Consider the following 144,179-nt stretch of genomic DNA (forward strand, 5'->3'; position numbering starts at 1 on the left):
CACCATGACAATGATAATCTAATTTTGGTCTCTAAGAGTTGTAACACAAACACAACAGGAGGCCCAGGAAAGAATGAAATAATTTTGCCAACAGGTATTACGAAAGCAGACAATGACTCCAGTCCAGTGATGAAGAAAATTACTCAACCCATTCATTACAAAACAACCCAGCACCTCCTGCTTTGAAAAATAATCTAGACTACTTTGCAGTTTTGAAAAAAAAAAGAAACCCACCTGTAATTGCTTTTCTAAGCTTGTGACATGGATGTTTCTTTCCTCAGTGCCATGACTTGAACTTTAAAGCATGCCTCTTCATCTGGTCTGGGGTTAACTAAAAATGCTCCTAAACTCAAAGATGTTTGGATCAGTCATGAATCAGATGAATCAAGACAAATGTTTTCAGGGTGTCACTGCTCTTTGCTTAGAGCAGTACTGGCTCAAACGCATGTCCCTTCTGTGAATTTTTGCTACTTGCTACCTGTTAAATTACTGAGCTCCACATATTTTGCAATCTTTGTACACCAGCACTGTTGCAATCTCCTGCAAATTGTTGAAAATTGGTTTTGAAGTTCCACACTTACAGGTTTGTTGTCATCGTGTTCTAAATTGATTTGCAAAAGAAGAATATTTTCCTTGTTTAAATATAGGTGAAATATGCCTTTTAATAAACTCTCCCCTAGTGCTTTTTTTTAAAAAAAAAGTTAAAATAGACATATAGGGTCTTTGTTTTTTGGGTTTGTTTTTTTTTTTTTTTGCATGTCTTGCATCCTATTTAATAATTTCCAGCTGTTTAAAGTGCAAATAGTTGAGTATATTCTACACAGTTTTACAAAGCTCTATGTAACCAGGGTGGAAATTGGTGAGATTGCATACACATTCTATTTATCCAGACTTCCAGAAAATGCAAATAGCAACTTGAAGCCAAAGTAAAATATGCTCTTAAAGGCCCTTTTTAGATGCTATTAAGATGAATCTTCCTTATTCCTCTACCTGACAAATTTAAATAATTTTCTCTCTTATTTCAATCCTATTTTATGTTGTGTAACATTTTTGCACATCCTTTTTGTATTCATGTTAACGCATTTGCTGCTATTTCCCTTTATTCTTTCATTCGCCTTGAAAATGCTAAAACATGCCTGATTCTTGCTTCATAACCTGTCTTTAAGATAACACAGCTCCTGTTGAAAATGTTCCTGGGAGAGCAGAAAAGTGATTACTGAGCTGAACATTTCAGAGGCTCTTAAGCTGCCATCAGGTGCACAAAATGTACCACATTTCCTATTCTGCTTGTTTAACAGAAGAAAATACTCAATTGAGACATCTGCAACATGACTTTTTTTTTTCCCCTGCTGTTCCTCCTGACCCAAAACCAAGGCTGCTATTGCCTTTCTGAATATATTACTCCTTATCTGAAAAGCCATTTAGTTGCAAATCCAAAACCTTTCCATTCTTACCGCATATGCCTGTATTAGCCATGGTAAAGGCCCGTAACAGAGCAGTTCAAATGTTGGACTAATGACCTCTCTGGTATTTCTATAGAAACGCTTTGTTAAACACCCAGGCATTTCAACTTTCAGTCACAAGACCTATAAAAAATTCATACTCTGAATCTCTAGTTTCAAACCACAGCACTGCATCATTAAGAGCTTTTCAATCCTCCCACCCCACACACTTTATGAAGGGGGAGGGAAAAGAGAGCTTTTATCTTTCTGGCATTTAAATTTCACATTTTCTTCTTCTCTTTGTATTTTTAAGTAGTTCTAGAGGTTGGAAAAAACCCACCACAAAACAACATCTAACTGAGTTTTCTTTTATTCTGTTAAAATAAAGAATTATCTAAGAACCTTTTAGCTAGATATTTAACTAAAAATGAAAACAGGTGTAAAAAACAAGCTTTATCATTTAGGTAACTTTTGTCTTAATTGGGGCTGTCTTTCAGAAATTGTAAAACTTCTATTTCAAGACTGAAAGAAAAAGACTACCCCTGACAGAGGAAAGCACCTGGAAAAACATTGTGCAGCTGTCATAGCACATTCTCCAGCATTATGTACAGCTTTGATCTGACCTTTAAATGAGCTTGCTGGATTAGAATGACAGGTGTGTTGGCTTTTTAAAATATATTTCTATTTTCCAGTAAAAACATGGTTATTTTATATGACATGTCTGTAAACCAAACTTGAATATAATAGGTCTTCTGGGTAAAGATGACCACAAGTCTTCTGGGAGAAGAACACTCCCAGAATGTTCAAAATTACTCTTTCTGGAGTCTCCACACATGTTCTTCCCACTCACTGTAGTCCTGGCTTGTCATATTTCTTCTATCCTTGTTCACTACTTTTAAAGCAATTTTTATAAACGTCCGTTCTTCCTGGTCCTGTTTGATCAGCTGCCACTTGCCCTGCCTCCTGCATGGATTACATCTGTTGCCTCCCCTGCAGGGGTTACGTGCAGTCTGGGAGGCCAGATGCCTCCTCTCCTCACCTCTCTGACTTCTGCAAAGCCACAGCCTGTCCCACAAAGAAACCGCTGTCCTTGTCGAAGTAGCTCAGTCCTACACACAACAGCTATCTCACGTACGCTGCAGGCTGAAGTATCATGATGCGTGAAGGTCTCGGCTTTCTTTTCTTCATATTCCTTTCCTGAATATGCTTGGTTAGGTTTTTTTACTGCATTTATTCAGTGGCAGCTTTTAAGCATTAGTACACAGGTGAAGAAAATAGAAACAGGCTTGTCTCTTATCACTAATAATAGGAGAGCTTGAAAAATGCTGTCAGCGTAGTCTTTTCAAAATTTGCTGAGAGCACGTCTCATCAGCAGGACACAGAGAAGTTGTAAGAGGCCACAGAACGCCCACGGAAACGGATTTTGTCTCTCTCTCTCCACAGCAGCTTTACCGAAACAACCGGCATCCACCTGCCTGCCCCCGAGGCCAAGCGCGCCGCCTCTCCCGCCCCGCCTCCCGCCTTCCTCGGGCAACGAAGCGCCCAGGGACACCGGTCACCTTCCCCCAGGCGGGCGTTCGTCCGCCCCGTCCCCCCGTTCAGCCGTAGCTACCGCCGTCCCTGACACTCGCCTCGACAGCGAACGGCCCCGAGGCCACCCCCCCCGGCTTGCTGCCAAGCCGCACCGAGCCCCGAGCCCAGCCGCCGCCACGGCCCTCTCCTTCACAGGCCGGCCCGGCTCAGCCGCCACGGAGCCCTCTCCCGAGCGACAGGCTACGGGCGGCGCTCCGGAGCTCGCACACTCTGTGCAGGTGCCCCGGGAGCGGCCCGCCCAGAGGAGCCACAGGCAGCCCCGCCGGCCCGGCCCGGCCCCGCCGCCCGCCCCGCCTCAGCCCGCCGGGCAGCCCGCAGCGCGGGAGGGGCCCCTCCTCCTGCGCATGCGCCCGCCGCGCGGCGCTGTGACGTACCCAGCGACGCCTTCCCGGCTCCGCCAATGGGCGGCCCCGCCCCCTGCCGGCGGCCGCGGAGGGGGGACCCGGATGAGGCAGCCTCGGGCGGCCGCGGCCGTTAAACGCCGGCCTGCGGGCGCGGCCCCCGCCATGGCGGCGGCGCGGTGAGGGCAGCGCGCTCGGGGCGCGGCGCGGGGCGCGGCGCGGGCGCGGCGAGGATGCTGCTGGTCTACGTGATCTTGCTCTCGGCGCTGGCCGGCTGCTTCCTCACGCTCCTGCTCCAGCTCCTGCTCCTCTACAGGAAGAAGCCGGAGCCCCCCGGGGTGGCCGGAGCCTCCGACGGCCTCGTCTACGCCCGCGTCGCGGCCGACCACAGCCTTAGGGACTACTTGCAGGGCTCAGAGCCGGCCGGCAGCCAGGTGTCTCCGGAGCCGGCCCCTGCCCCGGGCCCGGCCTCAGCGCCGGCCGCCGCCGCGGCTCCCACCGCCGCCGCCTCCCCGGGCCCGGAGCCCAGCACCAAGCAGCCGCCGCCGCAGCAGCAGCCAGAGCCCCCTCCGGCCCCCTCCTCCCGCCAGGAGACGTGCCACTTCCTCAATGCTATCTTCCTTTTCCTCTTCAGGGAGCTCAGGGACACGGCCCTGGTGAGGAACTGGGTCACCAAGAAGATCAAGGTGGAGTTTGAGGAGCTGCTCCAGGCCAAGGTGACGGGGAAGGTGCTGGAGGGGCTCAGCCTCAGGGACGTCTCCCTCGGCAACGTCCTGCCTGTCTTCAAAGCTGTCAGGCTCATCCAGCCGGTGGCCTGCAACGATGAGGGCTGCCCTGAGGAGCTGGGCTTTGAGGTAGACCTGGAGTACAACGGTGGCTTCCACTTGGGCATCGATGCTGACCTGGTCTTTGGCAAGTCAGCCTACCTCTTCGTCAAGATCTCCCGGGTGATGGGGAAGCTGAAGCTGGTCTTCACGCGCCTGCCCTTTACTCACTGGTCCTTCTCTTTTATGGATGACCCTGTGATACTCTTTGAAGTGAAATCTCAGTTTGAAGGGAGGCCCATGCCTCAGCTCACCTCCATCATTGTGAACCAGTTCAAGAAAGTTATTAAGCGCAAGCACACCTTACCCAATTATAAAATCAGGTAAGATGTCCTGCATTGTCAGTGTTTGGGTGACGTGCCTTAGAATTGCTGTTTTGCTATTAATAGGTAGAGAGAGTTCTGTACAGTATCTTGCCTGATACCAAAAGTTTTCTGTTTATAGTGGGTGTAGAACCATTGCACAGTGAGATAGTGACATGTCCCAAACTACATATAACTAAATGGTCAAATTAGTAGGTATAAAAAGTTTGGGGATCCTGTCAGGTGTCCAACGACAGGACCATGATATCCCCCTTTGGAAAACGTAGATGAATGGCTCTGTGGACAGCATGTGGGTTTTGGGATGTCCTTAAGCTTCTGCCACTGATGAGCTGCCTGGGCAAGGCTTGTGGCTTATGCTTACCTGTAGAGGCAAGGTGGTTGTTATTTAATGTGAGAAAGGATAAAGTTCATTCTCCAGGGAATATTTTTGAGGTCCCATGATAAATGGTGTCTTCTTCCTTTGGGGTTTGCTCAATTTCTTCAATAACTGGGGGGAAATCTAAAAGTTGATAAGAGAAGTATTGCCACTGCTGTGGTAAATAAAACTTTGGGGCACCTCGCAAGGTTTTTTGGTTGTTTTTTTTTTGTGTAAGATAACATGTTTTCTTATATGGATGCATGTGCTACAGCATAAACTGCACGATATAGTGAATACAATGAAATGTTTAGTGATACTTGTGTAGCAGAAATGGCAAGTGGTGTCTTTAGTTTGATTCCACCTTAATTTCTGATGAAAAGCTATTGAATAGCTTACCACTGTACAGGTACCATGCTCACTCTCTGTCATGTCTCACCACTCTTAGGATACCATGTTTCCTTTTTCTTTTGTTTATGCTTTGTAGCTTGTATTATTGTTAAGTAAGGATTTTTGTCTTGACTTTTTTGTTTGTTTGTTTACCACATTCTTTTGCAATAAGCTTTTTCTCTGAAATTCATTGGAGATGAGTAACTGAAAATGCCTATTTGAATTTTGCAGTGCAATTAGCTCTGCAGTGATGTAATTATTAAAGCCTTTTCAGCCGGTTTTTCTGCAATTGAATTTATAAGAGTTCTCATGAAAGTGGATGTGTAAAATATCCAGGATTTGGAAGGCTCTGACAGGGCTGTAAGTAGTTTCTTCGAGTAATGTGGTGGCCCTTTCAAATTTTGAGGTGCTGAATTGCTTTCCAGCTGGGCGGCAGGGAAGCTGTCAAGAGCAAGTTTGCTTTTGTTCTCTTACTGTGTTGGAAAGAGACTGAAGCTGTAGCTGTGAAGGAGAGCTGGAAGGATAGGCTGGGATAGCACAGTTGTGGTGCAGATGAGCACTTCTGGCATACCTGGAAAGAGCAAGTAGAGCAAGTGATCTTCACACTCTCTAGACCAGTTTTTAGGGTGTCTGTGGAACCAGTGATGATGTGCTCCTCCCCTTCAGCAGATGAAGACAGACATCTTCATTTTTCCTCTGGAAGATGCATTTGGGCAGTAGGGCACACTCGTAATTTAGTTAGAGGTGATGGATTTTCTACACATTTCTCAAACTTTCTGCGCCAGGAGTAGTGGATGAGCCATGTATGAGCCACTGATACACTGAGGGGACTGGAGGGGAAAATAAAGAAAGACGCAGAGCATAGTGTTTGGAACAGGAATGGGTAGAAGTGTGAGGACAGAAGGTAATTGGCACAGAGAACAATACAGGAAGCATGAATTATTACAGAACTAAGAAGAATGAACTGTTATTTTAAAATGTTCTCTTTAAGTTATAAGGAGTTGGGAATTTTTGAATGCTTGAGAGGGAGATAAACTATTGTATCTGGTGTTCACACTAGATAGTAGGCTGGTAGCACAGGGTGGCAAATGTTCAGTGAAACAGTATTCAGTCCTGTATATGATTATTTTGACCTTTACGTTTTATGCTATGTTCTGAATGTGTCATTCTGACCCACAGTTGTGGAGGAGGAGGGCAGCACACTAAGCTTAATGCGAATTAATGAAACTGTCTTAAGAAGGGAAGATTGGGTCACTGGTGTCCTAACTGTCTAGACCTTTGCTTTAAAGCTTCAGTTGGGAGCACAGATGCCTGCATGGGAACCTTCAGCTGTCCACAGTTGCCCAAGGTTTTGTGGAACACAGACTGAAAGCTCTTTTTCTCCACTAACACGTCTCAGATGAGTTTTATGCAGGTAGATCCCTAGACAGCAAAACTTGGTAACAGCTGAGCAATAACAATAACAATCACTCTTACGTGATGGCATAGTTAAGAATTGAGATGTTATCATTTAGATGGTATAGAGAGCTGGTTTGGGAAATCAAGCCCCCTGCTGATAAGATGCAAAAGTTGGTATTCTTAATAGAAATTATAAGAATGCATTGTTTTGGAATTGTGGTATGTTAATATATTCCTTAGCAAAGAATGTACAGGAAGAAGTCAGGAGGGTTTCACAACTGCTTAATAACCTGTTACCTTGCTTAAAGCGTAGCAATTTCTCATCTCCAGGGAATGTGCTTATCCTCTCCCCACTTTTTCCTATGGCTTATATGCCTTGTGTTTAAGTACATAGTCAGTATTTGCTTTTGTGTGTTGTTCAAAACCTTTTTGATGTCTCCCTACTTTTGCTCAAGTAACTTTGTAAATAAATCTTTGAATAGCTTAATTACAACCTTGTGAACAAAAGCACTTGGTGTGAGAGTTTTATTTTCAGCTGGTTAAAAGGGGTACTTTGTTACCCTACTAGCTTCCAGATTTAAGCCTACAAAGGAGTTTTATCTTGTTTCCAGATGCTAAGTAGCATTAAAAATTAAAATGTGCCATTTTCTTTGTCTGTGTATTAGGCAACTTGTAGAGGTTATTACTTGTTAGAAAATAGCATAAGAAGAGAACTTTTGCCCATAGCTGGTTCTGAACATCCTATAACTAAGTTTGTGTAAAGCAGATCCCTGCCCGCCCCTTGTTGTTTAATTGTAAAATACTGTATTAAAAAAGTCTTGTATCTTCACGTACACTATCTGTTAGTACAGCCAGATTACTACACATACTTTTGTATTCTTTCCAGTCATGTATAATTCTATGCAGCAAAGCAGTGATTAGTGAGATCATCTTCCGTATCATCTATTGCTAGGAGTGACTTTGTGCGATGTGTGTAACTGTAGCTTGAAAGTGGAAGGTGTCTTGCATTCCTGATGCACTCTTAAGTCTCTTATGAGGAGAGGCAATGTAGACTAGTAAGTGCATTTTGAAGTTTGCCTAGCATTTTATGTACAGTTTTCTTCATAAAGGCAATTGTCTACTAATTGAAAAAGGAGGGATGCACTCTGTCTAAACAAATAAGTAGTAATTTGTGTTTTATTCTAAAAGTGTGTAAACTCTTTTCTTCAGCTCTTTGAGAAATGTGTTTGCAGCTGGCAAAACACCCTATTTTGAAGCCGCTCTGCCATTGAATGGTGATTGCTGTCTCGCATAGTAGAAATTCAGTGAATGATAAGCTTTTTTGGTTTAAGTCATTGTTAGTAAAGGATTTGTGCAATTCAATCAATAGTAGCAAGAGTTACTACTGTTTTATAGTTAACTTTAATCTTAATGTATTTGTTGTTGCTTTGTAATAGAAATGCAGACAGCTTTTCTGAAGACATTGTGGTCTGTCAGAGAAGTTTCTTCCTCAGTTGTGGGGAAGATCTAAAGTGGCAGGGGTTTTTTTTTGGTTTTTTTTTTTGTTTGTTTTTGTTTTTTTTGTTTTTTTTTGTTTTTTTTTCTTCTCTAGTATACGTGAGTTCTGGTGTACTCTTGAGAAACTAGGTAACTGTCAGTCAGGACTTTTTTATAACTAGCCCTAACCTCAGTTAAGTCATGAAGAACTGTAGGCTTCATTTATCTGGCTCTAAGTACTTCATAACTCTTATTTTGACTTGAATGAGTTGTTTAAATACTTTTTCTTTAGTTCTAATGCAGGTTGGCCCAGGTACGGAGCTTGAGAATGAGCATGGAAAGCCTAGACTTACCTATTGGTTAGTTATGATGTCAACTATTGGTGTTCTGCAGGGCAGCTACTGACCCACCAGCTGTGTTTTGCTGTCCTGAAATCTCTCCTGCTGGCACACTCAGGAACCATAGGCGGTCAGTTTTGCCCATCAGCATAGCTTGACTTGAGACTGTATTTTTCATGTAAGTTTCATTTACTAGAGCAGGATGGTAGATGCTAATTAGCAGCACAGACTGGAGTTTATCTAGCAGCCTGAATCCAGCCTTCGGTTTTTCATTGTGTCCACTCAAACAGTTCTTTAAAAGGAGTGCTATAGACACTATGTTGGTTTTAACTTTCTATATTGTGTCCTTTTAATAGTAGGATAAAGTGGTTAACACTAAGCTGTAGTTAGCGGCATTGGCTTAGCGTGTTTAGTATTCAAAAACACACAGTAAGGACTGTTTCGGATGTCTGTCTCCTTGCTTGCTTGTGCTGTTGCAGTGGTCGTTGGTTCATGTCTGTTAGCTCTCTAATGAGCTGTACCTTGATCATTAGCCTATTGGTAAGTTGCTTATTGGTCTCAACCTTGATATTCAACTGCATCATGTCAATTATATAGGTACGCTAAATATGCTGTATTTTCTAGCCTATTTTTAACGGTCAGCTGTAGTTGTGGTGTTTTGAACAGATCCTGATCTTGCTTTGCATAGGTTTTGGAGAGCTTTGTTTTTTGGGCTTTTGCTAGACAATAAAAATACACTTTGCCATAATGAAGATACAGAGCCCTCTGTGCCTATGTAAAGGGTGAAATGGAAGTACTTGCAGTCTAGTCTCCTTCCAGAATTTAATTTCCCAGCGTTTTGTAATCAATGATGTAAAAAATCTGATAGCTGCTGGGTTTTTTTTCTAAATTTAAGGTCTTGCAAGTTCATTCGTTTAGATTCTAAGCAGATTAGGTGTTGCCTAAGTAGTGAGTCAGTTCTGTATATTTTAAGAACACTTAGTTTCTCAGTTTGTTACATTTAAAAAAGCTAATATTTTGTATTGATACTAGGCTGTTTGAGAAATTATACTTTGTTTCATTTTAATACATACTACTACAGAGTGGAATCATTTTTCTTCAGGAGTAGTCTCACGAAGAATTACTTCTAACATTTCTGTATCAGATATTTAAATGACATCCTGAGCTCCCTTCCAACAAGAATTATCCTTGGAACTGATAATTCGTAATATAGTTAGTCATGTTAAATAGTTTTATGCTTTATTTGGAAGCTGAGGCTATATTGAATTTCACTGGGAAGAACCATTAGACAAGTCAATTCTAATTTACCATTATAGAATGCAATTTGAGAGTTACATAGCAGTTTCTTTTTTTTTTTTTTTTTTTTTTTTTGGCAAAACTTAGGCTGGGAAGTAATGTAAGTAACTATTGATTTGAAGCGTGTTTTATTATAGAAATGACTTCATAATATGGTAGTAGAGGTATTGGAAAAAGCATAAAATTTAAGAAAGTATATATTATTCATATGATGAGGTTATACTCAGAAATAATTGTCATGTTTGGGACTGTGAGCATTTCTTACTTTCAGAAATCAGCAGCCAGTAGATCCTACATTCTCTACAGCTTCTGCAAAGGGAAAGGGTACGAAGATTCTGTTCCTGAGTGGATTTCTCCCATAGTTGTGATGTGAATCTCCTACTAGTTACATCTGTAAGGCACTCCTGTTTGAAGTTCTTATTCCTGTTGCTTTTGAAAAAAAAAGAGGAGGCTTTTATTTGCAATTTCTTTTTTTTAATGTCATGCCGATTCTAAGTGCAAAAATAATCTAGTATACAGATAAATTAAAAAAAACACAAAACAACACCAAACCAGGATCTGAGTCTTTCTGCTGTGCAAAATTTGATAGTAAACCAGCACTGTGTTACTTGAGAGTTTTCAGGCTGTTCCACAGGTAACGCTCTGAATGATGCCAGCACAAAGACTTGTTCCACTAATGGCAAAGTGGCAATAATTGGAATCAGTGGATCTGTCCATAGACAGTAATTTCATGCTTGGAAGATTATCTTTGTAGTGCATGGACAAGTAGTTCTTATTCGTACAGGAGTTGGATAAATGGATCTGTAGGCAACCTGACACACAGTAAACCATACCAAACCTTGGAACATTAAATTATTTCATTTTTTTCAAGGGTGCTATATGTGTAAAAGGAAGCTTTTTGTAGTGCAGAGCTTTTTACTGTCTTTATTTTGGGAGTGCTCAGTCTCAGACGTACGTTTTGTCTGGGTGGTCACTACATACGTGTTTATTCAGATTAAATGGAAGTATGGGGTATAAAGTATGTAAATATCCTTATGTAGATGTCAAGTTTTAAACCTATTGGTTCTAGAAGTTTTGAAACCTTTTAGTCTTCTTCCCCAGCTCCAGCGCTTTGTGGGCTTTCACACTGTGACAGTCTAATTCTGAAAGAATGCTGGTTTGAAACTTGTTCATTACAAAGTCAGATTTAATGAATGACCAGCTACATATTGGACATTTCCCAATATATGTGGCATTATTTTCAGGTTAAGAAGTGAGCCTTTTCCTGTCATTAGTCAACAAGTGTTACATTTTCTTTTCTTATCTGCAAGGGTGAGGAACTAACATGGCCCTGACTTGAGATGGATTAGAGAAGAAACTGGAAGACCAGAGGTATAGTTGGGGACAAAACCCCCCCAAAATATCAGTTGAAGGGAGAGGTGGACAAAGACCTAAAAATAAGTTTTGATGATTGCTGGTTTTGTTTGCTGCAGATAGCAATCCAATAAGCATTAAGGTTAATTGGTCTGACAGGAAAGTACCTTGAACTTCTCTTACTTGAAACAGTATTTAAAAGATTCTTTGTGCAATAATAATGAAAATTACCTCATTTAACACCTTTGATGTTTTGTATTTGAAAATTTCTTGATCAGAGTCCTGCAGTGAACTTCTTTCATGTGGATAGTGAATGAAGGCTCTGAAATGATTTATTTAGTACTTCATGGCATTTTGCATGCACTGGCATTGATATTTCACATTTCTTTTCATCTGAACTCTGATCTTGAACATTTAAGCTGATCCGTCTGTTCAGTGGGAACAAATACTTTTTTTATTCAGTTGTCATAATTTGTATAGTTTTCAATTCTTTTAAATAAAATATGAAATAAGCAGTAGTACTCTTTAGTTTTTGAATGGTAACTTATTTAAAAGTAAATACAGGGCACATAGGACTTAATCACACTACCAAACTAGGCATCTAACAAATGTCTTGTTTGGCTCTGAGCCTGTCTGTTGGAGCAGGTAGGTGTGTTCAAGCACTAGAGTTAGGCTATTCTGAATCCCCTTCTGCAGGCTGTATTATGATTTTTGCGTTTTTGTGGATAGATAGTGTGACTAATGTTCCCTACCTGTCACACAAAACAACACTGGATTTTCCTTGAAGGAGGTTACTTCAAGGCACAGAGGCATAGAATTTACCCATAAAGTGGTAACTAATACATTTCTCAGTAGCTCATTTGATATCAGAATGTATGAATCTCTTGTAGAGCCGACTTTAAATATTTCACATGCTTAATATATATAATCTTTTTATTAGCAAATGATGCTTGATCAAAAGCTCTTAAATAAGCAGCCTGGGTAAGGACAGTAGGTTTCAGTAGTCAGTGTGGTAGAACAGCGGGGTGCTTCAGTGGTGGTGAAGCTTAGTCTCAGGCTGCTGATTTAACTATTGGAGCTAGTCCTTTCATGTTACTGGGTTTCTATGGGAAACTGCTTATTCTGCATTCCTGCAGAGATTGCTTGAAGTCACCAGATATGCTCCTGTGTTTACAGTTTGTGTTCACACTTGTTTGATTTGAAACTTTTCAACATTTGGTTATTCTTGGTGTTATTGTTGTTTAGAGAATAGTAAAAGACTTTCAATTTAAACTTCTATGATTAATAAGCTTTATTGTCTAAAGTGAGTATGGAGAGAATGTTACATACCTATGTGGTTTGTTAATTTAATCGATAACTTGTACCAGCCCAGTCTGCTAAAATCCATTAATTGTGGAACTACGAAAACCTTTGCATGACAATCTCAAACTGTGCTTTTGTCCAGAAGAAAGCAATGATCCTGTATTATAAATGTTAGCTGGGAACAATTAGGTTTTTGAGCAGGTTCCATTCTGTGTGATGTACAAATAACAATATTTTATGCAATTAAGAAAATGCTTTTCTGAAAGTCTTTGTTTTGATTTTCTAGAGTTGAAAAGAGCTTGTTTGTAACAGTGGATAAATTCTCATTTTGGAAATCAGCGTGGATGCCAGTTTGTGTGAAGGAGATTTGGGAGTAATTATTTTATAAACATTTATCAGGTTAATTGTGACATAATACACTGAACACAGAATTTATAGAGTAGTTTCTGCTGCAGTCATTGAGCTTTTGGTTAAACTAAAGAATTTACTGCTTGGAATGGTGCTCATCTTAGTTGAGAAACACGAGTAAGATCCGCAAGTTTTGGAAGCTTTTTCCTGTTGTTAATTACCTTCCCTGTTTAACTATTAACAATTACAGTTGTGTCACAAGCCAGTCAAATCTAGGCTAGAATTCATACCTCCAAGATGTTCAGTGATCCCAGGCAGCATATCTAGTAAAGTAGTGAAAAAAAATCTGCAGTGAAGACTTCAGTTGACAGATAGGTTTGTGTTGCAAAAGTTCCTACAGCACAAAGTGCGCAGCCAACAGTGGAATGGTTGTGTATGCGGTGGCCTGGATGTGGCTGCTCCTGAATTGCTTTACCCAGCAAGCTGGGTATATGCTGTGTTGGCTTTGATAGCTCAGACTTCTGCATCACACCTGCCCAAAGCCATTTAGGTGCATCTGCTTCCCTAAGCACTCTCCCTTCTGGAAAGACTCTTACTCCTGTGGAGCCCGGTCTGGGTTAATAAGCTCTCTCAGGACTTGGGAGCGCACCTCTGTTTGCTGCAGGACCCAGCTGGAGCCCAGCAGCATTTTAGACCTGTCTGTGGCCATATATAGCTATAAGAACTGCCAAGGAGGTGCTAGGTATAGCAGAAAAGAAAAGGAAGAGGGGAAAAACCTCATTTTTTTGTGAGATGAAAGGTAGAAATTGTTTTCTCTGGGTTGGGCTCTGGAGAGCTACTTTGTGATTTTTTTCCTCACCAGCTGTTGTAATTCATTTGAGCCTCAAAACTAAATGGGAACAATTTACCTTTATAATTTCTTAATTCCCTTGTTAGTTTGCAGCTATGCTGTAGTTCAGCAGAACGGTCTGCGAGAAGCAATGCAAGCAGCCCTTTCCATTAAAGCTATTTCGTGTAATGGGAAATACAGGGATTCTGCCACAGCAATTCAGTCTTCACATTTTTGAAAACTTAACCAGATGTCATAAAAATCTGTCTGCAATAAAGAGTGTATTACAGAGATCAGCTGATGATGGAGCTAATCAGACTGTTACACACATGCAAAGACGGTAATTGATTGCCAGATATGACTAGCATAGAATTAAATTAGGGTAATCATTTGGAAATACTTTTTGTCCCTGTAAGTTTTACTCTAACTTAACACAAAATTGCTACAATTTGAGCTGTAAATTAACAAAATTATTGCTTAATTTCTGTCCAATATTTTAAAACTGTCTGTGGATATCTAATGGAAATCATAATACTTACATACTTTGTTCCTGACTTAACTTAGTCTTAATTCTAAGCTTCAGTATATTTTCCTGTATCAGTTTTAATGTCAACATAGTTATGAAAAATGCCCATTCAGAAGGAAATGTGTACAAATATTAGTCTGCTTGTGAGATGACATTAAGTACAAGATTATGTGCTGTTTCCCAGTGTCACTGAAATGAAGATACTTATTCTTAAAATAACTAATACCACATATGTAAAATACTTTAAATGATGCTAAACCCTTTGAGAAATATCCTGTCAAATAAACTTTTTATATAGTATTTTATATGTAAGCCTCTGTGTAGTAAGAATTAAAATGGACGCTTACATGAGTGTCACTTTGTGTAGTAAATTACTTAAACTATTGTTGCTCTTTGCTTGAGCTAAAATAGGAAGAGTAGAAATTGAAGCTCGTACTCTTGCAGTGACATGGTAGAAGGCTTCTTGGTGGTGTTTGAATCACCACTGTGAATGGTCTGCCTTTGGTGAATAATTCCTAAGTAATTAAACAGTGGGAATGATGCAGTGTAACTCTGAAAACTTCAACAGTTTGTATGTATTTATTTTTTTAAGAATAACTCTGCATGTTTGCTAACAAAACTTAATGCAGTATGGTAGAATAAACAAAACAAATTCTAATGTTGCCAAGCAAAAAGCCCAGTGGATTACAAGGGGAGGTGGGGTGGGAACAGCAATGTTAGTCAGTGGTATTGTTTTAAAACAATACTACAAAAACTCAGATTTCTATTTTTTTTTCCTCCCCCCTGTTCCTCTGAAAGAAGGGCAAATTAGAGAAAATACCCAAATTCGTTATGGGGGTGGTGGGAGAAGATTATGGTAATTTGAGCAGCTGTTTCTTTCACATCTAACCACAAGTCCAGACTGTAATTTGCCATCAGTGATGCAGGATTTGCAAGTGCAGGAATCCTTCCTGCTAATTAATCTTGCAAGCCCCTGCTGTATTTGACTGTCGAGAGTGGTGCCACAGGTCACATCCATACTGAGCTTCTGTGGTATTTGATCCAGTTTGTTTACAGTACAAGCCCATTAATAAGTTGCTGTGATTCACAAACGGTGACACCTTTGCTTGGGGGACAGTTGGAAAATATATGCCACAGTGTTTCCCCCGGTTCTCATCAGTGCCCTCCCCACCACTGCAGTCTGAATAGCTGAGCTGTCTGAAAAACAGATCCTAAATTACTTCTGCTTACAATTTTAAGGTGAACTGTCATCTCAGCTTTGATAATGGTACTACTAATCCTGTGCTGGACTAGCTCCACCTCTTTGGAAGCGTGTGAATTGGACCATCTTCTGTCTTCTCAGAAGGACCAGATAAATGTAGATTGAGGAGCTTTGTGGTTCGAACATTTTTACACCTGACTGGAGGAGTGAAGATAAACCTTGGAAAGCTATCATATCTAGAATTTAGAACAGATACAAATGTTTTTTCACTTTTGGTTTACAGATGTCAGAGACTTGTTTTCAGTAGTGAGACAGTAATTTTCTGTCTAAGCAGTCTAAGGATGTCATGAGTGTTCATATGGACATAAGCTAGGGTTTAGAGCAGAGGATTAAAACTTTTGAGTTCAATGAATGAGTAGTGTACAGAGCTTACATTTTTATTAGAAAATCAACATTATTTTCCTCTGATCAGGACTGCAGAGAGATGATGTTTGTAGAGAGACTTGAGACCTCTTTATGGGAGAGTATATTGCTGAAGTGAGAAAAAGCTAGCATTTTGCTAACATCAGTTACTGGAACCAATCTCTAATCCAGCTGGCTAAAGGTAGATTTTTGAGGTGGCTTGGGTTTATTTGTTTGGGGTTTTGGTGTTTTTTCTCTTTGAATGCCTAAAAGTTGAACCCTACCTGCTTTTCTTTGAGCTTTATGGAACAAGAGCATATTCTGCACCTTGTCTCATTTGGAGCAGAGCCATGACGATTTAGGCTTTCTGGATAGGCAGGGAAGTTTTGTCTTCATCCTGTCTGAGACTGATATATAGTAGGATTTTGATCTCTCTTTCAATTTGAACCAGCAGTTGGCTTTAGCTAGGTCACATACAATATAAAAAAAAAACAGCCCACAAAAAAAAAAAAAAGCCAAAACACATGAAAATTCGGAGATCAAAAAGGCATTGGCTGCACTAAGTTAACCAAGCTATTTCAGTACTTATGGAATTTGGAATTAGGGAAACTAGTATTCTTGAAATGCAAAGAAGTCTGTGCATGGTCAAATGGATGTTGTTTGTGCTCATAAGAAAGTAGTTTTGATAAGCCTGATTCAAGATTTTTTTTACCTGTGGCTATTTTGATACTGGCAGCAAGGGCAAATCTTTAAGACTTTCCTAGCTGTATTTACAATTACTTTTGTCATATAAGCAGGGAAAAAAATACTATCTTTTTGGAAGGAGCTACATTTGTTTTTTTTATTTGTTCCTGTAGAATGGGTCTTAAAATTGTACAAGTGTTTGTCTTGAGTGTCTGGTTCAAGAGATGTTTCAGAGGTGCTGATTTCACCCTAAGAAAGAAGACTGTAGTTTAAGAATCTGGAAATATGTGAAACTTCTTTGAAGAAAAAACCCAAATAATAAAATCCTTGCGCTTTTTTGAGGTCTTGATTTAAAAAGTGACTGTTCATATATTAAGAACTTATGTGTACGAGCCTCCCACATGCCTGTGGCAGAATATCCTGTAATGCAGTGGGTGGAGTACTAGAACTGATCTGCAGTTTTCCATAGCGTTTCCTAGAAAATAAATCTACTCTCTTATTGCAATGTTTTTCAGGTTGTTTGTAAGCCAGATTTTCGTGGATATGTGTAAAGCTGAAATCAGTAGATTTCTATAGTGAATAAGAGTATAGTTTGAATTATGAAACTTGCCTGAATATGTATACTGACGCAGTTCTACAGCTTTGTTCCTTGTGAAGTCAGTGGAAGCTGGAGAATTGCTTTAGCAAAACCTATTGTGGCAGTAGTTTTCTTTTTAAGGCACTCTTTTTACAAAAAAAAAAAGTACCGATTTCTTTCACAATAAAGATGAGTTCCATTTTTGTATCTTAATGTGAAGAATGAAGATTGCATTATAATACCTAAAGCTAAAAATATTAAACGTTAGCTGATAAATACTTTTAAAATCTTACTAATGTGGTCATACCTTTTTAGGAGTGGATTGTAATATTTTAGACTTTTTGTGGAAGTAAACTTCATCTTAAATACACAGAATATAAGAGTAGAGGACTTTTCTATGACTTAAAATATCTGCTGTCAATCACTCTTTTTGAAATATACACTCTTTACAAGTGCTTGGCTTGTATTTCTGTGAATCTGATTATAAAGGAAATCTAAAAATGACTGAATTCCGTTCTATAGTTGAACCTTTTGAGTACTCCCAAAACTGAAAATAAATTCAGCGGTTACTTCTTCAAAAATACTTTAGATACTAGAATCTTCAGATACAGTAGCATTTACAAAAGTAAACTGATGGTTTACTAAATGCAGTCTGACTTCAGATTTGGCTTAATTTTTGCTTAAAGTGGTAAACAAAATTAGCAATGCTAAAGAGATTTGCATTTTTAGCTGTTGGGCTCTTCTGAGATTTAAGGTCTCTGTGCCTTGTTTATTAAGATTTAATGCCCAATTAATATAACACGATTAAAAAATTTATAAACCTGACAATATTTAATCTTTATGGCAGTAGATTAGTGCTGGAATTCATATAATACAAGTGATTAATCTAGTCTTAAACAGATAGCCACTAATTTTTACACCACTGTTTTAGATACCAATCTTCCTTTATAAAACCAGAGAATAATTTAAAACTTTTCTCAGAACTTACTCTAGAGAAGTGTTCTTGCTCCTTGGCAAAAGCTCTGCAAAATCCTAGGCTCCTGCATTTAGAAATGAAGCTGTAAGTCTTTGTGCTTCTTCAAGTATGAGATGGAGTACTGAGAGCTTTTGAAGTTTGTGCCTGTCTGTGTTTAGCTCTTCAACAAATTTGGGGGTTTTTTTTGGTTTTTACACTCATTCTGGATATTCTTAACTGCTGCAATGAACAGAAACATGTAAGCGCATGGTTATCTTTGGCCAGGTAAATTGATTTTTCTTCCCCACTAAATAGAGTTCCTCATGCAACTAAAAATGTTGTAGTTAAGTAGGTAGTGGTGGGAGCTGTTAATTTAGGTAATAGGTTAATTTAACTTCTGTCCTCTTCTCTGTTAAAATTTGGCTAAAGGACCACAAAACAGTCATCACAGAACAGTGAATACAATATAATAGGAATATAGGTTCAGACATTTCTAAAACTAAACGACTGAACTGCAGTCTTGTTCCAAGTAGGTGAGTTCCTCCCCCATAGAAGTGGTAACGGGAAGGAAGAATAGCATTATTCAGGCACTGAAAACACCCAAAATGAAGGGAAGAAAATTGATTTGTTTGGTGTGTTTTCGTTTGTGTTGGTTTTTTTTTTTTTTTAGATGCAGTTTTGATCTGGACTTTGAGTGAGGTAATGATGAGATGAGAGCAAATGAGCCACCGAAGTGGCTCGTGAGTCGTAGCATGAATAGGGTGTAGAAGTCTTTTATGTGAAGGAGACATACTGACTCTGTGCAGTGTCTGGAAGCATTTTTGTTGTGCTTTTTATGTGTAAGAGCTCAGTATTAAGCTATTTTAGAGTATAACTTTAATCCTGTGTATTAATTGACTATCTTAATTATCTTTCAGTGTAGTAATCTGACCTAATTCCTCATGTGAAATTACTTTTTTTTTTTGTATTTGTGTCTTGTGGTATTTCTTGAGAAACACTTTTGCTACTTAACAGCTTTTTAAATATTGTTTTTATAGTTTTTTTTTTCACTTGCTAAAATTTCACATGAAGTTTGTTGAATATTCCTCTTCATATTATTAAGTTAAAATGTTCAGTTTTAACTATAATTTTCTCTAAGTGTGCTATCTGAATTTTAGATTTCTGGACAAATAAGATGAAAAATTCTAGTGGCGAGACTGGTAACTTAAAAATTAATTGAAAACACACTATAAGCATCTAACATAAGGCACTTCTAAAGACCACTTTTTTTTTTAATACCATGCCATATCCAAGCAGGGTTTTGGGGCAGGGGGTGTAAGGTGTCTGTTTTCTTGTATAGCAATGATGTTCCTTTGGAAAAGATGAAACGTTTACAAAGGCTTAACAAATACAGTTTAAAGACAGTAATATCTGTCCCGCACAGAATCTGCCTTTAATTTTGATAGTTGTTTGGTATCATTTCACAGGTTTGGAATTGCAAAGGAAGCTTTTGGATATATGGATTGAGTTGGTATAATCCTGCATTGCAGCTTAAGATCCTGTGACATGAACATGAATTTTGGTCTTTTGACCTTGCTGAATGAAAGGAGATGGCAGCATTAGACCCCACTTGAAAGGTGTCTAATATAGGTCCAATGAAAATCTGGCTTGGAGAACCTAACAGCTCAGCAGTGTTTAGAAAGACACCATATTTCTTTTAAGTACCTTTTTAGTAACACTTTCTCAACTGTTGTACTGTCAGGAGCAGCTCCTCAATATCCCCACATCATTGCCCTGGCTTAAAATCTTTTTCTCAGGCTGTAGCAGGGTGAGTGGACCCACTGCAAAGCAGTTGTTCTCCACTGGTGGAGGCCCACTAACTTTTTTGGTTCCCAGCTGAAGTTAAGAAAGGTAGCTGAGAATAGTGGGTGAGTGTTTAAAGAGCTAGACTGCCAAATAGAAACCACATTTATTTTTTTTTCTTGTTCAGGGTTTCCAAAGTGAGAGCCCTGGATTCACAAGAGCAACCTACCAGAACTGGCCAGATCCTGGGATGGCTCTTGTGATGAGGGCAGAGACCAGTGGAGATTAACTGAGGGATTAAGTTTGCTCTCAAGGTTTCTTTGTTGACTTTGTGAATAGAGGCTTACTGGTAGGCTACACGATCTTTTCTTTCTTCATCAGTGTCATGAATTTCTCTAAGCCATTTATTGGTGGACTTTGCTTTTTGAAGATGGACTAAACAGAGGGTAACAAAATACACTCTTAAAGCTATTACAGAAGTTGCAGCAATGTTATTTATACAATATTTACAATAAAGTTCTACATTATAATGATGAACCCAAGATGATAGGATACTTATCTCTCCTTTACGTAGGAAAGTTTGGGACAGGAAGATTCTGAATCATCAAAGGTACCATAGTCTGCAGAGCTTGGGAATAGAGTTTGAATCTCATTCACTGAATTGTGTTGTTGGCACTATTAGGTAAAAGCCTACTTTTGGTACTTTAATATGATGAAATACAGTCCTGCTTTCATACTAAAAGTGTGTTTTATTGTCCCTACTGTAAATACTTCACGATTCCATTTTGTCTAGCAACATGATTGTTTTCAAGCAGGAAAATCAGACATTGCAGAGGTGGGGAGTCTGGCTCTCCGCAGAGCAGAGAACATCCATCACTGTTCTGCAGCACTCTGCTAGACTGAACAGAACTGCAGCAGCGGTAGCTCTAAGAATGCAGTTCTCAGAGTGCTGTTTGTTATTGGTGACTGTGTTTGTTTAAAAGATAGGGTAGCTCATAGGCTTTCCCTGCCACAGGGAGGAAGATGGTAGAACCTGTGATGCCTGACTTGGTTATGTCTGTGGATTGCACGTTGCCTGTATGTGGGTTTAGAACACAAGGGAACAGAGTCTCGCCATGTTACCAGCTGTTGCCATCTGAGCCTGTATTAATTCACCAGTTCCTGGTGGAAAAGTCTTTCCAAATAAATTTGGGTTATCTTGTACTTAAGTAGTCTGTCAACAGTTCACTTACCTAATAGGTAATTAAAATCTGCTTGAAATAGTAATTTGTGGGATGTTCAATTTTGGAAATGTACAAACTTAGTAAATTACCTTAAATAGATAAGTGCTGTGTTAAAAAATTAGAAAGCTTCAGAGCAGCACTTAAATATTAAAAATGCATTTACCGTGGGATATTTAGCTCTTTGTATATTGCTAATGCCAATGGAAACAGGTAACACGTTAAGTTTTTTGCTAAGGATTTTGCAAATGAGTTGCAGTGATAAGAATTTGAACATAAGTGCTTGTAAATTAAAAATTATGTTGAGACTGCTTTTTAATCCCATATTTGTAGAAAATTTAACTAGTGCAGCACGAAGTCCAGCATACACTCTTAAGTGCTTTGCATATTCTTGTCTATAACTACATCAGTATTTTGGATTTTTTCCTCTTTTATTCATTGTTGTATTAATTAAAAAGTCTGTTTTGAAAATAGAATTCAAAATTATAGTAAACATTGTCTTCACCAAGACAAACAGCTTGTCTGAGGATTATCTCATCATTCTGTGCTGCAGCAAAAAATTGCAGTGTGTGTTGTACTTACGACTTTGTTCCGAAGTCTTGAGAGATGAAACTTGTTTTGGGTATGTAGGTAGATATTCCAATAAGGATGCAGACGTATCTTAGTCTTGTTATTTTGCTTTTTTTTTTTCCTTTCTTATTTTCAGTGTTGAAAATAATTTGTCCAGGTTTGTTTTTTGTTAAATAGCCTGCAGGCTGTTTTATGGTGTACATATATGGGAAAGACCTTATCAATACCAACACTTCTAAGCCTGGCATTTGCAGAAATTCAAAGAGATGATGGCAACCTATTGGATCTTCTCTCTTTGCCTGTTCTTGCCTCCCAGAAATACTGAAACAGTAGCTCACTGAGGCTTCTGATGGTGGTCATTAGTTTGAGGTTCCTGTGGAAGACTATATTTTTTTTTTTAAAATAGATTTTGAGAGAAGGTATATGGGTAGCTGCTGGTATTAATTGAGAAGTTGTGTATTTGTGCTGAAAAAAACCCAAACCTGCAAGTACTTTTTAATTCAGAATTTGGCATTATTTTCCAGTGTGCTTGCCTAACTCATTTTTGCCTAACAAAATCTGAGCTAAATCTGTACTCTGAGGTGGTAAAATAATTCCTGAAAGGAACAGAGTACCCTCGCTTGTGCTTAAAGTGAGGAACACATGGGGTGGTGTGCACTGTGATGGCAGTAAGTCTTGGGGAGTGAAGACAGTGGGTTGTCTTGGTGCTATTTTCCCCACCCTTGTGATGCTTACTATTTCTTTAATAATTCAAGAAATATAAAGGAAAATTAAGAGTAAAATATCAGACCAGATAGTATATGCAAAAGGCATATTTTGAGTTGGTTGTTCATGGTATACTCATAAGCCTAAACCATGGCCAGTGTGACTTAAAAGCTTCATATTTCTCATATACAGATATAAAAAAAATAAAAAAAATGAAGTATTCAAAATTTATTCTTTATTTTTTTTTAACTTGACCAATATCAAAACAGTTTCCTTCCTGAAGGAGTTAATGAGGGAGAAACTTGGAACCAAATGAAAGTTAGAAGTTGAATTGGATTTCAGGAAAATGGCTGGCGTGTTGAGTTGTATTTATTCACAAGGAGAACAAAAGAAATGTCTTTCTCATGGCTCTGTACGAGGCTGGTGCTCATACAGAAATGAAGTGTCTTGAATCAGAGTGTTGAGCTCCCTCCCAGAGAGTGTGCTGACAGTTAAAGGGCACTTAATTATTTATTTGAATTTCTGAAACTCTTCAGTTCAGGTCCATGTGACTGTTTCCTGAACATATTGCGATCTCCGAATGTGACAAGCAGATGCCTCTGAGCAAACAGTACTTATGAAAGACTTCTTTCTCATGAAACGGCAGATACATCCTGCAGGCAGTGGTGCTCGTGTCCTGCTGTTTCTGAGTCTTCTCAACAGAAATAGTCATTGGGAGGCTGTGTCAGTAACGGAGCATGGAAACCAAGGCACAGGGCAGTGCTTGGAAATGACAGCAAAACAGGAAAACAGAAATAAGGAATACCCTGCAAGTGCTTTTTCATGTACTTTTATATAAAATGCTCACGCAGATCCCATGTTATCGTTCTATTTGCAGGGTTGTGGCCCTTACTGTTAGGATTGCATGTGTGTGTCTGCCATGTGGTGGGCCAGCAGCTGTGCAGCCTCTCCCCCTCCTTCCTTCCCTCAGATCATGGCTGTGTCTGACACTGAAGCACTATCACTTAAAAATGAAATCGGTATTTATAACTCTGCATATTCTAATCAAAGAGAGAGAATTATGTGGTGAGATAATGTGTGTAAAACACTTAGTATCTTGAACATGAACTGCTTTTCCTGTAAATCACATGCTGTGATGAGGGAAATAAAGCTCGGGGCAAATATTTAGAATACCTGTATCTTTATTTTAATTGAAGAAGACTGGCTGAAAACAGCAACTGAATGTTTTTCATAAAATGAGAGAAGTATCAACCTGTGTAACTAAAGTGTACTGTTTATTGATGCATCAGTTCTCCAAGTACAGCGGTGTCATAAAAATTTACACTTTAGGGTCATAGTATGTTTTTGTCTTTCAATGCTGTGATGTTTTATGCAGATGGGTTTAAAAACCTGGTAAGATATCTACTACAAAAGGACTCTTGTGTTAAATCACGTTTGCAATTGTAGACACACTCTGTGACTTGATCAGCTTCCTGCTTTCTCAAAATTACCAGTACTATGAACTATAACTCAAATAATCTATTCCTGTGAAGTAATCTTTGTTATATATTCTCCAGTCTTCAGCATTCAAAAATCTTCAGTAGTTTCTGCTTGTGACTTTCGACTAACAAATATGTAGGAATGGTAGTATTTCTCTCTAGGTGTGTTTAAAGATTCTTTGTAATCCTGTTACTTTTTTTTTTATTTCTGTGTGTTAGTGTTATTTATGTAATGTGAATTAAGATAAGTCTGTTCTACATTTTTCAGGTTCAAGCCATTTTTTCCATTTCAAGTAGTGCCACCCGATGAATATGAAGATAGAGACCTCTGTATACAGGATTCTCTATTGACAGAAGGGCGACTAAAAGTCACATTAATTGAATGTACAAGGTATGTTTTGTGGTCTTTTGCTAGCTGTAGGCATGTTCTGATTCATGAAATAGCAACTTTGTGTCGTGATTGCACTCTAATCAGGAAATGTATTTTTTTTAAGTAAAAATGGTCAAATGAAGTTGCAGTAAGTTTCTGAGGCACTTCTGTGTTTTGTGTGGGTGTGTGCATTTGCCTTTCTGCTGAATTTTGCCTGGTTACAAGTTAATCTATGCCTCCTGTTATTTGGTGGTTGAGTTTTTTTGGTTTTGTTCAGCACACTCTTTCCAGGACAGTATAAGTGTTGTAATTATCCTATTGTATTATGTTGTAAGTGAAGGGAAATAATTGTTTCACTCAGTCTTACTTAAATTAATCCACATAACTTTTATAAGGCATTATTTGTTGCCTTTGTTTTGAACAAAATAATGGGAAGGAATAAAATCTACTTCCTTCACTCATTGAAGAGAAAATTATTCTCATGAAAGCTGAAGAAAAGGTGTGTGGACTCTTCATTTGCTTGTTTGTTTTTTGGTGTGGTGTGTTGGTTTTTTTTTTTTGTGTGTCAGACTTCAGTTCTTGGTTTATGTTGGATCTTATCCAAGTAGTGCTCAGGTTTTGATCTAGTCATGTGTCGTTCTGTTCTGGTTTGCAGCAAGACCGTTTTTTTAAAAAACTTGTTCTTTTCATTGCTTATACTACCATATGAGCCCCTCTTTGCACTTCTTTCTGTAGCCTTGTACAACTGTCTGAACTGTTTGCTGTACTAACATTGTTTATCCATGCCATGGATTTCCAGAAGATATTTTTCTGCTTCTGAGGATTGTGTGGGCCACAGCAGTGGTTATTTTTTGTAATACAATTGCTGCTTACCTGTCTGCCTAGCTTTGTTGATATGTTTTCTGTTGAAGGATCCAAGAACACTAAGTGACTCTGCATCCTTGGCTCCTTTCCTCTTTACCCATACTAAGGGCACTCATGATCTCTCTTCATAGGCAGTCTCCAATTTCAGTCCAGCAGTGTGTTCATTTTTGTGGTAAGAGGGCCCAAAATAACTACTTTAAGTTGTATGCAGTGGTTCTTGGTTTGGAAAGAAATCTTTTAGATACTATGTCTTTCCTGAATCTGAAATGCTGTATAACATCACCAACATATCACTAGTGTTGTTTCTTTCCACTACATTTAGAAGCCAGATTGCTCAGTTTGATATCATCCTCTGACCACTCAAGTGTTTTCAGCTGTCACAGATGCTTATCAGATGGCTGGGAGAGGATGCAGTCACTGGCTTGTCAGGTCTTTTAAGCTTCAGGTCTGACTTAATCAGACTGGTTTATGCAGCTTGGAATTTCTCAACACACAGTTGAAAATTATGTCTGAACAAACACCTCTCAATTTAGATGTCTGACTCTTGGTTCCATAGTAATTCCTCAGATCTTCCAGGTGTCTCATCCTTTTTTGAACTAAACTACAACTGCTGTTTGTACAGTCCCCCTGTGAGTAAATATTCTTGATTACTTTGCATTGGCAGATACTGATGAGGTAGAAGCTGAAAGACACAGAGGATTTTTGTTGTAAAAGAAGAAATATGCCATATATACAAAAGTAACAATGACAAAATTTCCCTTTTTAATCACCACTGTACATACGTGAGCTGGTGTGAGGGTTGCCTGGGACCATTCGCAATGGCTGTTTTGCAGTGCAGCACTGCGTGCTGAAATACAGAACTTTTTCATTCGTATCTGCCACAGGGACCTGAAAATTTTTCTTGGTGATCATTCTTGTTGCAGAATGAAAGATTACTTTCATTTCTGTGTGTTTTTTCAGTTTTGCTCAGTGCACCAGAAGGCTTTTATATTCCCTGTCAGTACAGTAGCCATTCCTTGGATTCTGTACAGAATTTGGAATAGGATTCTTGACTGCTACCAGTCTAGTCTGGTAACAGAGTTCTGCTACTTCTCCTGCTTAGGTCTGAAAAACAGTGGTGAAACTATAGTAATAAAACATTTAGCAAACATTTTTTTAATGTTGTAAATATCTGTTTAAATATCATCATAGTCTTCACATGACTAAATATCTGCACTTCTTGCACTACTTCCTTTTCTAATTGCAGGCTTGACCATATTAATTTCCTTGCTGTCATGCTATTGAAAGAAAAATTAAATTTTGCACATATTTAAAATGAAATTAATGAAAAGATGGAACTTTGGTGTAAATAAGGAATATGTTTTGCAAATTTTTATCTGACCTGTACAAGAAAACTTGTATTTTCAACAAGTGCAATGCCCTCACAGAATTCAGTCATTGCAAAAGTGCAGTTATCTGTCATTTACCTTAAATTATTAAGGAAAATGGAAAAATAAAGTGACATGCTGTTAAATTTTGCTATATTAATTGCTTTGAGAAGATACACTGTGAAAAAAGTCTTAAAGCATTTAACAGTTTTGGAAGAGTATTCTCGCCTAATATAATCAGAGTTTATCAGGTGGGCTTTCTAGATTAGCATTTGTTTCAATAGGTAACCGTTGTGAACAAGGAAATTTTCTTTAGTTATTTAATAGAATAACATTATAGAATAGTTATTTAGTAGAATAGAGTGTACCTGAGACTCCAGTTTGCAATTTTATGTGTTCTTTTACTTTTATCTTCAAGTGGACTTTAGTGTGCAGCAGTGTCACCTTTAAGTATGTGAATATTGAATCTGCTTTTGACATTCCTAAAATTTGGGGGAAAATTCTGCTTATTTTTAGCTCCTGGAATACTTGCAAATACAAAGGCCACAGTTGAAATTAAAAATTTAGGAGAGGATTGTAAAGGAAATAAATCGTTTGCTTTTACGTACCTGGTTGTATGTAAAACATACGTAAAGGTTGGTGAGTACTTTGCCTGTACCAGATTCTTGTTAATTTGCAGATCAGTAATTCATCATCATCCTACAAAAAGCAGAAACTTGATAGCCTTTGTTATTCATCCTTCTTTCTGGAAGACTATAAAGACTCGCTTTAAGCTCTCAGCTCGAGAGTTGTGGTGACCCACAGCCTCCATGCACTTCAATTGTTTTGTATCAGTGGGCAAACACTTCATGTCTTGAAGTTCTTGTAGTGCTCAGGCTAAGTAGGACAGCTACAAACAACTGTGTTCATATCTGTAGATAGATACTCTGTTGAATTACGTTCTTCTGCCTCATGCTTGCTTCAGGGAATCATCCATTTTGCACTTGGAGGAGGAGTAGAAATTCATTTTCTGTATGCATATTTTAATCACTCAGGTGGTAATTTAATCACGTTCCTTTATTGATTTAATTATAGCTGGAGTTATAAACTTTGTTTCTGGCTGTCTTTCATACAGATTTTATAAACTTTCAATCTGTAGGATAGATCCCCTTAACGTCCGGTTGTTTTGGTTGAATGTGTTGTGACACAATCTTAATGTCAGCCTTTATCTTCACCTGTGTCACAGAATACAGTACCTCTGCATGCTAATGGAGGTATTATTCAAACAAAAATTTATTTAGTGTAGTAGCTGTTAAAATTTCCCCATTGTCTTTCTGAAGTTGGAAATTGAATTCCAAACTCCAGCATGAAATGCTCTTTAAAACTTAAATGTGTGGTTTTGCTGTCCTGTGATACATTCTTTAAGTTGTGTATTGGTAACCTATCGTAAGCTGAAATCCTGTTACGGCTCATTGTTTTCCTTGTTATTTTTCCATTGTTTCCATATAACCATATGTTACGGTTCTGGCTGGAAATTATGTTTTATTCCCATTTTGAGGTATCTCCTGTTGTTGTTCTTAGTTGCCACTAGTACAGGACAGCTAAATGGCTACTGTACTGATATTTTAGAGAGACAGTTATTACCCCTGGGAAATTCCTGAGGGTGTGTCTAGGTGACCAGAACCTAAAATGTATGCAACCAGTGATCAGCTGTGGAAAAGCTTTGATGAACTGTCTGGTATCAGTGAGGCACTGATGAAACCCTGCGTTACTCTAAAGCAACTACTAAAAGCAGAACAGAAAAGCCACAGCGAGCTGGCGGGGATGGCTTAAAAATAAGCAAAGGTGGCGTGAGTTCATCTGTTCAAGTAACCTTGAACAAACTTAGTCTTGTCCTCACAAAGTACCTAATCAGTTGATTCTGAGGCTGGATTTCTGCTTACGGTGATCATATCAAGAGCGTCTAGACAAACAAGTGCTGGTGGTCAAGCTGGACACTAACCCAAATGTGATCTTCCCCTAGCATCTCCTCCATGCATTCATGTACTCAGTTAAAGACCTGTTAAACAATTCTTCGGAGAGACATACAGAAGAAATATTTTTTTTACCTCTTCTTGCTGCAGTGCAAGCTAGAGAGCTGTTGCAGCCAGGGAGGTGTTTTCCCTTGGGGATTGGCTTTAGTTTACCATTTCGGATTGTTGGAGAAAGTTTTCAGTAGCTTTACTTGAAACTTACTTTTCAAAGTATGTTTACTTTATATCTCCCCACCTGGTAGGCTAGGCACTTTTCGATCATAAATATTTAACCTAGAAACATTGTTTAACAACAAGATAAACAGAGGAAATTGACGTGGGTTTCTGTCAGCTTTTGTCTTTATCGTCTAAAGAGTTGTTTAACATATCAGAATCATAAATAAGATGCTTTCGATGAAAGCTTAAAAACTGTCCTTGTCAAATGTATGTGAAAAGTTTGTGTGTTAAATTCGAACAGCTCTTTTGAAAGAGTGAGATTTGTTTGAAGTTTTATTCCAAAATATTTATCTGCTTCCAGCTACTGTGAGTAGCTGTGTACAACTTTATTGCTGTTTTATAGCTTAAAAGTTATTGGGTTTTCTTTTATAGCAGTACTGATACCTACCTGAAAAGCTTTGTAGCCTTCTGGAATAGGGAGTTATGCAGGAATGGCTCTTTCATTTGTTATGAGTATTACAAAAAATTACAGTTAAGAGGATCCCAGTTTAGGGGAACAGGAACGTAAGCAGTAGTAAACTGACTTAGCCTATAGTGACATTCTCTTGAACCAAGAAGAGCTCCAGTATATTGTGAAGTTCAAGACTCAGATGGAAGACTTGTGGCTGTTACTGCTTTTTTAAAAAGAAAAAATTTTTGGAAAAATACTAGTCTGCCAATCGACCACTTTATTTAAGAAAAGGGAAACACAATAACAAAAAAAACCAAGCCCAACCAACGAAAAAAAAACCAAAAAAAAGACCCCTAGCTAAAAATTTTGTTATATTTGATATTTATGGAGTTCTTCCACTAGAGGGTGGCAGTGCCTTTCCTTTGGTGTGAAGCTGTATGGACTTCTCTGGGTGTACACATTGATAATAATAATAGAGTGTATAAATGAAGATTGGTAAGTTTAATGTGGTAAAGATAATATGGTATCTGGGATATATGTAATAGTATGACAATTCTTACCATAGGCTTTTCTATTTCAGGTTACTTATGTTTGGATCCTATGAAAGAGAAACAAATGTTCATTGCACAATGGAGCTGAGCAGTAATGTTTGGGAAGAAAAATCAAGAAGTTCTATTAAAATGGTAAAAAAGGGTATAATCTTTGCCTATTCCAGTATATCTTGTGTTCTTAATACATTGTCTAGAAAGAGTGTATTTTTGGACAATCAAATGGGTGATATAGTGGGGAAAAAACCAACCCAAAACGTAATAGACCAGTGTTTTGGTTTGGTTTGGGGATTGGGGTTTTTTTTGATCCAAAGTATTTCACTGTCAAACTGACATGTATGGATTATATCATGTTCTATTGTCACAACTATGCTTAAAATGTTCCTGGTTTGAATACATTGCCAACTGTCCATCTGCATTAAAACAAATAGTGTGAAGTAAGCATTTTTATAGCCCTGTTATATTTGGGTGGGGTAGTGTTCAGAAAATGCTGAGTAAGATACACCTGTCTTTCACTGGCCAGGAGTGTGTTCCCTTCTGGTGTGAGGGCTGAAGACACGTGTGCTCAGAGAGCAGCTCATGTGACTGACTTCCTTCTTTTCCCCTGCATTTTGTGAAAATACAGGCAATTGCCAGAGATCTCTGACTTTTTTTACAGCTTATGAATCCTACCCTCTCTGCTAAAGAAAAATACTTTTACAAGTGTCTGCAAATACAGAAAGTAGTAGTATTGGTGGTATTGTAAGTCAATATTTTACTAATTAACATACTTAGTAACATTAGTTTAGGAGCATTCACCGTACAAATAGCCTTTTGTGTGTGTGTGTGTGTGTGTGTATGAGAATGAGTTACCTCCTCCCTGGCCCCTTGAACAAGAGGTACAATGTATGCAAGAGCCTTTCAGTTTCACATTAGAGCAATATTGTGGTAGTTATCAAATTGAATTAGGCTTATAGTGAGCAGTAAGTAATGTGCTTATTAAAAACCAAAGCAAATCAAAAGAAGAACAATCTACAGAGGCTTTAAAAAGACTTTATGTTAACAATTGATGTCATGCAAAGAAATCACTGGAACAAAAATCCTGCATTTTATCTTCTGCTGAGTGCCATTAGCTTAAGCTCTGTGCTTTTGTTACATCTGACTGGTGGTGTTTGGACAGCAGTGTCGTTTTTCCACTGGAGCAGCAAGAATCCAGAATTTCATCATCTCATTCAGACAATTAAATTCCACTTTGCATTGTTTTTAAAACTCCTTGTGACAAATGCTATGATTCTTATTTTTGACTTACTGTATATTATGGTTTGCAAAAAAACCCTATGTGGCTGAGCAACAGACAGAAAGCCTTTTTTTTTTTTTTTGTTGTCTTAGCTGCTGTATTCTTAGTCAACTGAAAAACTTGAAGGAAGGGTACAGGTTCACCTATGTTTTCTTAGGGTAGCCTCTAATACTGGATGGCTGTCTGAGTGCGTCCGGGAAATGACAAGCAGGGAGCCTGCAGCTGCAGCACAGGCTGAGACTCTTCAGAGAACTGTGATTCAGCAGCCAGACATCATATAGAAACTGATGGCAGCTAGGGACTACATTCTCCAGAGTTGTCTCTGTCTTGGCCCCCTCTCTACTCACTCCTAATGCAGTCAGTGGTGTTTATGTGCTTGTGAGTTAGCCATGTCAACTCCCTGAGTTGGCTTGCTGGGTGATGGCTCCAGTGCTGGTGGAAAGGAGAAAGAAGTGTGGGATGGCAGTAACTTCAGCTAGTTTAAGCTGCTGAAGCACAGCACCACCAGAGGTGATGGCATGAAGTGTTCCAGTGGTCCTGAAAGAATTATGGTTTGCTTAACTCTAGAGGTTGCTATAGATTCCTTGAAGCACGAGGCAGGAGGTAGATCTGAGTGGTTTTTGTAGACCTATTTGTTTAATCTGGTTTATGCAGTAGTTTTTAGTTGTGTTAAACTTTTTAAATTTGTTTTAATCTAAAGGTTTAAGCCTCTTTGCATGATTGCATAAGGATACATAAAGGTAGGAGCAATTTGGCCTTAGTAGTCTAGCCAGTTTATGGTCTTAACCCCTTCCTAATAATAATAAATATTTCAAAATTTTAAAGAAACAAGCAATACTTCTAGCATTCAAAAACAAAACAAAACCAACCCCCCAAAAACCAACAAACCCAAAACCCCAAACAGTTTTAGGATCTTCTGGACCTGATAATGCTAATACTTACTCATGGGCATGACCCTTTTGTTGGGATAAACAGTGTGTGAAAGCTTGCACAGAACTGCAGGGTTGGTGGTCTGGCAATGAAGGTGTCAGTACACTGATTTACCATTACGTTTCTCTGGACAAATGAGTTTGGTTATTTTTAGATAATTTTGAGTAGTAATATTGGAGAATATTCTTTTACACTCTTAACAGAAGAGGGGAAAAAAACCCCCAACTTTCCACAGTCAGTGTGGCACTGGTGAGTTTGTGACAGCAGATGGCAGTAAGACTAAACTGATGGTGGGTGGAATGGCTCGTTTTTAAAACTACAGAAAAGTACTCGGGGTGAAACTCTCAAGAACTCATCATCTCTTTCAGCATCTAAAATGAAATGGCAGGTTTTTCAAATTTCGTAAGCTTTTGGAAGTCAGGCCTTGTGATGTACAGAAGGGTTTTCTGTCCATCAATGTTGCAGTCCTTCATTAAGCATCATTCAAACACTGTGTGTGCCGGAGTGCGGGGACTCCTTGATCTGAGTTGTTGCATCTCTAGCTCTGCTGTCAATATGAAGAATTCATTGTGCTCAGCTACCTTGAACTTAAGGCCACTAGGTAGGTGGCCTAATTTTAAGGTCCTGCTTTTGAAAATCTTGATATCATAGAACATGGAAACTGGAAATTAACAGTACTACCTTTTGCTTATATTCAGCAGGTGCAGGGAAATCATGGAAGTCCCTTTTCCTTAGGAAATCAGGTTAAATATGCAAGTTAAGTTACAAAATGTTAGAACATTTCACTGAGTGGCAAGAGTATTGCCAAAGATCCTCAACAATGTAAGAAGTGTTGCTGACACACTTAACATGAACTTAGTTATCTTTCTCAGAAATTGTAACTGTGTGAATAGTGGAATAGGAAGTTATAAAGAAAAAAAGTGATAATTTTCAAACAAAAAGTTTACTTGTATCTTTGTGATTTCTAGCTCTAATGCAGCGTTAGCCACAAGGCAGCTGACTGCAGTACTTTGTATCTTTCTAATATTAAATCCTTCTTTTAATGCTTGTATGTGCAATAATTATTTGAGATGAAGTCAGAATTAATAACAACTTCAGAAACTATGGAGAAGAAATGATAGACTAAGTTGCAGTGAAAAGTAGAACGATATGTTCTGGTTTAAAAGCTCTAAAGTCTAAGAGTCTCACAGTCTGAATCGGAGGATGTATTGTTGTGACTGTTCTACAACACTCCTGAGGAAAGTTCTCATAACTTCCTATACTTCCTAGTGTTTTCATTCTTTATTATGTTAGTTGTGATAAAAGATTAGACAGATTTAATACTTCATAATGAATTTTGGCAAGGATTTAATCTGATCATATTACTTATGGAATATTAGTAGGTGTCAGCATTGGTTTTGAAAAAAGATGCTGTGTTATTGAACATATCTAGAGCATTATTGAAGTGTCTGTTATAATACAAAGGTATGTCAGGCTTCTGTTTTATCAAATCAGTCTGAAACACCAATAAGACTTCAGAGAGGTGATTTGGCATGTTCTCACGTGACATGTGAACATTCCTAAATATCTTAATTAGTAGTACATGCAGCTGGAATTAACATTAATCACTGCACTGATATGTAAAACTTCATTATGTATGGATAGGATGTAGTAATTAGCATTAACAGCACTGGATTACTAGCCAGGTGTTGTGTGGCTAAATAATTAGTTGTCTAAATAATTATATATATGTTTGTAGTTATTAAATGGAGGCTGTGCCATAAATGGGGTTATATCTACTGAACTGCCAGTTAACAATACCAGATTGATTTCTACAAACAAAAAGAATAGTTCTGTTTCTCCTTGGAGCACATCTATTGAGAGTGAGTGGACCCCTGGCCTGTTACACTTGGTGAGAATCCTGCTGCTGACTTTACCTGTGCCAGCACTTTGTGCATAGTGTTGTAGAAGAATAACTTAATTTTTCACCAGAAACTGAATTTGCTTTTATGAATAAAAGGAAAATATAATCTGTCTGCCTTAAAAGTGGCAGAAGAATGGACATAGAAATGATCTTGAAATATTAGTAACAGAGACTTGAGGGAGCTTTGCAGCTGGAAGTACCCCTTACGTTGACCATGCAATGCCTTGAGTGCTGTATGGGTGCTCAGCTGGTCTGAATCTTATTTCTTATGAACTGCTCTGTGTATTTTAGTAGTCATATTGCCTTTCTTTAGGTACTGATTTTTCTGACAAAGTTAGTTTTCTACAAGTTGTAGATACTATTGCAAATAGATTGCTATCCTAGATAAACTTATACCCAGCAAGTGTGTACACACGCTAAATGGTTTGTGCTTTTTATTGGTTGTATGAATGTGAAGTAGTGGGGAAGAGGTGCTCAACTATGACAAAATGTATCCGTTCCAAGTTTTCTCTTAAGTCTTTCTTTTTTTATAGAAATTCAGAGGTACAAGAGATTCATTATCGATCTTGAAATAATAAAGTTAGATAATCCAAGAAGATATGAGGAAACACCTTGAAAGTCTGGTTTCAACTAATAGGTAGTACTACAGGAATAGCCACAAGTTTGTATTCCTAAAGGTAGTAAGTGTTGGGGCATGTTTGTTGTTGGCGTGTTTTTCTTTTAATTTTGGAAACCCCTTCTGTGAATACTTTAGCAATACAGGAACTGCATTTCATATTCTGCAAAGTAAAAATTTCCATCTAAAACACCACATCTAGTAGCCCATAGGATTCACTTTTGTAACAGCTGAGCACACAAATATCCTCTGAAGTAAACTAATAATAGAAAGAAAGAATTAAAGAATTTTAAGATTAAACATCCCACCACTTTTTTAGGAATTCTGCCTGATGTTTTCTCCAGTTCATTCTGAACATTGTGGTCAGCACTGCAGTAACTGAAGGGGAAGACCAGTGACACTGTCTTTTCAATCTTGCACTCTGAATTTGTGGATGTATATACATTCACATATGTAGGCCACAATCTCCAGGCCTTTTGGTGAGGATATCTTGATGGATATGGCCTTTTGTAGGCAAATTTAATGGTAACTTTGAAATTGCTGTAGGCAGGCTGGTTGGCACCTGTTCATCAAAACCAAGTAATATTTCTCAGCCTTTGTAAAACTGAATTTCCTTTATCAGGGATTAAGGGAAACTTAAAAGGTATTCCAGTACTGTAACATATGAATGTAAAGTAAGAAATACAGTAAATCAAATCCAGCACTTTCTGAAATGAGTTGCCTGAAGATACTAAACAATAATGTCAAAATTTAAAGCAACTGTGAAACGTTAATTTGTAAATACATGGAGTTAAATGCCTTCCAGTTGGCATTTCAGTGTGCTTATTTAACAGCCTGCCATTTCAGCATTTAATCCTATCAAAAGAAAGGAGGCAGATTAAAGCAAGAGAAGCTTTTTGAAAATGTCACTTTTTATGAAAATTCATGATCTTGTAAAATTTGATATTTGTAAATACAATGGGGAATAGTTCTGAGATTTGTACCTTACATAATATTCTGTAATCCGTTTTTCAAATAAACTTGAAGGCCATCAGGATTTTTTTGGTCTCATCCTAAACATTTAAGCCTTTTGACGTGCAGCTTCAGAAAGCTTTTCTGTGTTTTAATGAGAGACCTGTGAAAATGCACTGTACATCTTGGCTGCTCCAAGACTATTGAATATGAACATTAAAAAACCCCAAACCACTAACAGCTTTTTTAGATTAATTTTTTATTTTATAGTTTGTGTATATTCAGATAGATGTTTAGAACCGAATGTCATCGCTCTAGTCACAGTGTGACCTGATACTTCTTGCCTGCTTATAAATCATTCAGTATCTATCATGCACTGCATCCTCTGTCATGCGTACCCTCGCCTGGGACGGACAGGGAGAAAGCAGAGCTTGCTACACTTGTGCATTTGGTGGCAGACACTACTAAATGCATTGTGTGCGGCCAAGTCCGTAGCTTCCCTTACACGCACCTTCTTTCTTTTTACGTCCAAGCCTGGATTTATGATCCTTCCTAGCCTCCCTTGGAGTGCTGCAGAGATTGACTTCTTGCAATGAATCTGACTTGCTGAGTTTCAGATTTTATGTACCAGATAAAAGATCAACAGATAAAATAACTTGAGTGGGAAGAATCTGAAGTGAGTAGGGCTTAATGCTCTGTGTGTGCTTGCGCTTCCCTATCCCCAACTCGTACTTCAAGAGCTGACAGTGAAACTTGTCCGTGGTACTTATACTTATGAAGAGAAGTTCTTCTGCAGCCAGATACTTGTCTCATATAGTGAAATAAGTCTGGTTTGGAGCCGCTTAATTCTAGTCTAAATCACTATTAGGTTTTGTAACCAAGTTATATTGCAGGTGCCAGTGGTGATACTGTCTGTTCAGTTGGGGTCTTCCACGCTGGTGTTTTGCAGGGTGTTGTATTCTCTGAAAGCGTGGTAGTGACCTCCTGATTCATCAGGAAGAGACACAAGTCTTTTAGATAGCTGTGTTGGGTGAACTCACCTACCTAAGACCTCTCTGCATGGCTGTTCTAGGACAAAAATTACATAAAACTTCAAGCTTGATCAGAAACTAGTTCTGTTCTTTTGATGCTTTTTATAGAGCCGATGAACAACATTCATTTTTGCTGTGTGTTTTGCTTGCAGTTTACTCATATAACCACCAGCCTGTAGTACAGATTCTTTGAGTTACCTTTTAGTTGCCTATCTTCCATATCCTCCTTATAGTTCCCAGTTTGAATAGCAATGGTAAGCTCTTGTCATACTTTTTAAATTACAACTTTGCATTTAAAATATAACAGTGTTTACTTAATGGTTTTGTATCTTTTCCTTAAAAATGCTTGTAAAAACTAAGGTGGGCACACAATTTTAGTGTGTTAGTAGTTGTGGTGATGATGACCTTTTTTTCTTTTTTTTTTTTCCCCCCCTATTCTTATCTGTTCTGCTGCATGTCCAAATGTTGGATGCAGGAAAGAGTTTAAGTAGGTGTTACAGCAGCTGTATTTCTCATTTACAAAGGTTGATTTACAATGATAGCTGATCTTGCTAAATAAATAGATGGTTGATGCATGAAAGCTAACTTGTTTGTATGAACAGTATGGCTTATTGTAAGAGAGATAACAGTGTTTTATTAACCAGAGTAAACAATGTGGTTTCTGGGTAATTCAGTATATTTCTGGAATGACTTTCTAAACTATTTTATTACATCCTATTGCAAAGTTGTATATCCAGATGAGCCAGCAGCTCATGCTGGAGGCTGTTGCACGTGGTTGGAGTGGAAGGGGAGGAACCTGTTAAAACACAGATATCCACAACCACCTTTGGAAAAACAAGCTGGTTTGATTCTTGTTCATTTGTAGTATGTTTTAATCTTTGGTCTTCTAGTTTACTTTTAAAATGCATTTTCTTAGAGCATGCTTATAAAAGTCAACCTCTTCTTAATGTACTAGACTTTTCTTTTTTCAAGTTGAGAGACTGGGATCTTTTCCTACGAAGAGGTAGTAACTGGGTTGAAACTAATGTACTCATTTGTATGGGTTTTAGTAATGTTTCACTGCCAAATCAGGACCTCACCAAGTAAACTGTTGGGCACATGGAAAACTGTTTCCTTCCATTGGTGCACAGTTTAATCTCCCAAAATAATGAAGAAGGAAGCCTGCATTTGGATGTTTAATTACTGAATAAAAATGTGTTTTCCAGGTGGTAACAACACAAAGAGAGAAAACCTGGAGGTGGGTAGTAAGTCTAGTAAAAGGGGTCCATGGCTGTGAGTAAAAATCCTTGTTAAAAAAGTGAGGTGGTGGCACTTGGTGCTCATATGCTCTCTTATGTTTCTTTGTGTTGTAGGCAGTCTTAATTTAGCCTAAAACTCTGCATCAAGGCTATGAAACTGCTTTCAAGGCTATGACTGAGCTTACAGTCCTGCTGGATAGAGTAGTAAATACGTAACGTTTTTGTTTCATTTATTGAACTTTTGCAGTTTGGCTACGAAGGGTGTTTAGCTACAACACGGGTATGTCTATGATGGGTTTTTATTCCTTGCAAACAATATTTGAGCAAAGAATTCTTTGTTTAAACACAGTTGTTTCCTGGGCTTGATAAATGTTTCTATTTTCACTACTGTTCTTGAAACTTTAGCTATTGGAAGAGAATCTGAAATAACATATATTCTAAAAATATACTTGTGATAGCTAGGAACAAACTTTTGGCCACCGTTGTGAGCAAACGCATTCAGGTTCTTGCCAACTGATGTGCAGAAGTGCATTAGGAACCGCAGTCTTGGTTACATATGACTGAGGTAACCAAGAATTGCCATTAATTCCTAAGCTTTAAAAATAACTGCTGGGAGGAAGTAATTTTATGAAAGGTTATTAAAGCAATATTCTCTCATCTAATAATTGGAATAAAAGTAAACGAGATTTACTAGAAAGTAAAGAATCTGATTCTATCTTAAGAACACACTATTTACTTTTACAGAAGCTAGTTTCATTTCTGGATCTGTTTTGACAGCTGGAAGTAGAAACCTATAAAGGCACTGGAAATGCATCCTGGACAGAACAGACTCTCTTCTGCATGTCAAATAATTTAGTAGAACAAAGAGATCTCTTTTGATATTGCCAAACCCCCAACCCACTGTATAACTCTCCAAATGTTGAAATAAATATTTTAAAGCTACAGTAGAAGAGAAGCAAGGAATGTTCCTGTGGCTGCAGGAAGAAGAGTTTAGGGAAGGATGCTGTATGAGTCTTGACTGATTGTGGCCTGGGCCTCCTTTTCATCAACGCAGTAGTAGAACAGGAGAGGTGAAAGCTAATTCCTTCCTCTTACTGCTTTTCTGTCTCTATCAGAAAATAAATCTTTGACATTGAAACTTGGCACTCATTTTTTATTTTTACTTTTTATTGGGGAGTAGCTACCAACTTCTGAAAGGAATTATTCCTCTTCATCCTTTTGAAAGTTAGACTATTTTTCTTTTTTCTTGCTATGTGCTTCCTGGTAGCTGGTGTCTAGTAGTCCTACAGATTACTAGGTAAGCTTCAAGTATTACGTATTGTTAAATGCAAAGTGCAGGAGTATAAGTTCTATTGTCAATAGAATAGATTTTAATTTTTTTTTAAAGGTGGTATTTCTATTGAGGCAACAGCATAAACTCAAAATAGGAGAGCAGTGGTTAACCTGCCATTTACTGGAGAGAAGATTCTGCAAATAGAGCATGAGCTTGAAGCTTATAGTCATTCTTTTATCTGTCTATAGGTATCATACATTTCTGCCTGTCGTTAATTAAGGAAATAAAAGCAGTTGAGAATGCTGAATGGCAGGCAGCTAGTAACTACCAGTTGTCCAGAAACACTTTAAAGCAGTGCCTTCTCTAAGAGAGAGTATGGCTGATACACAAAACTTGAATGAGTGCACTGTACATGCAGACATGCACTTTTTTTTTTAGTATCTATCACTTCGCCCTTTCTCCACATATCTTTAGTTCCATTCTCTGAGTATTGCTGCCATTTATCTTGAATACTTGGCATAACGTGACTGTTGGTTAGGTGTCTTATGTAGTGTAAGGAGTAATTTTTAATTGGTTATTGTTAGTATGGCATTTTTTCATTATTTAACAATTTTAGAAAGTCATACTTAGTTATGCTGTGTTAAGGCAGTTACATCAACTGAGCAAGCATCACTCAAGTCTGGAGACACAAGTTTGATGTCAATTTCAAAGTGTCTCGTTATTCATTCAGAAGGTCTCGCCTTCATATTAATTTGGATATGTCTTCCATCGTATATCCTGATGAGCATCTGTATACCTGTATAGTGCTTTTTTTTAAGAAGTAGTAAAGTAAAAAGAAAAGAAAAAAAAGAAAATTAATTTGTAAAATCTGTGAGCATGAACTTCTGTTGAAAAAAATGTGAGTATTTAACTAGGCAGAGACTTAAACCAAGGAGGCGGCTCAGTTTGGCTCTAGTCCCTCCCTTAGCCCTGTGTCCTCATTAAAGCCTCGCTGGTTGCGTTCCCCAAACAACACAGAGCTGCAACATGCCCAGGTGAAAAAAATCTAGTTTTCTGTAGGGGTGCATTGGCTCTCAGGCCCCACACCACAGCAGGGACACCCAGCCTGGCCACTGAGAAGGTCCTGCTGCTGTGGGAGTGCCAAGGGCTGTGGGACCACCCCTGCCCTTCTCCCCTCACCTTTGAGCTGGGGTGGATCTTGCCACCTTCCCATCAGGACCATGTTTATCCCTGTGAACCACAGTGCTGTCAGCTGCCATGGAGAAGGGCCATTACTAAAAACCATACATATTCTCCGTGGAAGCAAGCATGTTCTCTCTCTATGTAATAAAACCATAGCTCTTCCAATAATTATAAGCACCATATTACTTGATGTCATCATTATATACAAGTTATGATCTTTGCACACTGCTTTTGACCTTGGACTGCTTTGTATGCAAAATACTGTTTCCAGTTCTACTCAAGTGTGTCCTTGTATGAAAATGGCAAAAAAAATCAATGATGCTTCTGCTGAAAATATATAAATTACAGTTCATTTGGGTATTTGTATGACTTGGCAGGGTAGAATTACCTCAGGCTTAATTATCTTGCAGTGCTCTTGTTCAAATGGTATTAAAGTATGTAAGTCAAAGGCTATTTTTGTGAACTTCAAGAGTTCAAGAAGGGCAAGCTGTGCATGATGAACACACATGTTTATTCATTATGATTTCCTTCTGGCATTGCAGGCTAACAGACTCCTAAGTAAAAAAAAAAAAAATAAATAAATAAAACACTGCACTGATAGGTTTGGGTTTTTAGCTCTCCAAATTGTCGTCATTTTTCTCTCACAAAGACAACAATTCTTCATACTTTTCTCTGAATACATTGTAGTACACACATGGCAGTCTCTGCCGAAGTGTGACATGGTACACAAATAGGTAGCTGAAAATCTGAATTTAAGCTATGGGTTTCTTGGTAATTGATGTACATTAGTGAAGTTCTAATAATCAGAGGTTATTTCCTGGGAACAGGAAAATTAGGAATGTTTTGCCATGGTGCCGCACCCACGGACTTGCAGACTGCAGTCCTCCAATCCAGATCTAATTCTGTTTTCTCTCCATCTTCCTTTCCTTGCCCAATTCTATATACTCATGTTTTTACTTTTTTTTTCTTCCCACCCACCCCCCTCCCCCCGACTTATTGTAATTTTTTAGGTACTTTTTTCTTAGTAATTTTTCAGGTACTTTTTTCTTAGGCTTTTTAGGGTGTTGCAGAGGTTATAAAAGCAAATAAATTTTTAGAGTTAACACATCTCTTACTTTCATGAACTATGGTGGGAGTTAAGTGTATAACAAATCACGAGCAAGTTGATGATTAAATTTGTAATTTTGTATTCTGAAGCTTTGCTACAAGATATTTAATCTTTTTTACTTTTTTTTTTTACTGTAAGGTATTTCATCATTCATCAAATTGCACGGTTGGTTTTTCTGTACAATTCTAATCTCTTAAACACGTAGGTTTTCAAATAAAATATTTAAAAATATGTAAGTTTAAAGAGAAACCTTAGGCTACATATTTAATACTGAATGTGCCATTTATGAACAGTGTCTTTTTTGTCATCACAGCCTTACAGTGATGGTCAAGAAAGTATAGTACCATGGCTTGATATCAAGTATCCAAATTATATCACATAAAATGTTTTCATCAACTTTTTGGATGCAATTTTCAATTTTTTTGTTAGATAAAGCTCATTCAAATGATTAAGTAAACTGAATTATTCATACTTAAGAAGTCAAAGAATCAAATAACTTTTTAGTTTTGCTACTGATGCAGATTCTATCCTTGTAATATGTGGAAAGATATTTACCACCTTACAAATAATTACCACTTTTAAGGACACAAGTATTGATCTACTTAAGGACAGCTTCTGTCACATGTGCATTTGCCAGTCTTCGCCCCCCGCCATTGTTCAGTATGACTTATTTTTTTAGATATTTGTATTTCTTAAGAATTCTGAGGTGTTAACTAATTCTGTGTTTGTTTTTAAATGACTGAACTGTAAATTTTTTGGGGAAGGTAGTTGGGTTGCAGTCCCAAGCAAGTCCTGCTTCTGGTGGTGGAAGAAAGGAGAAAGAGAAGTAGAAAGGTCTTGCATTATGAAATCTGCTGGGTATTTTTCTTGTATATCTCACCAGCTACTGATAATATCTGTTGCTAATTTAAAAATAATAGAGCATATGAAGTTATAGTGAGAGCTGAAGTAAAAGAAGTTTTTAGGCTTGACGTAATTTCCTATCCATTCTTTAATCTACCTTACAACAGGGAGCTGAAGAATTGGTATATTACTTCCCTGAACCAGAAAATCCTTCAACACAAACAAAAAAACCTCTTGTCAAAATGCATGAACTCTTTATTTCTATTATGGGTAGTGTCCTGCTTCTTTTGTAATTACATACATATTTTTTTTTCTTTTTTTACTGTTTCCGGAAGACTTTTTTTTCTTTCAGCACTTTTGCATGCTTCAGTGTTAGTGGTTTGAGGTCTAAAACTGTTTTCTGGAGAACTCGTATGTTCTGCTACCTCCAGAAATAATGAAGGGAGGTAAATTATGAGATAGATTTCTGCCAGAGTCATGACTAAATCTTGTGATAATGCACAATCCTGGTCTCAAAAGTTTAACAGAAATCCTTGTGGCATAGCTAAGTGGGTTTTGCTTGTTTTGGGTTTTTTTGTTGTTCATTCTCATAATGCTTTTTCATAGCCTGAAATAGAGGATATTCGACTCTTTGTTTAAGTAGTTATACCAATTCTGTTTTCTTGTCATTCAGATATCTAACTACAGGGGGGAAAAAAATAATCCCATTTTTTGTTAGTCAGTTATGAACATATTGATTATGTGGAGAGAAAGCTGCAACATGAAGGTCCCTTCCAAGCCAAACTATTCTATGAAAAATTCCAACCTAAATTCCAGCCTTTGGATTTTCTTGAAGCATTTGTAGAGGCAAGGTTGCAAAGTTGGATAGCATGTTGATTTTAGTTTACAGCTAATGTTCAGTTTCTAAATCATTCTTTGGATATATTGGGAAGTGATTCTTATGCATGTTTTGGGGGGGGGAAACATCTAGAATATTTTCAAGTGCAAAGCAAATATAGCTGGATATTGATCTCTATTGCAAAGTGAATTGTCAGCATTTGATGGTTGGTCTTAAGATCTTTTTCATTTTAATAGTTGTGACAATCTTTATAAGTGATGAACAGTAAAAGTATGAAAATCTGGCTTCTAGGTGTGCTGTTGTCTTGGTGCTATTAATCAGATGTGACACTGAGCTGCTGTTTCAATGCCTGGCAGCGACTTGTGCCCTATCACCATAAACAAATGGATTTGATGTGATTTGTGCTCAACAAAATAACCAGAAATAGATGTGTGTTTGTGGAAAACTTTACTGGTTATATAGTTGTGTGTTTATACTGCAGTGTTTTGTCCAGAACTTAATTGAAAACAACTCAGTGTGGTTTGGGTGCCTTTCTACATAGAGAAAGATTATTATATATGTATACAAAACCTTGGTCTTTTTACAGCAGTTATTCAGAATAAGCTAGATATAAATCCTTGTCTCTTCCGACCTTGGTAACGTAGAATTTCAGAAGAAAAGTGATCTGTTTTTAGCAGGCAAAGGGTGGGATTGGGAGGTTGTATGCAACAGGAACTTCGTTTTGATTCAGATGGAACTTCTATTTAATCTCTGAAGAGCTGTTACGATGATGAATCATTTCACTACATCTGCTTTAGTTCCTTTGGGTTTAGCTAGTTCTGTGGGAATGCAGGAGCCTGAGCACTGATTGGGTCAAGCAGGATATTTATTATTCAGGCTTGTGCTTTGCTTTGATAGCCATCTAGCCATTAATGCTGATGAGAAATACAACAGTTGTCAAGAAGATGGTATGTTTATGCAGTGCAGAAATAAAAACACTGTTCATTTAAGTGCTGTGATATGTCAGATTGTAGAATTATGTTGGTTCTAGGTACATGTGGGGTCCCTGTTGGCTTTGACTGTGTTATTGATAAGAGTGTAATTTGTATTACCCAGAATTGTAATGGTTTATTTATAAGAGAATAGGGTTTTTTACTTCTTTTTTTCTGCACATTCTTGTGTAAGTAACTCTTTAAATATGTTGCATCTTTAATAAGTCGAATGACACTGCTTGATTTCCTCAACTTTGGTACAAAGCTTAATCTGATAATCTTGTTAAGGGTTGAGGATAGTGGAAGGGGTCAGCCCGGCTGTGGGGCTGTGGGAGAGCTGGGAAGCCCAGTGCTGTGCCTGGTGCTTTGGCCTCTCCTGGCACTGCTGGTGCTCCCTGGCCCTGCCCCTGCCTCTGGCAGCACTGACCTTTTCCTCAGAGCAAAGCTGCAGCAGGAATTCTGCTCCCATCCCAAACCCAGGGCTTTTGCTGAAGATTCCCAGGCAAGGATTTATGGAGCTGCTGCTCATTTCAGATGATTCACTGTACTCCAGATGTAGCTGCAGTTAGCATTGCTGTTGCTCTAAAGAAAACACTTCTGCTCCAGAATACAATCAGCCTATAAATAATACGCTTATTCTTTCCATCAGAAATAGAACTTTTAAGCCCTTTAAAATATGACTTTTAAGCCCATTAGGAGATCTAAGAGTTATGATTTATATGCATTAGAAAATAGTATTGCATATTTTATTTCCATGGAAACTAGCCTCTGTGATGGATGTTACCATAACTATAGTGGATAATAACTTTTCATAATTTTGTTTTAATGGCAATATACATGTCAATAATCAGATGGTTAATGCTGTTGGGTGTGATAGCCAAAACCGCCAGGCAGTCTCTTTGTGTGGAGAGGACCCTTTACCATTAATATTATTTCCATTATAAAGAACTTTTATCTGATAGTCCAGTATTTTGAATTTATTGCATGAAGATTAATAGTAGCTGGTTTATCACTATAAATTAGGTACTTCTAGGATAAATATAAATACTAGCTGGTTTAGAGGGTTTGCGTTTACTGTGTACATTTGAATGTCTTTCATCTTTTTTGCTTCCGTCTCAGAGATGAACAAAACCCTTGGCTGGCCTCTCTCATGTGCACATATTCATAGTGCATAAACTCTTTATGTTCTCATTAATCTCCTTTATCTGTAATTTGCATTGCAGTGATTCATAAAATTATACAAAGAAAACTGTTAACTGGGTAAACTTTTTATTGGTGTCACACATGGTATTATTTATAAACTTAATCTGTTCTGTGTAATACCCGATTTCAGTAACCTTATTTCAGTATTTACTGTTAGCCTACCTGAGTGTTTTTACAAAATACTTGTATGATAACCAAGTCATCCTTAAGCAATATTGGAGGAAGCCTTTCTTCTATCAAAGACATAAATGGTGATATAAGATTTGGAAGAAAAAAAAAAAATCAATCTTTTCTATATTTTCAGGGCCAAAGGAAATCGTCACAGTTGGGTTTAATAAAGGCTAAAAGGATGTCAGTGAATAAGAGCACTTAAAGAAGAGCTACATTGGTGTTTGTACTAAATTGTTCTCCAAAGAGGTCTGCGTAAAACCGAAGGTCTGCATTTTACCTGCTTCTGACACTTTGAAGTTAAATGCAGGTTTTCTGCTGCCTTGTTTGTCTAACTCCTCCATTCAGCTCCTGTAATTGCTGTTTAATAAGAATGCCTCAGCAATTCATGATGATTGCTAAACAGTTTACTTCTTGTGTGTCACATAGCCTGTTTCACCATACAGTTGGAAGGTACACTTTTTTAGCAGTTGCTTAGTCAAAGAGTACCTGCAATGTCTCAGAAGTACTGAGGAAAAAACGATGTAGCTCCTTATTTTGTTCAGTAACTAGCTTGTTCTGGATTTTGCTGATGTCAAATGTTTTTAGTGCTCATCAAGCAGACATGCAGATGTTTGACTTTACTACCATGAATTGTCACATTTATTTCAGACAAATTGCGCATGATGATGAAATTAGACATGTGCATAACATTTGCAGTATTGTGGCATTAATGAATTATTACTTTATGATCTTGGTCCAATATGTAAGTCACTTCAGAATGAAATTACCATCATATTTTGTAACTGACATTTTTTGGTTTTTATAAGATGTCCTGTAGAACAGAAAACAATGAGGCTTACTAGCTTGGTGTATAAGACAACTAGTAAAAAAAATCTCAAGAAACTTATCCATAAATATGCTTCTTCCTAACACTTCAAAAACCCGAACAAACAAGCATGAAAACTGCAGCCTTCATCTGAGATAGTTGTGTCTCGCCATGCACAGACCACGAGTCACAGAGCTGGAAAAACTAACAGCAAAATGTCTACCATCCTACTTCCATTTTTTCACTGTTTTATTGTCATTAAAAATCTGTTGCTCCTAATATTCCACAAAAAGCAAAGCTGGTGACTATTCCAGACCTTACTAAGAAAGAAGAGGTAGCGAGTCCATTGTTTATAAGCCTCATTTCTTTCTGTGACCCATTTGCTTTACAGACTTTCTATTTAAACAATCAAATAGCATTATTGATGAAAGTGTAGACAGCACTTTAAAATTTTTTAAATTTTATTAGAGTGGCTGAAATGTGATATACCCATTAATGGGGAAACCTGCCCCTTAAAAACTGCTTTCAGTATAGCTTGGAAAAAAATCTGTTATGCTTAAAGATACTTGAAATGGACAAGAGGAGGTTAAAAATGGTGGAGAATAATAAAATCTTAGACACTCTCAAAGCAACCGATGGTGGTGCACACTGCAGTAGAGCACTGTAATATTGATATACCTGAAATAACTCAGCAGTACCAACTTATCTGTACTAAGATGTAGTGCTGTCTCAACATCAAACTCAGAATGGGCTAATTAATCTTGTGCTACTTTGACATCAGAATACAGACTAACCGGTTTAAAGTCATCATATACATTTTGATGTTTTAGTCACAGGAGAGTGTGAGAACTGATTACTTACTGGCGGTTTCCAGATGCCAGTAAATGTAACAAGTCTTTTGAAGGCAAAGGTGTTTCATGTGTGTGTTCGGGGCGGGGGGGGGTGTGTGTGTTGGGTGGTTGGTTGTTTTGGGGTTTTATTGCTCTTAGCAAAGGCAAGAAGAAATGGGAAAGTGGTGTGTAGGTCATATGCATCATCTGCTGACTGAGAGAACAGTAACAACAATTTAAGAAAAAAAAAAATTTTTTTTCTGGAGCTGAGCTTTTCACAATTTAAAAAAGGTCTTTAAATGGTCCAGTGCTATTAGGACCGCAGGGTTTTTCCCCTAACATTGAGTGCTATCTTTTCTAGTGTTTGAACTTAAACTGGTCCTTTTGAAATGGCTATGTAATTCGTCTGCTTTAATCAGTGCTTGGAGCTCCCTTTGAGAAGTTAGTGGCAGTCACATGAAACTTGCAGAGATACTTTGTGATGGTGGCTGAACATGAGTCATTCCATTACATTAGAAGTGGGTAATTTTATAAAATCCCTTTGAAGGAAAAATGAGGAATCCACAAGCTAATAATTTAGTATCTGTTCAGTGACACCCAAAAAGGCACAACAGTGTAGCCAGTCCCATAAAGTTACATATAGTGTGAATGATCAGTAGTGCTATTGGTACCTGATTTGCCTGTTAAACATTGGTGTTTCAGTTGGTTATGTGTGCTCCAATCTGCAAACATTTTCAGCTTATATGATATGGAATGCAAAATATATATATATATTTATATATCAATGCTGTAATTGCAGGACTGACAATACTGAACAAAACTAAACAAGGTGATAAACATATTTTCTGATACTGCAGATACTTGTGCTGGAAAAATTGTTTGAATATTCATTCTCATATGACTTTGAGCGTTGGCTGAGTCCTTTGTTTTACTGATGAAGACTGTTTTCAAGACAGAGTGCATTATTCAGTTTTTTTGGTGTGAGAGGTGATCAATGTGAAAGGTTGACTTTTTTAGGGGACAACAGACTAGGCAAGTGAACAGCTGCTGAGGACAGCTGTGTGAGTACAGGAAAACCTCTACAGAGTCATGGGTTTTCAGAGCAGAGTAAGCTGCAGTGGAGGAAAGCAGAACACCAAAGCAAAAATCAAGTAATGAAAATTGTTTAAAAACTTGAAGGATCCGCCTTGTCCAGAAACCCACTGCAAACACTATGGTGAACACTGGGTAGAGGCATGGGATTAACTGTCAAACTAAGTGGTATAGGACAGTTGAAGAAAATGAGGTTATGTACTTAAATAAATTCCATAATATCCCTGTGGAGACAGATTTCTGATAAAACTTTCATATTTTTATAGTCACTGTAACTCAGTCCTGTTTGCCATGAAGTCTTATTTTTATTGGTGGTATCTACTTATGCTGTAAGCTCATTCTGTAGTTACTAGCTTGTCCTTTTTTTGGTTTTGTCTGTTAAATTTTTAACTGTTCTATCAAATTTCTTCTTCCAAGCAAAATGGGCAGAAGAATATCTTTTTTGGCAATTGCTCAGTTGTATACTGTAAAATGAATTGTGCGAGAACAATAATTTGGATATTCAGGATTGCTGTTTGACAAAAGATTTTATTTTTTTCATAAGCAGTAGATGATATTTTCCTTTTTAATTTCTTATTGAAATTTTATTCATATATATTTTAAAAAGGTCTAAATATATTTATATATTATGTTAGTTTGAAAAAACAAACACCCCACCCCCATTCTAGTATGTCTAGAACAAATACATGTTAATTCAACATATGTCTGGTACATTTGGGCAACATATTTAAGAAAATTGGGGAGGAAAACCAAATCGGCATGTTTTGAAATTAGCTGAATCAATGTAAACTTGGGAACGGGAGGAAAAAATTATGAAAATTTTCAATCGACTTTGTCGACTGAAAGGTGTATGTTTCTTTAGTATAGAGGAAGCATCACATAGCAAGGAAGTATGTGAATTATTGTTGTAGAAGTACTGATACAGGTTTTAGAACAGTAACGACTTTAAAGATTTAGCTTCAATTACAGAAACAATGAAAGTCAGATTTTTATTCAAGCTATCTTAGGAAATGCATTTTTAAAAAGTTTGAAAAATAATTCACAAATCGGTGAAATAAACTTCCAAGTTTGTAAATGTGTTTTCTGCTACATGTTGGTTTCTTGGAGTACAGTATTGCTTCTAGCTGTGATATATACTTATGTTTTCAGAATCAGTATATTATCTTTTGCATTAATTACCTTCAGTCTTTTTCTTAATAGTGGTTTGTAAGTAATGCTTGTTTCTGGTGGGGAGGAAAATAAATACTGAAGAGTCAATTTTCTATGTAGAGTTAACTTTATTACAGAGATTATTTACTTTCTTTATATAGTTTGTCACATGGTGTAGTCTAGTTACTCTGTTAAATATGAATGTAGCTTTTGATCTATTTTTCCTTTTTTTAAATCTTCTGTCAGCATGTTTTCACACATCTGAACTTGCTAAAGGAAATATAAAGATTAAGGAGATGAATGCACATGTTCAGTTTTAGGTAGCCAGCTCCTGAGTTTGTTCTTCTTGGGTCTGTATGTTTTTACAGTATATTTTAATGCATACTAACCAGTGAGTTGCTTGGGAAACCCAATCTGTTTGACAAGTTTTTGAACCAAATTTTTAGTGGATTTTTGTGCAACAGTGTGAGTATAAGAAGTAATAGTGAACGCCGTTTATAATCAGTACATTCTTTATTGCCTATTGAACTATTTAAGCATCCCAAGAATAAGGCTAGCTCTCAAATGCTCAGAAAACTTTCTTCTCTGTCCATTGGGAGTTTTCTCTATGCCTGAGAGAATTAAAGTGTTTTTGTCATCACAGACTGCTTGCTCAGGGTCTACATCAGACACTTTCCGTGCAAGATTGTTTTCCTGACAGTTTCCCCAGAATGCTTCCAGGGGTTATCCTGCCATGTGGACAGGAGGGCTGGAGGGTAGGGTGGAAAAGGCTCCTGCTGCTCTGGCCATGTAGTTTTGGGCTTCAGGGCTGTCACAAGGAGAAGAAAAACATCTACTCCTTTGTTAAAACATAGATGGAAATCCTCTCAGAACATTAAAAAAAATAATTCTTTTTTTCCTTTGAGTCTAATGTTACTAAGGAGTGTGTTGTAAGACTGGCGATACCTGTTTCTTTTCACTGTCTTTAGCCGGTATAAATAATCTGGCAATCATTTCACTGTGCAGGTCATATATGATGACTGTATAATAAATAATAAAGTTGAAAAAAGCAATAATGCTAAAGTCCATATTTTAAAGATATATGCCAACCCCCTTTTTTTAATAATGCAAATATCTGAGTCTTCAGAATAGAAGGAACTGCTTCCTAGTTTTGTACTTTAATGTTGGTGGGGTATTTTTTTATTGACATGAAATATTCCTTCCTTTCCTCTCAGCATGCAGAGTTGTCTAGGAGAACGTAATACTTTACAGGCATATTCATAGACATTATCTCTTATTTTTGCGTGAAACACATTAGACCATACCTAGCAAGAATACCTAAGATCCACTGTAGCAACCGTGACAGGTTGGAAAAAAAATTAAGTTTTTATCTACAGTACAGCATTGATGTGATGTCAGTTTGTGATACATAATAGCGTATTACACACCACTGATAGTGAATAAGAAATATTTTCAAGATACTATTTTTTAGTTGATGTAAAGTCAATGAAATAAGATTTCTTACATGTGCTTGGGTGATCAAGCTTTTCTTGGCATTTACTCAAAACTGACATGCTTACTAAACTCTAATAAAGCTTTATTGTGTTAATGCTTACAATAGTTAAGCAAATGTGGAATATTAGAGTAAAAATTAAGCTTTAAAAAAAAAAATTTCCTTTTCAGTTCCTGAAAATAAGTGATTTGTTTAAAAAGGAAAAAAATTCTCATGCTCTAAATTATCATGCTGTGGCTTAATTCTGTGACTTTTTATTTTTGTATTCATCAAATAGTTTTTAAAGTGTTTAGCTGAATGATGTTGCACTGCTAGTAATAGGTTGTCATACATACTTTTACAGATGTTGTAATCTCCATATATATTAATGGACATTATTTATTATGTCTTCGCAAGTGTGACTAGAAATGCTGTATCTAACGTTAACTTCCATTGTAGTTACGAGACTACATTCTTACTTCTGTATTCAAAAATAACCGGACTTTTTAGGCATGGTTTTGGAAGAAAATGAGATGGCATCACATTTGTCTGTTGGCCATAAGAGGGATATTTATTATCCCTTTGCACTTGCAAATTCTTTCAAACTGATAATTTAATGAAGCATTTGAAGCCTAAAACTGTATCCTGTATTAACACTCACGTAAATATTTGGGCATTTAAATGATATTAGCAAGCTATAAACTTCTGAATGATCACTGTGTGGCTGTGAAGCTCAGTATCTGTGTGTTAAAAAAGCTTGGAAAAATTGATTTTCACTGATGTCTAACATCTGCTATGCCTTCAGAATGATGAGGCTGAGGTAAGGAAAGGCTGTAAGGCACAACATAATTTTCTGCTCCATTGTATTTGCAGAGCATGCTTCCAATATTGAACTGAAAGTAGTGATGGGGTTGTGCTCCGCAGTTTCTCATACACTGATGCATATAAATGAACTAAAGTTTGTACTGTGAAATCAATGCCTATAGACTTTGTCCTGGAAAAGTCAGGCATCCACAGCCTCACATCAAAATGTTTTATTAATTTGAAAGTCAATGGACATCTTGTGCCCTCTTCTTGGTGGTTTTTTTTTCTTCAATAATAAAACATTAAGGAAATGACTTTTCTTTTTTCCCAGGATAGCCATTCCTGCTCTGTTGCATCTTAGTCTCAACGAGTATTTCATAAATAATCTGAGGGTTGCTTACCTTTTTTTTTTTAAAAAGGTACATTTTCTAAGTTCCGTGACACAATTTAAATTTTTCAATATAAACTCTCTAAATGTATGCCTGTCACTAACAAGCAAGTAGTATCATTTGCTTTGTATTGCTCCTAATTTAATAACTACAAAGTGTTGCAGGAACTAGTAAAACAGAGCTATTAGGTCAAATTTAAATAAACTTGCTTTAATATGGTATAGCTAGTTGGTTAAAATTTCCCTTTCTCCTAGGTACAGCTGTTAATTTTTCTGCATTGCAGTGAGCTTCCTTAATAGTAAATGTCCTTTCATTATCAGCAGAGGTGGGTTTTTTTCTGTGTGATTTAGCTGATTTTTGTCCTTCTGATGTTTCGTGTTCTGGGACACCCTTGTCTCTTCACATTTATTATCAAGTTTCAATTTGAGGGAGAGGCAGAAAGGCATGAAGGAGCTGTGCTGGGTATATGAAGATGCTTGGGTTTGTGAAGGTACTTGTGGGGTGGGGGGTGTTTGAGAACTCGAAGCAGGGGTTACCTGCACTGCAGCTAGCCTGAGATATTGTGGGCTTACTTGATGAAACGTGGGAGCTGCCAGAAAGAAAAATCAAGGAAACTATTCATCTGCTTTGGGTTGATAAATAAAAACAGTTTAATTCGTGAGAAAGCTTGTGACTGTGCCAAAGTTAATAAAAAGTTGAGATGAACTTTGCTTGTTATGTTCAAAGGCGCTCCCCTTCCAAAAACAGCTTTCCATCAGATACTGCTAGAATATTGGAAGTCTCCATCAGTGAGTCATACGCGTTGTAATCTGCGGTTGGTGTCCCTGCATGGGAGCCAAATGTTCAGAGATACCTAAGTGTCTTTGGTCCCAGCTGTCCCTAGTTTCTTTTATGTGGTCTCACCCTGGGGGAGGAGGGAAGCCTGTAATGCTGGGAATCACCTCAGAGGTTTCTAGTCTTTTCCAGTAGAGAATATTTTCACTGTTAAGTCATCCACTGTTGAGATCTGCTCAGAGTCGTCCTTGGATTCAAAAGAAGCTCAAGAGGATGAGGGTTGGTACTGACAAACTCTGTAAGAAGGAGCTTTTGGTAACACTTTTTCCTTTTTATTGTCTAATTATGCCCTTCCCCATGTCTGCTCCTCATGGTTTGCTGTGATTGCAAGTACTAATAGTGGTTAGAGGTCATTGCTGCCTTTCTTCAGAACACTAGATGTTGTAGTACTAGCTCTTGTTTCCCTTCTGACATTCCCTTTCAAATAAGGCTTGTTGCATTCTGAAGGAAGGGTCTTTCAAAACTTTATCACTTGTTTGTGCCACTGTTTGAATGGATGAGAAAATATTGGACTGTAAAAAAGAAAAAAAAATTTGCATGTAACTCCTGTAAAAGTGTTACAAAGGCCAGTGTCCCTCTGAAGTTGGATGTTTTTCTGATCTGCACAAAGACTTGATTGCAGAGGAGTTCTCATGCAAACAAACTTACAGCAATGTTTCTTCTGCAATGATGCAAAACTAACAGACTGTCCATCTTGGATGAGCCATGACTTTAAAACGTATTATCTTATAAATTAACTCCAGTTCTCGGCATTAAGATCCAGAACTAATATGTCAACAAAATAGATGTGTCCATAAAGGAGTATAATTAAATGTCCAGAACAACTTAGTGTTAAGAGGAAAATTATCCTGTTTTGGATTTTTTTCCCTCCATCATTCTGTCTAAGCATCCATTTCTTTCCTGAAATTCTATCACTAAAGAGCTTTAAATTTCAGTGGACTAACAAAAATAAGGGCAAAAAATAGTTATAGCTTGCTTTTCAGTCTTTTGTGTGGTTCATGTTTGCTGGTGTTCCTTAAGTGGGAGTTTAACTTTCTGATCTTCATTAGGATAGCTTACATAGTCATTTAGAGTAAGATTTTCAAAGGAGCCATCATAAGAAAAGATATTTGATTACTTAGACTCTGTGGCAAATCTCAGAAATAGTGATCGCCTTGTTATTTGATAATAATATGCAGAGCTACATAGCATAGGGGAGTGATTTCTGGAAGGAGCTTTTGTTGGAGGTTTGTATGCCGGCACAGCAAATTAATGTCACTTGTGGTTTTTTGACAGTTAAAATGTTCAACTAGTGTTGTTTGAAATTGTAGTAATTGTTCACGTTGTTTCTTTGCAGCACATGCAACATTTGTGAATTGCTAACTTAAAGCCATATTATATATAAGGACTAAAGCAGAAGAGTAATTCTTTTCTTTAGAAAATGTTTCTCTCTTCTTCTGCAGGTATTTCTGATACGTAATTAAATTTAAAAAAAAACCTCTTAAGAGTTAAGAAACAAAGAAAAAGTATGAGAGTTTCATTGGTGTAAATGGGAAAGGCCTTAATTAAAAGCAACAGGGGAAAAAAAAAAGGCAAAAACCCTACCATAGTTGTTTCTGCAGGGAACTACTTGTTTGTTTTTATAGAAGAACCTTGCAACTTGGAACTGCAATTAAGCTTACATTTTTGTAAATGTCATTTTGTGTTGTCATATACATTACTGGATATTCACAATAGATGTTAACAAAGTTTGATAGAAAATTATCTTTAAGTGACTGCGAGAAATGCAGAAAATTATTGACAAAGCTTGGAAAGTTAATGCAAGTCTGCTCCTTCAAACTCAATACTGTACTGAAGCAAATTGTTGCATACTGTAGCATTTTTATTTCTACAAAGAACTGAACAATTAATACAAAACCCAAGATGTGCTGCTATTAAGACTATAGGAAAGGAGTGAAAGCCATGCAGCCAATGAGAGTCATGTACTGAAGCTCAGTAATCCACTTCATCTGTGGAAAGCCATTGTACAAAATTAAGCAAACTAACACATCCTCAGAAGAGAAGGATCAACTGCAGACAGTTCAAACATTGACAATTGAATAGCAACAAAGTAAATGCAGAAGGATGGACGAGAAGACTGTCTACCAAAACCCAGTAAATTGAAACCAAATAGAAAATTTCCTGTGGAGGTTTTCTACAAACAATGTCTGTCTCTGTTCTTAGGAATCAAAAAAAGCGAATTACATATTTGTCCTTGGAGCTGAAACATAGACTATGAGTTCCCCTTTCAAACAGACACAACATGCATTGGTGGAATGATTGTAGACGATCATTTGAAACAGTATAGAAAGAATGTGCTTTAGGGGAAAAAAAGGTATATTTTTAAATTCATAAAGGACAGTCTTCATTAAGATAAAAGTTCTCAAATATTTCAGATACTAAGGTATGTAAACAATTGACTACTACCTAGATATAATTTGGAAGTCCCCATTGAAGAATATAAGACATCTGTGCGTGCATGTGGGATGAAACTTTACTGCAGAGATTGCACCTAAGTAATTATCTTTTTAAGGATATCTGGGATTGTGTTAAGTCTTATCTTTTATTTATCTTGCAGCATAAATATGAGAAAAGGGTTCTGAGTCTTTGAAGAAACATCTTAGGCTATTGTTAATTTAGATTTATTCTAAATATGCTTTAGCAATGTAGAAGTACATAAGTTTTCTTACTCCAAACACATTCTTGTATAGACGACTGAAGAGCTACTTGCAGAACACAAACGTGGTATATTCAAAGTGATACTTAGATTGAAGGTACAGTGCTCTATAATAACTTCTTCCCAATAAAACCGATGATGAGGTTGTGTTTAGATGTAGCTCTGTTGGGACTGGCGCTTTTTGTGAAGATGAGCCATGTGTTGCCTTTCTTGCTGATTTGTATTTGCGTAGGTTATCTCGGTATGTTACTAATTATATATAAACTATTGAATAGATGTGTACACATACACACTTGTGGCTTTTTTTATTATTTTGCTGACAGTTTCTTGCACTGCTCTCTAGTTTTGGCATATTTGGCTCTTCAGCACTGGTGACATTTGGTTCCATGTTTCTCCAAAGGTGTAAACTGGATTAGCAGGCAGTTAATCTATGACGTGAATATCTGCTTAATGAAGTCACTGGATGTCCTAATGTAATTAAAAAAATAATATCAGTTGTATAATTTCATTTAAATGACCATTAGTAACCATTAGTAACCATGAATCCTTGCAGTCTGCTTAATCAACATACTCCTAACGTCTTTCTCTCCAGGCAGAACTAGTGAAAGGCAATCTGCAAAGTGTTGGGCTCACGCTCCGCCTTGTACAGTCCAAGGAAGAAGATGCAGGGCATGTTGTCATTGCAACTGTGACTCCAAACTCACCTGCTGCAGCTGCTGATCTACAGAGGGGAGACAGACTTCTAGCCATTGGCAGTGAGTAATATGTCAGCTTTCAAAATAAGTGTTGTCTTGCAAAGTGGGAGGACGTGTCTGCATATGGTTCAACTAGACTGCCTTTCTCAACAAGTACGGTTATGCTTGGCAGTCATAAAAATTAACGCATGTATTTATGGCCATTTAACGATATAATGCACTTGATTAATTTCCTTGCAGTTTATTTACTCTTTGCTAGGTAAATTCAAAATGAAGTTGAATAAACATTTGAATATAAATATATTCTAACTGACAGTGATCCTGTGAGGTTCTCTACTTAGTCTCTTCCAGTGATGTTATAAAATGTGCTTAGTTTACAAAGAAAATCATAGAATTGTACACCTTACGCCTGCATACTCAGCTTTGAACCTTAAAAGTACTAAACAGAGTATGGAACAAGTAGCATAAACATATTTTTGACTTAGAGTAGTTGTCTGAAATGTCAAGATGACCCAAGAAGACCTGATGAGCATTTGATAGTATTCTTATACTTGTAGTATAAATTTTTGTTAGCTCTGACATGTAGGAGCCTTAAGTATTATTTAGAAATCAATTCTACAGTTCTTACAATTTGTCCAAAGTTCTCAAATATAACTGGCAGATAAGTGCTCTGTTGAAACAGTTACCCTTGACTTTTGTGGAGGAGGGCACTGTGGTTTTTTTGTTGTGGGTTTTTTGGTTGTTTGGTTGTTTTTTTTATAATAAAGATTCTGTTGAAATCCCTGGGCATTATGAATTGGATTGATACCAGTTTATATTCTACAATTTTAAACTAGACCATCTCCAGGTAATAGCTTGAATACTTCTAGTTTATATGGACCCTGTCGCCAACAGAGAACTAGATCATAATCTAAACCATGATCAGAAACTGATACTGAAAATCTTACTGCTATAAACTTGAGAATTGGAGGGGACCTACAGAATGTGGCAATGGACTGAAGGACAAGTAAACCATTAGCAAGAAAAGTGGCTGGTCAACTTAGTGGAAGAAGCAGATAGGAACCTATTAATAATTAAGAAATAACGCTATGTTTTCCAGTGGATGTTGTGTGACTAAAAACATTATGAAGTAGGAATCATAAGTAGTGTAGTTTAAAGTTGTTGGGGGTTGTGTACTGTCCAGGGATTAATAAAGACCAAAAAGGAGTTGGAATATCACTGTATATTAATAAAAATTTAGAAATAAGTATAGGTACCACTGATAAAATAGAATGTAAACTGAAATCATGCTAGGGGGGGAAAATGGTAGAAGAAATTATGTTAGGGTTATATTGTGAAATTTGGATATTCTCCATCATGTAGTCGGTAGAAAAAGAAATGCAGAGAGCTGCATAATTCTGAGCTATATATGGTATCCCAGATATCCCTGCATGTGACAGCATACATGTCTTCTCCAAACATTAACCATATAAATAAGAGATAAATAAATGTTATATTTGGTTCTTCTGTCATTAATACGCTATAGCAGAATTACTGTGGTAAAATACTATGAAGATAGAACTTTATACATTTACGACATGAACTGCTTAAACTCCCTGCTAGCACAGTTGTATTAATTGGTGGGTGTTTGGTTTTTTGTTTGTTTTTTTTTCAAGTTTTTGCCTGAGAGGTTTTACAGAGCAGAGCTTAACCACTATAATGAGTTATTGTGATTAGGTACCGCCCAAAATCCCCATTGCATTGCACCAGTGATTTAAAAGGGTTTTGACTTGCTTTGAACAGGCAATTGGTGATTCCTCTAGAACAAGAGATTATTTTTACCTGACACCCTACATGACTTTATTTGGATTATGTGCTCATTAAAGATATTTTAGCTTGCGCGTAATTTGTTGAATCTTACCATAGGCTGGAAATACTGTCAAATGGCTCTGAAAGTTCTGATGAGAAAGGTGATTGAGTTCACTGTTCAGCCACACTGAGAATGTAGCGTCATGCCTATATTTTATTAACGTATTGGAACTATTTTGTTTGTTAGCTTGCTTCTGTTTTAATTAAAACTATGTTTAAAGAGATGTATCTCTTTTGAATAATTTGTTAAATGCCTGCCACTAAGTCCAAAGTTACAGTAAGACCAAAGTTAAAAAAGTTAGCATGTAACATCAACATTATTCTATAAGATTACAGCATTAATAACAAACAGCAAACTGGAGTATTTATGTTAGTATCTTTTCCAGCTCCTGAAGTGATATATTTGTATGAATAAAATGGAAAGGGTCCATCTGTTACATTTCAATTAAGCTTTTCTGTCATAATTGACTTCCTCTGCTAGTGAGCAACAACAGTATTGCCACTATTAAAGAGCTAAACATGTTTGTTGACTATTTTTGACCATTTAGGTTGTTATCATAATTAAAATTTAACAACTTTGTCCTTTTTTTTTTTATTAGGTGTTAAAATCACATCAACTGTCCAGGTGCTGAAGCTTATTAGACAGGCTGGGGACAGAGTTTTAGTCTTCTATGAAAGGCCCGTTGGGTACAACCAGCATGGTTCAGCACTGCAGGATGGGTTTGGACAATTGGAAGACACTGCTTTCTTGACACAGCCAGAAGATGACCAAGCTAGTTTATCAGCTGATGTTGATAACAGAGATTTTGATTCAGAATTTGAGGACTTAGCTTGCGAATCACCTGACCAAAAGGAAGATCTGCCAACAACTCAGTCTCCCAAACGTTCAGTAGTAATACTTGCTGCTAAACCCCTTGGAACTATATCTCCGATTCTGAATCGAAAGCTACATTTAGGAAGTTATCAGACAACATCAAAAACACAACAAAAAGATGGAGCTAAAGTGGCAACACCCAAAGCTATTGAGAGTTCAGATGCATCGCAGCAATTGGGTAAACAATCACAAGGATCTGGTACGAAGCCTCCTGTGCCACCTAGGCCACAAAGTAAGCCTGTTTTAACTACTAGTGAAACTCAGAATCTGTTAGAAACCGGAGGTGTGTCTTCTGAAAAACCAGAGAGGCCGCCTCCACCTACAAATAATGGAGAAAAATGTACAGAGAAGGTAATAAAGAATAACGATCAAATAGAAGATCCAGCGGTATCAAAAGTAATAACAGCACCAAAACAAGATACATTAAAAGATGGACTTTCAGAAAATACACGTAGTTACAAAGATAGTGGAGATGATCATCAAACATGGGAATCGCCAGAAATTCCTTACAAAGTCCGGCAAGGTCGATGGCCAAGGACGAGAACATCCTCCTGTCTATTTGAAGTAGAAGGATACCATAAGTACCTTAATGTTGCACTGTGGTGCAGAGACCCTTTTAAAGCAGGTGGGTTTATCTGCTTAGGATATGTAAGCATAAAACTTGAAGAAATTGCTTTAGATTGTATAGCTACATCCTCAATGGAATATATTAGAACATTTAAACTGGATGCTCCTGCACCTAAAGCAGCAGTCACCAGAACAGCATTGCGGAATTTGACAACCCATAAGGGATTCAATGAAAAATTTTGTTATGGCGATGTAACTTTACACTTCAAATATTTAAAAGAAGGTGAAATAGATGATTCAAATCTTCTCCTGGAGAAAGAAAAGGAATGTCACTTGGAAGAGGAAGCTCGTGCACTTCAGAAAGAGGATCCTTACTTGGGACAGGTTGTTTTTACAGAGAACAAGCATAATTTTCAAGACACTCAGTTTCAGAATCCAACTTGGTGTGATTACTGCAAAAAGAAAGTATGGACTAAAGCGGCTTCGCAGTGCATGCTCTGCGCTTACGTTTGCCATAAAAAATGTCAAGAAAAATGTCTAACTGAGACGCCCTTTTGTGTGGGAGCTGAAAAGCGACTTGATCGAACTGCGGGAGGTTGTAGAGCAGAAGGGCAGGAAGCTCCCCAAGCTGCATCCTCTCGTGTGGATTCAGAATCTAAATCTGGTAACAGAACTACAGGTTTGACCAGGCATATCATCAATACAAGCACCCGTTTGTTAAACCTTCGTCAAGTCCCCAAAGCTCGCCTCTCTGAGCAAGGAACAGAGGTGGTAGAACCTTCGCCAAAGCACACACCAAACACTTCGGATAATGAAAGCAGTGATACTGAAATCAGTGGGCCCAGCAGTCCTTCAAAACGTGCAGCAGGTACTGGGATAAAACTGGTCCGAAAAGAGGGTGGTCTAGATGACAGTGTCTTCATTGCTGTTAAAGAAATTGGACGTGATCTTTACAGAAGTTTACCCACAGAGGAGCGTTTTCAGAAATTAGAATTTATGTTGGATAAGCTGCAGAACGAAATAGACCAGGAGCTGGAAAATAACAATTCACTGGTTAAAGAAGAAAAGGAGACAACCGATGCAAGGAAAAAAGCCTTGATTTCTGCTGCACTGGCTAAGTCGGGTGAAAGACTGCAGGCCCTTACACTGCTGATGATCCACTACAGGGCAGGCATTGAGGACATAGAGTCTTTGGAGAGCATGTCATTAGAGCGGCAGGCCAAAAGGGTGACTAAAGATTCGGAGGAACCCAGTACGGCAGAAGAAATGGATAATGAAGATGTCAGTCTGATGGAGGCTCCAACATTCAACATCATATCAGAAGAACCAGTTGATCCACCTCTATCAGCAGACTGATATTTACATGTTTAGTCTTTGCAGGAATGGGCTAAAAGAATACTTTGCACTTAATTAAAAACACACAAAAATTAAATTAGAACACTGGCATAACGTGTCCTGCTTCTCCACAGTTACTTGCCTGTGTAAGAGTACAGGTAATAATGGTTCTTCTCCAGCTACAGCACCATCATTTTGTTAAACAGGCTGGTTAAAACTACATTTTGGGGTTTATATTGGAAATTTATTTTTAATAACTTATTTTTATTTTTTCTAATTATGTAACCTTACCATTTCACATTAATGTGTGTGGTGTCCAATGGATTACTTGCCCCCCTACCCTCCCCGGATTGTTTGGGGTTGTTTCTTTTTTGAGCTAGTGTTTTCAACAGGAAACTGGCAAGATTTTCAAAATGTGTAGTTTCCATTGTATGATGAAAAAACTATAAGCTTGTTGCATGCCTAAGCTGATGACTGACACAGAAGTCACTGAGGGACCAGGCTTTAAAATGTTGATCACAGTTTTATTGTATGTCTTCTAAGTAGTTGCATTTTTTTTTTTTTTGGCCAAACATATCATGAAAGCAAACAAAAGGTCTCTTGTTTTGTCTGTTATTAATATTTACTGAAGTGAACGTTGCGTATCATTTGTTTTCCATGTTTTTGTTAAATACAAGAACTTTTCATAGTCTGTAATTAACATAAAATATAGTAATGCTATCCTAAAAAAAATCTTCCTTAGAACTTTGGGCTATTGTATCCTGATTGGGTAATATTAGATATCAAAATACATACCAGTATCTTGTGATAATTTAATTGGGAATATCTTTGAGGTAAGAGGCTGGTTGCCTTCCAGAACAAAATTCTATGTTTAAGTATTGTTGTATTATCTGATAACCTGATAGAGGAAGATTGTTCTTCACAAGAGTTGGAGGTTTCATTGCATTCTATGAAAAAGCGTGTAATGATGGTTTAAGTAATTTTTAAAAAATGAATTAATATTTTGCTGCTGACTATCATTTCAGAAAGCTTAAGGTACAAAACACTTTACAAAATAAGTAAACGTGTTCTCTCAGCTGTTCTCAGTAATCATATAGTGGTAAGTTACATTCAGCTTCTCAGCCAGAAGAGACAGTCGGAGCAGAAGGATCACCTTTGTCAGAAAAATATCCTGGAGTGTATATAACATGTTTTATTTGAGTCAAAATAAGTGAGTCCAGTAGAGATGAGGAAGAATTTCAGCCAGCAGCTTTTGAAAAGAACAATCTGGTTTTGTGCTATGTGTTAACTGTGGATCTTAGCATTGCGTGGCTAAGGCTGTTGTTATTTATTTCCCTGTAAACATGTCTTTGTTTCATCTTCTGTGTATTGAAATGCCATATAAAATATCATCTTTGGTTTAGGTACTGTGTTAGGTACTGGTATCATCATCACTGGTAGTAGAAAAAAAAATACGCTTTTGGAAATGGAGTTGAATCTAAGATGGTAAAATAACGCCTTTAAATTTTCAGGCAGTCTGTAATGGACCTCTCCGTTAGATTTGCTTCTCAGTTTATTTTTGTGATGGGCAAAATTAAGAAGCAGTGGCTTTCACAGATGGAAATGCATACTTGTAACTTCTAAACAAAACGGTTACTTCCGCTCTTGCAACTACTTGCACTTTTTTGTGAGTTCTGGGCAGTTGATACTTACTTAGCTGATGTATGGAAAACACTATCCATGCTACGATAGGCATGTGACACACTTCTGAAATTAAGCTTCAGCAAATAATCGCACAAAATTAGCTTCCCTTATTGACTAAAAGTTATTTAACCTGTACTTGCTTGAGATGTATATTAAGACTTGCCCACTCCATTTTCTTGGTGGCTTACCATTGGTGGTGATCTGCGTTCAATCTCCATCAGTGTTTGCTCTTAGGGACTACTATAGAGATTTTCAAACATAGCCAAGTACTTCACTTAAACCCTGGTACACGTGAAGGAGCTGTGAGAACAATGCAAATACCGATTTCAAAAACACATCCATGGTTTTAAATTGACTTGCATAATATAGCGGGTAAGAAAAGCTGGATACAGTTTTCCTCATATAGTATTGCTAATGATGATTGTAAGAGAGAAATTAAACGTAGTGCAATATTTTTAAATATACCGAATGGGAAAAGGGCAAAACAGTTGTATTTTAGTGATAAGAAGGAAAACATAAATTCCTATCTGGCATTAATTATAATAAACGGTGAATCTCGAGGGGAAAATTGTAATAGTACATTCCTGATGTAATCTGTGCTTCATGCTTGACTGTAAATAGCTGAAAATAAAGAATACCACAGAAAACAAGAATATCTGGACTTAATGATATCTGAATAGGTGGCAGCTACACACATTTGCAGAAGATCTGCCTAATATGATTTTGTTGGCTATTATTTTATCATGAGAATAAGCTTTAATAAAATAGTTTTGCTAAATTATCAACTTCTTTGCATTGTGTTAATATTTTTTAAACATTTGTATTGCAGTTTATCATCTGAAGCCACTAAAAGGAAAGATCTCTGGGAGAAAAACACATTTTGCATTAAATAAAATACTGATGGCTGGATTAATTGGGCTTTTATGTATTCTTTCTATTTGCATATGCATGTGGTTTTACTCACAGTTTAATAGTAAATTTCTTTTAAAAGTGGTGTTTCCAGTTGATTCTTTGTATAGCTAGAGAATCTTATAAAATGTTACGGATGTTTATGGTTGTTTAAGACCTCCAAGCACTGCACAAATAATAATTACAGTGGCAGCATTGGTGATAGTGACTACCACCAGAGTTACATTAGGGGAAAAAATTGTCTGAGAAAAATTCTTCTGACTTGCCCTGTCTTTCAGAAAATGTTAATGGATAACAACTAAACAAATGCTTACTGTTTACTAGCTCATTTTTATCTAATCAGCTTTTCTGTGTAACTCTCTGTCCTTGTTTTTTTTTCCCCTTAAATATGAAATGAAACATGTATGGAAGTTTACAACTACAGGGAAGGGCTCTGTAGTGGGAGCGAATTAACCAAGTGACTTTATCACACTTAAATTGACACAGATCAAAATATACAAAATATGAAAGAACCCAAACTATTCCAGGACAGAATGGGGTTTTTGTATGTTTTCTGTGACTAAAGTTCCTTCCTGAGTCTCAGCAAAAAGGGTTTGGTTACTTACTCCTCCAAAAGTCCAAAATTTAGAACAACTGCTAAGTATCTCTTCTAGGGGGGAAACATGGATGTCTGGGTGGCTCTTAACTCTGCCTTCCTCTAACTTCTTCTGGTGGACTGGGAGCAGAGGAAGAGCGTGGGAAACCAGACTGAGCTGTGTGGATCTGCTGAGCAAACTGGTAAGATGCTGGTTCATGATGCCCCAGTAGGAACTTGCCTTTATCTGCATTAGAGGAATGTGATCCATTAATCTCTCCCCCTCATACTCGATTGTGTTGCAGATTAATGTGAACTTTTCCTTAATTTTGATGTTCTCAAAAGTGTAAAACCAAGCCATGAAGTATAAAGCAAGCCATTCTGTGCTTTCTTTAAAGTATATATATAGGTTGCTACCTTTGCATTTCTTTCATACTTGTGAATTTAAGCAATACGTTTTGTTAATCTGGCAAATAAATGAACATATATGATAATTTAGAATTCTAACATTGGTATGTTAATTTCAAATTTAATTGAATTAACAATTTTTGGTGTTGACCAAAACAGGTCAATGAAGCTAAGTAAAATAACTTCTCTTGGAGCAAAGTTTTGAGTATCTAAATGATCTACAGTGTTAAAATCTGAACCTAATGTAAATACTCATCAGTCTGCACAAGCGTTACTTATTCAGTGGCAGAGAAGTACTCAACATATGACAGAACCTTGGTTTATGCTGTCTAATGTCTGTCTCCAAACACCTCTCTGCTTTGAAGGAAGGATGTCCATCTGTTACGTACTCAAAGGAATGCGACTGAAAATACACCATCACAAAAAATCTTTACGTGGAGTTTTCAAATCAACCATAGGATGTCTTGCTTGGCCTTTCACACCATTTAAGCCTCTTGCTTGTGATGTTTTCTCAGAATCTTCACCCTTATTTAAGGAACATACAGGGGTGGTGCTGGTACTGCACATTTTGGCCGTAGCTGTTTCCCAAAAGCTAAATCTGAGCAGCAGCCCAGGACTGATCTGTGGAAGCTATTGCAGTTACTTAAACAAGTTGCATGTATTTATGACCTGGAGTGAAAACGTTTGTCCTGAGTTACAAATGGACTGGAAATGAGAAGTGTTTTTCCCAAGACCTAAAATATTTGTTGGTTTTTTTTTTTCCCCCCAGGATACAGTAAAACAGAATGCATAAGGCAAATGAAGAGGGGGATTCTTTCTTTCTTTATTATTTTTACTTTATTACAATAGATCATGAACTTCTTTCAGATAACTTTATTTTAATGCAGTCTGAACGCATAATTATTGACAAAGCAATACTTGAAGTCTGGTCCACTATATTTTTCATATTTTCTGACCATAGTATATATGCTTTACAAAACTATATGTAAACATAGTATCTATGCTGTCGTACATAAAACATCTGCACGTACATGAAAGAAGGCACATAAAGATTTTAATTTTATGGATGAAAAGATACACCACTGCTAATGAGGACATGGGGATTGGTTTAAAATGTTCTCTCAAAGTCTGATTTTTCTCACTGCAGAAAGGGGCTGCCTAATACAGTGCTTTACCTGCATTATACTGTATTCCCAAATGGTAAGAGCTATTGGCAATAAACTGGTCATTTTTTTCATTATTTTTAGCAAAGTTGAAGGTGTGTATGCAAATACAGAATAGATTTTTGTTGGAACTGCTGAAGTTGCTAGCTTACTTTTGGTACATGCTAAAGTTAAATACTATGATACTGCAGCTTTTCTTAACCAGTCACTGAAGAGGCATCTAAAATAAAGTTGGGATATGTTAAAACGCAAAAGATTCAAAATATAGAAATATAAAAAGTACCTTTATGCTGTTCATATTCCCTTTAAGGGAAGGGAACAGTGCACATTTGTATCTACTTGTTTACCTGGTGTAGTGTGTTTTCGGGGCTTCATATTGCACAACTGGTTAACAAAACTTCATTAAATACTGCTGACTAACAGCAACGCACTCATCTGTTTAAAATACTGTTTTCCACAATATTCCATGAGTGTTTCAGGGAGAACTCGTTTTTTCTAAATTGGCAATGAAGTTGTGCCTTTTATTTATTATGTATATTATTATGACCTAAAGTTGATCAAAAAAGTGATAGTGACGTCCACACTAAATTCCAGCCGTTGGCTCCTCTCAGTGTACTTACAAGGGTGCAATTTAAAAGGATGCAAATTAGATAGGTTTTCTTTGAGCTTTGCTACTTTTTTACCCCCTTCCAATTAAATAAGAAAGATCCGAGTTCGTGGCAGTAACTTATGACTCCAAAGTAAGAAACATTGTATGTCAATGAGTTGGCTTTAAAAACCAAATAGTTAAAACTGACATTTATACAGATTTATACTACACATTTAATAAAAAATATAGTGTAATATTCAATAAAATTAAATACACAAAATAAAGATTAACGCTATACAAACCCTCTATAAAAGCTTCCCCACCCCCCCATAAGGCGGTTAGCAGTCTGCTTTATAACCATGGGCGATTAATAATATAGCTTTGGTTTTTTTGACCATTTCACTATTAGATGTACAGTACAACTATGAGGATGAGATGTTTCACATGAAACACTGCATTTTGTACACCAAAATATGTTATATGGCTTTTTCATGTTACTCATCGCTTTCGTATTCTTCTTCATCGCCTATGGGGTAGGACTGGGTGTTGTTCTGGGTATACATTTTTGTTTTCACAGGACAGTTGTGATCCATGAGTATTGCCTAAAAGAAAACAGTACAGCTGTTAAGTGTTCCTGCTTAGCTGCCTCTGCCTCACAGCCATGCTGCTGCGTCCATCGGTCCGGGATTCGCCTCCCCTCCCTGAAAGCAGAACCCGGAGTGATTTCAGAGCCAGTCAAGTCCACAGCTCTGTGTGAGGTGGGAGCTTGGCCCTGAAGGCATCACCAGCACATTTCTGGTACTGGAACCGGTATTTCAGCACATGTATTAAACTGAAATGCTTCTGCCTGCTCTCCACTTTTTTGCCTCTCCTATATTTAATCTCCATCCATTAAAATCTGGATGGCTGAGCCAGAGAAGCCTTACTGCCTCCAGCCGAGTCTTCCTTACTGGCTTTTCTTTTCCCACCCCTTTCTGTGGAGCTCCAGAGCAGCATCACCAGGCTCTGCCGGGAGTGGTGGCCATAATATTGTGACCTGACAGCCATGGCAAGCTGAGTGGCTATCATATGTAAGGGCCAGCTACAATACTACATTCTTTGGGATGAATTTTTCCTAGGACAATCAATCAGTCTCTGTCCTTGAAGCAGTTGTGTAGCACATTTCATGCTGAAGGTGATTGAGTTTGGTTTTTTGATTAATCACACCAAGACCACAAAGCAGGAGCTCTCCTTTGCCTCTCTCCAGCCCCAGAGGTGGCAGCACATCTGTCATTGCCACAAGCTACTTTGGGAACAGATGTCCCTTTGCATTTACAGGCATGGTGTGGGGGGCAGGCAGTGGAAATGCTTAAGCTGAGGGGAGAGATCCTGTTCCTTCAGTGATTACCATGCTACAAGTGAAACCCTGGCAGTGACCAGGGAAGCACATGATAAACTTCATAGCACTAGCAGCTTTTTTTTTTCCTTTGGTCTTTCTATTCCTTGGCCACTGAAAAAAAAAAAAAAAAAACAAACCCAAAACATCAATGCAGTCTGCAAAGGTCATGACAAGGTATTAACTGAAATCTCCAGGATTCTGCAGTCCAAATATGTGCAAAATGAAAGGTCTCTGGCCCCACGTATGCTGCTCTTTCATCAAGATTCATTTCTCTGCCTTCTGTTCTGCTCATGCCAGTACAAAGCATGAGCAGCACACACAGCTCATTCTCTCCTTACCTTGCAGAGATGTGATGCTGCATAGCATGACCGTGGCCATGCAAAATTACATTTTCTTTTCACCTGAGTAAAAAGCTAGCAACTACATTTTGGCCCCAGGTCAACCTTGTTCAGCAAGAAAAAGGATGGAGGACTCGACCCAGAGATGGTGACAGATGTTGCAGCAAAGACTGGTACATGTTTTCCAGGATTTTCCCAGCCCTGGAATCACAACAGGGATTGTTCAGTATACTGACTGCACTGCCTTGTGATTCCTTTGGGAGCTTCCTGTCTTTTTGCGGAGCTGAAGACGCCTAGTGAGCAAGGCAATGGACCCCCTCCTGCAGTAAGAGGGCTTTTGACCCTGATCCAGTATAAATCTGTAGGAACAGCAACTGCAACAGCAGCATAGGGGAGCAGATAAATGACATTATATGAAAGGGTAGAATGAGCTACAGAAATGGGAAAGGAAGGGAGGAGAATGGTGTAGGCAGGGTAACAAAGGAAAGGACCAAAGCAGGAATCTATCTTTTTCTGAGTGACAGGCTAAGCAAACAGTGAGCAATAGGAGTGAAGGAGAGAAACATTCCTGCAGGCACATTCATGGGTGTCTTGGCGTAGAACTGATGGATTAAGTAGGGGAACTCCTCACTTCAGGTCTTGTGGAAAGTAGATATTTACATTTACTCAGCAAATGTGAACATCAACAGGGGAAAAGCCTGTTAAAGGCTATTAATCACAGTGTCATTTTATACTCTGGTCTCTTAGCCCGTAATTTTAGAGCTGTATTACTGCCTGCCCTGAGACTTATCCCTAGATAGCCACTGCAGGCTGCAGGGGACTGGGCAAGGTGCTGATTTGGCCAAGCACCACTCTTAGACACCATACAGCAGCTGGGGAACACTGACTGCTCTAGAAAATTAAGTCATTGGCAAATTTATATTAAAAAAAATAATTCAGGATAAGACCCATGGTACAGATAGGGTAAGAGAAGCCATTAGTTTGCAAGGGCAAGTGATCTGTATGGAGGGAGAAGGAGTAGGAAAAAATATGGTGCAAAAATACACTGTTGAGGACTGTGGGAAAAAAACAGGTTGAGGCACACAAAGGAATAAATCAAAATTGGGTGCCAATTCTGACACTTCAAGGAAGACAAAAGTAGCTTTCATACTGCCTGCACCACAGCATATGCTGTTGCAGATGCATGCCTGCTGACCCTGTTTTGTGATAATAAAATTTGTGACTTTGTAACATGTGAGTAATAAAAAGCTTTTCTTTATACATCTTGGACATAAAAAGAAAGGGGAGTTCATTCCAAAAATGATGCATGAGGGGGAAATAAACTATGCTGGTCCCCTTTTGGGGACATTAGAGACAAAGATGCAGAAAAAAGTTATAATTTGATTCACCACAAAAAAAAACACAAACCCACAACAAAAACAACAACAACAAAAAAACCACCACACAAAAAAAAAGAAAACTGAAACCAAAAGAAAGAAACCACATTATGCTTACCATTTTCTCCTCTTTGGCAGGTGGACTTCGAAGGAAAAAGCACAGGGGAGCAAAGAGGATATCCACAATCCCTATAATCGTCATGAGCCATGGAAATCCAATGGCCTTTGCAATGGCACCACCAGCAGAAGGACCTTATATTAATAAAAAACCTTTTCTGAAGATCATTCAGACACAAAATCTGCAGCACTCAATTTAGACAACAGTAATTTTATATACAAAAATCCCACTTTACAAACTGATTTGAGGAATATAAAGACATCTTTGTAATTATAACATAAACCTCTCCTGGTTCCATACTCCACATTCATTGAAGAAATCAAAAATGCTCCTAGAGGCATCTGTATCATGTGCTCAGGGAGGCAGGGGGTCAGTGGGGAGTTATTCCCCTCGCAGACTATTAGGAGCATAGCTATAGTAGCAGTTTCAAATGTTCCTCTTTCCTACCGATATCCTATCTGCGTTCAGTGCCTGACACCTTCAGGCCTCTTACAGCTGATGAAGCTGAGCATGGCATCACAGCAGAGGAGGGGAACAGATGCCAAACAATTCCCTCTGCTTTTATTTCTTAGAAATATTAGAAAATAAGAAACCCCTGCTCGTAAAGCCTGCGAATGCCACTGGGATTCACACCTGGCATTGTAGCATATTCTCTTTTTTTAACTGTGCATTGTAGGCAGGAAAAAGCTGGACTTACCTATGGCAAAGCCCATGCAAAAGGCAACATCGGCTATTGCGTACACACTGCCATAGACAGATACGTGACGCAGATCTACGAGGTAGCCCATAATTGGCATCATGGATGAGTCCACCATTCCTGGTTGTGAGGGAGGGAAACATATTTCAGGAAAATACTGCCTTTTTAAATTATTTTAATGTCTTTGCCAACTACGTGCTAAGAAGAGATGCAAAAGCAACTAAAAGGATACTTGTTCTTCAATAAGCAAAAGATTTGCATAAAAATAGACTGTATTATTCATGCTTTGTATGGACTTTACTGTGTCTGAGGTCATGTATGGGCATGTGTAGATGTGTAGGTGACACTTGTCAGAGGACAAGAGATATACAAGCTTAGGCGGTACCAACCACTTGCCTGCAACTGTGCATGCAAAGGCTCCCACCTCCCGTTACCAGCCAAGCAGCTTTCCCTTATGGGAAGTACTGCAGGCCTAAAAGATTGCATTAGCTTCCAGTCAATCAAAATTATTATGGTGATTTTAACATGCCTTTTGAGCCACACTGTCATCACTAGCAAGAAACACGCACAAGGCAGATGAAAAAACTGCTGAGATACTGTGGATCTGTAGTTGTGCCTGTACTTCTGTCCGAACTACACATCCTTCATGCGTGAAGATGCCCCAGAGCATCGGCTGACCAGCCAAGTGCTAGGCACCAAGCCATGGTTCCCACTCCAGGCTGGCTGCGTAGTCCAGCATGAGCAAAGTTCTACTTGAAGAAGACTACTTGCACATGGGCTTGGGGATTCCTATCTGATGAACAAAAATTTAAGACTGTTTTTTCTTCTTTTTATGAAAATGGCTATATAATTTTTTTCCACGATGGGGAACACTGGGGCTTTGGCCATGTGTGGCTTTATTTGTGAAAACAACATATGCATTCCTAGACAATTTGAAAGATCTGTTTAGGTCGATGGAGCAATTCTGGACAGACTTCAGAATCCAGCTTGTCTAACAGCAGCCTGGTTCAATCTGCCAGAGCACCGTTCTCTAATCCTTCTTGCTCTACCTACCAGTTTGGGCCACAGCTTAGGCTTCACTACTGTCAGACCAGAATGGTAACGCAACTGATTTTCCACGTAACTTCATATAAAATAATTTTTACACAAACAACAGACTGTAAGAAGTCTTACCAATGGCAAATCCAACTCCAAAATTTGGTGCTATGAGCCCATAAATGTTTTTAGCAAACGGTACCTGCAAAGGAAATTTCAGGCAGTTAATTATGTCACACTGCACATGCTAATGAAGTTAGTTTTCTTTTTGCAAGATAAATTCTCCAAGTAGTTACAGCACAATTTGTACAGATGTTACGGAGTCTGATCCTTGCACTGGGCTACTGTTTCAGACACCTGTGCCATTAAACCACTAACACACTTAGAATAAAATGTTGATCACCCTCCTTTCAGAGCCATTCTTCCTTAAAATAACTGAAGCACTGAAATTTGAAAGCACTCAAAACTCTGATCTGGAACCTATTAACTATACATTGTTTAATAATGTATCATAAAGCAGAAACTTCAGCAAAATCTCACGGGGAAAGCACGTATTTGAAGATGAACAGATGAACATTTACATGGTTTGAAAGATACATGATCTTCTACTTACGCATAAAATACTTATTCCCACGATTAGCATCCCAAGCAAAGCACAAAGCCACCTATCAAAGAAGAAACATCATTCAGAAATCAGTGATACGGAGAGGGTAGAGCTGATCCTGAACGTTTCAAAGTTACGTCTAAAGTGCCGAGTTACACAACCAAAGTCGCAACATGTTCAAAAAAACGATTTTGTTACTGTAGAGAAAACTTTAATAATTTCTGCTATCAATAAACTACCCTGGGAAACACTAGAAATGGTACAGGAACAAGCTGGAAGATTATTAGTATTTTTAAATCTAGCATACCTTCCTACTTTGTGCGCAAGTATCCCAAAAAGATTAGTCCCAATGAGATAAGAGATACTGGCTGGAAGAAAAGCAACGCCTGAAAAATATGAATGAGATCTGTTATCAGCACAGATTTTAGTGAAGTGTTCAAAGAAACTAATAAATTCCAGACACTGCAATTTTGTTCTGAATGCATCTCACAGAGCCTTTGTGCCTAGCCCCGAGAATCAAATATCCGGTTTGTTGCAGCCTTCTCATGAAATCTAAGGGCACCATCTATGACACGCGGGAGTGATGTGACGCCTTTGGAAAGACTTTTTCAGCATCAGCTAAAAGAACTGGTATGGGAGAGGGGATGGAACAACAAAGAGCAAAAAGTTTATATCTAACTATAATAAGCTTTGGGATAGGTCAAGGAAAGCAGCTCTTGCATGGCTTATGGAGCATATGCTCCACACGTGCAGCAAGCCTGGAGCGGTCAGGGGTGGGTGAAGCCCTCCCTGGAGGGGGGAACAGCACTGCTGCGGTGGCTTTGCAAGTCACAGGCCCCTTCCAAGCCTGTGAATGCCGTGAGGCCTCAGGGTACAGGCAAGTTTGCAATGCCGGGATATGGTCCTTGGTCAAGCAGCCACTGAAGTTAAGCATGTATCAATAATGCAAAGGGGAAAAACCCTTAAATACATGGTTTGGAAATTATTTAGCCAATATATTTACAGTAAAAGTTAATTAAAGAAAACCAGTTATTGTTTTAAATTAAAAATCTATCTGTAGCAACTTGCAGATGAGGGCACCCAAGCAAATTCCTTCTGACCCTGATGGGAGGGTACCCAGACCCTTCCATCTCCCACACATCCACTAGGAAAAACATACTGTTGGGACCAGCAATTGTTTCTAGTCTCGAGGTTTCCACAGCAGCAGCTGTACCTGAAGCAGGTGCTGCCTGCATGCTGGCCAGAAATACCTCTGATTTAAAAGCCAGTTACAGCCTGTACTTGAGGATTCATCCTCTCCCTACACGTAAGTCGCAGGGCAGGACCCAGCCGGAGGGGAGATGTCAAAGGAAGAAACACTAACGCCGAGTGCGGCGTGCCATTGCCTCGGCTGCCTGGAGAGCACCAGGCAGGATGCTGTGGGAGCAGGGGCTGCCCTTGAGGGGAAGGCATTGTATGAAAAAATATCCGAGAGGCAAAGGAACAGGGTGGCTGTGCCTAAAGCTGGATCCTTGTGCAACGGTGTTGGATGGTTCATGTATCCTGGAAGAAATTACACTTTTTTTCTGTTCCTGTTAGATTTTGCATCATCTTAAGAAAAATAAAACTGGGAAACCTGACAAAACTGGGAAAGCCTGACAAATGAGCGCATGCCACCACGTTTGGTCACTGTTACGCCAGGTAATTTGGATTTAGAAAGCAGCTGTGACATTATGGTACAGAATCATACCATTTCCTTTAAGTGTATACGCTTCTCATCCTTCACCAAGACAACATAGATTTTCTCATTTCCTGCCTATCCATCTTCCTTCCTATCTCTCTGATATTCATAAGAAAAAAAAAAAAAAATCAAGAGGTAATTTTTAGCACAGCAATATCCTGTGATTAAAATCCTTGCAGGTTACAATGGTGAAGCTGGGGAAACGTTTTCACCTGCGTAACCGCAGCTGCTTCAGTACCACCTGGAGCTATCTGCTTGCACCAAACGGTCATGTGTAGCAGACCTTGACAGATGTAAAAAAAAATAAAATAATAATACTGCAAAGGCTTGTTAAATAAGACTTGCAGGTTGGTGTGTAAGCTGTGGTATACTGAAGCAGAACTGTAATTTTCTAAATAAGCTTTTTATGCACAGTAACATTAATTGATCAAATCAAGGTTCTTTATACCTTCTTCAGATAATGCTTCAAACAGCTGGATCTCCAAATTGCGTAAGATAATAATTTGCTTAAAACCCTGCAGCTCAAGATATAATTTAAGAGGCTTAAAAACTTTAATTAATGCTGTCAAATCAGACAAAGCGTAATGGAGTCAATTACTTATATCATTAAGGGGTAAAATTAGTCTTAATTTAAAATGGATATTTTCCTTCTAGGAACCTCTATTCAACTAAGAGATTTGTAAATCTCATTTGTGTTGCACCAATAATATGAAACTAGCGAGGGAGGCAGATAAGCAATCTTTCTTTTTCTTCATGAGGTTCAAAATGTCTAAGTTTGTGTGATAACTTTGCTATATCACAGGCTAGCAGTGTTCAACAGTACAGCAGCACATGAAGGACTGCTCCCTGTGGCCACCCTAGATCTGAGTTGCAATGATTAGAACTAAGGTTTGTGCTTTCTGTATGGTGTAGGGATGCTTACATTAACATAGAGTAGTCAGATGCTAGCTGAACATAATTTTCATAAAGAATTTTTCTTTTCCTTTCAAATACCCAATATTGATATTAAAAAAATACCCTTGTGAAATGTCCCAGCACAGAATACTTAATTAACTTTATCAAATAGATACATGTTGCATTTGTAATGGTAACTCTTTCCTACAAGCTAACACAAAGGCCAGGCTGATGCGGAGGACCAGCACGATCCGTCGTGGCACATGGAGGGCAGACATCCCCCACCCGAGAGGATTTGCATCAGCCTCCTACGCGCAGTTTGGCACTCGCTGCAAATTAGTCCATTTTCTTTTCTTTTTCCCTCCTGCTCACCTCAAAGAGAAAGTAACTGCCCCACTTTTACTCTCTAATCTAACCTGATCCATGGGACACAGTTCCAGTTTGCCTGTGGACACTGGTTTTCTGAGACTGTGTCCCTGGTGCATATTATACTGTGGTCCAAGATGGGGCTCTCCCATTGCTTTCTGTTGAATGGGATGACTAAGCCACCACTAAAAGGGTGCCAGATCTATCAAATTCAAGGACAAGTGCTCATGTCCTTGGTGACCACATTTTAAGTCAAGTCCATCCTTCTTCCACATGTTACCAGGAGCAGCCCCTGCAGGTGTATGTGTTGGCATGAGCATGCTCTGCGCCAAACACAGCGCACAGGCTGCACATTTCTGGGGCTGCCTGCTCCCAGCAATTCAAACTAGTAACCGAGGATGGATTCCCTCTGAAAAAAAAAAACCCAAACAAACTGTTTTTCTCTGCTGGCCTGGCTCTGCAGCTCAATGGGCATCTTGCAGCTGGCCCAGCCAACACTCGCTGGCAGAGGTGCTGCTGGGCCACCCCAAGGAGCTGGGACAAGCACAGTGCCCTGGCTGCCTGCATCTGTTTCTCCTTGCAGTGGGAGTGTTGCCCCTTACTGGAGCCTCTATTGCAATAACATCAATCCACTGCTTATTTTTCTTACAGATCAATGTTTGGAATTGTGCAGGTATAATTCCGACAATTTAAAGACAGAAAAAAAAAAAAATTACCCTGAAGCATATAAGGAAAGCATCATTAGCAGGACCAGAACTGAGACAGTCATTAGACAAAATATAGAGATGTAAATAATATACTGTACTTTACCAAGCTGCCATTTTTTTGAACACATGGTCTCCATCATCCAGATGGGTAAAGCTGGTTCAAGCATAGCAATAGCCATGTTTGCAAAGCAGATTGATCCTTAGAGAAAGAGGGGGAGGGAAAAAAATAGTAGCAATTATTTCTTTTGACTGTGAATAAAAAGCCATGCAAAGAATGGATGCTTTTACATAAAACATTGTGCTTTTTACAGTCCTATTTGCCATGCATCAGATGTTGATTAATGTTAAGTAGAACAGAATGTAAAAATCAGTGAAGACTAACTTTCTATATGTTTCTATCTCCTAGAAATTCTACAATAAAGGTTAAGCTATTTTCATAATGTGAAAGTTTGCAGTGAGCTTGATGACATTTAGAAAGTTCATGAGGTCTGACTGTTGTACAAATGATTAGCTAAAACTACAGTCTTTTGGTCTTCATCTAGTCTCCCGGGGCAAAACTGGAGCCCTGTTCTGACCCTATGCCTCCATCATCTGAGGACAACTATGATGGGATGTGGAGGTCTTGAGCCTAAAAATACCAAGAGACAGCCACAGAGATGTCCGACCCCTACAAAAGGGGATTGTGTGTCAAGATCCTATAGCTAGCAGCCAGTAAGCCTGTGCAGCAAAGCATGAGTCTGGCTGAGCTTGCCCAGCCCTATGAATTTCAAATGCTTCCAAATCTCTTTTGAATTTCTGGACCTTCAGTCACCCAGATGCAAAGGATAACAAGCGGTGGAAGTGCTGATTCAGTCTTGCCCACCGGCTCTGCTCTGCCCTGCACCACTGCCTGCAGATCCAGGCTCTGGTGGGTTTGTGTCAAGTTCATCTAGCCTCAGTAGTGCACTTGAACTTTAGCACAGGGGTTATTAAACCCCATGGTATTTCTTTGAATTCAAAATGCCTTTCCCACTTACTCAAAAGACCCCAAGGCAGTCAAAGCCTAACACAGGGCAACAGGACACGTCCTCTGTGCTAATCCATTACAGAATGGCTTTCAAGGGAGTTTGGAAGTCATTCCTACAAGTGATAACCTCAAACACATGTTCCCACTTTTCTTCCTAATATTTACAGTCCCTGAAATTCAGGAGAATATTCTAGACTCTTACAGTTGTTTACCATTCAAATTTTACTTTTTTTTTTAATTAAAAAAAAAAAGCTTAATTTGTCTGAGGCCAGAGAAACATTTCTCCTGGAACAAGGTCCTCATCATACAGTTCAAAACAAAATGAGCACTGATGTCATTCTTTGCTCAAACCTGTCAGAATATATCAGGCTGTGTATCCAACATTCCTCAAATGAACTTGCAGGCTAGCTGGCTCACTCCCTTCTCGGGGCAAGGAGCCACAGTTCAGCAGTGCTTTACCCTGAGGACAAAAGGTTAGATGCAAAGCTAACCTTTCCACTCCGGTGCAAGCTCCCACTAGCGTAGCATCTGCAAGGAGCCACAGTTAAACACCTCAGGGCTGCCCTCTTCTAAGCCAAAATCAGCCACGCTCAAGCAACTTCCTTGGTGCTGGAAAAACGTTTCAGACCACACAAAGCACAGCCAGAGGAAGGAGGGCCACTCTAACAGAGATGGCTTAAATAGCAAAGATCTCACTCTACTTTTAACAAACTTCACAAAGAAATGAGAAACAGGTGTGCATGCACATGTGTGAGGCATCTTCTCATTGGGTCAGGAAGCATCACCAGAGCTTACCAAAGTGTATGGTGACAAAGGTACTTCAGATCTTTAGGATGTACCCCAAAAGAAAAGTGAGAGCCTGAGCTGGTGCTCTGCGAGCTCAGGGCAAAATCCAACAAAGACTCTGCTGCCTTAGCAAAGCTTCCCCAGAAGATACCTTTTTTGCCTCCTCTGTCTTGCATGGAGCTGACCTCTCCCTAAAAAGCCATGTCTCAAGGGCATAAATTCTACATCATTTCTTCTTTAAATTAAATTAAACATCCTGCACTGGCCAGAAGGTGTGAAATTGCAACCTTCCAGCTGGATTCCATCTCTGCAGCTAAGAATCCCACTCAGCTTTTGGCTGAGTGCTGTAGACATCACTGGTACTTTTCTGTGAAAAAGCGAGTACCCAGTGAAAAGCTGTCACACACCTTCTCAAGAACCCATGTGGTCATGATGATACCTGTCTCAGCTTTGGTTTTTGGATTTGGTAATTTAAACTCATGTGTCTGTCCATGCAATTTTGTCAGCCAGTAGCACCTGTTTCTTTAATCCCTGTCAGTGAGGTCTGGCTGCAAGAATGCTGTTGACATCATTCACTGAGCTCCTACTAGCACTGACAGAACATGCCAGTAATGTTTCTTTTGCCTGGGTCACTGAGCACTGATGGCACTGACTTTGAAGCATCACCTCTGACACAATCCACACAGGAGGCAGAATCTGTATTTGCTCACGTTTCCTTTCTCCTACAGGGGTTTTCATGTGAGCAGCTTCATCTGGTCCCATCCCTCTGATGCCCACAACTTTGTGACCTCCCCACCTGGACTGGTGAGTGCATGTTCAGCAGAAATGACCACAGCCCACACTGCAATAGCTGCTGCTGGCACTGGCCAGGCAGTAGGGCTGGCCACAGGGACTGCGACAGACAGTGAGTGAATGACAGCACTGGCCTCCTGTCTGTAGCAACAGTCAATGTTATTAACTCACAGGCAACATGGCTTTATCAAGGGAGAAAGTTATGCTTTCACAAAGAAAAGAGAAGAACTCCACACTTAGAGTTCAAGACACCTTGTGTTGAAGAGGAATACTGTGCTATAGATAAGCCAAATTGGTCAGAAAGTGCTTGTACTTTGAGAATACAGACAATTATGTCTCAAGTGTATGATGCACACTCAGGAGATTGAATCTGAATTTGTAGCATGAAATTAGTTTACCTAAATCAAGAGTGCAAGAAACACCAAAACTGCTAGCCCATTTGCAGCATGTCCCTGCTTTTCACTGGTGGTTACCAAGTCAGCCCACTAGAGAGGCAGTCAATTTTTTAACGAGTCAGCTGCCTTAAAAGCCATTCAAAACCTCTAATCTCCCTGAGCAGTGCAAACCTGGTGGGACTTTTACCCTTCTCCTCTCTAATTGTTGTATCTGAATGTCATGCACAGTGTGCGCCATCTACATCCACAGCATCTTGGTAAAGGAGAAGACATATTATCCTCAGTGTGGCATGGTGCCTTGGCTGATAGCCCCAAGGTGTCAGATCATGGGGAGATCAGCTCCGCCGTCCCAACCAACCGATTAGCCACCCTTCCCTGTTAGCATCAGGATCAGAAGTTCCCAGCTTAGAAAATAAACCAAGGAAAATACTGAACTCCTTGGGGTAAGGGTAAGCAAATGAAACTTTCAGACCCTTTTTACTGCAAAAAAGCAACAGCTTCAGAACTGAAGCAATTAACATTTAAGCAGTGTATTCCTGGTGCATCAAGAAAGCTGCATTTGGACTGAGGTGTGGATAAACTGAGGCCAGAGAAAAGGTTGGCTGAATTTATAGCTGGTATTTGGTGCTGAGCTCTAACAAAACCAGATTTGGTCTGCAAGGGAAATAAAGCAGGAGGAGAAGAGGCTGAGGTTAGAGAACATCATCAAACTGTACTGTCAAAGCTCTGGGCTTCTCCATCCCGGGGGGCAGAGCCCCTGGGTGCTGTACCTAACCCTGCCGGCAGCCCGCCGGGGGGACTTTCTCCTACCCTGGGTGCTGATTCCTGCTGGGAGCAGGACAGGTCATCCAGAGCAGCTGGCGAGCAGGAGGGATCAGAACAGAGAGGGTCTTTATGTCTCTACCCCTCTGTATATCCTTCCTTTCCCTGCCTCCTGCTGCGTCCAGCTGCACTGGATCGCAGGTGGAAAGGGGAAACAGGAGGCACTGGCAGTGCCTGCGAGCACGTGCAGGGAAGCAAGAGGCAAAGAGAGCCAGGGCAATAAAGGGAAGGTCTCTCCAACGCACACTGCCCCAATGCCAGCCTACCAGTCCTTGAGTTTTCTTCGCCACTTTGGGGCTCTAACCCTGCACAGTCCTGATTTACAGAGCCCCAAAACATCAGCTGAACCAGCTACAGAGGAGAGAATAGCTGCAGAAATTGAATGCCATGCAAATGTGTTAGAATATCGGAACAAAGTCCATCCCTGCTCTTCACAGACGTTGGACACGGTCAGAATAGTGAGATCCATGGTCCTTGCTACCTTTTTGTTGGCTAAGACTAAGCTTGGCAGGAGTAGTTAAGTCTTAGTCAAGCAAAGTACCCCTTAAATTCAGTCCCCTGGTCATATTTTGCAGTGTAAACCAAGTTCTGTTACATATTAGACCTTGGCAGGGATTGCATACAAAGTAGATTAGCTAGAGAATAATGTTAGATGACCCTCACCTTGCAGCACCTGCTTTAACCACTGTGAGAGACAAGGTATTGAATTAGATGAATGAGAGATCTGACCTCTTATGGCAGGTACTGTCTTTGCTACTCTTTTCCCCTCAAATACTTTTACTCTATGGAAAGGTCTTCTAACGCTCCAAGAACTTCTCAAGTAGAAGTGTTTGTATAGCTTCAGTCACAGCTTGACCGAGCGTCCAGCCACAGAGTTACGGTTACGATAATTCCCTGAGATCACCAAGAAACAAAGAATCTGAGAAATGCCTGGAAGAACTGCGTTGAGGGACAGGTTAAGACTAAGAAACAAAACTGCAAAAATAATTATCTGTTTCCATTTATTTTATCAATATTAAAAAGGGCCAGGCTTGATTACAGACTTCAGAATAAACATTCAACAAAACGCAATGCAAGAAAGCAAACTTCCCTCAAGACAGTGCGACTCCTTAGACAAACGATACAGGTAATACCAAATGCCATCCACCAGTCAGCCCAGACCTTTTCTGAAATAGAATCCACGCTCTAGGGACCGAGCTCACTCCCTCTTCAAACAGAAACCAATCTCAGCATTATTCCTGGTGCCTGCCCATGATATGCTGGCAACACCTCCCTCCAAAAGCCTTGGTCCTATTCACTTGCCTCACAGAGAGTTTCACAGCCACACTTCATCGCCTTAGCAAGCAACCACAAGTCACAAGTGTCCTCTCAGCTGGAAAGACATCTACATTTCAAACCTTCTGCCTGTTATGCTTCTACTAGTAGATTCATCCTGTATCACCAACAGTAATTCAACGCAAACGAAACCAGCAAATGACAATATTGTTAAACCAGCTCAGCCTGAGGCGTTCCAGGATGCCATGTATAACACCAACAGTTGATTTAAAGGGGGGGGGGGGGGGGGGGAAAGGGTCTGGTACCTGCTGCAATAATGATATATGGGTCCTTCAAAAGTGTCAGTAACGGTGTCCCCTTCTGACTCTATGAAACAAAAGCTTGGGATTAGGAAAGACAAAGTGTCATCCATCGCCTAGACGGTTTTACCTTAATACTTACTTCTGCTTGTGCTCTGGATGGCTGCAGAACAAATAATTGAACAGCTGCAAAAAGAAATCAATACTGTAATATTTCTTCAAGAAGGGGGTTAGATGGTAGTAATAGGAAAGGGAGATACTGCATGGTGATATTGACTCTTTGTATTTACTGACCTCCATCTAACAGAGCTAGCGCTGCCAGCACCAGGAAGGGAGAACTCTTCCCCACAAACTCATACATGACGCTCCCAAAAGGTGGGCCCACTGCCAGGGGGAGAGAAAGGACACAGTGGTGAAGCCACAGCCCTGCAAGCATTTGGGCATCCTGCTACTGGCACTCAGGGACCCAAAGCTCCATTTAAAAATCCCAACAAAGCTCATTGCTCATGACAATAACCATATTCTTTACTCCCCAAAATACTCTTCCATACAAACAAACCCCAGACATCTCAGAGGTTGAGACACGTATCTGGCACGTGTATCTGTATAAGAAACGTGCTGCTGTGGGAAAAACTGTTCTTAACATGCATCATGAACGTAATTTGGAGACAGCACAATAACGTTACACTCGATGGGACTCTGCTGCTGCTTTCATAGATCACAAGGACATGCTCTGGGAAAGCTGGGCGGTGGTATCTCCTGCCAGCAGAGCCTCCAACTCACTGACCTAATACTCCCATAGCAAGGCCTCCCAGTGCAATTCCCATCGCGTTGCCTCTCTCTTCATCATCTGTATAGACACTGGCGAGCATACCCATCCCTAAAACGAAAAAAATAAAAAAAAGAAAGAAAAAAGCAAAATGCACAACACAAAATTAAGCATCTGTGTACTACAGTTTATGGACATCATTTGCCAGCACTACTAAATGTTATACAGAGATGACAGCAGTTACATATATATATGTATGTAAATAAATAAAAATAAATATAGATACAAACATTTCCTCCCCATAGAATTCACTTTGAAGCAAAAAGGGGGTTTGGCAATGTAAATGATCTCCAAGACCGTGTTCTACTGTACAGCCTTGCTCAGGTAATTTAATGACGGCTTGATTTGCTAGATTCTTTATCCCTGTCTTTGTCACAGAGCTTTTCGATGCATTTCACCCAGCAGAAACAAAGCTTTTGGTAAGTATTCGCTATGTGTTATCGGTACTGTGGGCACTTGACACAAAGGTCTGGCGACCACTCACAGCTAGAACCGTGTGCAGTGCGAGCTGTGCTCTGGGCATGAGGTGTTATGCAGAGCTGATTCCTTTGGAAATGAGTATTTCAAGTTCAGCTTCCAAAATTAAAGGATCATTTTGACCTTTATCTTCACGTGCCTCACTTCTGCTGCGTTTGATGAGGAACCTTCATTACACAAAAGGAAACACGAAGCCTAAATCATCTGTGGTTTTGTAAAGCACTCAGACACTGCAGACGTAAATGCTGCAGGAGAGTCCTCACAGAAATGAATAATTCTGTTTTCAAATCAAGGTTTAAGTAGGACTCAGTAAATAAAGTCCATGGCTACACAGAAAAAGAAGACAAAAAACTGCATGATTGATCACTGAGTGAATACCACCCATCATGTGCATCGAAAGAGCAGAGGTCCTGTGTGGATTAACCTGCTTATTGAAGACTGTGGATGATATCAAATTGTTTGCATGAACACTTGAAGAGTAAATTAGAGAACAATAACTGAATTCACAATGATTCTGTGAGATTTGGAGAAATATTCTGGAAAAAAATAGGAGGGAATACAAAGATGATGATACAAAGTGTTACACGTAGGTAGGCATGATTACGTGCACAAACGCAGGGCAGTAAATGACTGGTTGGTAGCAACACCGCAAAAAACTTCCTTTGCCTGTGAGATCCATGAAGTGACCCTCGCTGCCACTGGCCCTTGTGAGGAGTCAGATCTGCTCCTGGGCGCTGGGGCTGGTGTTCACAGGAGGAAAGGCAGGGGTGACTGGAGACCATCCAGAGAAGGGCAATGAGGGTGAGCAAAGGCTTAGAAAAATATCTGAAGCACAACTGCAGGACTTGCAATTTAAAACCAGAGAGGAGAAAACTGATGTGAGATGTGGCAGTAGTCTTGCAATATGAAAAAGTGCCACCAAGATAAAGCAAAGGAACTGTTCTTCCTGTTCTCTCAAGCACTGGAAGCAGAAACAGGTTTACATGGCAGTAAGGAGGCTTTAGATGAGCCGTCAGAAAAAGCTTCCTGACAGTAAAGGTACTTAAGTACGAAGCTAGACGCTGAGGGCATTTCTGGAGGCTTCCAAGAACATGCCTGCCAAGTGCTCATGAGGAATGACAGATACAAAGCTGTCCTGCCTTCAGGAAGGAGGTGAAGGAGGTGGTCTCCTGGCCTTTTCTGCTCTATTTTGTAGGTTGTCTGTGAAAAAAAGTCACGTACTTGTCTAAGAGCCATACCTCAAGGTGCACACTTGCACAGGGACCAAGTTAAAGCTGAACAATAATTTTGGTTCTGGCACATCTTCCCTTTGGAAAGCTTGACTTGGAACCTCAACTGGTATGAGGAGAAAAGGTGGATTTTCTTGTCTCTGCCCCTCCTGCTTGTCTTTGCCTTCACCATCCCGGCTCCTCACACCAGCCACTGCCTGCCCCCCAGCCACATCCTCACTCGTCCCACTGCTCATCCAGGTTTAAATCTCGCTGTAACTAATGCTTGTTGTGCAGCTTCAAACCCATCTGAAGCATCAGGTGCCTCTTGCTCCCATTCAAATGCTCAGGCTGAGAAATTCTTGTTAAGTTTCTATGGAGTGTATGTGAACCCTGCTTATAGGACAGTCCAGCTTGGAAGGGGGAATTTTTCTGAGGAAGCCAAAACACACATTCTTGACAAAACACTGGATTCACCTCCCTTCCCAAGCCAAATCTATATTTCTGCTGCCACCACGGGAAATTTTTCCAAGACAAGACTGCAAAACGAGCATGACCTATTTTCTCCAGTCTCAGAAATGGTTGAAAAATTTGGGGTGAAAACCCATACTCCATTTCACCCACTCATTTAAAACTTGTAATCTTGCATTGGAAATCTGGTACAGCTAACCTGAGTCCAAGCTGGCAGATAGCATGGCAAGTCCTTGGAAACAACATTTTATAACAGAAATTTCAGTAACAGACAGAGCTCTATCTCTGCTATAGTAAGTACCACCATAAGTTCCTGCTGACCTTTAAAATGGCTAAAAATGAATTTAAAATCTTGAAGGCACAGATGCGGAAATCCCAGGGAGAGTGCACTTCATTTAGTGCTCTACCTTACTGCAACCCAAATACCATGGAAGTCTGAAAAGACATTTGCTTTTGAGCTACTATATATGAAAGGGACAGGAAAAAAGTGAAATTGATTTAATTGAATATTTTTGTATTAATTATTGAAACTGCAGACAAAATACAATTCAGAAAATGACTAAAAACGACAGAATTGGTGATCTGCATTTTACTCTATCGTCTCTTCTCTTACCTGCCACCGAAGAACAAGAGGAACCCACTCCTTGAAGAGACCTGGCAATAAACAGCAATGTGTAGCTTCCAGAGAAGGCAAACACTACAGAAAAAACGGAGGTAAAATTAGGTTAACTCTAACTGGGTTAAAAAGTTAGATTTCTTGAAACTATCACAAAAACTTCATACAATTGAGTCAAGCATTTACAGTGACTTGTGCTGCTTTCAATGCTAACTGCATTATTTTCTCTTATTGCATTTAGATGTGTCAGTGTTGAATTGCTCTCAGTTGTCTAAGCCTCCTGGTGACACAGAATGCAAGCGCACAAGCAGTTTTAACTAATTACATAGGATTTGATTACATCCTGCTCTGATTCAGCTGCACACAGGAGTAACAAGATCTTTCTTTCCAGCCTGCCTCTCCATGCTGCTTCTTTTAAGGCTGCTCGGTCCAAAGCTCCAAGCATTTGGGGAAACCAAGCTTTAACTCACGCAGCTGCATGCATGCACCGGTGTTTCCTCCAGTAAGTAAATGGGTGGACAGAGGTTTTACCCAGGTGGTGCCAGCTCCACACCAGGTGCTGTGCAGCACAGCTGGCTGAAGGGGCAGGGAAGCCAGCTGCACCCATGCCAGGGCTGTAGCACCTTCCTCATCCTCCCAACAGCAGAGCACCAGAGAAATTGCACTAGAGAAGGTGCTTCTCTCTATCTCCCCAAGAGATTTAACCTCAGGTCCCACTCTTGGCCACTATCTGCCTTTCAGGACAGAGCCCCTGGCTGCTGCACTCATCCGTCCAGCTCAATACCCCATCCACAGCACGGGGAAGCAGGAGTGTCCCAGTAACCCAAGCACATCTCTGCTTGTAGAGCCTGTGTTACGGTCAATGTTGTTAAATCTGCACTGAGATTTTAAAAACTGTTTTCAGCTCCTATCTGTTGGCCACCTGAGGAATTTTGCCAGGCTGGTTGTAGCTGTGGGAAGGTGTAACGCACAAACTGAACACAAGATCCCACATGCACTTCTCCCACCCACCCTGTGGCATTGTGCCTTTTGGGCTTTTCACTAGGTCTTACAAAAATCCCTATCTACATGGACAGTGAAAAATCCAGAAAAATAAAAGAAGGAAGGATGTCAGTAGACAAACAGCAGTCCCCTCTGCCTTGAATTAGGCTCACTACTCTTATCTTCATCTCAGCCAAAGTTTGTTTAACATGTTCCTAAAATGCAGAGACTCTAAGAGCAGGTAATCCTCTCCAGTGCTTCAGTCCCCTTGAGGATAGTTTTAAGCTTGTTGGTCCTTCTCTTATGTACAGTGAACATGGAAAACTGTTTGTTCCCTTCCTTTTCATCATCAGCTCCGATATCAAACTCTGACATTTGCCTTCTGAGGCAAACCCAGTTCTTTTACCATTCCTCACAGGCTTCTAACAATCCTTAATATTCTCCTCCATACTCTTGTCATCTGGGCCACTACTTTAACCACCATGCCAAAACCAAACATAAAACAGCAGCTAAAGACTTATCAATCCCATTAGAGCAGACAAATTATCTCAGCTGACTTGCATGCTATGCCCCTGTTTCCACATCCCACAGCGATGTTAGTAACGCTACGATACAGTTCACTCACATTCTACTCATGAACCACTGCAGACTCACAATCTTTCTGATAAGCCCCTACATAGACAGCTGTTAAGAAGCCTGCAAGATAGCCCTCTCATGGCTGATAATCTGCTTAAAACTGTCTGAGCACCACTTCAGAGTACAAGAACCGGAGAGACAGCTGAGGAAGAGACCCGCTGAGGTGGGATGGAAGGTTGTGAATTCCTTAGAGCACATTCCTAAGAGTGCACTTGTCAAATCCCATCAGCACTGCCATCCACATGGAGCAGCCACTCTTACATTTTCTTTGGAAATCAGTCTCTCTACATCAACAAGAATAATTCATAGTGGTAATTATTATAGATAATTTATTTAAAAGTTGCATCTGGGCCAGACCAAATAAGATGTGGACACTTACTGATTGTTGACACAAACATGATGCAGAAGCCAGCAAACAGTGGGATCTGGTAGCCTATTCTGGAAAACAAAATGAATATTCACATTTCTGGGATTGTCTCACTGAGATTTTGAGTTAGACTAACTCACGTGAGTGCACACACTGCAAAAACCCGACTTGTAGCCCCTTGGTAGGCTTTGAACTATTTGCTGTAGACTACATGGTCAAAGCTGTCCATGTTAAAATGCCTTTTCATCTGGCACAGCAGACTTTGTATCTGAAATCCCTGGAAGAAATCCTTCTTTCGTTAGAATGTGATTGCCTTGTTCTTGTTCCACCATAATTGTTCCCAATAAAGCCCCTCTGGGCCCCCATGGGGTTGCCAAGGATATGAGAAGGGAAAGATCTGCCTGAGCATGCTGAACTTTTGAAATATCCCAGTAGTGTTTTAATGCTCATCTGTTTCCATCCTCATGAGACAATGACTATAATGAGACACAATCATGCCAGTGGCTTTTTTACTGGAAAAATTTGTCGTCAGCTTTGTTGGGAGTTCTGCCTCAGCCAGGAGCACTGGAAGAATCCCAAAGAGCTTGAGAATAATATTTTTGCTTTCCATGGGTTTAGGAGTAAAAATGGAGCTGATCAAAGCCTTCTTCATCAGCCCACTTCTTCATTAGGACTCAGAGCAGTCTGTAGAAATGCCTGGTTGCTAGAAGTATTTTCAAGTTTCCAGGAAATAAATAATTTTCTGTCTGGAAAGTAAATACATTTTTGAGCAACTAAAACTGAAAAAAAACCCCAAAAAATTCACAATAAACTCTTTTTCACACCATTAAAAATCTGCCCTAGAATCAAAAGCTCTACCCAGGTAGCTCCGAAGTCAGTCTATATGTTCTATTCAGCACACTTTATTCACGGCCTCTTTTTTTGTAGGATTGTACATTTCAAATGTATGTGCAAAGACATTATTTAATGGCCAAATTCTTCAACAATGGGTAATACTTTTCAAGGAGTACTGACTGACTTCAGCTTCCGATGATTTGACAGTATTGGGCATTTATATTGGCAGCATTGGCTAAAGTAGTCAATCAAATAATGGAAGAGTCTATAATGGCCCTTTTAATTTTTAATAGTAGCAGTTGTGACATAGGTAAACTAAAATAATTATTCTGAGCTTCGTTTGTTTATGTAATTTCTATATGATTAAGGACCTCGGATAATGGAAAACTCTCTGAAGTGTAGGGTTCAACATTCATTATATATCTCATTGTAACACTTGTTTGAGTTTTCTGAATGAAAGAAATCTAGCATGCGCATTTCTACACAACAGAGAGATCTCTAATGCAGAATAATTTTGCCTTAAATATCATCACTACATTAAAATATGACAAAAACATAGTGTGCAGATTCTTATAGTGGAAATTTGTAAGTAGGTGTTGCAAATATCCAGCAGAGGCTAGTTACTCATGGAGTACTTAACTAGACTGGTGTTTCCAAAGCAAATTAAATCCCTGGCACTGTCACAGGCTTATATGTGGACTTATGATAATAATTTTAATCTCTCAGCACCTTGATACCTGGCCTGTAAGAGAATAATACTACCTTTTTTTGTCTGCTTTACTTAAAATGGATGGTTTTCCTAAGCCTTTCTCTTGCTGTGTGTATAGCAGATACTATACAATGGGATGCTAATCTCCACTGGTGTTTCTGTGTATATGAAGAAATTAAAAAATTACCTGTTACCAGCGTCTTGCCTGCCTTAGAGCTGAAGTGGGCTCTTAACTTCCCAGTGAGCTCGGGTAGAACAGGCCACAGAGAATAGGACCATAATTGCTTCAAGTTTGAATTTTAAATTGAAGAAAGCACTAATGGAAGTACAGAAAAAAAATTCCCCCAAACCTGCAGTTATAGTGAGCAATATCATCTTCCCCTGTGGAAGGAAAGCAAAAGTTGAATGTCCTTATGTCCCCTTCCACTGCAAAGTAAAGTAGGGTTGTGTCTGTCAAGGACATCCCAGAGGCATCTAGGATGGACACTGAGGGGGAGAAGTCAGATTTCAGTACAGAAATCAAGCAATTCTTAGACTTGACACAGGGGCCATGAAACAGCAATTTGTGCTGCCAGCACACCGAATTAAAAATCGGTTACTTGCATGAAGACAAATCCATTCGGATTGGCTCCCACATTCACATTTCCATCACTAGATCACAGACATAAGCTGTGAGACCTTCCATAAACATTAATAAGTTAAAGAGAAGGGCTATCATACTAGTTCTAAACGATACTCTCCCAAGCTAAAGCAGATTTCAATTCTTCCCATAGGCTTCCTATACGTGGAGTGTTTCTGGTGGTTGAAAGCTGTAAGAAAACAAGTGCTTTGGAATCACTTTTAATGCTCAATGAAATACCATTCAAGAATTGTTCTTAGGTTTTGCAGTCACAGATACCATTCTTCCTTTATCTTGGACAAACGGGGGTCACAGCAAGCTGTGAAGTGCTACATAGCAGAGGGTGATGAAGGCAGAACTGGAGCAGAACTCAGCCCTACTCTTGCTACCCAGCTGACCACGATGCTTTATCACACATACCAAGGTCTAACACATACCTTTTGCCTTTTGCTCCACACAGCAATTAATCATTTCTGGACTAGACTCTGTGTGGGCACAGTTAGTCATTTCAGCCAAAGTCTGCATTGCCAGTGACCCATCATACAATATGATGCAAAGGTATACAGGTCAGCACCGAACATGCCTTTGTGCTGAATTAAACAAATCATTATAATCCCCTGAAAAACCTAAAATTACCTGGCACTTCACCCATCATTTGGAGATGCACAACACTGGTGTGCTGCCCCTGGACGAGGCTGTTGAGCATCTAGAAGTCATGCTTGCTCTTGCTCAGGGGACAGTCTTACCCACACCCAGCTGTCAGTTAGATAGGCAGATTGTCCTTTTCTGCATAATCTTAGCAAACTCTGCCTCTTAGCAAACCCTGCCTCCTCCTGAAATAGCAGCACTAATTAGCTGGCAGTTGTGCTACCACAATTGTCTAATCTGCAGCTGCACTCCCTGATCTATCCAACAGATATCAGGGAGCGCTGGCTGTGAGTTTTGCTGAACAATTACTCTGTATAACATAAATAATCATAAAAAGCAGAAGCACTACTGAACAGTTAAACTGTACAACATAAATAATCACAAAAAGGAGAGGCATTGCCTATAGCAGCCAACTAGTCTGTGATTTTGTCCTGGGCCATTCATGTTCTTGCCATGCAAAAACCTGTGAATAGGCAGTTTCTACTTCTCAGTCATGGCACGGCATACTCCGTGACAGTTATCTCTACATTTTGTTCCTCTGTGTACAAAACAAGAATATTACAGCCTGTCTTCCCTCTTCTTTTTTCTTGTTACCATGCTCAAGCATGTAATTTTCTTAGACACTCCTTTCAAAACCCTCTAAGAGAATCTGTCTGAAGCAGAGTCCAACATGTTTCACCGAGGCTACCTGCAGCTAAAAATACTTCCTGCAAGTATTTCTGACCTCTGAAAAAGCTGGAGTCGTTAGCCAAAGGAGAGCGAGGAAAGGCTGCCACTGATAGAGAACACCTAAATTACCCCATTTCAGTCTTATATTAGCCCCAGACTGCAGGACAGCTTAGAAGTGGATTATACCCATTAACAAGGTTACCCCACAATAAGACAACTGATCGATGGGTCCTGTGCAGCAGTAAAATAAAGGTTACACTGACCAGGTTAGCAGCTGTGGATGATTAGAGCCTAATTATCGATCCATTAAGGTGCTGCAGATCCACTGACTTCAGCCTTGTTGTCATACAGCTACACTGGTACCACTGTGAGCACCCCTTGTTAAGTCTGTCCTGGCTGGCTTCCTCACAGACTGGGGAGGACATATGGCAAGAGAGTATTTTCCTCAAGGTTATGAACCACTGAATGTGTGTCAAGGTAAGGAAACACATGCAGGGGCAGGGAGCATGGTCCATGACCTCTCCATCTCCATGGTGGAGCATAGGGCAGGCAGAGGGGCTTCGTCCACCCTGCAGAACTGGGCATTTCAATCACCTGCCAAAATCTGAGAGGAAAGCTTACATAGGAACCGAGCTGTAACTAAGCAGTTACAAGTGATATTTATTTCTCTGTGTTATTCTTTGCATATGTCTTGGCTGTGAACATGTCATGCTCCTAGCCACTCATTCTTTCATGCAATTAAGTTCAAAGCTGTAGCCAGGCTGGTGTAAAAATGATGAAAATGCCTGTTTGTTAAAAAAAATAACAGAGCAAATCAGTTAGTTACAGAAGGCACAGCAGCCTTCTGCCCACTCCCTTCACAGGAAAGGCTTAGGCAGAGCCTTCAGCCTCCCCTCGCCAGGGCACCCTCCTCGCGAATGCCCTGTATCAGGTGCTGTGCTATCTGGATCATTCCTTACCAATTTCCTACAAGGAAAACCACAACGTCCATCTGAGCCATAAAATGTTATCAGCTCTGCTCTAAGAGCATGCCACGGTGGGAAGTGTGTTGTTGACATCCCACGGCAAAGCCATCACTGAGTGCTTCCTGCGCTAGGACTTCGCTAGACCGAAGGTAACTTGTATTGTCTCATGGACTGCAAACCAGTTCACTAAGCCAGGTGTGGTTTTCTCTGGTACTCAACGGAAAGAGCTGGGCTTTAAATAAGTATTTCTAGCAGAACTTGCTTCTTGAGTAAAACCAATTTTGAAATTTCTTTTTAAAAAGCTATACCTCCAGTAGTTACAGAAAAAGGGAAGAACAGAAGGAAGAACAGAAAAAGGGAAGTTACAAAACTTCCAAAAAGCCCAAGTTAATTATTGGCAGAGTCACAAACAGAACATCCTGTTGCATCCTGTACAAACTCAAGCACTCCAAGCCAGAGCCTACTAAAAGCCAGTAACGCCATACTCGATTAAAAATCCAAACCACTCTTGAACATTTGTTTGACTTAAAAATAAAAACCATGAACAGAGTGCGCTACCTATTTGGAAAGGAAACTTACTTCACATCTTAACAAACTGCGCACACTAATACTGAACTAAGCAACCAATTCTCCTTAAGCTGTGATGTTTTGCAAATGTAATAATGGCAGTAACAATTTTCACTAAACAGCTTGTCAGTGGTAAGGAAGACTCTTTATAACGATAACCCAGATATTTTCTGCTTCATTTATAATAATCACAGTTTTCACACTGCTTTTTATGTGATCATAAACCCTATTATTAGGAAATCTCAAATTTAGTTGTTTTTGGGGTTTTTTTTGCCAATGACTTCTATTGACGTTAACTAATATTTCCCACTAAACATTTCTCAGAAGAAAGGCAGATACTGGTACCAAGATACAAATAATGCATGAAAGAAAACCAGTAATCCTTAAATCTAATTTGGGGCCACTTTGCCACTTAGGTACTCATTTCTGCTGTATGAGAGAAGATTTTGTCACACAGGACACTGGGATGATGCGGTCCTTGATTTTTCTTCTCACACTGGATGGGCACCTGAGCCCCCAAACCTGTTCCTGTGATTGCAGTCACACACTCAGCCCTGTGCAAGCACCTCTAGGATGTTTCTGGGAGGAAATCTCAGGTCCCTGCAGTAATGTTGGCACTGGTGTGTTGCCAGCCCTGCTCCTGACAGCAAAGGGAGATGGTATGGGAACATCGCTGCCCCATTGACAGACCTAAGGATATATCAGGCATATCCCACAGCCAGCTCCAGGGGAGGGGTGTTACCCCATGCCTTGGCACCAGCAGCACCAGGCTCCAGTCCTGAGATGTTCCGGCACACAGTGTGGCATCGGCAGGGACACACGCCCTCTCACTCAGGAGATGTCTGAGATAGTATCTACAGAATGATATAACCATGCTATTGAAAAAGTCATCAGCAATGTGGAGTGTATTATTGCCTTTCTCCTGGTTTGGCAGGTTGTGGGAATGATGATACTAACATAGAAAAGTAAATATCAATTAGGCAATCATTTAGACATTTAGGAAAATCTAGAAGAATACCTAAAGAACTATTATATAAATATTACTTGACATTGTTACCTGTGGATAAGTTATTACAGCCTCACAAAATACAGAAAATCCAAGCAACAAAAATCTGTTTTCCTCCTCAACTTGCAGCAGTATTTGTGGAAAAGTGATTTTGCAATGGCATACTTATATCTGTGTAGGGGTGTGCAGTAGGAGATAAGGTGAAATCAGAGAGACATGAAACTGTCTGTCTCATTTAGAGCTTTTGTGTTTAGATCAATTCCACCAATTTAATACAGCTTTTGAATTCGTTACACTATGAGTCAAACCACTGCTTAGCCCTCAGTTGGATAGTGTATATATATATATATAAGCTGTAAAACCTAAGAAAGGTAGTTTTGGCTTGAAAACCTCAAATATCTAACATTAAAGTGTGTTAGTTGTTTTGGGTATCATCACATACAATAGGCATTGACTACTTAAAAATGTTTTACAAGGACAAATTTCTGCCACATATTGTCTGAAAGCAGTAATTCTTCTTTATAAAAACAACTCAAATAAGAAATATGAAAATTAGTGATCTGACTAAATACAATTTGGATTTTATTTCCTGCAGAGATTGATCTCATACTGTTTAGGAGGACTGCAGCTGCTTCTGTGGGGAACGGTCACACAAAATGCTACCAATAAAATCAAATAAAGATCAAAAATTGAAATGATATTATAAATACTTTTACATCTCAATGTAAACATCAGTGCTCAGATTTGGGGGTATGTGTGTTCTAAGTCATTGATATCGCTGCTTACACCCTTGATCCTGGCTCAGACAGATTTTCCATGAAGTACCAATTAAGCATATTTCATGCCAGACATCATATATATGCAAAGAGACAGAAAGAACAGTTTGAAGGCTGGGCTAGATCACGTACTGATGGAAATCCATGATCCACTGAACTTGGTGATGAACATGGTATCAGCAAAGTTTGACACTTGTTCATTTTTCACTGAAGTCCACACAATTTCCCACCAATTCTTACCTTGGGCAACTCCAGATCACTGCATACCAAATCACACCAAGAGCTGGGCATCTCTAGGAGAGCAAGGGAGGGATCTGAATCCCACCTACAGTTTCAATATCATGTTTGCCTAATATAGGTGTAAGAGACATATCATCAATTTACAGTGCTTCGTAAATAGTACATCGTAGTGTCTTTTGTCCCCATATAACTATTGAAGATGTTTCGACACTTTTTTCAGCAAAAGTTTCTATAAGAACCTGAGGTTTGAGGAGCTGGAGGAAAAGCGTACAATACTGAATGTATCAGATGGTTCATGTGCAGCTTACCCATTTATTTTGGAAAGGATGTAGGTGTTTAGAAGTGTTCACCAAATGTATTTCACTAAAATTTTCCTCCAGATAAAGTGAGAAGGCCAGTAAGCCAGAGCCACAATAGAATTAAAAATACTTTGTTGAAATACCAGTCCGGACTAAAACATCACTACAGGATCCTAACAGAGTAACGCAGCAGAAATAACATACCTGTTTGTCAGCGGCCCTATGAAGGGGTTAGTGATGAGCTGCACTGTTGCTTTGGAAGCGAACAAGAGACCGACTTGAACATTTTCATTCAGCAGGTCCTTATCTTCCTTGGGGCAGTCAGCCGGGGAAGGAGTCACATTTACTGTCATTTGTTCTGTCTGAGCACGAGGCAGCTCGCCGGGTCCTGTCTGATCAGATTCATTTCCAGTAACCATCGTCAAGTTATCGTAGTAGGAGAAGATGCTCTGAAAATTGTCCATCGTTGTTGAGACTACGTTAGGCTTAGTAGTCTGGATTTCTGTGTCATTTTTCGCATGTTTGATGCTGTAAAGGTAACTGGGAATTATTGGCACTGGAAAAACAAATAGAATATATCGTCATCTTACTATCAGGTTGTTTGTAAATGGAGTCACCAAATTTTCTTGTTTGCTTTGCCATTGATTAGGAAATGCAAGGCTTTCCTACAGAGCACATTAGTAAGGATTTTAAAACATGGAAGCACAGAACTGAAATAGAAGTTTTCTCAGGGGAAAAAACACACCCGTAACTCAGAAGTACAGTTTAAAACAAATCCTTTTATGTTAGTTTTTATTTTTTGCCAGTTTTCACATATGTGATTTTCTACACAGGCATCATCCAGAAAGCAAAATATAAGCATCAAAGCCCATGTCTGAAGAGTCTCTGTTACACTTGACTGCACAAATCTATTTATTAGATTGTGAAAACATGAAAGATAAGAAAAGCATTGAAACAATTATTAAACCAAAATATTAAAAAATCTAATAAAACACATTTCTAAAATAAACCACAAAAATATCAACAAATAACAGCCATAAGAAGGAAAAAAGCATAACACTCCTATATTAAGTAATCAGAACTAATGTGTGGTGGTGGTGTTTGCATATCTCATTTTTTTAAAAAATGTACATTGAATAGATCATCCAAAAGGGATTTTCTTTGTATTATTTAGAATCATAGATGAATTTTAATTACATTAATATGTATCTCAGAAATCAGCATTTCAGAATTTGTCAAAACAGATGTCAGGTTCATTCAATTTAACACTTAGTGACAGAACCACCCTTCCTCATCTTGCATCTCTTCCTGAAAAAGCCACTCTTTCAGTAAGTCTGAGAACTATCATAATTTCTAGGGCTTCTAGCACTGAATAATTAAATGTTAATAACTTCCTAAGAAAATATATTCATGTAAAAACCATCCAAAATCTACTTGCTAAAAATACATCTGTGTTTAACTGAGGTCTACCCTATGGCAGTAGCTTTTAAGCCGAAGTCCCCCCAGACATTCAGGAGTGATTCAGAAGCTGAGGCTGCAGCATGGTCCGGGCGCTGGCTCTGCACAGCCTGGCTCGTCGCCGCCAGCAGCATGTGCCTTCACGCGTGTGCCCACACAGCCGCCGGCTGCAGCCTCTCTGAAGCCTTTTCTTTCAACTCCTATAAACATCTGAAGATGAGGGCTCCTAAAACTACCAGTGAAAAATATTCAAGCCCCTGATCTGAGTAGATTCCTCACTTGACACTAAGCCACTGATGCCAGTAGAAGCTGCATCTACGACTTTGATCAAAACTTGAAAAATTTTATTAAACCAGCTCACAGAAGTGCTTTTCTTAAAACCCAGTTAGATGGGTTTCTTCTTAACCCCCCATTTTATGGCCAGTGTGGGGGAAGGAGGAACTATCACAAGGAAACAGGCATCTCCAATGTTATCTAGCCTGCTGTTTCAGTTGCATGACCACAGGAGAAGAAACGATGATGAGCTAAAAATATTGTTGTTCTGCAAAGTATCAGTATTAGCAGAAAAAAAAATAAATTATTAAGACCTTTTTATCCTGCAATGAACATAGAAATAAAGCGAGACTTTGACGTGTACAGCTGGGTGTTTGCCATACCTAGAAAATCATTCGTGTTTAAAAAAAAAAAAAAACAACAAACCAACAACAAAATAAGTGCTTGAAAATGTTTTCGAGAGCGTTAATCGTGCGGGCAGGGAGTGCAGCTGTCACCGGAGGTTATTCCTGGCATCAGTCGGGAGGAGGGGAAAAAAGCCCACCCAGACCCCATTGTACCTACCGACCACGGTCAGGAGCATGTTGTCCAGCAGCAAGGCGATGAACACGATCAGCAGGATCAGTTTCCTGGACTGCCGGCTCTCCCGGAGCCAGCGGAGGAGGCTGAGCTCGCCCCACGCCATGGTCCCGCCGCCCGGCCCCGCGCCGCCGGCTCTGCCTGCCCAGGGACAACGGGTCAGGGGACGGCACCGGGGCACCGCGGGCGGCAGCTCCGGCGACTCCCCGGCAGCGGGAGCCCCCCAGCCCGGCAGCCCCCGCAGCCCGCAGCCCCCAGCTCGCAGCCCCCCGGCCCCGCAGCCCCCAGCCCGCAGCCCCCCGCCCCGCAGCCCACCGCCGCCCCGCACCCGGCCGCCGACAGCCCGGCCCGGCTCCGGGCGCAGGTCCCCGTCCAGCCGCACGCTGCCAGCCGGCAGCGCAGAGCGGGGAGGAAGAGGAGGAGGACGAAGAGGGGGAGGAGGAGGAGGCGGCACCGCTGGTCCCCGTGTGAGCGCGGGGAGCGCGGGAAGCGGCCCGGGGGAAGGGGGGGGTCCCGTCCTCTGCCTCCCCGGGCTGCGGGCAGCGGGCAGCGGGCAGCGGGGCTGCGGGGCTGTGGGCAGGGGGCTGTGGGCTGTGGGTAGGGGACTGTGGGCAGGGGGCAGCGGGGCTGTGGGCAGGGGGCTGCAGGCAGAGCTCCTGCTTGCCCCTCTGGGTCACGCCAGAACCCCTGCGTGCCCGCGAAGATGGGCCCAACCAGACACCGCGGGGGAAAATGTCACTGCTTCTGTGCCTCAACACGCGAGCAGGGTGCCCCACGGGCTGGCCCAACACGCCAGTGCGCTGACCCACTCACTGTTTTCCTACAAGCAGGAATTTCCACTGCTTGGCCTTTCAATTGCTCATTTTTCTTGCCTGCCCTGCACTGAATCCCAAGTGTTGCACCCAGCCTTGGGACCCGGGTGTCATCTTTATGAATTTCTTTTCTTCCCAGTCTATGTTCAACAAGAGATTAACTGCGTTGAACCGACCAAGATTTGCATTTTTTAAAAACCATTATCTTTCCTATCACGTAACACACTGCTTTCCTTTCGTCACCCAGTGCTGAACCTTGCGAGCTGCTCTTTGCTTGGCTGTCCTCACCGAGCTTCGCTCGAGGTAAAGCCCACTGAACTGGGGGATGTCTTTTAATGAGCGTCACGGCCCCAGAAGCAAATATCAGACTGAAGCTGGTGATATCGTGACTATGCAAATCCTCTCCCACTTTAAACGCCTTGTGCATGCTGACCAGCCTGGTGGTGCCCACTTCCAACGCAACGTGATCCCATTGCCAGGGCAGCTTGCTTAGGAAGCGGTGCCCAAACTTGGGCTGGTGCTGCTGCGGCAGCAGGCGTTGCGTGCTGTAAACACCCAGGTTCAGGAATAACAAAAGGCATTTCCACTGTGGAGTTTTGCCAACGTAACAGTAGAAGCTAAATGGTTACTGTCTAAATTGCTCTCTTAGGTCCTAATCCCTCTCTGGATGAAGTTTAACAGGCCTCAGGCATGAGAGTAAATTTTCAGCACAGTGTGTTATTTGCTCTATACAGGTTTTTCTAAAAATAATGGAAAGTGGGAGAGGATATGCTGATAACACATCTCTTCTGCTTGCATGCAGGAGCTTTGATTTTATTTGATGTGTCCGCCATCCATTATTTTTATATGGGACCTATTGCACTGGTACATGGCAAATATCACCCAAGGCTATTAATAAGCTATTTATTCTTGAATGATGGCTTATAAACGGGTTTTTATTTTCCAATTTTTTTAACTGGCAACTTCAGGAGTAGGGCACATTTGTGTTTGAATTTCCAAAATGAAGCATCTGCTCCTGTACTCAGAGGAAATAGAAAAATACGACCTACTGGACTGGGTCGGTGAGAAATGCTTTATCCTCCAAGTATCAGATCCTGAAGGCACTTAGACAGCAAATTACATCATTTCGTTGAGAACTTGTGTGGAGTGCAGTGGGAGATGGGGAGCACTGGCTCTGGGTAGCAACAGAAGCAGCATTAATAAGGGATGCATGTCAGTGAAATGCCAATAGCAAAACTCTGCCAGGAAAACATGGGTTTGAGTATTGTGTATTCCTGGCAGTTCACAGGAGTTAACTGACATTGGTGCTGCTGGGACTGTCACCTGTCAGAAAACAGATGTGGAGAGGAATAAGATGCTTTTCCAGCCATTTCTGATGAGGGACATGATTGTAGAAATGCCTTGCCTCTCTCTCGGTATCATCTATACGACAAGGTGAATGTCTCCTTCCCCCCGCCTCCCCTCCCAGGCCTTTCTTCTAGAATATTTCTCCTCTCCACCCGTCTATCAGTGACACCCACACTGACAGCATCTGGCCATTGTGCTCTGCTGGACTGTACATCACTCTTCCTGCTGTCCTAATTTCTCTCGCCTTCAGCCAATTGATTGATAAGTAATGCTACAATATATATGCAAAATCATGCCTGCACTATTAGCGTGGATAAGCATGAGAGCATTTGAACCCTTTATTTGCATGTAAAGATGCCTACACGTGCACAGATACTATTGCTTTACTAATCTGGCCGATGAAATTGTGGTTACCTCTAGGAAGTGAGCAGGTCAGGAACCTGCTAGGTTTGCTGCTCTGCAGGTGTAAACTGCATTCAAACAAGTAATGATTCTTTCACTAATCTTTATCTTTAATCTGTGACCTGTGTCTACTGGAGTACAAACAGAAAACTAGTAGGACCACAGCCAAATCAGCAGTTACTCTTGGGAACCTGTTGCTGATTTGGTTTTCTTATTGAACTTTTTACTATTATGTAACTGTTAATTAAGACTGGCCAAAAAGGAGGGAAGAAAAGCTGTGGGATTTTTGCCAGGTGTTATTTGAGGTTTCAACCAAATGATTGAGCAAAATTTCATGCTTTGAGAAATGCTGGTCAGCTCCATCTCTTTTGTTAAGTCTCTACCTTTTATTTTCTTTAACTATCCTTTAAAATATACATGTGCTTATTATACCGATATTTAATCATATTATCACTTTATTAATTTTAATAAGAAATAATTATAATCTCTGAAATTAGTTCCAAAAGCATATATTTATTTAGGAATCAAAATTGCGAGGACTTATAAATACTTCTCTCCTAATGAAACACCCTTAAGTCATTAGGGCATGGGCTTAAAGGCACGGGGCATCATAAAGCTGGATGATAAAAGATGTTTTAATGTGGTATCTGACTCTCAGGCTTTGGCAGACTGAATGGTAGACTCTCCTGAATCACCTCTGCCATAGGGCCTGCATAACCAAATGAGCTATGCAGACAAATAAAATAGCCGTAAACACACAGGCAGGGATACTGCAAATGATCACCAGTCTGGACATGATGTTGGAGAACAGCACTTACTAGCAGTCAAAATTTTTACCCCAGCCAAAAATTCCTCTGTGGCAGTGTGTCCTGGCTGCTGTCATGGGAAGTGGCACCATGTCTTTACAAGCCCAGGGGAAAAGTGACATTTTGCTGGTTTGCCTACAGGTTCCTGAAGTGATGAAATTTAGAAAAAAGCACTTCTGGTTCTCACCATCCAAGCTGAGAAATGCACTACCTTGCTGGCTTCTTTGGGAAAAGTAATTCCTTTTAAAGCTGTCTCTTTTTAAGATTTACATTTATTTTTAGTGCTTGGAGTTTAATTTGCAATAATTCATAGTTATCTCAGCTTTCTGTATGAATTAATCACTTGCAGTTATTGCTATTGGGGAAAATTCCTGCTATAAATAATTCTTACCATTTAAGTTGGAAGACATACCTGGCAGCTTATGTTTTACTAATAACAAGTAATATACTTAGTCAGCTTTTTCAACCTTTGTAGCTCTTTCAAGACTTTTTTTCTTCGTGCCCGACAGTCATGCTACTAATTACTCGGTAGTAAGACTGTGTGGTAGTTAGTTCCACTGAATAATGCATCTCCTCTTATGCAGGCATTGAGGATATGCATTGTATTTTAATTTTCTGCCATATAGCCTACAGTAAATATATGTGTGAATGTGTATATTTTTATAGATATATGTAAATATATAATATATGATTGATTACACAATATATGATTGTTCACCGTGGCACGCAATGTTCAGAGGAGAGAGGAAAAAAAGCAGAAATTTTGCTTTTAAGAGGGTCACTTATCAATTAATCTGTAATGCTAAACATTTAGCTGAACGACTGTGCGTGTGATAAGCGGGTCTGAGACTGTGAGGGGTTCATTTTTAAAGCTAGAAAGGCTCCAGGTGGAGAAAGGGTGTATGGGGAGAAGGTGGCGTATTACACAACTCATCTGTCTGCTAAGAAGAAGGAAAACATCACTTGCTGCCCTCTGCACAGAAACAGCAATATTAATTTTAACGTAGGAACATAGGGCAGCCATTTCCCCATGCACCAAGAAACTGTGGCAGGAGGTGCAGGCGTGTTTTAGAGATGTAGGAAGGCTGCAGTGGAAGAAGAGTAGAAGGAGAAATGAAGATACATAGCTGATGCTCTGTTGTGATGTTCATGGGAAGTGATAGACATCAGCATACAGGTGTGTCGTGGAGAAAACTCTAGATCACAATACATTATGGCATAAGCTATCTCTATGCACTAAAGAATTTAACATATTAAAAAGCAAAGTTTTTCAAGTTAGGGCACTTATTCTAAAATATTGTTCACACATAGTCTTGACCCAAAGTAGTAGCAGCAGTCTGAGGTGCGATCTCTTCAGGTTTTCTCCGTACCATTCACACTGAAAAAACCCCCATCAAAAGCTGATATGGTTGGGAAACAGTATTGTAAGAGTTTCCATGAGGGTTTGAAATTTTCAGAGTGTTTCAGAACTAGGAAATTTTATTCTACAGCACAACATCTTTCCACTAAAATTGACTTTTTAAACTATTTTGCTATTCACAATGAGAAAAAATATTTGGCTACTCTGGAGTTGGGGAAGTGGTTAAGCAGAAACTCACTGCTTACCCTGCTCCCTATTTAAATGCCTGAAGAAAACTTATAGCCTGAAATGTTGTAGCATGAAAACAGTATTTAGCTGTATATTGGAAAATATTTAGCTACATAAGGGAACAGTAGTTAAAGCAATGGTAGAATGAACACCAGTAATGCTTGATCCGTGCAATGGTTTCCCGGTATGCCTCAGGTGTATAACCTCACCTTTTAGACGTGCTTGAAAATTTAGACTAAAGAAACCCAAAACTGATAGAGGAGGGGCCACATATCAGCACTGGCCCTGATTTCTCCTCCTGTCTTCCAGTACTATGCTGCTATTGCCTGCCCACAACATGAGAGGAGGGAAGGGCAGCCCCTCCGGTCCCACACCCCAGAACACCATCGCTTCCGCGCTGCACCCAGAATATCAGTGCTAGAACGCTGAGAGCCGCGTTACCCTCAGGATATAGTGTGCCTGTCCTTGGGCTCTGTCAGGAGAGCCATCGTGCTGCAAGATGTCCAGGGAAGCAATTTTTAGCCTTTTCCATGGCAGACTTTTTCTAACCACTATTATTACTGACCACAGGTTGGTGATGGTGAGGTCTAGCTCTGACACGTTTCATTGCTCTGACAAGAAAAAAGGGTCTGCCAAGCACATTAAAAGCTGGAAAGTAACTAGGCTAAATAACACCTTGTTTTATCTGTTCTTTCCAAGCTGGTATTCTGTTTGCACTGAACAGAACCCTGAGGGCAGCCCACTGTTAGCTTCACGATCAATGGGAAGACATGCTGGCCTCAGTTTTACAAACCTAATTATTTTCTTCAGAAATCTGTCTGAAACTAAAAGGCATCTGACAACAAAACCTCTCCTGTCCCTGGAGCTTAGAGGAATTCAGTCATTTCATGTAAATTGTGTTTATATTGACCGCTTACATGGTTTTTTAAACTGGTACCTTTTAGGTGTCTTTGCAAGAAAGCAGAGTCCCCTCCAGACACAAACCATGTTCTCCATGTATTAAGAAATATGGTTGGTAATAAGGATATAGTATGTGTTTGTATTTATACCCACACAGACATAGGCACATAAATGGTTGCATGTGTGCGTGTGCATGCATGTAAGATGCCACTGTGCATCAGTTACTCAGGTAATGGTGCACAAGCCACATGCCCTGGGAAGTCTGAAGGGCAAAGCAGAGGGTGAGCAGGTTGTGGGGAAATGAAGCAACAGCTTTTCCTTCAGTGGCTGGGCTTCAGAGGCAAATACTTTCCTGCCTCTTTAGCCCAGGCGTCAGCCTGGGCACTGACTTGGAGCGTACAGGAAGCTTTGAGGTCCGTTTGGTTTAAGTACTTGTTCACCTTTAACATTTGCCGACTGGTTACAAGATTAGCCGGGGTTTGTGCGCATCATAAGCCCTTTGCCACAGCATAGCTGTGCATCAAAAACTGGATTCAGCCTCTTCTTTCTGCTGGTGTGCAACACACTGCCTGCATTCACACTGATGAGTTTTGCAGAAACCGGCCGACGCTGCGTGCATGAATGCAGGGGTGTCCCCAGCAAAAGAGATCCTGAAAGTGAGGCAAGGCGAGTTTGAAGTATGACATGCACTCACTGTCAGCTGTGCTATGGTAGGAGAAAGGAAAGGCTCAGAGACAGTGAGAGTCATGAAGCCAAAAAAGTTCACGAAGCGGAACTTCAGAGGCGGAAACATACAAAGCAGGACTGCTGGGCAGGGGAATACTTTTTCCAGGTCTTGAATCAGTTATGGGGAATATCCTCCTTGAACTCAACCCGAGTAGCTCTGTACATTCAAGACACAACTCAAGAGTTAGTGAAGGGGGAAATGTTTGCCTCCAATAGGAGGAAGCAGCTGGAGGCCAGGGCAGGCTCTCCTTTTTCTGTGCACTTTCAGAACAGCCAGCAGTGAAGAGGTGGCTCCATGCCTCCCGTAGATCTGTAAACCTTCGTTTAGCACAAAGAAAGAAGTGCAAACCAAGAGACAAAAATGGGTAAAACATGAAGAAGCACTTCTACCTCTTGGTTGCATTTCAGGTGAGTTGCTGGCCCGTCATGACAAAGCATTGTGTTCCCAGACCCTGAAAGTCATACCACAAGTCCTGACTTACCTGAACTCTTGTCCAGGTAGTTGTTAGGGTTCTCCTGTCCAGGATCATTCCTGTCCAGGATTTCCATGCTTGCTGACAGCCTGCTTACTGCAAACCCCACAACGTGAGCACAGTGGACTGTTTCAGGACCTCCTGGCTGGCTCAGCCATACCCATGCACCGCGGTAAAGGAACCTACGTGGTGGGTGGGTGCTGTTGGCACCTGATGGCACCACATCACGAGGGCACAGCAGTCACGCCAGGGCTGCCGTGCCGAGCAGGGGGATGCCTCGGACTTCTTGTGAAGTCATTCCTTGTTCTTTAACACAGTTTTAGCACAGCTGGCTTCTGCTTATGTGAAAAGGTTAAACCAAGCTGTAACTTTGTCTTTCTAAAGGATGAGTTGAGTGTCAATAAAATAAAACAATGTTTTGTTTGACATGTTTAAGAGTTTACAATAGAATCCCCCAAATACAGAATCATCATTAGTGGAAGTGGCTCCAAAAAGTTGGCTTACTTTGCTAACATTTAAGAGCAAATCCCATCTATTGTGGAAAGTGAATCCACTCTAAAATCCTTGAATTGCCTGTCAGACCTACACCTAAGTATATTATCCTGGATTAAACCCTGTGGAAAATTCATAATGAAAAACAAGCCAACCATGCAGAGCAGGTGTGACTTGCAGACTGCTGCATGCTGTGATTGCTTCCCATAGATTATAATTTTAGCAGCACCTGGGCTGAATGTGCTGTGCTGATGCAACAGCCTTACGGTTCCTAATGAAATAATTATGGGATAATAGCACAAAGAAACGTTCAGAGCTTGCAAGAAAACCAACAACTGCAATGCAGGAACAAAGATACTAGATTAGCTGGAGATGAAAAGCTTTTGTGTGGCCTTATTTATATTGCTGGTGTAAATAAAATCTCTTCAGACCTGTATGTAATATGTTATATATAAATGCAGTCAATGAGAAGTTCATGGGTATGGAGGGAGTTGCTATGGTTTTGCAAAAGGAAAAGGCCTTACATAAAATATCCTGTTTGTTTGGGAAAGGTGAGATGACAGAAGAAGAGGAGAGCTTTGTACCACCTACTTCTTTCCCTTCTGAGCTCCCTGAGAGCTCAGGGAATGGTGATTGGCGCTTTCAAGGGTGGCTGCCCTTGCTGCAGTCTGAACTGCCCTCTGCAGCTGCCTGTCTGTGCTAACCCATCTGACTTGGGAGAAGAGACAAACCCTCGGTATAATCACTTGCTGCCTCAGTATAATGTGTGTAACGCTCTTTACCTGATCACCAGTAGCTTCACACAGTCTTGTTCATTAACATATATGTTATGTTTGAGAGTCTTCCATGAAGGATGTCATCAAATAACCAGCTTGGGTTTTTTTATTTAAAACAATCTGCCACAAATGCAACAAAAGATTTCTAATGAATATCAGCAAAAAACGAGGGAGGTGCAACCCTGCAAGTAGGAGCCATGGGGCTTTCCCAGACAAACCTGCAATGTCAATTCAATTTCCTTTTGAAAGGTGATACAGGTCAAGTTGAAGGATAGATTGGTCAAAAGTACCAAGAAATAAATACATTCAACATAAATACACAGGTCTGAAAGATCTGAAGGTTAAAAATTGACATTGGACAGCTCTGAATTCTTGCAAAATTTCTGAGTTTGTTCTGAATGTTGCAGTAGAATACCAGTGAAATGTGGGGTGCATGAGCTCTACCTCTCTGCTACACGTATAACTCATTCAAGATCTCCTTAGACACCTGGAACAAAACCTTGGTTGTTGTAGGGCATCCAGAGTAGCTTAAAACCATCCTCACCCTTTGTTAATGGATGAAAATCAAGGAAGATTTCTACTCTAAGACTGGATCCTAAAATGTGCTAGCAATAATAATAACCATTTAAGTATTTTTTTTAAAAAAAATGCTCTCTGAACAGTGCTCTTTGTGTAACCTTTTGATAGAAATTATGTTTCGCTGGAATATCTGTTCCAGAGTCAAGTAAATAGACACAAACCAAGTTTATATCTTACATGAGCTTGTTGAATTCTTAACGCAGAGAAATGTGATCTATGATCTAGAATGACTGAAATCTTTGCTTCATCAAATCTGTCAAAATCTCTTAGATACCTGCATGCACTACTGGAAATGCTGTAGGAAATGTCTTCAGCCAAATTCTTTTTTAAAAACCTTACTCAATTTTCTTCCACCAAGAGTGCTTATGTTTTTGCATTTATTTTCAATGAGATATTTTTTGTTGCTTGTATCATACAATCTTCACAGGAGTCTAAACGCACTTGAAAAAATAGGAAGCCCTGGCCAGGAATATAAATTGCACTGCTGTGCTTAGTCACAAATGGCTGAGTGCAATGAGATTTTACAATAAACCAGAAATGTCTGTGTTTTGTTGTGTCAATAAATGTTCCAGTGATGCTCTTAAAGACAATAAATTACTGGTAATGGAACACTTTCCTCTGCATGTAGAAGTCATTTTCCACTTCCAGACATTCTCAGATTAGGTTTAAATTGCTATTAGAAAATCCTAAATGTGTTTGTTTGAAGAAAATCTCTTTAATGCCTAGAAATAATCCAACAGTGGCTGGTTAGAGCAGAGTTAGCTGGAGTATTCCTGGGAAGCAGTGTTTACACATTTGGATGGAAACTCAGCTCCAACAGATCCTTACTGCTAACAGAAGGAACAATACAGAGAGATTTCACAGCCTGTAATTTTTTGCAGCTGCTTGATGGTACTGCTCAGCCAAAGAGAAAACATGTTGTCAGTCTGCTGAGAAAATCATTGTGGGAGTCTGACTTTATAACATGGGCACGGGACTCGATAGTGAGACAGCACCCCTGGGCTACACTTGGCAGAGGGCATCTCATACAGGTTGTTAACGGAAAGCCTTTGTGGGGGCAGAAATAAACGATGGATGTTGCAAGCAGGGCAGGCTAGGAGGTGAATGGAGGAAAGGAAGAAGTGATAAGTGAAGGAAACAGCAGAAAATAGGACTCTGATGTTTAACCATTAGCTCTTTCATAGGCAGAGCTGTTGGTTTCCCTGAAGTTCCACTAAAATCCATGGTGTTTTCATCGCTGGAGTTCATGTGCTTGGTAGTGCTTACAGCCTGGACCTGAAGGTACAAGTGCTGGGGTTCTTTCACAGCCTCTTTTCTTCAGCATTGACTTCAGCAATAGAAAATCAAGGCAGGACAACCCCTTTACTTTTTTTCTTATTAATGATAGCAATGCTACAGATCAGAACAGTGTGCCTGTTTACAAGTGTGATGAGCTGTGAATAATCTCCAAGACTGACATACTCTCCCTGGTCCTACACTGAAAAATGAAAGAGTGAGCTGGAGATGTAAAGCATTAAAAGGAATTTTAAAACGGACTTTCTGAGGTTTTCCAGAAAGAAATCCACAAGGGATTGAGCACAAATTTCAGAGGGGCTAATTAGCTCCACACTGTACGAGAGCCATCACTGGCAAACTTAGTCTGTGCTGGATTGGACTGTGCTGTCTTACAGACTAATGACCCCCAAAACACTGAGCAAATGATTCTTTCCCAATCAGTACCCAAAATGTATTCCATGCATTCAAATTCAAAATTGCATTTCCCTTAGCATAAAGCCTGCTTTGCTTCTTATTTTATTTTGCTTGGTAGAACCAAAAAATGAAAAGAGAATAAATCGGTGCTGCTAATGGATGTATTTCCATTAGCTATAGCAGGGCTTGCCCATACTCATGAACAAAGGTTGTCATTTCATGTTGGAAGCCATCAAAATCGGCTGTGCTGCTTCCTATTTTCTGTCAGTGTTTTGAGCTTTTGGAAGCCTTGTGCAATCTGAACGTGGGAGGTAATTTTGCCTTGTACATGCAGGAGTCCAGTAATGTCACATTTATATGTAAACATATGTATGTGTATGTGTGGGTACATTAGATACTTCAGGTGTGCTCTGTAGTTTTATTTTCAACCCTACTTAACAAAGAGATGTGAAGCCTTATATGTGTGCTCTGCAACTGCATATTTCTATTGGAGCATATTGGACTGAGCTTCCCCTGATGTCTTTATTGATATTCTCTATGGGGACACAAATAGCAAAAGTATTAATGGACTCTGATTCTGACTGAGCAGAAGCTATGTTAAATGCAGTCAGGAAAAGAGGAAGGAAATATGAGCCAGAAGGTTCCAAGCAGTAAAGAAAGTTCTGGCTGTTGGTGAACTTGCAGCACGTTTTCATGTGAGATTCCTCTTTTAAGGACCATATCTTTCCCAGGGTGTTAGATCCCCTGTCAGTGACAGCTTCTCAGGGCCGCAGGAGTCCTGAGATGAGCTCTCTCAGTGGTACATGGGCTAGAGGATTTCCATGGATCTTCCAGGGGAAAGCAGTTTAATAAAGTGCTTTCTTATGCTTGTATTTTCTTATATGCCTTTCTTTTTACCATTTTATTCAAATATTGATACTAACACAACAGAGAAGTGAGCTGGCATGGTGTCAGATGGTTAACAAACCAGTAATTAACTGACATAATGGCAAGGAATCATGACTACTTGTGTCTGGCATGTAGGAAAGGAGGGGGGTGTAGATGTGAAGCAGGTGGCATCAAGCGAGCAAAATGCTGTCAGCCCTAATGCAGGTGGGAAAAGAGTTGAGGAAGGGGCCCCATGGAGAAGGGAATTTGCAGCATCTCTCAGAAGAGACCCCATTCAGTCATTGGGAGCCGAGTGGTGCCAAGCTTCTTCACAGAGTCAGGGAACGGAGTGATTCACCCTTCTTATGCTGAGAAGTTAACTATAAGTAACGGAGCTACTGCTGAGTCAAAAGATGCATTCATTCGAACTGCGAAGCCATGAACTGTAAAATCTAAGCTGAGCCCAAGAGTTTTCCCTCAAAACCTTAAAAAGGCTCAGTTTGGCAACCAGAGATTTTTCCTTTAATATAGCAGAATGCAACATAATAGATAAGACCACAGAAGCCATGAAATAGAAAAATGTGATTTGCTGAATGATGCATTTAAAAACCTGCAGTACATCTGTCTTCATCCAGGGACGAGCCTGTGAGTAGGAGAGTGTTTCTGCAAAGGGGGTGAAGGGATTCCTCAGTGCATGATGTCAAGGGTATTAAATTTTTGCTGTATAAGACTTCTACCTTTCTGAAAAGGAAAGAGAGGAGTTATGTAAAATCATGATTCTGTGACATGGAATATCTTCTTTGTCATACAATATACATATATGAAATGGCTTTATATAACTTTATATAATCTGTATAATTTTATATAATTTTTCCTTCAGCTTTTCTGTGTGAAGAAAGCCAATCACATATGAAATATGTGGGGCCAGCTCTTCAATATTCACAAATCGCTCTTGTTCCTCTGCTTTCCATGGCAACTCACTACAATTGAAATATTGATCCAATACAGGTTAGTTCATTGCTGAAAAGTTTAGATGTTTTAGGGGAGGGAAGTTCCACAGTTAGCTCTTCAGATCTAACAAACACTTAGGATCCTGATACACGAGATGTGAGTGGAGGTGACATACCTTCCCACCTCTGAGCATCATCAGAGGCCCCACCTGCTGAACTGCTTGCCAGCAGCATGTTACCTGAGGCACAGGGCAGCATCACTGCCCCTCTTCTGCTCCAGGACCTCATGTGCCAGGTATAGCAGGTCAACCTGCAGACATCTATGGCTGACGTGGGGTGATGGAGCAGGAGCCAGGCAGCAGCAGCTTTCTGCACATGTGTGGGACGTGGGCACCACGGCTGCGCCGTGCAGCACGGGGCCAAGAGGCTCGATCTCGCACCCGGCGTGTGACGCTGGCTGGGCTGTGTATTAGATTAAGCATCCACATTCTCTAGTCACCAGATTTTCCCTGCAGGGACAGTCAGTCACTGTCAATATTTATAAAGCCCGATGAGACCTTCTCACTGAAGGGCAGAAGAAGCGAAAAGTGTTTCATCATGATGAGTTTCCAGCTCTTCAGTGACATTTGATGAAATCATATTAAGCATAATTATATTTGAGGGGAGCACATCTAAGTTCCAATAAGCCTTTATAGTTATTCATTATCTGATGTCCTCATTTTCATTTTCAAAAGGTTTGTTTGCTTCATTCGGTGAAATTAAGGGAGAATCATTTTCATAACCTCTTCAACTTTCAGGCCCTTTAATGAGCTTTATGGGTGAATATTTGCACGCACTTGATTTTTGGCTTCTAGGGGATCCCATCATATTCGTGAAGTTATGGACAATAGCCTTGCAGATTTAGAGGCTGCATTTCTTTGGTTATTATCAAAGGAAGTTGTTACATAAAGAAAGCAGACTTTGTGTTTTCAGAAATTACTACAGTTAGTGGGATGAAATCCAGGCATTACAGCTACTTCACACCAGAGTTGTATGCAGATTTAAAGCATAAATCCCATTTTGTCCATTTTGAGGGCATACTCAGGATTTAAATGGAAATGGACAGAGCAGCACACTGACTTGTACTACAGATTAATATCTTCTCTCCCAGTCTGGTCTAGCTCATTATTTAAGTCCTCGACGTGGGGACAAAGGGTTCTGGATTTTAACAGGAGTCCATATATTCATTCATTTTTTCCTTCTCTTTCTGTGCCTTTTTCATGACAAATCCAGGTTAGAAAGCTGAAGGCTGCATATTGTATCTGTAACTGTAATTATAATTATAATTAACTATCTAGATTGCCTCCAGTACAGAAGGTGAAGAACTGATGAAGGTGCTAATTGGCTTCTGCATAATGATGTATTTCCCAATAACTTTTCCTGGTAGTCTTATTAAAAATCCTTTTTTGGGGAAATGAAGGATGCTTGAAATAGTACATTGTGAACAATCACCATAAGAAGAAGCTTCTGATAAAAAGTAAGAAGCACCAAAATATTAACAGAACATAGTTGTTGAACACTGTATATCTGTAACTGATAATTTTCCAAAATTAAATATTGATTTTTAAAACGTTTTCTATCTACTGAACACCACTGATTGACTCCTACAGAGGTACATCAGATGAAACCTGAAGCAGCATAATTTCTGAGGAGGCTTTCCTTTTTTTCTAGAGGACCATATATCAGGCCTGGAGCAAACACTGGAAGTTCCTTCCCTTTTTGTAACTGCAAGAGGCCTCACATCCTTCTGCCATATCTTGTGTTAAATATTAAACAACACACTGTCAGCCAGCCGGCTACAGTGAAATGAAATTTGTTTGGATTGCAGTCATTCAAACGCAGGCCTGGCCGTTCAGTGCAAAATTGTCTCATGGAGCACTGCATCTCCTCTTCCATTAACATAACAAGTACTCCTCTGTTATCTAGAAGCTTTGTTTTCTTTCTGTATCTTCTTAGATTGCTGTGTAAGTATATTGTAGGAGGTCCCATGTACTTTCAGAGGGAGGACACCCAAGGCAAGGGTCTGACAATCAAGCTCCTGTAACCTTCAGGAGTTCTGGAAATTCAAAACTCACATCTAGGTACTCGTAAATAACCTTTGTTTCTGGTATGAGCTGGACATCTCTGAATTCTGGGCTGATCCCAGTCTCATTCTGAATCCAAACATAGCTTGAACATCTCTCTGATTTCACCTATTGTTAAAGGCTCTGTGTTTTGCTTCCATGTGCTTTCTTTTTGTCAAAAATAATCAGGTACTCCAACTTCCACCTTTTGGAAACAATGACCTGTAATTTAGCTCTGCTAGAGCCTGCATTGACATGAAAGGAGCTTTCAATAGGCTACCTCCATCACCTGTGTTTTCAAATCATAATATTTGCATAGACTTTCCCTTCACAAGGATAAATAAAACAGAGAAAGCAAAGTAATAAAGGGGGGAATCAAGGATAAAAGAAATTCGCAATCAGAGTTAAGGCAAAGCATTATGCTACATCTTTGTTTTTTAGATAACCCAAAATAACTTCAAAGTTAGACTTTAAAGGCAGGATCAATATCCATAGTAACTAATTGCACTTACTGCACCTGCTGGAAAGTGCGGTTGCTGTGTCCATGAATACCAAAGTAAAGCAGGATGCTACAAATAAACACAGAGCCTCCCTGAAGGTGTGTCCTTGGGTGCTTCTATGCTACCAGAATGCTTCCACTCTGCTGCTGCTACTGCTCAAACTCTGTTGTGTTTTTAAAAAATACCTTGTGCTTTTTCTCCTGTTATTCTTGACACCGAAGGCATTCTCCAGAGAATTAAAGAAATTTTGCTGTCCTCCCTCAGCCCATGAAGAGTACAGCAATCTTGGCCAGCAGATGGACAGCTGGCACATAGAAATTGACCATTAGGTGATGCCTTTTTTCCCTTTGTGCTCTGTAATGCAGCTCTCCCTGCCTCTCCTCTCTTTGATGTAGATTATATGCTACTCAGGGCAGGCGTTACCTTTATATTATTTAGGTACACAGTGCATAGAATCAAGGGCTTCTACTCCTGGCCCGGGACTACAAGCTGCCTCCAAACAGACGCTAACACATCAATAGGGATTTATCATTACTATTAACACCACCCCTCTGTTAGCACCGAGCTGAGCAGTTTGTTCCTTTGCAGACTGAACGCAACTGCCCAAGTCCAAACAGCACTTCTATTAACCATTCAGCAGTTCCAAATTTAAAATTTTTACAAAAGCAGATGCAATATTCTGTAGCTGAAACTTCTCTTTGTGGATATTGCACAAGCAGAGCATACCTTCTTGGTATTTATCAAATGTTGTAACTCATTTGTATTTCTTTATGAGACAACAAGCAACTCAGTGTAAATGGCTCGTAATATTAGAAACTGTTTCCTGTGTGGTATAATTCTATTAGATTACACAGATAACATGTTTCTGTTTCTATTTGTCAGTTCTATAAGCAGAACTTGTGGAATCAGAAAGAGAACCAGGTCTGAAGTGTACAGAGGAGATCAATTAACAGAAGCAAAGATATCTTGTCTTAAACATTTACATTCTCGGTCGCATAAGTCTTTCCAGTAATTTCCTATGGATATATGATATTATTTAAAGCACAATGCTTTGATGATAGGTGTTCAGATGGTACCCTTAGGGAACAGATCTTGCTCTTTTTAAAATCTGTGTTTCTCCAAAACAGATTAATTGACAAATGTTAACAAATACTCACCAAAATAATTTGCTTGCTCCAGTATAATTCTTGAGCATTTTTTTAGGGATTGCCAGTCATTCCTTTCTAATAAAAGAAGCAGCATTCGTTGGGCAGATAACAAAATTAATACTTGGACTTATTTTCTGTACAGACAGACCCAGCACATCCCTCTGCGTATGAACTGCACTTTTGCTTTCTCTTACCCTTATCTGACAATAACCACCGCCTGGGAAAATACGGCCTGTTGCAGCTCTGAGTCATGGAGTCACAGATACGGCTTGCGCAAATGTAAATGGGGCCGGTGATGGAGACCAGTGATAAATCTGTGTCAGGGGGGTGAATTTGGGTCCGTTTCCACCCTTCTGTGCAGGCCTGGGGTGCAGACCCAGCTAATGCTGCCTGGTCTCTGCCGCTCTCCCTCTCTCCGAAGTCCCCATTGCTCTGAGCAATGTCCATTGCCGCCCAGGTTTCTGTCTGAACCATGAGATTTGCTCCAGGGAAGGCGGGGGGGGACAGGGGGGAAGGCAGGCGGGGGGGACGGGTGCAGGGGGAGGGCATGGGGGCTGCTGTGTTTGCTCTGCACGCTCAGCATCTGCCCGCTCCCCTCCTTCCAAAGCAAACACCGAGAAACCCCTGCGAGCACCTGGCACGGGCGGGCTGTGGGGAAGGTGAAGGAGGCAGCATGGGGCCGGCAGCAGGATCTGCGCCCGCTGCCCCCCTCCTGGCTGAAAGGTACCCCAAGGTCACAAGCTGTGCTCCATGGCCTGGGAATGACACTCAGGAGCATGTCGCCAGTGGTTAACATCTCCTTCTCCTTCCCAGTTACAGCAGATTCACCCACAGTGTGTTTATTGTTGTTGCTGGCAGCCGTTCTATTTCCCCATGCATTATATTTCCTCCTGTGTTCAGGAAAAGGAAAGTTCAGTGGCTGGAGCAGCATTCAAAGGGCTGGTAAGGTCGGTGTTATTCCAGGATGGGGCTGCAGTGCAGCAGCTGACATTTGGCGTATTTACATCAGATCTGCCTCATGCAGTTATAATCAGTGATGCTACCAAGGCTATAAGCTGGAATGATTCAAGCCCCATGGCCTCTACCATTGCAACATAAATTCCACTAAAAATAGCAATAATAAGAGAAACTGGCGACATTTAAGCAGAAGTCTGGGCTGAGTATGAGCAAGGTTGGAAGAGAACAAACAAAAGATTATCTGTCCTTTGAAACACCCACCTTCTTGCCAATTCAAATATTGACTGGCTACAGAATAGGAAAATCACTGCTTGCAGTGGGATGGAAATGGCGGAGTTTGCTTCAGAGATAACCCGTAAAGCAAAAACGGTGTTTGGAGGCTTCCAACAAAGGCTGGAACTCCAAAGCAGAAAAAAAGCACTGTGTGCATTGAGGGGGCTATCTCAGGGATGCTGTTTCGGTGTGAAATCTGGGTGGAGACACAGATTTCACCCCAGGCTGCTAGGTGATATTTAGAAGTGCTCAGTGGTAACAACAGCCTTAAAGAATGGTGGTGAGAACATCCTCCCCCACGCTGTTTTCATGGGCATGATGTGAAATGGATGGGGGAAACTGATCTGCCTGGAAAGAAAATCTGTGTGTGCAGGGTATCGCTCAGCTGGATCCGTTCCCTAACCCAGCTCCCAGGAAAGCCACGCAAGCAGAAGTGCCATGACAAGTGGTGTGGGGTAGCATAGGGCATGGATGGGCTGGATGGTCCATGGGGAGAAAGGGAAAGGGAGGAAAAGACAAGGAAGGCAAGGGCAAGACCATAAGTGCCATGATATCAATGCTCACCACTTAAGTCTTAGCATAGCTGGTTGCTAGAATGTGTGCACAGAAATAACTTGTGTGGCTTCATCCATTAAGAAGGAAGATGTCTGGGCTCTCTCCCTCATCAGTGCTGAGAGATGGGTTGGGAATGCCAGTTTCTCTTCTCCCACCACAGAGGAGGTCTTGATACGACTCAGACTGCATGCCTGTCTGTCTCCAGCAGCTCCAGTTAGGTAGGATGAATATCACCAGTTACAATCACCTTCAGCAGTTTCCTGGACCTTTCCTCCAAGAGGATTTCGTATCAGTTACTACATATCTACATTAGCAAGCAAAGCAGCACAGTAAGAGCATACCTGCAGGGTGGCACAGCTGGCAGCGGGGACTCCTGTCCACACCATCTGTGTTTCGGGGTTTTTACTTTGGATTAGCTCTAGTTTGCTCCTGTCAACCCAGCAGTCATCAGCAATGGAAGTGCTTGGGGCACATTCCTGGTGAGCACCCTGCAGTTTCCCAGGGATCCATGTGCCCACTCTGGAGTGCAAATCCAAGTGCAGCAAGTGGGGACAAGCAAGAGATTCACTTCCAAATGCACTCCTGGTCCACAGACACCTGGAGTAGCTATACTCCTACCCACCTCACATTGCTCTTGTTGCTCAGCTATTTCCAGAAAGCAGAAAGGGAGAGCTCCTGCAACTTCTTTATTTTAAGAAAGATATTGCTCAAAGAAAATCAAGTATCAAAGGATTTATTTCTTCTTTCTTGCTCTGTTCCTAATGCTGAAATGGTAACAAACACTTCCCACTGAACTCCCAAAGTGATTACCCATCTTTCACCACCAGTTGCACATGGGATCTGCTTTGTGACATGACTCCCAAGAGCTCCCCTGCCTTCCAACACACTCTGAAGTCAACACTGTTCTGACTAGGTTAAGGTTCGTGTTGACCATTATTTTAATTTTAGTGTGATGGGTGATGGGGTTTTTTTGCCTTTTTTATATCCTTTTTTTTTTTTTTGACCAGTGATTTTTTTGCATTTTAAGACTGAAAAACTTCAAAATCAGTGTTTCTGTCTGGGGTGTTTCATATGTTCATTTTCTAATGCTGGAAAGGCCTGTACAGATCAGTTCTGAGAACAAAGAATCAGAATCCAGTCCCTCCTTTGGCATTAATTAACTCTTTTATCCTCTGCTGAACAAACGACATATTAAGCTTTGCCACAGTCCTCAAAGATATTATTTTTTCAATGGAAGAGGGCAAATGAAGCCAAGGAAAGTTGTAATTTGTTTTAGGTCATTCAGCCAAAGCAAAACAAAATAAAAAACAGAGCAAAATGTGCCCAGTTCCAGATTATGGTCTCCTGCCAGCAGCCCATGCTCCTGCCTAGCGGCACACACAGCTGCACAGGCAGGGGTTGTGCCCCTTTGCACTTGCACATGAGCGAGGGTCGCAGAGACCTCAAGCTTCTTTGGCTCCCCTATGGGTTTGGGTGGCTCTGGCTTAGGGACTGGCATTTCATCACCTCCTCTGTCCCTGCGTTGGGCAGTAATGTGCAGCCAGCACTGGAGGAAACTCTCTTTCACCTCCTGGGGACCAAGAGAGGAACTGGAGAGAGGCAGGGGAACAGCACCACGGCACAGCCAGCAGACCCAGCTGCTGTTTCTGGCTCTGGCCCTGAGCTGCTGTATGGCTTGAAGACTTCTGTGCCTCAATTTACCCATTCATATGGCTGTGGTTAAGAAACTTGTGATGTTTCCATACATTCTATGTATTTTTTGTCTAAAAGAAAGGTTAAAATAACAATTGATTGAGAAGCGTCCTAAAAATCTATGCTTTCTTTGTGTAGGTAAAGGTAGGGCATCACACTAAACGATCTTTGTGGTCCCTTCTTGCTTTAAAAGTAATAACAAATGGGGTTTTCTATGTAAAGTTTACGTATTTTGTTATTCTTTCCTTTCTAAACTTTATTCATCTGCTTCTGAAGTCCTCACAAATGCACTATTCCTAAGCAAAGAACCTTGTTCCTAACCACAGCTGCGTAACATTTGCTAACTCATTCTCTGGTTACCAAAGCCGATGCCCGCTAGCCGTGCAGGACCACATCCCCAGGCGCTGTCAGGCGTCCGTCCGTGCTGGATCAGCTGGGAAGGGGAGCGCATCCCTGTGCCTGCCCGTGCCGCCTGCTGGCGCCCGGCCCCGCAGGAACCAGGTCCCGTGGCGCCATCTAGTGGCTTCGGGTACCGAGCGACAGGGGTCTGCCGTGCTCCGAGCGACCCAGCCCGAAGAGTAAAAATAAAGGCAAGGCATTTGCACTTACTGGTAACTCTCAGGGAATATAGCAAATGCAAAAAACAAACTTCACGCTAATACAGTGAGAATTTTTTAACCATAAGTTTTTCTCTTTTTTCCCAATTTTTATTTCGTGCTGTCACCATTAAAAACACCAGAAGCGGAAACCATAAGAAAGAAAATAAGAAGTCCAACCTCGCTTCAAGGACCTAGATCACGGAGGTCAGACCATAAGCGTTATCATACATCCTTCACTCTGCAGTTGCTTAAGAACAACTTTACTTCTCTCCAGGGAGAGGCAGAGCTATGAAAGGGATGCGCTGGAGCAAGTATCTCATCGCTTCTGCTGAGTGAAGAATGGAAAGGGACGTTTCTAGGAAGAAACGGTAAAGAAAAATATTGTTTTCCATAAATACATTTCTACTATTTTTCAGTGGCAACCATAATGTTGAAAACCACAATCCAAACCCAGGATGGCTTGTGTTGTGATCGAAGAACTTGGGCTTTTTTCCTAATTATTCCCAGAAGTAAATACGTCTGAGCCTTTCACTCTTATTTCTGCAAGCTTCACCGGCTGAGCTATAAACCTTCAACTGCATTCAGACAGGCAGAGCATGACCTGCCAGAGGCACATGTCATAGCATGGCATCACGGGTCCTGGCATCAGTGGGACCACTGGAGCAGTCTGGACCAGCCCTATGCCAGAGAGATGAGTTTTTGTGTGATATAGGAAGAAGCACCCCATGCACCCCTTTGATGTTTAACCCCCACCGTGAGGTTGTCTGAAAATCTGACCATTACACAAGATGTTCTAGCTGGCTAAGCTCTTTCCCATGGGCTCCTCAAGGCATTTTAGAAATTCCCAGCTCTGCTCCTTCAAAGTCTGCTGCTGTGTAGGGAACATGACACTAATCAGTGCTACCTTGTGTCAGCACAGTTTGCCCTGTAACACCACACAAAAAGCAAGTGCCTAGCACAAATCCAGGGCATTTTCCCATTCCAAATGTGCTGTCACAGTGTAAAAAATTCTGTATTTCACTGATGTCAGTGCTGGCTTCACACCTTTGTCATGTCAGTGCTGCCAAAGAGAAGCAGTGAAGATGTAGATTTGTTATGGGCACAAGCCCTGAGAAGGAGGTTTAGAAATCTACTCATGAAATATAGAGCATTATTTCTATACTTTGTATGAAATATAGGGTATTATCATTACATATTTTTTCCCAGTGAATGACTTCCCGTATTACTGTTGCAATAGATGCTGAGGCAGATGTGGGGAGTGCCCACAGCTGGGAATCACCAGGAAGCTTCTGCACCCAGAATTACAGAGAAGAGGGCAATTAAAGGCCTTGACTCCACAGGCATTACTGAGTCAATGCTTCCTTTGGCTGGAGTGAGGGTATTGTCTTTGAAATGCACTGAGGCATCTCCCAGGACTTTAGCAGTGCAACTAAAATAGCAGGAGCTGCATTATTCAGGGATAGGGTCACATTTAAGGTCTTTGCTTTTCCTTTGAAGAAAATAAGTTTTGCAGTTGGTGTCAGTCACTGCAGGTTTGGGAGTTTACTTGAGCTATGCAAGCAGTGCCTTGTCCTCTCACCACAGAGATCCATCTGAATCATGTCAGAGGATGTAAAGCATCCAGGAAGCATTGAGACAGTCACTCGGCTGTGAAGTTCCAGGTTATATTTAGTGGATGCCTGCATACTTCCACAAATACAAATTACTCACCCATCAGGACAGCGTAGCATATATAGAAAATAGAGCTTCACCCTTTAGGAAACAGTTCATGCCCCTCAGGACAATTAGATATGAAAAACTTGGCAGGGAGGGGGCAGATGCAGTAGCTGTGATTTGCATCTTGACGATGACCACATGTAGATGAGTTTCCAAGAACCAGGCATCAGACTGGAAGTGTAGCCAATGAACACAAGCACACTGTCAGCCTGTCGGGGTCCCTGGTACCCCAAAGAGCCTACCTGCCTCACCTAGCCGTTTGCCTCCGCCAAAGGCCTTTGGCTCCAGAACAGAAAGAAAAGCTGAAGTCAGAAAAATTGTTCCTAGCACACTGTTGTTAGGTAAGGACTCAGGGTACTTATTAATATTTGTGACTCCATTTATTTTACAAGCTAAATACATGACCTGCTGAACCACCTGGCCGGAATTCTTTGCCAATGATAGGCCTTCACTCAGAATAGCCTTTGAGTCATGCCAAAACATAAGTACACAATGACTTCGAGAGCCTTTCTAGGAATTTAAGCACTTAAACTAGTTGCCATAACCTATTTATTCTGACCGTCCTGAACACTGCCCTATGCCTAGCAAAGGCAACAGAGCACATGCATGCTAACAGACTCTCAGCTGAAAGAATAATAAATCTGACATTGCTGAAATATTTTGATAGATCAACAGTACATTATGACACCTCAGCTTTTATTGCCATGGGCAGAGAAGTTAAACCCTGCATGTCCAGAAGCAGGGGGACTCACAGAGTTCACATGAAGATGAGTGTGATGGCAAGGTGTGGAAGCAACTCATCCGCCAGGCAAGTAGCATCCTCCTCTAATCAAAGACCCCAGATCCAGAGGCACATACTCCTGTAGAGTATTTACACATGTAGGCTTCCCCTCTCAGAACATCATGATGAAAAACCTGCATGAACACCTGCCACATTTAGCATCAAACCTTAAGCAAGATCATTTCATCTCTCTGCTCCTCTGTTTCTTCTCCATGGACCAGAGACAGGAGCTCCTGCACCCACAAGGACAGGGTGCTGATAAATCATTAGGAAGTACCCCCGATATAATAATGACCACAAGTCTACAAGAGTGTAGAACATACACTTAGCATGTAGATACAGAAATTGCTGAGATCATGAGCACTAGAAGCCAGGCTGGGATGTCAGCCTCTGGGGAGCCTGGCTCAGCAGGTCCATGGTTGGGCAGGGCTGTAGGGAGCCGGAGATTGGCATCATATGCCATCACTGGGGCAACTGCTGGTGGCCCTGGGCTTCTCCTGGGCAGGGTGGGGGTAAGCCCCGAGCGGGCTGGTCAGGGGCATTATGGCCTGTTAGTGCCTCAGGGCCCAGGCAGACTGAGGCTGTGGCCAGCTTCTCTGTTTTGCTCTTCTATTGGCATTTTGGCTTCTCTTTATCTTGTACAAGTAGGAGGTAGTAAGGAACAGATTCAGTTTAAAAGGCTCTGGGACTTCAAGAGAACTTCCACTCAAGTGGGCAATATTTTGTGTATGTGGCTTTCCAGCTGCACTACAAGTTTAACTTTCCTTCACTCACTGGGACTAAAAATTAAATTAAAATAGGCAGTAAGTCCAGAGAGGTTATCTCTTCGTTAATCTTGCAGGAAGGATTGGGGTGTATTCTCCAGATTGCAAGGACCCAGAGACCTCTGTAGAGCTAACAGACTGCAAGGCTACTGTCACAGCACTCTCCAAGCTAGCCAGCTGCAACAAGGTCTTTCACCATCTCAACCGTCATACTCTTCATACAATCCATCTGCTACCTTCTCCTCACCTCATCCAATGCACACTCTCCCTTGTCTTGCTTCCTCCTCGGCTGCTCTCTCTTCACTGGCTCTCAACCACTTAACTTAACCAGCCACAGCTGCACCTTGTCTACATCGGCCAACCCGCTGCCCCTAAAGCCAACCCACAGCTGTGTATTATCAATGCTAATTAACCCAGCTTCATTCCTCTACAGGCTACATCTTGCTGTGCTCCAGAGATCTATATGGGACTGCAGAAGTAAGAGCTATCTGAGGCCCAGGAGCTCATTGCCCAGCCAGACTGGGCAGTTACAACCCATCAGACAGTTTGTGCATTTGCCTAGCTCTCTCTCAGACATTGCAATCTGCTTTGCTTTCCTTTCCTTTTCTTTAAATCCTGTTGTTTCAAACCCTTTTTGCTGTGAAGCTGTCTCCCAGCTTAGTGTATTTCTGCCCAGTTTCAACAAATGTTTCAGAGAGTGAGCCAGGCAGGCTCTGAATTTAAACGTGCCTTTTCCTCTGAGCATCTACCAGTCTCTCTCGGCCCCTTCTCGCCAAATAACAAGCGTTCAAGTGTGGTTGCTCTTCCGACTGATCTCTTTTCTGCACCTGTTCCAGCTTGGTTCAAAGGCAGCTCTTGTCTGTGAACAAGTGATGCTCATGGACTCATGAATACAGAATCTTCTACTGTAAATCACGTAATCTTGAAGATATAATAATACAACCATAAACACTTCTATATAAACACTTGTCTGACATACATGCCTTCTAGTCTAGTTTCATAAAATGTGCTTGATGATTTGAGATTTTGCAAGTCTATCGCATTTCTCTTTCCCCACTCTGGAGAGGTGAGAAGTGTTTTATTCATTCTTTGCTTGTCAAATTCTTGCTGTGTTCGATGACCCCACTCTTCCAGCTTTCCAGGCAGCTGCAAGCACCTTGAATGAGAGCTATCCAGATCGTTGCTGAATGTTAAATTAACTACTGAAGACTGACAAATTCATGCTTTTCCCAATATCCAGAGGAGGTTTTAAACCTCATCCAAGAGGTTTATGCAGTGATCACCATAAATACTTACAAATACTAACATCCTAAACTACTATGTTGGTCAGGCATTGACTGATTGATTGGTCAGGTCAAGTGCCCATGAGCTGGAACACAGCTGGCAGGGTGAAGTGACACAGCTGGAACAGGACAAGCAGGCAATGCACACACTTTCCTTGTAATGAAATTTGTGTTGCATGAGGCTTCTGCATTCACGGCTCCTATTTCACTAGGTTTCTGCCTTTTTGAAATACACCGCAGCTGCTTCACAGATCTACTCAATCACCCAGTGACACATATTTGTGCACTTGCCACGAAGATTTTTGCTTTCTTGCTTCGCCAGCACGGGCAGGAAGTGATAAGGTCTGCTTTAGTTACAGAGATGCATGCTGTGGCAGGCAGGCAGCTAGAAACTCTTCGATAAAGTATGGTTACTTAAGGTCCTTATCTAAGATGCTCCGAAGAGCTGCCATAATAAAAATAATAAACACCAGCCATAATAATTATTAACAGAATTCAAGGAGTCTGACCCTAATCCCCTTCTGGGTTTATAATTTAATGGTTTTGCTGACTTTGACAGAGGTGCTTCCCTCTGAAACTGCTGAAAGTTAAATCAGAATCAGGGCCCAAATCTTTTGACCTCATTTATAATGGAGCTGCTCTGAAAGGTTGCATAGCTCCTCGGTGATGCTTTTCAGACTAAAAAGCAGGTGAGATTTGTAGATCAAAAGAGCTTTTACCAAAGTCAACAACTTCAAATCCTTCCATCTGAAGTGGCAGGCTGGAGACTTTTACCGGAGCAAACCTCCTAATGTTTATTTGTGACACCTTTTCCCCAACAATAGAAATACTGAGAACAGTGAACATCCACCCTAAACCCTATTTTAAAATCACCTGGAGACTGAGTTACTTCCTTAGTTGCTGAGTTTATAGCATTGCTAATTTTGGTGCTTCTGTCTCCTTATTCTCTTTTAATGGAAAACAAGGCTAACAGGAAATCTCCATGCTTCTCCAAGGAAGAATTCAACCTTTGCCCCATCATGGGGTGAGCCTCGATGTCCCATGGGGCACGTCACATGTCTCAGGTTCTGCCTGAGGGTTCAGGGATGTGCTGGGCCACTGATGGGAACTGAGATGGGGAGCTCTGCCCAAAACATGGCCACAGAAAAAAATTAATAACCACAGAGTGCTTGATCTAAGTAGAAGATGCATCCTAATACTTTTCTATTTTTGACCAAGAAGAACTTGGGTTTATTTCATGGAGAAGTTTCCCTGTCTCCAGAGTCTGTGATCATATCCTGATTGCAGGTCACTGCTGATAGCAAAGACAAATAGCCAGCCTTTTCATGAGAAAAAGAAAAGACAAGCAACAACCACCAGGAATTTAGCTAGTTTGTGTGTAGAAAAAACCTTTTCCATGAGATGGCAGTTTAGGCATGAAACAACTCTTCTAAAACCAGGATCAAAGGGATTAATGGCAAAACATGTTTCATTTGTCCCTTGTTTCCAAACCTGGTTTTGCTAAAGGCGTTGTCAGCTTTGCCATGGATTTCAAGATCAGCATTCAGCCCTTTGCTTCTTACGTAGCATTTGGAGGTGGCTTTTCTATAATGTAAAAACACGTATACCTGCCAGTCTTTAATCTTTTTGAACACAAAGTGTGTTTGTTTCATCAGCATAGCAAAAAGCCATTTGGTAGCATAACTTTTCTTGCAGAGCAGATACAAAAAAAGTGCTCTTGGCTGTCTAATGTTAGCCCAAGCATGCACTTTTTATTTACAGATCCAGGCAGTAAATCAAACTTCTTAGTACAGCAAATCATGTCCTGCTCTTAAACTCTAAGGAAAGTTCATGAACCTTCATTTGCTCTTTTTTTACCCTTTCCAGTAACTACAAAACTGTCTTAACGTAAGACTATTTAAACTGTTTGAGAAACATCTTTTACCAAGAACACCAAGTATTTCCTGGTCTGAAGTGGATCATACCAAAGTTTGGTGTTCTCCCAGGAGATATGAAAAAACTTGGAATCAGCCCTGGAGAAAGCCAGTCCTCTTTCATCAGCAGAGTGACCTGACCTGTTGCCGTCTCTGTGCGAGAAGCTGGAGTTACAGTGACAGCGTGGGGGGACCACAAAGAGCTTGATATTTCAGGTCCTTCCCTTCTGTCTCATGTGAACATGTTCATGTCAGGGGGTCATTCAAAGATGAAATGGCTAAAACCCACCGTTTTGCAGTTCAGCTAAAAATCCTCCTAGAAATTCAGACTTGCTTTGAAAACATTTTATGAAAATGCCGCTATGATCTATTCAAAAATTCTGTTTTCTTCAAACTTCTTTTAAGTGTCATTAGAAGTTCTCATCCAGGCATCAGCCAGTTCTATCATCCAGGAGGCATGGCAGCCCTCTGCTTGTGGCTGGCAAGTGTATTTGGAAAACCATCCATTAAGCATCAGTGAAATCTAGGCAGTCGACGTTCTCCTGAGGCTTTGTATAGTTGTGTGCGGGGAAAAATAGCCTAAACCCGAGTGTATTATCAAGCTGGTGGGCAGAAGGCTTTATATATACACTGAATTCCCCACACCCCCGAAGTCCTTTAGCAGCCACAACTTCTATTACTTGCCTCAGGAAAAGTGCAAACTGGGGAAACTGTAGAATGTGAGCATCTTATACCCACACCCAGGGACCCAGCCTCCAACTCTGGCACTGCTTCCCAAATCTTTTCGTCACATGTGACAGAAGACAGTGAACGGGTGGCTTTCCCCCCCAGGGCACTGATCAGAGAGCACAATGACAGTCTGCATCAATCTGCAGGTCAAGTAACTCTCTTCCAGCAGCGCATCAAGTATGTTGGCAATTTTACATGCTGATTTTGTGGTGTCTTCTCTCTCTCAGTTCCCCTGTTCACACAGGACTTTGTAGAAGCAGATAATGTAGTGAGTCAATGTTGTTAGACAACATCGTTACACTGATTTCTCATCAGTAGATGCTTAACACAGCAGCTCATTTTTCACTGTCAGATGTCTACTCTTTTCTTCTTGCTTTGTTTTCCTTTCCCTTCCCTTCCATCTTGCCCATTTCTTTCCACTTCCTCTGGATATTGGTACATCCTGAAAATACACAGACATGGAGTTTTATGTACAAGTTCTGTGTCAGGAGGATTCTGGCTGTGCCCAGACTCTGAGAGCTTCATCAGCTTGACAAAGTCTGAACCAGCCTCAAAAGAACTAGATTTTATCTACTGAGAGACTGACTTTTTAACTCAAAGGGAAAAAAAAGAAGGGAAAAAAAAAGCTCAGATTCACATGCAATACTGAGTGCACAAGCCGGCAAACATTTGTCCAAGCATTTCCTAGAACTCTGTAATGAGTACCACGTGCAGACAACCAGCTATTGGCACGCACAAACAGCGCATTCATGGACTTCCTTGTCCGTGAAGGTTTGCACTTAGACCTCAGGCTGCTATCCTAAAAATATTGGAGTCATATATGAGAGATCTGTTGTCTTCACACAGCTATTACTTGCTATGAGTGATGGAGCAAATTCCCAGTATTTCTGTCACCATCTGTTCTTATGTACTTCCACAAAGATAATGGAAACTTATCCTAAGCAACCTGATCTCTCTTGCTTTACATGTAATCCAGGCTATTGTTTTGGATGGCTTGACCAATATTTTTTCTATATGTATGTGGTGCATAAGGTAAGGAAGAAAGGGAAAGGTAGCCTAACTAAATACTTTAAGTTGCTTTCAGAATAAAATACGTCCTGGTAGAACAGATGACTACAGCCTGTGGAAGTGCTTAATAATAATAATAACAAAAACAACAACTAAATAAAAATGTTTTGTTTGTGAAAGCCAGGGAAAATATTAAGAGCCATCATTCTGGCTTCACAAAACACTCACATTGCATGCAACAGCCACACATGCTCTATTTGATGCACCCTGTGGTCTAAGAATTAGGGTCACAAGGTATGTTTGGAACCTGGAAGCAGAGGGGGCTGCAGGGACCCCTCTCAGCTGGAGTCTCAGCCTTTGCCTGTGCTGAGCCCACCACCGTGCATGCTATTAGCATTCATTATATGAGAGTGTTTTTGTGATGTGGGTGCATCTCCACCTGGAACGAGTTGAAAAAGCATAAAGGCCATCAAAGTGCTATCAGATGTTATTAACATTGAGCCCGCTAAAATCTGGACTACATCTGAACTACTGGCACACAGATGACAAGTCCTAAAGCCCATTAAGAATTTCCTGAGTCCTCAGACATATTGCTTGTGCAAAAGATGCTTCTGAATGGGTTGTCATTCTTTAAACGACAAAGCAGAGGATAAGAGGAACAGTTCTGACGGTTTCATTAATGGCTTTTCAGTCTAGTCCCTGTATCTTCTTTCTGCCACTGTTTTATCTCTCAGGAGGCTTCCTTGCTTCTGCCCTCCCCGTGGCTCCTGATGGTGACACCTGTGCTGGAGCCCAACAACCATGACCACTGTGCTGGTTTGAGAAAGGGCTCTCCAACCGTGGGCTGGCTGCACAAACCTTCCCCAGGCCACAGGCACCAGCCCTCACCATCTTTTTGGTCTTTCAGGCATCTCTTCACCATATTTAAGTCTATACAGTAAATGGCTCCTTCCACTGCCATTGCTATAATTTTCTCCCTCTAACCCTTCTGCCCAAAGATGATTTTCTGTCCCCTCCACTCATTCCTCCATCCCTCCCTCTGAAATTCCCAAACCAGGAATACCCTCCTCTCTGCTCCCAAGTGCTCGTGACAGCTGCCATCTTGGCCCAATCAGGAGTGATTGATCCAGCATCCTTCAGCACCAAGCGCATTTGATCTGTAAAGCTCTCCAGCTGGGTCTGTAATAACTCATATCCTTTGTGGGTTACACATCAAGCAACTCTTTCCCCATCAGTCACGTCTTTCCTGATAGAAAAGCTCCTCCATGAAACCCTTCACAGCTAATCCACCACCTCATGCAGCATGTGATGGAAAAAACTTATGAAAAGCAGTATTTTGTGCTGCTTTGATGCAAACAAGCTGATTTCCATCTTAATTTTGTTGAATAAAATCTTCTGGGGGCAGAGGTGGTGAATTCTTCTAGGATTTAGACCATGACAAGAGCAGTCAACTCATAAATATTTATGCCTGAGGCTCACTAAATGAGCTGCTACTCACTACCTTGTTTCATTTTCATTAACTCTGTTGCTGTATTTGTTGAGCTACAGTAAATAAATATACTTAAATAAATTTACTGATCCTGCTGCACAGACAAAAGCGCTGCTGTCGCTGTCAGCGCAAGGCTGCGGCACACTGCCCTGTCCTCTGGGAAACTGGCTTCCAGCTTCGGGAATAAGAAAATTAGGGCCAGATATTCCTGTTTGTGTGGGATGAATGTTTCAGTGCAACTGAGCAGAAGACATAAATGCCTTCTTATCCCTGACACTTGGGTGTGTGTCCAGCTATCCACCCTCCTTTAGGTTCACAAGACAAATGACCACGTTATATTTGCTTCAGGCTGGGTGTGTAGTGTTGCTAAATCGCATTTTTTTGGTGATACGTTTTGCAGAATCAGAATGTGCTCATTTGTCTACCTTGCACGCAAATCTGAAATTAAATATCTCTTCAGAAATTAGATTTACGGAATATTTTGTTAGCTGTATCACAACCTGTTGTGACGCACTACAGGCACTGGAATCAGGTCAGCACAAGGCGGTGCAGACGGTGGGTTGCAAAGGGAGAACACAAGGACAGGAAAGTTTGTAGAGAGCCTTCCTCCTCATCTGCCAGTTTGGGAGTCAGTGATTATTGAGCCAGAAGTGTTATCTTTGTATTTAATTGCTTTTCAAATTTATCTTTCATGATTTTGTCCCATCTCCCATGGGATCTAGTGTGAACTTTCAACCACAACATCCTCCCATGCCAGGGAGTACTCACAGCTGCATTATATGTTGCGTGAAGTACCATTTTCTCTTCTTTCTGTTTCTTTTCTTAAACCTGCCACATGCAAGTTTCATTTGGCAGCCTTAGCTCTCAAAATGAAAGACATTTAACAATCATTCCATCATTCCCTATTTCCCCTCCTTGTGCCCTTCTAGTGTTGCACATCTCTCCTTCAGTCTCTTGCCTCTTTCCAGACTGGAGAGCTACTCTGTGTCTCATACGGAAGTTGCTCCCTATCTTTATTTATCCTTTACGCTGGCCTATAAACTTTTTCCAGTTTTGCATATTCTTTGGCATGTGAAGGACAAGAGCTGTGCATTGTATTCAAGAGGCAGGTGCATTGTCATTTTACAGAGGGTCATGGTGATGTGATTTGTTCTCTCTCCTTCTATAAAACACATTTTCACCCCCCACAGCTGACAGGTTCTGTATGAAGGAAAGCTGTTTACTGCCATCCCTTGGCCAGAACTAGAATGATTTGGTGCAGAATGCTTATTGCAAGTCCAGCCAAAATTCCCTAAGTCCATAAAGTAAATGTGAAGGTATCAAGGTACCATGTCAATGCAAAATCGATAGGGGATGAATTCAGGATTAATCTCTCTCCATAAATGAGTTCTCACTGACATAAGAGTAACAAGTCAAAGGATATAAGGACTATTTCTGACTGATGCTGGCAGCGTCAGGCATATCACAAGGGAAAACCCTGAGGAGCAGGAAGTTCTCTGATCCAAAGCCCTTTAAATCATCCGAGTCCTTTCATTGATTTTTAAAACTCTGGCATGGATCCAAAGCTCTACACTGATTTTAATCCAAAGGCATGAAATATAGTAATATGAGAGTAGTCTGTACAGAGGGACTTTGTACGTGAAGCCAAAGTTGTGGTAAACATGAAAAAATTAACCGGAGATCCTTCCAGCTGCTGTATTCTTTATTGTTATGCTCATTAAACACTTTTCTATATACCATCATTTATTATATATTTTGCATATCATCAGTGCTTAATCATAACTAATTGTTAATAAGGACTGCACACACATTACCATGTACATGGAGTGTAACAGAGGTAAGATGCTATATAAAATCTCAGCTTCAAATGGCAAATTTGCTATGGAGAATAATGACAAGCTGTCATAACCAAGCATGCGTTAATATCTAGAGATGTCATCCACATCCAGTGGGCATGCATATCATTTGCAAGTTAAGAAGTGGTTAATTAAACTCAGTGGTTTCTTTTATAGACGGGGTTTTTTTGACAGAAAAAAATTATCACTGCTAGCTTGAATTAGATTATGAATAATATAAGCAAAATCTTGAAGAAACAGCGTTATTCACATATTAATGTGCTCCAAAAATACAGGATCCTCACCACACCCCAGTGAAACAGGTCGGCCTTTCTTTCTGTGAGTGCATCAAGGAACTCCAAGAAGTCAAGCAGTCTGTGCAGAGCAAAACATGGGTTAGGAGTGAGGACTGTGGGATTGGTGTCCCAGCTTCAGGGTCACTGTGTGCCTTCACCCAGGTGGCCATCTCCAGAGCAGAACTTGTCATAAGCACTTCTCCAGCTGGGCACGATGAGATGCATACCGACTCTGGGCTGAGTACAGATATGATAAATCATGATGGGAAAGCAGTGGCTTCAGCCCTGAACAGATGAACAAATATCTGACCGATTTCTGGACAGGGGACAGAGAAAGAGGGGACAATTTGGTGTTCCTTCCTTTAATTTTCAAATTCCTTTGGCTTGCACAAAGGTGCTGTTTTTGCAATACATGCAGTCATGATGGAAGGGCAGCTGGGTTCATGCTCCTCCTCCTCAGCTCTCTCAGATGATGTATCATATTGCAGTAGCATGCTGTCCCTGTTCAGTACCAACAGCCACAGCCAAGCTGTCCCTGGCTGCAGACAAGGTAGAACAAGGCAGTGATCTGGACCTTGCTTGGACAAATGCTGAAAAAATAAAAAATAAAAAATCCTAAACTGGCTTGCTGTGGGAGAGAAGACAGAAAGGCTGCTGAAAGTCAGAGCTTTGCAAAAGGTGCTAGGGAGCACTGGCAGGGAAAGCCTTCTGCTTTTTCATCATGTGTCATCTTCTTTTATTTAGGAGATGGGACCTTGTTGGGAAGTACTCCCTGGAGATGCCTTCACCAAGTGTCTCCTGAGGTGTTCAGCCATTTTACAGTGGATTCTCAGAGGAAATCAGAATAAAATATGCCTCCTGCCAGCCCAAGTCAGAAATGCACAGGAGCAGTTTAATCTCATTGCAGTGGCCAGTGCTTACAAGCGAAGGAGAAATGATTGCTCTTATTTTGGATATATCTTCTTTGATGGCATCTTTTTCTCCCCACAAAATGAAATGACCTTTTTATACAAAGCAATCAAGCGGTCTTGGCCCAGCTTAAAAGCGATGAAGACAATTTCCATGCCAATAATAATATAGAGGGAAAAAAACAAGAAAAACTTGGGGTGTTCCAGTTGTGTGTCTCCAAATCCAATAGTTGTCAAGGTGATAAAGCAGAAATAAAAAGCTTCCTGAAAATCTAACCTGGTTTCCCAGTGTGGGAGAATAGCAGCTGCACAGGAGATGTACACAAAGATAACTAGCACCATTAATACAATTGGCACATCTAATTTTTCTAACTGTTTCCCTATCTTGTCAAAATTCTCAATTACCCTGGACATTGTCTTTCCCCTGGCTAGTTCAGGACATGAACTCCATCTCTCAATGCTTTTATTTCTTGTCAGTTTTGTGTGTTCATTTTCTCTGGCAATTAACATTTCAAAAATTTCAGCATTGTGGTACTTGATTGGCTTTCTTTTAACACCTGGCTGACTTCTCAGCACCTCCATAATAGTCAAGGGCTCACTGATGACTACTTTAGACTGCGCCCTGGGTTTCAGCTCAACCTCTTTGTTACATGTGGATCCAGAACAGAGTTTAGAGGCTAGAATTTTTGACTGTAGTTTTCTGAATTCATTGTAAGATTTGGATAAGACAGTTGCAAGGATGTCTCCCATGTCTGTCAGGACCAAGAACATCAGAGGAATGCCAAATAAAGCATACAACATACAGAGGTATTTTCCAGTCCGTGTCACAGGGTAGGTGTTACCATAACCTTGAACAAAAATAAGAAGAGGAAGAGAAAAGGAGAGAGAGAACATTGTGATTTATTAGGTATTCATGTCCTCTGAGCTTTTGGTTGCTGTCAATTGTAAAAATAAATTTTTAGTCTAGAGCATACTGTTCTTTTTGCCTTTGCTTTGAAGTTAGCAAAATTTTGGAGGCTTAAATGCTCGTTACTAATGCAGGCATCCTACCTCTTCAAGCACATGGAGGCTTGGATTCTGCCAGTCCTGCTGAATTAACTCCCCCTGCTTTATCTGCACCTTACCGACCATTTGACTTAACCATCTGACAACAAGAGGCTGTTTAGGGAGGAGAAACCAAAGGTTTGGGCCAGCCCAAGCCTGGTGTGCAGCCTCTGTCCTGCCAGAGAGAACGGTATTATCAGGGAGATTTCCTGACCTGGGGATCTGGGTTAAGAAGGATCCAAAAGGCAAGAAAGCAAGAGAGGTGTTGGGCCCCTGGGTCCCTGCATGTGGTGGAGCTGAGGGCTGAGCTGGACCAGCAGCCGGCACTGGGGGAAGGCTGTGCACCAGGAGGTGGGGGATCGCCTCCCGGCCAGCCTCCAAGACCTCACAGGACCACTGGAGGATTTCTGGGAATGAAGCTCCCTGAGCTCTGGGAAGATTCAGATCCAGATGACCGTCTGAATCTTGAAACTATGGATCAGGCTGGGACAGTGACAGCCATACCTCAAACTTCATTTCTTTGCCCAAACTACTTGTGGCACATGGTGTGCTGGTCACAGAATGTGAGATTGCCCCTAGTCCCTCAAGCCGAGCTCTAGCGCCATTTCTTGCTGTACTGACAGCATGTTTGACCAGCTTCATAGTTTTCAGAGATTCTTAAATGCACCTAGAGAAACAAAGGGTCAAGTGAGGAAGCGTTGTTTATCACATGAGGAAATGCATGTTTATTCTAGAGTACTAAAGCTTACAAACATCAATTACAATGAATAGGGAGGTACTACTAGGCACATGGCCTTTATGATATATAAAACGTAGCAGAAGATATGCCCTTTCCCTAAATTCCATTTGGGTGTTTGTATTTCCTTCCTCTAACATACTGCGGATGAAACTTAAATTGTAAATTAGTGTTTTTCCATTACAGTGGGAGAAAACATCAGCATTATATTAATTGTATTAAATTTTAACAACCATTTTTCTTCTCATGCTCCGAAAAGACATAAAGCCTTTCTTCTCTCCCTTCAGAAACATTTTTCTTTTCTAGATGATCTTCCAGGCGAGGTACTTAGCCTGTAAGACTATTAGCTCATATGCTGAGGCATGGTTTCCTTCAATTTCTTTGTCCATTCATATTTGTTTTCACTAATAGCTGCCATAGGCTTTTGGTCTGCATCCAGCCTGAGTCCCCCTTTGCTGTGAGGCACTGAAAAAACATTTATTCCCTGTCACTCTGCTCCCCACTGGCTAACTGGGAATGCTGATCCTTACTGCTGAAGCAATTGGGGAAGATTAATTATTGTAGTTATTGTATGGAGTTTTGGGGTGGTTTTTTCCTCCATTCCCAGGCACTAAAAATACCTAGTGCAGTTTCAAGGGCTAAAATTTATCCTGAGCTTAAATTTAGCCATGCAGAATTCTAGCCCAGCTGACCACTAGGCAACCTCTACAGGCAAAGAGACGGCAGTTCAGCCAACCGATCTTCAGACTAGATGCCTCACTTCTCCTAGATAATTAAAGGTAGCCAAATTGGCTCTAACCTGAAGTGATTTATCAGTTCCTATTACTGCAAATAACAAACAAACAGAAAAGCAAACCCACCGCGATGTAAATAGCCTCCTACTAGCAACAAATATTCCAGGCTTCTAACTGATCCCAAAACTCAGCTCAAAACCTGAGGAAGCTGTGTTAATGCTCAGTGCTACAAAGGCCAGAAATAATGACAGTTTAGAAATAAATATGTTAGGTCACTGTTTATTTGTAAAGTCCCATGTTAAGGGAGATGGGTAAATATACCTCAGCAAGAAGTTTTCAACAATATGGTTTTCCATCAGTTTGCTGAAGTCAAAGCTTTCTGGTAAATTGTCCTCTTCCAAACGTTCCTAGCTGTTGTGTTTATACTAGGAAATACTCACTGGGGTGAGGATTCAGGTCTGCACCTCCAGGCTCTGCCTCTGTCTTCAAACTCAGGGGCTGCAAGAAGCTGAGTTTGAACAGTCACCTAAGCCATCAGTCTGAGGGCCAAGCCTCCGCCGTGACTTAAACAGCACGCAAGCGTGTCCTACAAGCTCCAAGGGAGTATATTAACTCCCATATATATATTAAATAGATCTATATTAAATATATTATTAATATATAAAGTATTCAAGGTTTGGTTTTTCTTTTACATTAAGATGCATATCCACGCGGGGATTTTGAGTATGTCCTAATGCCTTTGCAATTTGATACAACGCTGTGGGAATATTTCCCATCCAGCTTTGATGCTGAAAAATCCAGATAGTCAGTGTCTGTACTTGCCAGCATTTGAGGAAGGTTAGCAAAGGGACAAAAGTAGCTTTGGGAATGGGCACGAGGACTTGTATTTAGCAATGCAGGGGGAGCCAAAACCAAAGCAGATGTTTCTATTTCATCTGGGTCCTCTTCTGAAATGTGAAGTCAGAATGAAAGATTTCAGAAATGTGACTTAAACATGGCCATGTGCTGTTAACCCAGAGAAGTGTGAATGGCAGCTGCATGGTTAAGTATAGAGCTACAGATTTACAAAGCTGGGTTAGACATAAATAAGAGGGAAACAACTGAAAAACAATATGTGCATAATGAATTACCTCTTTAATAAGAGGTACTTACTATTATAATAGAGGTATTTAATAATAAATTACCCAACATACTGCACAATAACAGGAGGGATAAGGTTTGACTGAAAAATGGAGCTTTCTTTTTACTTTAATACAATAGTTTTGTGTACATGTCATATATGAGTACATGTTATAGTATGCATGTAATGATGCAGCTAATTAGTGTTACTATCATGAGTTACTAGATCCTGACTTGCTTCGGAGACTCAGCTTTGTCTCTGCCATTTGTGTTGGCAAAACCACCTTCAGACCCATCACCAATACTCAGGAGAAAAATTCAAAAGGATTTGGGGTTTGTGTTTGGTTGGTTTGGGTTTTTTCATTCCCCAGAAGAAATACATTGCAGAAAGCAGCAATAGCACTTGATCCTGCAGGGGGGTTACTTTACCTCTGAACTTACCCACGGTTGTGAAGACTGTGCAGCAGAAAAAGAGAGACCCAAAAAAAGTCCATTTCTCTTTTGGATTGACAAACCAGTCTCGTTCAGCTTCGCTGAGCAATTTATGGATTTTTTGCTTAAACATCTCCTCATTTTCTGTCATGTTATCTGTTACAGTAACAACAGGAGATAGGGTGAGTGTTTGCAGACCGCCACTCAGAGAGCAGCCAGCCTGTTGCTCCAGCCAAGTTTTCTCCAGCTGACAATCTGCTCGTACTCTTTTAGAAGCTAAAAATATTCACCTCCCCCTCCTCCCCGCCCCAACCCCCCACCCCACCCCCCAGCACCAAGAACAAATCAGGTGAGTCCAGTGGCTTTGGTGAGCAAAAAAACGAGGAACAAATAAACAAGCTATGCTCCAACAAAGTCAAAATATGACACAAAGATAAACATAAAGAAGCAGGGCAGGAACATTGGATATGCAGCTTCCAGCCTGAACATCCTGTTTTATTTTGGACTCCCCAGGAGATTAGTCTTCTTTTGATCAAAAAACACTTGAAATGCAGAGCCGGTAGGTGACTGGTACGAGCTGCTTGGGTTGGGTGTGCTCAGCACCCTGCTGTGGATCCCAGAGCCTGTCCCTCCTTCCTCCTCCCCATGGTTGAACCCTGCTGGAGGGGACATTATCTACAGGGATGCTTGCCCCAGGCAGATCATCGTGTTAGCACAGCTACCTGAGTGAAATTCCAAGCCTGTGTATGAGCCCCAGCACAGATCCAGGAAGTTTTCTACCCCTTCTCCTCCCCTCTACCCTCTCCATCAGCACCACTGAGTCTGGGACGCAGCACTGCACCTACATCCCTCTGAGCATCCCATCGCCAGAGGGCTGGTAGGGAAGCCTGGAGCTGGGAAGAGGGAGCTGGAACAGACCTGAGACAGAGGAGTCGGTCCCCAGCAGTCAGTGGGAAATAGCATGGGAATCTCAGCTGCTCTTTAAGGACCTTAGGGAACTTGGGCAAAAGGGAGAACACAGGCACCTCAGGAAAAGTCTTTGCAGGCAAGAACACAGGGACCAGGGAAGCTTGCAGCCAAAAATCACAGCTAAGGAAGACAAGCAAACAACAGCAGTCATCAGCTAGGCAGAGGGAAAATTCTGTTTGCAGGTTCAGCTGTCAGTATTTTGAAGAATGCCTTCAAAAGTCTCATTCAAAAAGCAAAAGAATGAGTAACTCTCTGTACAGTTAAGTCATTTTGAAATTCCAGTACATACCTGATAAATTTCTGGAGATGTACCACAGATTCTGCAGAAATTTTCTATATTCTTCACTTGAATTGACCTTCCGGTTACCTTCAATGTGGGAAAACATGAAAGCCCCAAGAAAAGCATAGATGACAAGAGACAGAATGAAGCAGGCGTGAGGAAATACTGCCCAAAATATTTTTTTACATGCCCTTTTACCTCGCAGAGGCTGTGATGTTGATGCCATCCTAAGCTTACTCTTTTTTTTTTTTTCTTTTTTTTTAAATTTTGTGGAGAAGACACAGCTTTTAGAAATGAGGATGAGGTTGTAAAAGCTTTTGCATCCTAGAAAAGCTTCTCCTGTGAAAACAAGGGTTGCTCTGCCTCGGGCTTTCAGATCACATGTCTTTATAAATGAAGCTTGCACTACATTCCCAATGGAAAAGGAGCACAACTAATCAACCCTTGAAATACTTCGCAGTTGACAATATGCCACTCTGTCCCTGAATTACTATTGATCAGCCAGCGCCGTAATGCGCACAGATTACCAGCTTCTGTGGGTTTCTACTGGAGCCAACCCTTGTCTAAAGTTTCTTGTTCTGAACTACAGTTTCCCATTTATACGGCAGAAACATTTCCAGCTCCCAGGAGGGAAAATGCACACTGTAAGAGATGGATTTCTTTAAAGATTTGACCCAGAAATGAACAGAGAAATTTAAAATTATTCAAAAGAAGAGGTTGTCTCTAATTGTTGTTGCCTCTGGGCAGACTGTACAACAATTAATTTCCCCTTCAAATGGCTTAAAGAATCTCTCTATATATACCATGCAATCTTGGGGAGGGGGGGGGGGCTTTTGAATTTTAAAGGATTTCTCTCAAAAAAGAGTAAATAAAGTTCAGCCCAGTTCTCACTTGATTAAAATCTTCCTATTAATTGAAATTCCCACTGACCTTAGTAAGTAAGGATTCAGTTCAAAGTTAGCCATCTTTGCAAACTATATCCAACTTTTAAAATAAAACCTTTCTTTTCATCTGTTGCTCTAAAACACTTAGAGCAATGAGCAGTATTGCTGCCCTTTACAGTGTTAATAGTGGTAGTAAGGGGAGTTGGACTTCACAGAAAGAGGTGTTAAATATTTCATCTCTAGGGGTCTTTCATGAAAAATTGAAACAGTCTTATGCAGCCTAGACCTACTGAGCTGTAGACAAGAAACATGTCCATACTGCAAAGATATCCTACATGGTTGCAGTGATTTCTTCTAGGTCAAACTCTAAGCAAATTGGATCACAAGATATTATAGGCTCATCATTATCATATAGAAGCTTCCACTGTAGAAAAGAGGCTTTCAGGGCTAAGACAAAAATAAGCCTCTGTGCTTGCTACTTTTCTGGTTATCTGACTCATTGGCTCAGTCTTGCTTTGTGACAAAAGATTTGTAAATCCCCTTAGTGCAATCAATCTCTGGTGGTGGGGTTTTTTTCCCCCATTGACCTGAAACACAGCATTGAAAACTGCTGATGTTCATAATTAATCAAAAGCAACAGAACTTCCTGAGAGGTTGTACTTAGAGGTAACGTACTTAGGTTTGGTGTCCTTACCAGTGGAGCAAGGCACACAGAGAAGTCAAAGGGGCAGCTGGAAGAGCAAAGTGGCTGTAGGCAGTGGGGTGCCCCATGCTGGAAGCATAACGCTGGCTTCTCTTGGGGAGTTCTGTGGAGACTGGGTACCAACATTACCTAAATTTATAGAGTTTACTTGGATTTCTAAAGAAGTCTTATCAAAGTCCCTTTCCAAATGTCTCTGAGAGAATTAAACAGCTATGGCATATGAGACAAAGTCTTCACAGGACAAAATTAATGGTTAATAGAGAGGAATGAAAGGCAGAAATAGAAGGCAGAGTGAGATTGCTGGTGGAGTTACACATGGGTGTGCGCTGGAGCTCTGCTGTTCGGCATGGTCATACGTGACCTGGAAAGAAAGTAAACAGGGCAATGGCAATGTTTGATGATGACATAAAGTTGTTCAGATTAGTGAGACTGAGGGCAGATTGGGATTGTAGGAGGACCTGGGGATGCCTAGCAATGGAATGGCAGCTAAAAGCAATGTAGATACATGTACAACAGGATAAACAATCTGAACTTCGCATACAAAGTAAGGGGCTCTGGGCTGACCATCATCACTCAGCAGCAAGGTCTGGGGGTACACATACAGTACCACAAACACCTCAGCCCAACAACTGATTGTGGTAAAAAGGCAAAGCGTATGTTGGGAATTAGGAGTTAAAAATAGAGACTAAAATATTGGACACCTATATAGTACTGCACAAATGTATGTTTGCACATACCTGGAGGAGCCAATGTGGTTCTGGTACCCTGCTCTCAGCACATATTCAAACCGGCAAGATTTCAAAGAGCAAGAAGGGTGACTGAAGGTATGGACAGCTTTCAGACAAGGAATGATTGATTAGTGTCCTTGGCCAAGGGAATAAAAACAGGAACTGAGGGAGTATGTAGCAGCAGTCTTCAAACTGACGGGTGGCCTGGAGAGAGCAGGTGAGGGTTCAAGTGTTTAGAGTCTCTTCTGGGACAAGAACTGGGGACCATCAAATGAAGCAAGTAGAAACCTGCTTCAAACAAATATAACAAGATGGTTTCTCACATAGCGGGAAAATTCTCTGCCAAAGGATGTTGGGTTTACTAACATTAAAGAAGAGGATGGAGAGATGTTCAGAGAAACAGTCATTAATACTGACTACAAACCACACAGGGTTCAATAACCCCCTGCACTGAAAATAGTTTGGAGCCGGAAAAGTGAAACAGGGTATTGGGCCAAATAGGCCCTATGTCCGAAGCAATATACTCACATTTATGTTCTTCTAAAAAAGGTTTTAACTGCCCGGTATAATGCTGACACAATTTGCACCGCGGATATTTTCATCTACATCTCAGATACAAACCTCTCTCCTCCAAAGTGCTTTAACATTTTCTCAGCCTCCTCCTATACATGGCAGGACTGCAAAGTATTTAGCAGTTCCCAGGAGCTTCTCAGCCATTTGCAGCATCAGGCTCTGAGCTTGTGACAATGAGAAAATTTAATAAAAATATATCCAGAAATGATTTTTACATTATTTGTAAATTGTAAACCATTTTCCACTATTGCTGTATTAAATATTTGAACTCAGTTGCTTAAAAGCAAATGCCACTAACCACAAGTTATTCCAAATTGAGTTACTGGTACTCGTATTGAAAGTGATTTTTGCAGTACGCATTTCCTATTCACATTAATGGACAGCAAACTTGCATTTTTCCTAACTTCCATTTCTTTGAGTAGGGCAAATGTGAGTGCTCTGAAGGTGCTGCTTGAAAGGAAAGTTTGTGACCACAGCTGCAAGGTTTAATTATTCCAGTACTAATATTTATATGTTAAAATTTCTACTTTATCTGATGTTCCTGGATTACAGAGTTTCAACCAAGGTGGTCACTGGGCAGTAAGATGTTTTTCCATAATCAGTAAAACTCTTCCTGCATCACATCATCTACCATGCTGTCAAAGACCTGCTGCGTTTACCTCCCTTCTCTGAAACTGCATTGAATTCAGCATTCTGTACTGACAAATATTCAATAGCGTAACGCCTCCTCCCTTTTTGAACAGAACCAAAGTGACTTGAAAGATGGCAAGTGCCTCATAAAAAAAAAAAAAAAGGCTACAGACTACATTGTTTGCTTTTATTTGCATCCAGCATTGATTCTGAGTGGAATATTTTTTGATAAAGGATTTTGATAAAGGACTAAGATAAGCCTGGCAGTACTGCGTGACAATGAGGATTAAAAACATTAAGTTCAAGATTGAATGTTAGAAAGGTTCATGAAGGATTTGTTACATTGCTTTAGCATACACCCCCAGAAAGTGGTTCCAGAATGCACTAATATACCTAAGCTCCCCAAGAAAATGAGTGTTTCTGTATAAAGGTGATATCAACCCCAAGCGAAAAAAAAAACCCACCCCAAAACAACAAAAAAAAAGTAGCAGCAGTAGTTGTATTAAGAAAGCCATCTCAAGGCTGTATAAACATTAGATTTGATCTCCAGGCATAAAGACACCCCGCTTGGCAAGGAAGGACTTGAGCACTTTCAGAGGACTCGTTTTGCCTCCCACCCACCGTGCTCAGCCCTATCCCACCCATCCCTCAGCCTCCTGAGACCTGTCCTTGGGGGATTTGAGCCCAGTGGGGCCCAGAAGCAGTGCTGGCCCAAGCCCAGCCCCAACACAGACACATGACATTTGTGCAGAGCATATACCTCCCTCCCGATGAGCGACGTGTGCTTCCCAGGCACCCTGCAATTATTTTTCTCCTCCTGACCCCAACCCTATTCCCCTGGAGTGTGAATTCCCCTGATACCTCTTGTTCTTCCCACTGTCCCCTTACACCTCACACTGCTAGGATGGAGAGAGAGATGCACTAATTGGCTGTGTAGAGCCTACCGGATACCCCAGGGGAAAGCTTAGTTTCCTTTGTATCCATTCTTAAAAGTCTCAGCTTTCGCTTAAGTCAAGTGCTTGAGCTTGTAACCTCTGGGAATATTTGAGAGCACTCAGGACTAGCATCCTGACACTGCACATAATGCTAAGTGGATTCAGAGATGTCCAGGACTCTCACCTTGAATAGGAACATTTCCTATTTCACTCTTTGTTCACATCAAAGCCAGGCAAGTGGTCCCATCATTTAATTTATGGGAGGCAAACACACTTCATATGCCCCAGGACCAGCAAAGGCTTGGGTATTAGTCTCTGTTCCTTCCAGGGTTTTTTTAGGATGTGTGAAGTAACACAGCCAGAAAACACCTTTGATGGGAGGATTTTTCATCCAGTGACTAAACAGCAGCACCAGCCTTTGTTCACTCACAAACTAACCAGCCACATCTTTATTCCCTCTCCCCCAGCCCCAAATCATTGCCTGGGTAGAGAGACTTAACTCTCCTCTCTTCCTTTCACCCCTTCCCCAAGCCTGAGCAACCAGCAATAGTCTAGAAGGAGCCGAGCTGCCCCTTCAGGCAACAGCCCAAATGGGGGAAATACCAGCCCTTCCTCCTTAGGGAACTCATAACCTCAGCATCTTCTTGCTCCCAGAGCTTTGTGTGCCACTGCACCCCGGAGCTGGGATGCGAGCATGGGCGGCGGGTCTGGTTGCTGCAAAGCTCGGGGTTTTCAGCACAGCAAAGCTCTGCGGCTGGCGCTTCTCCCTCCGTCTGCTCTTTCTGCTATCTGAGCCGTGTGCTGAGTGAGAATACATCTGGGACTGGGAGGGGAAGCTGCTTCTGGACAGACACCACTCTTCCAGCCCCTTTCTAAAGGCCCTTTACGGAGAAGTGAAATCAAATGCTGACAGATGCAGCGCCACAACCCTTGGTCGGCGCGGGGAAGGCTCTGCAAACAACGGCCGTCACCCTCACCTCCCAGCGCTGCCTGCGTTGCTCATTTATTTGCGTGACTCATTTGAATGATGTGATAATGCTTCAGGGTGTTATAACAAACGGAAAGGTTAATATCGTGGGGAGTCACCAGGGTAAGACCCCGCTGCAAATGAGACAGGGCGGCGCGGGAGCCCTGGGTTTCCAGATAAGCAAAGGGGATTACTGAGGTTCAGCTACATGTCTTATGCCAAAGTCTTTACTGAGTTAATGTAGTGAACGTAATGCCAGTATAGTGGAGACTATCTCAGCCCAGTAGTTTCATTTTAAGGCAAACAAGCTCCCTGTAGAGAGATCGGAAAACTGCTTCTTTGGAATTTAATTAACATTAGCGCATGTAAGATTATATGCTGCATAAAAGCTAAGCATCATGATTCATGTCAACTGAGCAATTTTACACTATTTGAATTGGCAAAAACCCGTTAGATTCAAGATGACACATCTACTTTGTCCTTTTAAATAAATTATATTTATTCTTTATTATTATTAAGGTGGCACCATGTGTATACAAGCAGTTTAAAAGAGGGTAATCTAAAACCTCAAATACAAGAACAAGCTTTTAGCTCTAAATATCTACCAGCATGCATCTGAGACTCTCCGTGAACAGCACAGACCCTCTCAATTCTCAGCATGTGAAATACTAATGAAAAAAACATCTATTGATCTTATTGTCAATGTCATATACATATTCATTTAAACAGAACACAGATAAGCAGTCATCCTTTGCAGGCTGTGGTATTGGCCAAATATTACTGATAACGTTGAAGTCAAACCTGTATTTTGGAGCATCTCTGAGGTCATTAAGCATGATTAATACCCAAAGTACACTGCTTACAGTATTTTCTGCCCTCAGCCATCCACGGCACTTTATAAACCGCAGGCAGGAGTCTGTAGGATGCCAACAATCAGACACGGCTTTTTCTGCTTCCCGTCACTGGCAATCGGACTGGACACGGATTAATGTCAGTGGCTCAGAGTTTCTTGAACATCAGGCTAAATTTTCCATCACTTATTTTCATCCCAATTTTCCTAATGACACTGTAAGTAATGCCTCTTCCTCTTTTGTGTGAAGTACTCTTACAACATTTTGAACTCCATTATCCTACCACTCATTAGACAGAGGGGTGGAAGATACTTTTACAGATGGGTGTGCCCTGGCACATCATCGAGTTGACACTTGTCTTCAGGTTTCTTTCAGTTCTGCTCATTTCCTTCAGCTCTGAGCAGGCATACATGAAGTTTTCAAACCATGTCCCACCCGTTTCAAGCTAATACACCATTAGTTAGCTTACCCTTTGTAATGCCGGGCCTGTAAATGTTTTTAGCAGTCATGGGAATAGCTCGCAAGTGCTTTTTAGTGATTCAGTAAACAACGTTTTGCCACCTTAGTGGGGAACACTCTTTCAAGCTCTAGACCGTCAAGTGTAACTTCACATGTTTAATTAGTTTAAACCACAAGTCCTTGGTGATGTGATCCTGCCTGGGTTGATGAGTAAGACTGCATTATGAAAGTGCTTTCTGCAAAATGTTTTGGGTTTGAAAGGAATGCATGCAAAATTGCCCATCTTTACTGAGGAATTTCTTATAAAAAATGGCTGTGGAATTAAGTCTCTTCTTCCACACCTCTCAAAAAATAAAAAAAAGAAAAATCTTGTAGTACTTCTGAATGAGTCATCTGGGCTACATGCCCCTTGAGTAATGAATCATCTGGGCTACATGCCCCTTGAGTAATGAACCTGGCAGATTCACAAAGACCACATTGCACCCCAGGACTGCGAGCCCTTCCCAAGACTGCCTGGCACCTAGGCTGCCCATGGCCAGCAGCACTTGTTACTGCTGCCTGATGCTCAGGCTGTAGCAAAAAGCTGTCTAAATGGCACTGCCCTTCTCCACAGTCACTTGGGAACTTGAGATAAATGGATGGAGTAGCTCTACTGCAGGACGAATATAAATTCAGGGAGAGTTATTGCTTGAATCTTGCCAGGCAGCCAAAGCCAGCTGGTTGTGTCATATTCTGAGATGGGGCTTTGGGGTAGAGCATTAGCTAGTGCAAGCTTGGACTGGAAACTGGGGGATTAATCTTTTATCTGAACTAAAAGACCTGAGAAACATATCAGAAAAGAAAGGTTGATCAGTTGAGAGAAATATTTGTATAGATGCTGTACCGGAGATTTCAGATGAACCCTGAAGGTCCTGCACACACGGAGGAGGGAGGAGGCAGGACTGGAGGTGACTGCATGTCCCCATGCAGTAATGCATGTTGGCAATGCTGGTTGGGAGCAGAAGCACAGCCTCCTGAATCTTACAGCACTCTACACCTTTGCTCCACCACTGCCCTCCTCATGCTACATGTGGGAAGGAGGTATGAAGCACAACAGCCATGTTTCACCCAAAGGGTATGTCCAAGTCTAGGAGTTTGGCTGGAAAAAAGTGCTCCCCCTGCCTCCCCTCCAACAGAGCTGTCAGCAGTCCTCAGCATGGAGCCAGGCAGGCTCTTGGCAGGCTGCTTTGTGGACACTGCTGCCTTTTCCTCATTCATTCAGGCTAACTGCTGATGAGAGGAGAACTGCAACGGTAGCCATTCTCATGCTGCCCTCTTATGCACTCTTCAAGAGGTTATTGCTCAGCTGCTTATCTCTACCCAATGGTACAATGGCATCGTCTCACTTTAGCTGTTGGGTATTACATTGTGCCTGCCAGGATTTCTCTGTCTGTATGCCAGGACTTTCTCCCAGATGATAGAATACCTTTCCCTGTGGAGGCACACAGATAATACACTGAATTTTGGTAGTACGCAGAACTGAGTATGTTCTCCCTGGATCACTGTATCCTTAAGGAAAGGTCAAAGGGATCCTTTCCCCGACTCAGCTCCTTCCCTTCCAGAGAGCTGCTGGCACCCAGAAGACCCTGAGAAAAAGATATTTGCTCACAACACCGAATAGCACAACCCTAGCAGCTGAAATGCTTGCCCCAAAACAGACCCTCACCACATTACACCTGCAGATCAGCTTGTCTGGCCAATTAACCACTCATTAAATAGCTCAGAGGCACAGCACACAGCAAGCTCCCAAAGCCCATCCTTTCATCTCAACACGTCATGGGTCTCAGCTGCATGCAAAGCTTGGAAACACGGCATAACTTCTTCAGGAAACTGTCAGACTAGGGTCCCCTGAATAGCATATTGCTGTCATAACTGTATGGGCAAGATGCCTCCAAACTAAAGCTTTCATACTTTTTGGCACCAAGACCACTGCATTGGTTACCCCTCAGTGGGGCACACATGGGAACTGTGTTCCCCAGTCCCACTGCTCCTGGTGTGGGGCTGCGGAAAGCCACAGCTGCTTGTCTCCCAAAGCCTAGCTCCTTGCTGGGTGTCACACAGAGGAAAAGGTGGAGAGCTGTGAGCCTTGCTTTTTTTTACTGAAGTGTTGAGTTTAAAATGCTGATATTTAAATTAATTTTTTCCATCTAAGCAAATAGTTCTTGAGAAAGAGACCATTCACGCTGCCTCAGAGCCAGCATCTCTCTACTTGTGCTCTGGAGAGGGACAACCCTCTGCAAAGATTTTCTTGGATCTTATTTGGCAGTATTTCTGCCTCTTCCATCTCTTTTTTCTATGAACACCTGCAGTTAATGCTGTGTTTTAGGGTCAGATACATTTCTTACTCAGATTTTCTAGCTAATCTTCATGTGCTTCACCGGTTGATGAGCAAATCAATTTAGCATGGTGCATGTACCAAAATGTATCAGTTGAACCATGGGCTAGTCTTTAGGAACACTACATAGAAAAAACCCTAAATTTTGTTACAATTGCCTTGCTTGTTACACCTCATTGAATTGAGATAGATGAAATACCTTATCAACAACCTGGAGAAAATCCAGTGGAGGTCTGCTAAGATGTTTAGGTGTCCGGAGCATATAACAAATGAGACTCCCTGAAGAAACCAGGGTGGGTAGTGCAGAGAAAAGAAGTTTTATGTGTTAACTAATTGCTGCCTTTAACCATTTGAAGAGGATCACAGAGAAGATAGAGTCAAACTTTTCCCAGAGGTGCACAGGAGAAGGACAAGAGGCAATGGCAAGGAAAAAAAAATTAGATACAAGAGGGAAAAAAAATAAATCACAAGGTCAGTGGTTAGAGACCAGAATAGGGGCCCAGAGATGCTGTAAAATCTCATTTCTTTGACACTTTTAATGTTCAGCTGGATAGAGCCATGAAAAGCCTGATCTATCTTTGCAGTTAGGACTAGAGACCTCCAGGGAGCTTTGCCAACCTAAATTCTTCTATAATTCTATGTATTCTAGCACCATGGTATGTTATGTTTCTTGTTCAGATACAACTATTAGAAAACAGCCATCTCTAAGAAATTAATCAGACATTAGATCAAACCTTCCACAGCACAGCAGCTGCAAAGCCTGCAGCATTATGAGAGTTGTTTTTTAAAACTCCAGCAAGAAGCCAGGTTGGAAAGGTCAGAGAGACTCCAGCAGGAAGCCTGAAATCTGAGGCCAAACAAGAAGGATCTGTATTTTTTTTCTGAACATGCCTCCTGCAGCTGCAAGCATTTGTGATGGGGCACTTGCAGCTGGGATGGCTGCGCAGAAGTGGGAAACATAAGGAGGGAGCATCACAACCCACTTCCAGAGTCCAAAAGCATAGAAGGGGGCTCTGTGCCCTCACCCTTAGCTCTGCATGGCCTGGGCCCTCCTTTCACAGGTGAGGCAGGGGGACAGTGCTGGCTCCATGCACCAGGACCACTGTTGGGCAGCATCAGGTGGCACCAGGTACTGGGGCAGGACCAGTGACCATGGGGGCCAGGGCTGCCAGACATCTATTCTTTTGTTTGCATATATGTGTCATGTAAAAAGTGGTTTGACCCAAACAGCAGTTTCCCCTTATTTT

The 144,179-nt window shown here is 40.6% G+C and overlaps 3 protein-coding genes across 5 annotated transcripts; 1 reads left to right on the forward strand and 2 right to left on the reverse strand.

The window, feature by feature from the left end:
- Positions 1–3,440: 3,440 nt before the first annotated feature.
- On the forward strand, positions 3,441–62,866 carry PDZD8 (PDZ domain containing 8). The gene is made up of 5 exons (XM_056351431.1): positions 3,441–4,523; positions 23,977–24,099; positions 29,509–29,611; positions 55,672–55,834; positions 58,222–62,866. Exons 1-5 carry the CDS (start codon positions 3,610–3,612, stop codon positions 60,417–60,419), a joined length of 3,501 nt encoding a protein of 1,166 aa, XP_056207406.1. The 5' UTR covers positions 3,441–3,609; the 3' UTR covers positions 60,420–62,866.
- A 123-nt stretch (positions 62,867–62,989) lies between these two features.
- SLC18A2 (solute carrier family 18 member A2) lies at positions 62,990–96,005 on the reverse strand. 3 transcript variants are annotated; one of them, XM_056351433.1, is made up of 16 exons: positions 95,875–96,005; positions 95,545–95,700; positions 93,454–93,805; positions 85,930–85,988; positions 83,931–84,014; positions 81,120–81,212; positions 80,627–80,716; positions 80,475–80,518; positions 80,339–80,399; positions 75,061–75,156; positions 71,578–71,656; positions 71,280–71,331; positions 70,805–70,868; positions 69,632–69,751; positions 68,935–69,068; positions 62,990–66,326 (listed from the first exon to the last, which is right to left on the reverse strand). In XM_056351433.1, the coding sequence occupies exons 2-16, from the start codon at positions 95,663–95,665 to the stop codon at positions 66,219–66,221; spliced, it is 1,557 nt and encodes a 518-aa protein (XP_056207408.1). In that variant the 5' UTR covers positions 95,666–95,700; positions 95,875–96,005; the 3' UTR covers positions 62,990–66,218. The 3 variants fall into 3 exon arrangements, with proteins under 3 accessions (XP_056207408.1, XP_056207407.1, XP_056207409.1); XM_056351432.1 differs by having other exon boundaries at positions 95,888–96,002; XM_056351434.1 differs by lacking the exon at positions 75,061–75,156 and having other exon boundaries at positions 95,888–96,002.
- A 31,168-nt stretch (positions 96,006–127,173) lies between these two features.
- On the reverse strand, positions 127,174–134,173 carry KCNK18 (potassium two pore domain channel subfamily K member 18). Its single transcript, XM_056352396.1, has 3 exons — positions 133,838–134,173; positions 132,589–132,735; positions 127,174–129,362 (listed from the first exon to the last, which is right to left on the reverse strand). Exons 1-3 carry the CDS (start codon positions 134,052–134,054, stop codon positions 128,551–128,553), a joined length of 1,176 nt encoding a protein of 391 aa, XP_056208371.1. The 5' UTR covers positions 134,055–134,173; the 3' UTR covers positions 127,174–128,550.
- Between the last annotated feature and the right edge of the window lie 10,006 nt (positions 134,174–144,179).

The sequence above is a fragment of the Falco biarmicus genome, chromosome 9 (genome assembly GCF_023638135.1).
Source record: "Falco biarmicus isolate bFalBia1 chromosome 9, bFalBia1.pri, whole genome shotgun sequence".
Classification (NCBI taxonomy): domain Eukaryota; kingdom Metazoa; phylum Chordata; class Aves; order Falconiformes; family Falconidae; genus Falco; species Falco biarmicus.

Excerpts from the sequence above, each read along its gene's own strand:
- PDZD8 (XM_056351431.1), top strand. The coding sequence starts at position 3,610 with ATGCTGCTGGTCTACGTGATCTTGCTCTCGGCGCTGGCCGGCTGCTTC. Across the intron at positions 24,100-29,508 it reads ACATTAATTGAATGTACAAG|GTTACTTATGTTTGGATCCT; the intron begins GTATGTTTTGTG and ends TTTCTATTTCAG. Across the intron at positions 55,835-58,221 it reads CAGACTTCTAGCCATTGGCA|GTGTTAAAATCACATCAACT; the intron begins GTGAGTAATATG and ends TTTTTTTATTAG.
- SLC18A2 (XM_056351433.1), bottom strand. The coding sequence starts at position 95,665 with ATGGCGTGGGGCGAGCTCAGCCTCCTCCGCTGGCTCCGGGAGAGCCGG. Across the intron at positions 81,213-83,930 it reads CTCTTGTTCTTCGGTGGCAG|GGATGGGTATGCTCGCCAGT; the intron begins GTAAGAGAAGAG and ends TTTTCGTTTTAG. Across the intron at positions 71,332-71,577 it reads CTTGCGCACAAAGTAGGAAG|GTGGCTTTGTGCTTTGCTTG; the intron begins GTATGCTAGATT and ends CTTCTTTGATAG.
- KCNK18 (XM_056352396.1), bottom strand. The coding sequence starts at position 134,054 with ATGGCATCAACATCACAGCCTCTGCGAGGTAAAAGGGCATGTAAAAAA. Across the intron at positions 132,736-133,837 it reads CATCTCCAGAAATTTATCAG|ATAACATGACAGAAAATGAG; the intron begins GTATGTACTGGA and ends TTACTGTAACAG. Across the intron at positions 129,363-132,588 it reads CACAGTCTTCACAACCGTGG|GTTATGGTAACACCTACCCT; the intron begins GTAAGTTCAGAG and ends TTTTTGTTCAAG.